The 144,179-nt window shown below is 38.4% G+C and overlaps 1 non-coding gene and 1 pseudogene across 1 annotated transcript; both read right to left on the bottom strand.

Moving 5' to 3' along the window:
• Positions 1 to 58,294: 58,294 nt before the first annotated feature.
• Positions 58,295 to 141,871, bottom strand: LOC125345176 (annotated as a pseudogene).
• Positions 86,283 to 86,418, bottom strand: LOC125347495. Its single transcript, XR_007210249.1, has one exon. It is a non-coding gene; the product is annotated as a U4 spliceosomal RNA (small nuclear RNA).
• Positions 141,872 to 144,179: the final 2,308 nt, after the last annotated feature.

The raw sequence follows: 144,179 nt of genomic DNA, 5'->3' as shown, positions 1-144,179 counted from the left end.
ATAATTAGCACAGGTTTAGGCAAGTCACAGCAGAGGATCACAAGAGCCCAATAGCTATACCCTTATGAACACATAAGATGATGCTAAGTGAAATGAACTCCATGTTATGGAAACAATTGTTAGATCACTGTTGTAACTACTTTCAACGTGCTATGTGTAACCATAGCGTCTATTATTGATGATCTTCAAAAGATTTTTTTAAAGCCTAAATTTGTGAATGTTTTCTTACAAATGCCAGAATGAGAAGCAAAAATCTGATCTTCAGTTTGGCTGTGGAAATCTTCCCTTTTGGTAGCCATCTACAAATGATTCATGCATGTAACACACAGAAACGTACTCCTCATACAAAGCTTGAAGAAGTGATAAAATATTTTTTTGCTAGTCCTGGAGCTTGAACTCAGAGCCTAGGCTCTGTCCCTGAGCCTCTCTGTGCTTAGGGCTAGCACTCTTACCACTTGAGTCACAGTGGCACTTCTGGCTTTTTCTGTTTATGCGGTACTGAGGAATCCAACCCAGGGCTTCAGTCATGCTAGGCAAGCACTCTACCACTTAGTCACAGCCCTAGGCTGTAACAAATAATTTTTTTTTTTTTTGGCCAGTCCTGGGCCTTGGACTCAGGGCCTGAGCACTGTCCCTGGCTTCTTTTTGCTCAAGGCTAGTACTCTGCCACTTGAGCCACAGCACCACTTCTGGCCATTTTCTGTATATGTGGTGCTGGGGAATCGAACCCAGGGCCTCATGTATCCGAGGCAGACACTCTTGCCACTAGGCCATATCCCCAGCCCTGTAACAAATAATTTTTAAATTTTGTTTATGATAGAGTATTTTTCAAGCATAGATGATGATAAGGACATCTAAATCAAGATCTGAAACTAGAATCAATTTAAAATAAAATGCAATGTGAGAAGCAGTGTAATTTAAAAACATGAGTATAGGCAAAATCATTCAGGTTAGGATTTCTATTTCTCTTTTTAAAATGGTTATTGTAAAGGTATTGTATAGAGGGTTTACAGTTACATAAGTCAGGTAATGAGTTCATTTTTTTGTGGACAATGTCACCCTTTTATCTGTTCTTTCTATGAGGATTGTTATTTCAAGGATCCACCTAGGGAAGTTGTGAACTAAGTTGAAAAATTCTATCTTTTCTCAAAAGGTTTTGGGGATCCCTCTTGTTAGAATTGTCGCGTGTGTGTGTGTGTGTGTGTGTGTGTGTGTGTGTGTGTTTTCCTGCTTAATTGGAGATAGGAGTCTTACAATCTTTTCTGCTCTGAGAGGCATGGAACTGTGTGTGATCCTCAGATCTCAGCCTCCTGAGTAGCCAGGATTACAGGTATGAGCCACTGGTGCCTGCCTTACCAGAGTTAGTTGATTTGCATATATATATGTATATATATATATTTTTTGCCAGTCCTGGGGTTGAAGTCAGGGATGAAGTGCTGTCCCTGGCTTCTTTTTGCTCAAGACTAGCACTCTACCACTTGAGCCACAGCACCACTTCTGGCCTTTTCTGTATATGTGGCACTGAGGAATTGAACCCAGGGTTTCATGTATGTTAGGCAAGAATTCTACCAGTAGGCCACATTCCTAGCCAGACTCGAATCTTTTTCTTGCTTTTGAGTTACATTTTCTTTTAACATATGTGATTACCCTGTTAGGATAATTTGTTCACAAAACTTGATGCTGAATGAAGTTTTCCTTGTCTATAAATGTAGAAGGAGAAGTGGTGCTTTGGCTCAAAGTGGTAGAGCACTACCCTTAACCTGAAGAGCTTAGGGACAGTGCCCAGGCTCAGAGGTCAAGCCCCATGCTCAACAAAACCAATTTACAAGGATACTGTGGAAGCAGTTTTGAAATATTTTGTGCTTTCTGTAATGACTATATCCCTTCTGTTTCATCCAAGGACAACCCAGCTTTAAAGTTGGTAAGGAGAGCTGAGCATGAGTGGCTCACTCCTGTAATCCTTGCTAATCAGGAGGCTGAGATTTGAGGATTGAAGTTTGAAGCTATCCCAGACAGGAAAGCTCATGAGACTCTCAACTTAACCACCAAAAACCAGGGTGGAGCTGTGGCTTAACTGGTAGAGAGCTAGTCTTAATATATTAATATATATTTCTATGTATGTATGTATCTGTATGCTTAGGAACAGTGCCCAGGCCTTGAATTCAAGTCCCAGGACCAGCACATACACAAAAGGTAGGAAGGAGATGACTGGGTGATGATAAACTCTTTTTTTTTTTTTTGGCCAGTCCTGGGCCTTGGACTCAGGGCCCTGGCTTCTTCCCGCTCAAGGCTAGCACTCTGCCACCTGAGCCACAGCGCCCCTTCTGGCCATTTTCCATATATGTGGTGCTGGGGAATCTAACCAAGAGCTTCATGTGTAGGAGGCAAGCATCTTGCCACTAGGCCATATTCCCAGCCCTAAACTCTTGTTTAATCTTTTTGCTAGTCCAAGAAAGCAAGTACTACCCAGATGAGGGAGCAGAATCAAAATGTTTAAGTAATTTAAGGTCCCTTAGGAATAAACAAAGAATTGGAATTTATGTGGCATTAAATTCCTATGTTTCTCTCACACAATCCACTTTCTCCTAAAAACCTCATTTTGGAATAACAAACCTTGCTGTGCTTGTGACAATTCCATCACATGACTTTTTAATTACATTGTACATCTGTATACTTATATAAGCTTAGGCCAATGCATGGGATACATTAAAAAATATTCTGTTAGTTATTATGTAATTTTGAAAGACGAGGAAAGAGTGAAATGCCATTTATTTATGCATAGCAAGTACTGTGATGAGAAAGCCAAAACTCATTTGGCACAATTAATAGTGATAATATTTTACCCCCCAGTGTTACAAAACTTGCCTCATTAAGCAAGATCAAGCAAATGAACTAAAAAGAAGGAAGATACATTTCTAACAAGCAGGACTTAAGAGTAAATAAAGCAGGGCTGGAAATGTGGCTCAGTGGTAGAGCCCTTGCCCAGCAATAGGTAGCCTCTGGGTTTGATCCTCAGCATGACACCAAAAACAAAAGGAACAAATAATAAATAAATCATAAATAATAGCTTGTGTTTTGAATGTGAAAACAATGGGAGTGATGGACCACAGATGATTTGGGTCTCTAGTATGAATGATATGTTTGAAGACAAATAGACACATTAAGTTTATAGGAGGTCGTGTATCCTATTTGCTTAGATGAATTGATTTGGAAAAGTAACAGAGGTTGGGAATATTTAAATGTTGCTATGATCCAAAGGAAGTTATCATTACTCCATACACTGGATCAACCAAAAAAGGATTTCCATGTTGGTTTTAGTATGCTCTGAGTGGGTAATAATCTGCTTTGCCTTTGACTTTTCTGACTTTAATACCAAAAGCCTTGCTGCCTGGGATCTTCTAAGTCCTGAGCAAACCAGAATGATAGGGCTTTGTTAGCACATTTCTTCCTCATGCTTTATGTTTAGTAATGCATTTAATCTTCATAGAAACCTGTGAGGTATGTACTATAGTTATTCCTGTTTTAAAGTTGAGCAAAGCCTTACAAAGAGAGGTAGAGAAACTTACCTAGTGTCACACAGCTAGTAGGTGACTAAGTCAGAACTTGAAAGCAATGAAACTGTCACAGTGTCAGGATGTCTGTTTGAAGATTGCCTCCATGAGCACTGGGGAGGAGAAGGGATTATAAGGGGCAAGATGACTGAAACATAGTCCCACACACTCATGTGCTTATATGGAGTAGACAGTCAATAAAACACCTTGGCAATCACCAGGCCTAGTATAGAAGAGAAACTCTTGTCTGAAAGCAAGTAGAATGAGCTGTTAGTGTCTGGTAGAAAATTGATTAGGCCAACCTGAGTGGTGAGGGTCATGATGAGGAAATATATAATGAGTCTAGCTTTCTGCTTGATCTGCAAGCTTTGGTCAATAAACAAAGTGTCTCAATTAGCCTTTAATACTGGAGGTTTATGGAAGAATTGACAACAATGGTAATGTCCACAGAGAAGTAAAATGTTAAGGGGGACTGTGAACCCACTCAGGACTTCTAGAGAACCAGAGACAGGATGGAGAAATTCAGGGTGCCTTTTGCACATAAGTGCTCAATACATTTTAATTATTATTAGGAAATACAAAAGTCTTGCAATATAATCAGCTCTTCTCTCCTGTCTCCAATGTCCCTCTGTAGAAGGCTTAGTTTTTAGCTTGTGGTACTACTGGGAGGTAGTGGATCTTCAAGGAAATAGAACCTCGTAGAAGGAATTTAGGTCACTGAGGGCTTCCCCCAGGGGGATGATGTTACTCCATCCCTTTCCCCTCTCTTTGCTTCTTGGCCATTATGAGGTGAACAGGACTCTTTCACCAGGTGCTCCTGATATGATGTACTATGACATTACAGGTTATAGCAACAAGGCCAAAGATAATGGACTGAAACTTCTGAAACCCTGAGCCAAAATCTACCCTGGCCCTTTCGGGTGATCTCAGATATTTTAGTTTACAAAGACATCTCTTAGAGCATTAAGCTGAATTTATCACTGAGTTATTTACTCAATATTTCTGTTCATTATTTTGAGTGTGTGGTAAGATTGATATTAGGGTGACTGTGTGACTTGTTTTGGCTAGTGAAATAAGAGAAGTGATCTGGTTTACATCCAGGGGAAGTTAAAAACAAACAAAACAACAGGCCAGAATGCTCTTTTTACTGCATATCCCAAATAATGTTTCTGTACCATGGGACATTTCTGAGAAATGGATCCTGAACCAAGGATAAAGAAAAGGAATGGCCCAGTCTACCTGTAATATATGCGGGACCTTAGTAAGAAATAAGACTTTGTTGCTTAAAGCTGGTGCAGAGTTCTGATTTGTTACCACAGCATAAACTAGTCTGTATACCAAGGAACTGACCCACAGTTCCTGAGCAATGCCAGTTGTGAGATTTGTAGTTAGGCCAAACCCAATTGACTTAACATGGCTACTACCTGTTTGACTGAAAATTAATTAATTAATATACTTTTAACTAAGTTTTCAGTTGTGTTTAACGTGTTTTGTTCTGGTTAGACTCGAATTGGCTTCGTGTCAACCAGTATCATGTTAGTTTTAGGCTCTAACTAGCTCTGCATTTTTTGATGTTTGTGTATAAGAAGCTGTAAGAAACTTTGCACACAAAGGGCATCCTAAAGTAGAATGGTTGACATATCTTTTAGCAGGGTAGTAGATCATGTGCCATACTTTGAGGTAAATCAACCAAGGCAGTCCAAGCACTCAACAGTCTGATATCATCCTTTAGAAAGGTAATTCAGGGATGTTGGTACCAATTCATTTCTTGTGGAATTTAGCATGCTACAAATGTCCACATCAGAAGGATGTGGTTTTCTTAAGCAAGAGGAAATCATTTCTTGGTGTGCATACTAAGGGAAGTTCTCCATTTTCATCAAAGTGTAATACTCATTTATGTGCATTGTGTACATGGCATACTTGGGAGGTGACATCTTGTCCCCTACTATCTCTTTGGCTTCACATATAGCTGACTTTGGCTCTTTTACTGTCGGATTCATTATCTTTTCATCCTGACTTTGCTCAACAGGCACACACTTGCTTGTACAGGCTCTAGGATTTTCTTTCTTTCTCTGCCTTGTGTGTGTTAATGAATGTCCCCCTGTGGTTTGACTCCTCTGATCTGACTCCTGGTGGGTCCACGGAACCAATGTTTGTGCATCTGGAGGGCATTGTCCATTCTTTTCTCTTTGTTGCTTTGCCCACTTGGGATGTTTCTATTTTTCAACTCATCCTGCCAGCTCATGCCTACCCAGGCTCAGCAGAGTCTGAATAAAGGGGAGATCTCCTGCTTGTGCAGCTTTTGTTGGCTTCCTTGTCCTTTGACATCTACAAACTAAGGAGAGCTGCCTTATTCCAGAAGGAAGCCTTGGTCACCTTCTCTGAGGTCTTTCTTATATAGATCATAAGCAGAAGTTAATTGGAGATACAAGTTGGTAGTTAAGCAGGCAGGCTGGAGCACAACATCACCATCATAATCTAAGGTAACCAGTGTTCTCTCAAGGTCATTACAAGGTACAGAGGTTATTTTTTCCAATGCATTTTTTAAAACCTTGATAAGTTGTATGTTATATAAAATGTGTTGAGTCATTGGATTAAATGAATCATTTAACACCTTGCAAAAGAAAAGAGATGCTGTTTGTATGATGGAATAGCTAATGCTTGTCTTCCTCTTTATTTGGAGAAAAAAAATCTCCTGGGAAGACTTTACTTAAAAAGAAATAGAAATAAACCAGTGAACTCCTGTTTCTGCATTAGGTAGAAAGCATTTTTTTAAACTTTCTTTTTTATTGTTATTATAAAGGTGATATACAGAGGGATTACAGTTAGATAAGTCAGGTAATGAGTAATATATATATATATATATATATATATATTTTTTTTTTTTTTGGACAATGTCACCCCTTTCCTTGCTTTTCCCCAGTTTTTTCCTCCCATCCCTACCTACAAGTTCCTTTTTCTTTCGTCAGTTGTGGGACTTGAACTCAGGGCCTGGGCACTGTCCCTGAGACCATGTTCAAGGCTAGCATTCTACCACTTGAGCCACAGTGCTACTTCTGTTTTTTTTTTTTTTTTTTTTTTTTTGCCAGTCCTGGACCTTGGACTCAGGGGCCTGAGCACTGTCCTTGGCTTCTTTGTGCTCAAGGCTAGCACTCTACCTTTTGAGCCACAGCGTCACTTCTGGCCATTTTCATTATATGTGGTGCTGGGGAATGCTTCATGCATAGGAAGCTAGCACTCTTGCTACTAGGCCATATTCCCAGCTTTTTTTTTTTTAATTTTTATTGTCAAACTGATGTATAGAGAGGTTACAGTTTCATAGTTAGGCATTGGATATATTTCTTGTACAGTTTGTTACCTCCTCCCTTATCCCCCCCTCCCCTATCCCTTTCCCCCCATGTACTTCTGGTTTTTGAGTGGTTAATAGAGTTAAGAGTCTCATGAGGACTTTCCTGCCCAGTCTGGATCTCAGCTTACTAAGTAGCTAAGATTATAGGTGGTGTGAGCCACCAGTGCCCGTCCCCGTACAAGTTTTATAGTTCATTTTCAACAATGTATCTACTGAGTACAACTGCTGTATTTGTTCACCTTCAAAAATTTTTTTAAATTCAAGATTTTCAGAATACTCTCAGGAAGGAAAATTAGATCTAAAACTTTTAAAGCTTCAACCTCCCTTTAAATTATTTTTCATCTTTTAATTATTAAGTAGTTATACAAAGAGGTTACAAATCCATAAGTCAGGTTATGAGTACAATGCATCTTGATCAATGTCATCCCTTCTATCATTTTCTCCCATTTCCTCCCTTCCAAATCTGCCCTCAAGTTACATAGTTCAATTTTTACATAGTGTACGTTAAATATGATGTCTGTGCTTGTTCACCCTTCCTTCTTTTTTTGTTAATTATTAACACGTTTTCTTTCTTTACTTCTTATGTGATACCTAATCTGCCCTTCCCCTACTTAGCAACCACTACTGCCCATTAAATGCTTGATTGCTCACATGCTGAAGGATGTCTGGATTTTTCTCTCTTCCTTTAAACAGAAAGTGTTGCCTTCAGCTAATGTCACAGTTAACAGGAAATTGGAAACCAATCTCTGGCCAATGAGTAATACAGACGAAAGAACAGAGCCAATCAACATCTTTAATGGGGCTAATTTTCTTTATTTTGGATCTGATGTAAAAAAATGATTTAAAAGATACTACCAGTTTGAAATTCATTTGGACAGTTTTCTATTTGGAGAAGAGTTTAAGGGGCACTCTCATAGGTACTTAAGTTTATTTGAATAAAAACACTTTTCCTTTGAATATAACTCAGGACAGAATTTTTCTACTCCAATATTGCCTCAATTCTAGAGTCTACTTCTCTTATACTTATCTCTCATACCCCTCTTTGCCTCTCCTTTCTGTCTGTTTCTCTGTTTCTGTCTGTCTCTGCCTTCCCACTTATTGGACTGGAGTGATCTGAGCTTGTCTTGCAATTTAAAGGTAATAGGCTCTTCCAGTATTCTTGTGGACGTGCTCTTCATTTGTATGTCTGTATTACTATTATCATTATTATTTTAGATTTAAAAATATCTGGAGATGAGGATTAATATTAGTTGTTAAGATTAGAAGAACTCGTGTTGCTAAGGACTTAAGACAATCAAGTGAACTCGGTTGTACTTGGTAAATTAACAACAATGAAACCGACATTGCTTGTGAATTTGTTGTTCTTGAATAAATTCTGACATTGCCAAAAGAAAAAAAAATATCTGGAGATAGAATATTTTCTGTTGTTAATATGATGTGCTTGGATGGTGCTTGTGATAGTCTAATAAATAAATCAGTTTTATATAAAAATGTTTATAGGGAACATTGAAGGTTTTGGATAGTTTTATATTAGCATTTATGGCATTGTCAGAGGCTCTGAAAATAGTATCATAGGCTCTGATAAAATTAAAATTTATAAGTTTTTAAATAAGTACCTGGAATCCTCCAATAACATTTTTTTTTTTTTTTTTTGGCCAGTCCTGGGCCTTGGACTCAGGGCCTGAGCACTATCCCTGGCTTCTTCAAGCTCAAGGCTAGCACTCTGCCACCTGAGCCACAGCACCCCTTCTGGCCGTTTTCCATATATGTGGTGCTGGGGAATCGAACTGACAGCTTCATGTGTAGGAGGCAAGTGCTCTTGCCACTAGGCCATATTCCCAGCCCTACAATAACATTTTTAATTGCTCATCTAGTTTGTGCTTCACATGACTTTAAAGTCTGTGTGACTTTTTCATTCCAATCCCACTTGGACAGGGACCCAGACTTCTTTGCAGACCCTGAAGAGGAGGGAAGTGAGGAGACCAGTGAGTTTCGAGTACAGAGTATGGTAGAGGAGGGGTGACCTTCTAGTCAAGATGGAAAGACTACCTGAGCCAGGATTAACCACCTCATTGAGAGAATTAGATTGCAAGCAGTTTGAGAGGTTTTGGCAAAAAAAAGGTCAGGCCCCAGATACCATAGAATAACAAAAGCAACAGAAAGTGCCAGGAGAATGCCACAAACAGATCTGTGGTACAGGTCTGAGTGCCTGCTCAGAAAAAGGCATGGGGACAGAGAATGTGAACCCCAGACATTTGCCTTCACATTCAGTCATCTTCTTGGGGAAGAGAAGAAAGACAGAGAGAGCCTCTGAAACACTGGGCATTTACACCACCCCTCCCAAAATAAAGACAGAGCTCTCTAGAGAGAATTAGATTAATTTACTTTACAAGAGAAGAACAGACTCAGTTTTTATTACCACTCAGCAGGCAAGTGCTAATGAGGAAGATTAGATTGTTACAGACAATATAAGGAAGCTATGTTTCCCCTTCACATTTGTGTGGAGTGAGAACATCTTTGAAAACGTGTGTGTATGTGTATGTGTGCTGTGTATGTGTGTGTACTTGTATGTGCATTTGAGTAAAGCAGGGGGTAGGAGTAATGGAAATGGGGAAGGCTATCTTGAAACTTAAAGAGGCAGTAGCTACAGAGAAGGAAAAATTTGGAGCTGATGATTGATTGAGGCAAGTAGTGGTCAAAATTTTCATTCTTTAATTAGTGCTTATTATACATGGCTACTGTCATCTATCAGGAAAAATGGAATGAAAAATGGCTGAGAAATATAAGTAACACACAGAGTATATAGAAAAGCTATTTCTTACCCTATTTTGAGCATCATGAAAACCTTGAGAGAATCCATGACCTTTGAGGGTCTGGGAATTGTGGCATGTGCTTATAATCCTAGATGCACGGGATACAGATGTAAGGATTGTGCTTTGAGGCTCACTGGAGCAAAACATGTGAGATTCTATCTAATAACAAAATATAAAGCAAAAGGATGACTGTGTGACTCAAGTGGTAGAGCACTTTCCTAGCAAGCATGAAGTCCTGAATTCAAACCTTATTACTGATAAAACAAAAAATAAGACCTTTGAGATGTGCTAGGAAATGTGAGAAAGTGTTAAGTAAAGATTTCAAAAAGAGATTGTTCAAGAGTTCAGAAGCAAGGATGTATAATGCATGCAATGGGAAAAGCAACATGTCTGAATTGTCCAGGATGGACACAACTGGGGAGAAGGCATAGAGGGTGGGGCTGAAAAGGCAAGATGGGGACAAATTGGGAAGAAGAACAAAGTTTGCAATGCGTTTCAGAGGATACTGGGACCTACATATGAATGTTGTTTACCTCAAGTTCTTTCTGAAGGTCGTCACTGACTTTCCATAGACAATGACATCAGATCCTAGGTGGGTCTAATACCAGCATCAGGGGCTCCATGGAAAAATAGGTTGATTCCAAGTTGCCTAAGTTTGGTAAAAGCTCTGTGCTGTGGTTTGGGTATATTGTTATTAAAGGATTGGTCCCCAGATTGGAGCCCTGGAGAGATGGTGGAAGCTTTGTGGGTTACAGTTTAGCTAGAGGTCCTTGGATGGTTGGAGGCAGGCTCTTGGAAGGTAGTTGTTATGAGACCCTTGAGATTTGAGAGAAAGTTGGGTTATAAAAAACGAGCATAAGTCCTGTCATCCCTCTTGCTCCTGCTTACGGTGAGATGTAAAATCACTTACTTGCTCCTGAATTGTACTCCACCATCTGCCACTCACCCTGGAGTCTTCATCAGCATCAAGCTGATGCAGGTGCCATGTCCTTGAGTCCCCAACTAACAACCCAGTACATTCTCATTTTCTCTCTCCTCTCTCTCTCTGTCTCTCTCTGTCTCTCTCTTTTTCTCTCTCTCTCTTGTTCATAGTGATGATCCTAACTAATACAACTTACATCAAATTCTCTGTATCAAATTCTTAGAAAGTCATGCTAGAGATAATGTTTGCATAATAAAAGTTCTAAGAAATCCTACCTTAAAGAAACCCTTTAGCTAGGTGCCAGCAAGTCACACCTAAAATGCTAGCTTCTTTCTAGGTGCCAGTGGCTCACATCTGTAACCCTAGCTACTGAGAATGCTGAGATCTGAGGATTACGGTTTAAAGCCAGGCTGGGCGGGAATGTCTGTGAGACTCTTATCACTGATTAAGCACCAGAAAACCGGAAGTGGTGTTGGGGCTCAAAGTGGGAGAGCCTGAGCCTTCAGCCTTGAGCAAAAGAGCTCAGTGACAGTGCCCAGGCCCTGAGTTCAAGCTCCATGACTGACAAAAAAAAAAAAAAAAAAAAAAAAAAAAAGAAGGGCTGGGAACATGGCCTAGTGGTAGAATGCTGATCTTGCATACCTGGAGCCCTGGGTTCAACTCCTCAGCACCGCATATTTAGAAAAAGGCAAAAGTGGCACTGTGGCTCAAGTGGTACAGTGCTGGCCGTGAGCAAAAAGAAGCCAGGAACAGGGGCTGGGGATATAGCCTAGTGGCAAGAGTGCCTGCCTCGGATACACAAGGCCCTAGGTTCGATTCCCCAGCACCACATATACAGAAAACGGCCAGAAGCAGCGCTGTGGCTCAAGTGGCAGAGTGCTAGCCTTGAGCGGGAAGAAGCCAGGGACAGTGCTCAGGCCCTGAGTCCAAGGCCCACGACTGGCCAAAAAAAAAAACAACAAAACACAAAGAAGCCAGGAACAGTGCTCAGGCTCTGAGTTCAAGCCCCAGGACTGGCAAAAAAAAAAAAAAGAGAGAAAAAAAAGAGAAAAATTTCTACCTACATGGGCAGCTGAGAATGGGGAGATTGAGATTCTAGGCCAATTTGGAGAGTTTACTCGACTCTATTACATGAGTTAAGTGTGGTAGAACATACCTGCGATTCCAGCAATGGTAAGAAGTCTAATGTAGGCAGATCACAGCTCAGGCACACAGCTGAGTGGAAAGTGACATCGTGTTCTAAAAATAATCAGCACAAAAATACCACTTGAGGCATGACATAGCAATAAAAAAAAATGGCCTGGCAAGTGTGAGGTTCTCAGGTCAAACTCCAATACTGCAATAAAAAGTTAAAGGAAAGAAAAGCAAGCTATTGATCTTTGCTCATTTAACTAGGTCTTCTTGGGTCCATGGATTATGAAACTTATTTTTTTCATTTTTCATTTTTTCATTTACCTCTGTGTAATTTCCACTAAATGTGTGAAAACCAAGGAAAAGTGTAGTACCCTGAACTCCTAGAAACAATAGGGCTTGTAAAATTTCACTGTCTTAGAGTTTACTCTTAGTTTCTATAACTCCATTTTGGTGACTCCATGCTAGAGGGCTACACCCCCATCCGTGAGACTAGTTCCTTGTAGTTAGACATTTAAAAATATGTGTATCCATTTTCCTCTCTGTATTTAGGTAGCAACTATAGTAATGGATTGTAAAAGTGATCATAGTAATAGATTATAGAAATAACCATAGTAGTAGTTACAGAAATGCCATGGTAACGGTTAGGTTGTTCCACTTGTACTGGATTGTTTTAGCCTGTTCATGCTTGCCTAGTTGATATTAGGAAAACATGGTAACAATGGTTAAAATAAAGTTGATATTAGGTCAGCCTGACCAAGAAATTCTGCTTCTGTAAACGACTTGCTTAACCCCGTTGTGACTTGCTCTGACTCCTGCATTGGCCCTCTGTGTCTGTGCTATGTAACCACTTGTTGTAGAATGAATAGCTTCTAACTTTAAAACCCCAGCCCTGTGGTGGCTCAGTGTTGTTATTTACCATCCCGATGGTGGAGAGCAGACATTGTGCACAGCTAAATAAAAACTCCTAGCCCAATTGATTGAGTGCTGTTGACTTTCTTGTCATGGGTTCGAGTCCTGGGTGGCCAGGATACTACAAAAAGTTGTGTTTTGTTTGACTGATAATACTTCATTTCCTTGCATGAGAGTTACAAACTCTTCATAACTTGGTCCTTTTTGTGAACTGGATTTCTTCATCATTTTCTGATCTGCTATATTCCCTAAGATTATTCTTTGCTTGCAGGCCAGGGAAGAAATTTGTTACTATTTTTTTCTGTGATGAATCTTTTGTAATATGTATTTATGGTGATTCATTTTTTCATGGTTCTTTGCATATCTTAAGAGTAAAAGACTATTAATTTCTGTATTTCCATTATATAAACAAGTGTCCAACACATAGCAAGGACTTTCCATGTTAAATATATTAATTGGATAATTCCACTTGGGCCCTATAAGTAACTGTGGAGAGATGGATGTAAACAGAGAAGGACTTGTGGGGAAACATTGCAACTGTTAGGACTTAGGTTTATACTAGAGTAGTAGCAATGAGAATGAAAGCGATAGGCTACAATTTATTGAAAACCCATCTATTGAGAGCCCTAGACAACAGCTGTACATCTTAACATTACACTGGCAGATCATGTGAGAGTTTAGTTACTCTTTTCTTTCTGAGAACCTCAGACAGCCTGCCTTGTTAACCATCCCTTCTTCCTTTAAATCTTGAAGTACTGTAGATCAAACCCTGGGTCCCACGCAAGCTAGGCAAAGGCTCTAATATGGAGCTATAGCTTCAGCCCTTGCAGCTGTGTTTTGATTGTTCTCTATGCAGATGCTGCTGTGCCTTCTCTCGTGAGATGACTATTATTTAGGCAGACCTGAGAGCATCAAGCAGGAGCATTGGTTCCAAAGAGAGCCATCCTTAGGCTGGTCAGTAGTTTATAAGGGATGGACACTAATTTCTGTCTCAAAGACAGACCTTCATCCTAGAAAGTAGGTCCAACTTACCCTTCCTCTTAGAGAGTTTAAAAGTGAAAATGACAAAAAGTGGTGCAGTGTTTCAGGGCAGCAGAACCAAATAAATACATGTAGAAAGAAGGTGACTGAAGCAGAAGTTAGCAGGAGTCACTGCACAAGGAGTGGAGAGCAGTGAGTTGGCATATAATTGAAAGGAGTAGGTAGAGAAATGGAGAGAGAAAAAGACCATCAGCATCTTGTCTGAGTTCCAAGAGCAGGGAGCAGAGAAGTCCCATCTTGGGATGGGTGAATGTGAGTCCTGGCAAGCATTTGTTAGCATATTACCTCTCCTGCTGAGAGTCTTCATCAACCATGATATATGGGTGGTCACTGAGGTAGTTTCCTTTCCCTCCTGTTTATCTTTACAACATTGTGTAAAATATTCTGTGATAATCAAAACACCTCTCTCTCTTCAACCTGAGATGCTAGCACTTCATTACTAGTTTAATTTTTATAGGTCAGAGGAAAAAGCACAGTTCAGAGAGACTAGATATTTTTGTGAAGCTCATAAAACTAGTGAGCACTGGAGTCATAGCAGAGCCAGCTTTGCCTGACTCAGAGCTGATATAATATCTAGTTGAATATAAAGCTTCTTCCAGCTGGGAAGCGGAGAATGGATTCTAGAAACATGTTAGAATTAGTATCTATAGTGCTTGGTGACCTAGAAACTGTTTGATTTGCATATCATTAAACAAAAGGTTTTCTTCTTCTCTCACATTTTTTTTAAACCTCCATTTGCACTGTAGGAAGGTGACACAGAATCACAGACTCCAAGAGCTGGGATGCTGTTGAGTCCAGTTCTTTTTGTTCTTAAAAAAATTATGGAACACTTTTGAGTTTGCTTAAACTTAACTGCAGAAATTTTTAAAATATAATAACTCTTGATTTTGGGTACTTTTGAGAATAGAAGCTCTTTTGCTGTCCACTAGCCTAGATGGGAGGAAGAGGCACAGCCTCCACCCTACAAAATAGACAGCATCTCTCCCTGTTTACCTCTGCCATGCAGGCTGGTTAAATCTTGGCCTACTTCTTCTGAAGCCTTCAAGAGGGCCCCAGCCCTGCCTCTGAGTAGACTAAGCAAATTTTATTAACTCAGTCTTCACAAATTTAAAAATATTACAGACATAGGTTGCCTGAAGTTTATAGATATATAAGAATTTTTGAAACATTATTGCATGAAGAGGAGTAGGATGGAAATTATGCTTTTCTTCTCCCTCCCTCCTCCCTCCCTCCCTGCCTCCCTAGAGTTTGAACTCAGGGCCATGTGCTTATTAGGCAGTAGGCAAGTGCTCCATCATGGAGCCATTTACCAAGCCTTCATTATTTATACCTTCTGTAAGTCTGATTGTTTATGAGAATATGTAAAGATATTCAATGACTTTTTTTCCTAGTATGCTATAAATTCTTTCTTTAAGTCAGAGACTTAATCTTTCTGGTTCCTCACTATATTTCTAGTGCAAGTTTAGAGTCTGACATATAATAGTTATATGTGATGGATGTTGAAGCCTTAACTCCCAATGTGACTGTATTTAGAGACAAGGCCTTAAAGGAGGTAATTAGGTTAAATAGATCCTAAGTGTGGAGCCCTAATTAAATAGAATTAACATCCTTATCAGAAAAGGAGAGAGGCATCCAAAATGAGAGGAGGCCACATGAGAACACAAGAAGGCAGTTGTCTAGAGCCAGGCAGAGAGGCATCACCAGAAACCAACCCTAATGGCACCTTGATTGTTAACTTCTGTCCTCCAGAGCTGTGAGGAAATAAATTTCTGTTGCTTAAGCCACTGGGTGTGGTGTTTTGTTAGAGTAGCCTAAGCAGACCTATCAGTACATAAACTGTTTTTGGAAAGACTGAAAGAACAAAGGCAAATAGGAAAAGAGATCTGACTGTCCTATTAACTGCAGCCTGGGGTCTTGGGTAAATCACTTCAGGTGCTTCTTGTTGAGCCTCTGCTTCCTAAAGTACAGAGCACACATGGGACAAGATCACCTTCTCTGTAATCTAGGGAGGCATAAACAAGGGAGTGCATACGAAGTATGAAATACTATTTGTTACTTGTTCTTGTTTAAAAATCGACTGTTTCTCCACCATTAGTCATTTCAGCCAAAACACTTATTCAATGACTTTTTATGAAGGAATAGGCCTACTTACTGAATTACAAAGCATGCTAACATCACTACTTATTTTGACTGGAGAAGTAATGAACAAATATTAGAATTTGTGTTAGATGGTCAAAGAAATATTCTGTTCCTTTCCATGATTTCCAAAAATTGTATATCATATGCACACAACTATTGACAAAGACTAGATCACTTTCTATTTCAATTTTTGTCATGTTACAGTAAAATTTGTGAGAATCTCTCAGGGTTTTTGTGGTAAATGCTATTGACAGGAAGGGATAGGGTAAAATAAAAAATGTGATGGTGTGTTATGGTGTTTCAGTAATTCAGTATGACTAAGTTCTGGAGAGTTGCTGTTCAATATAGTGCTACCATTAGCAAACAGCATTGTGCACTTTAACACACATTAAACATAGATCTTGTGTTATCATACACATGCACACATACAAACACAAGAAAACTTTGAAAGCACACAAAAACAAGGTGTTCTTTTAATTTTTAAAATTGTTATTATGAAGGTGATGTGCAGAGGAAAAACAAGTTGTTCAGAGAAAGTACTATTCCTTTTGAGAATAGAATAGTCTTTGATGTAATGAGCAATGTTCTCAACAACATCCTACAATTAATAAAACATCTAACTTCACTATGTTGTTCCTTGTTAAGGGATGTGTGTAAGCAAGTGTCAGTTTACGTGGTCTCCTCACTAATGAATAGGCAAACACTTTAACGACATTGATTTATAGTGTTACCTCACTTAGGTTTTTCTTACATCATCCTCACTTTGCCTGTTCCTTTTTTTTTTTTTTAATATTCCTTGGTTGTTTTGTGTGCTCCCCTGGCATTTGTTGTAACAAACACTTATATTATTATGACATCGTTTATTAATTTCAGAAAAATCTGAGTCAGTCAATATAGTGATTTAAATTTACACCCAGAAAATCAAGCTTGGATCTGTTATATTAATGAGATAGCTTGATATAGCCAATATGCTTCCCCAATTATTTTCATACTACTAGTTTATTTACTCAAGGATGCTTTTCCTCTCTGGTACTATAGCTACCATTTTCTGTTCTTAATCTCCACTCTCTACAAGCCGTCCAAGTAAGCAAAATTTATACTTCTTGGCCTGAAGAATAATTTCCAAATCAGGTCCAACTTGATGGAATTCACTTGGGTGGTGTATGGTGATTATCAATTCTTACCAAGTGGTGGGTACCACACCATATGATTTACTTCTGTTACTTCACTTATATCCCCACCAAACTGAAGTAATCAATATGTTACTTCTACTTTACAGATTAAGAAGACACAGAGACTTAGAATGAATGAACTATCCATAAAGAGTGCTATCAGGATCTTAACTAGGATCTCTTTTACTCCAAAATATGTTTTGGGTCTGGGAATACGGTTTAGTGGTAAAATGCTGGCCTCATATACATGAAGCCCTGGGTTTGGTTCCTCAGCACTACGTATATAGAAAAATCCAAAAGTGGCGCTGTGGCTCAAGTGGAAGAGTGCTTGAGCAAATAGAAGCCACGGACATGGAAAAAATTATACTAAGTGAAGTGAGCCTGACCCAAAGAAACATGGACTCTATGGTCTCCCTCATAGAGAATAATTAGCACAGGTTTAGGCTAGTCACAGCAGAGGATCACAAGAGCCCAATAGCTATACCCTTATGAAGACAAAAGATGATGCTAAGTGAAATGAACTCCATGTTATGGAAACAACTGTTATATCACTGTTGTAATTACTTTCAACATGCGATGTGAAACCGTAGCTTCTATTATTAATGATCCTCTTGTATGCCCTTCCTGTGGTTGTACCTTCACTATCTCTGTATCTTATCTGAGTACATTGGAAACCGTGTATACAGGTATTAGAACTAGGAAACTGTAAGGGAATACCAAAATCGAGAGACACAGGGTAAAAAAGACAAACGATTACAAAAGCAATACTTGAAAAACTGTTTAGTGTAAATCTACTGAACAACTCATGGGGGAAAGCGAAAGGGGGAGGGGGGAGGGGGGAATGAGGGAGGAGATAACAAACAGTACAAGAAATGTATCCATTGCCTAAGGTATGAAACTGTAACCTCTCTGTGTATCAGTTTGACAATAAAAAATAAAAAGTAGGAGGGGAAGGGGGAGGGGGAATGAGGGAGGAGGTAACAAACAGTACAAGAAATGTATCCAATGCCTAAGGTATGAAACTGTAACCTCTCTGGACATCAGTTTGACAATAAAAATTAAAAAAATAAAAGAAGCCACGGACAGTGCTTAGGCCCTGAGTTCAAGCCCCAGAACTGGCAAAAAAAAAACCCCACAAAACAACAAAATGTGTTTTGAACTCTTAGCTGTATGCTTTATTATAGAACAATTTGTGTTCACTGCAAGAATAGACAGAAAATATAGAGACTTGTAGTCCCAGCCACTGGTACCAGCCTCCCCACCTCAGCAGAATGGTATGCTTTAAAAAAAATATTTATATATTTTCTGGTATGCTTTTTATAACTGAGAAAGTGTTATCACTCAGTCTACAGTTTATGTGGGGGTTCAGTCATGGAGCCATGCATTGCAGTTTCAGGCAAATGCCTCATGATGGATCTAAGGGTTATATTTTACCATTTTACACATTTGCTCAGGCTGCATTCTTTTGCAGACTGAAGAAATCTCAGTGGATCCTGAATTCACTTTCAAGAAACTTAGTGCGACTGGTTCATTTAGGAATGATGAGCTTCTGAGGATTGACTTCAGGCTAAGAAGTGACACAGATTTATTTATAAACAAGAGTGAACATTAATATTCAGTGGGGTTTATCTTTCTTGTCACCAGAAAACCCTTCTCTAAGGCTTATTAAGCATTCTTGGAATCCCGGTTAGTAACAAAGAAACAGTGAGACAATGAAAATATATAGGGTTTTTGTGAAACAAATGGAGTGGTCCTTGAAGAATATTTCTTGGGCAATAGCAGAATCTGGAGAAATATACCTGCTTTACAAGTGAGTTCACATTTCTAGTCTGAATGGATAAATTAACAATTATTCCTCAACTCCCCACTTCTTGAATGTCATGAACATTGTTAAGTTACTTTGTTTGCATTTATAATAAGATGTATACCCAGGTTACCTGAGGACAAAGTTCGGGCCATAGTGGTTTAGTGTTCTGAGGAGATTACAGCCATCCCAGAGCCCTGCATAAATTAGTTCCATGTACTCCTTCTAGGTAATGCCACAGAAGCCTATTCATATTCTTCTAATGTTATTTATTATAAACTTCAATGCTGGGCATTGGTGGCTCACATGTGCAAGCCTAGCTGGGAAGACAAGTCTAGTATTCTTATCCCCAGTTAACCATCAAAAAGCTGAAAGTGGAGGCATGGCTCAAGTGGTACAGATCCAGCCTTGAGCAAAAGGTGAGAGTACAAGTCTTTCTATGAGTTCGAGCCCCTGTACTGGTACACTGGCACTACATAGTGTGTGTGTGTGTGTGTGTGTGTGTGTGTGTGTGTGTGTATGTATGTGTATTCTACATATATAATTATATATAACACATTAACTATATATTTGATGTCTATACTATATAGCATATATAATAGATATGATTGTTATATAAATCTTTAATCTCAAAGGATGAGCTTTCTGGTTTTGTTCCTTATTTTCTTTATTCCTTTCCCTCTCTCTCTCCCCCCTCTGGCTCCCCTTCTCTCTCTCTCCCTTTCTCCCCCTGTCTTCCTCCCTCCCTCCCCCTCCCTTTCTTTCTCCTTCCTTCCCTCCTTCCCTTCCTTCCTTCCTTCCTTCCTTCCCTCCCTTTCCTTTCCTTTCCTTTCCTTTCCTTTCCTTTCCTTTCCTTTTCTTTCCTTTCCTTTCCTTCCTTCCTTCCTTCCTTCTCTCTTTCTCACTCTTTCTCTCTTTCTTTCTCTCTCCTCTTTCTCTTTCTTTCTTTCTTTTTTCTTTCTTTCTTTTTTTCTTTCTCTCTCTCTTTCTTTCTTTCTTTCTCTCTCTCTTTCTCTCTCCTCTTTCTCTTTCTTTCTTTCTTTTTTCTTTCTTTCTTTTTTTCTTTCTCTCTTTCTCTCTCTCTTTCTCTCTCTCTCTCTCTCTCTTTCTCTCTCTCTTTCTCTCTTTCTCTTTCTTTCTTTCTTTCTTTCTTTCTTTCTTTCTTTCTTTCTTTCTTTCTTTCTTTCTTTCTTTCTTTCTTTCTTTCTTTCTTTCTTTCTTTCTTTCTTTCTTTCTTTCTTTCTTCTTTCTTTCTTTCTTTCTTTCTCTCTTTCTTGTTTTTGGTCTGAGACTGGGCCTCAAACTGGGTACCTGGAACTTTTGCTCATTGGCTAGGGGTCTACCAAATTACTCATGCCTTCAACCTCTTTCTTTCTTTCTTTTAAAAAAAATTTCACTATGAGACTGGGACTCAAACTTGGTTAACTTTAACTATACCTATTTAGGTTTTGAAGTTTATTTTTAATTTATATTTTTGCTGGTCCTGAGGCTTCAACTCAGAGCCTGGCTCTGTACTTCTTTTGCTCAAGGCTAGTGCTTTATCACTTGAGCCACAGACCACTTCCAGTTTTCTGGTGGCTAATTAGAGATAAGGCCTAACGTATGAAGCTGTAACCTCTCTGTACATCACTTTGGCAATAAATAAGAAAAAAAATAATAGAAAAAAGGAGTCTCGTAGATTTTCCTGGCTTTGGACAGTGGTCCTTAAATCTCAGCCTTATGAGTAGCTAGGATTTTTTTCTTTTTCCAGTCCTGGGCCTTGGACTCAGGGCCTGAGCAGTGTCCCTGCCTTCTTTTTTGCTCAAGGCTAGCACTCTGCCACTTGAGGTACAGCATCACTTCTGGCCATTTTCTATATATGTGGTGCTGAGGAATTGAACCCAGGGCTTCATGTATGCGAGGCAAGCACTTTACCACTAGACCATATCCTCAGCCCAGTAGCTAGGATTACAGGCATAAGCCACTGGCATCCAGCAAAGTTTTGAAGTTTATAATACACCATCTGTAAAAAAAGTAAAGATATTATCCTATTTTTGCTTTGACCTGAAACTTGGAATATAGCAACAACTTAGAATATATGTTTGACCTCTTATAATGTTTTAAATATTATCTATTTTTACTTAGTACTGGATAGGATACTGTCAGATATGTGAAAGTCATACAAAGGGTCACTTAACAAAGCCTTTGTTTTTGTTTTTTTAATTTTTTGATATGCTTTATTTATTTATTTATTTTTGCCAGTTCTGGGCCTTGGACTCAGGGCCTGAGCACTGTTCCTGGCTTCTTTTTGCTCAGGGCTAGCACTCTGCCACTTGAGCCACAGCGCCACGCCACTTCTGGCCATTTTCTACATATGTGGTGCTTGGGAATCAAACCTAGGGCTTCATGTATACCACGCAAGCACTCTTGCCACTAGGCCACATTCCCAGCCTTAACAAAGCCTTTGATGAGGGAAATAACTAATTACAAAAACATAAATCTCCGTTTTCCCTCAAAGTCCTTCTTGTCCGAACTCTCGTCCCTGTTCCTCTACCACAGTGACCCTGGGAATTCCACCCTGATTCAACCTCATTGTGTATCTTACATTACCAGGACAGTTTCATTCTCTTGGGTTCCTCAAACCAAGGTCTGTCAAATTAACTGTCACTCTTTATTGAACATGGCATATGAACTACCACCTTCAAGGGGACATTGTGAGAAGCACTCATTTTCCCAGTGTTCCAGGTAACAAGACTTTGATTTGCCAGTGTCAAATTAACAAATGCAATGTCTGCACTTGATAAACAAAAGAATTTAAGTCTGTCACTAATGACTATAGATTTAGTTTAAAAAAAACTCAATATTTTTCTCCCAGGCTATCCTTTAATTAAGATGAGTAGCAAAGGACCCAGAAATGAACCTGCAAACCTATGGCCACTTAATATTTGATAAAGGAGCTAAAAAAAAATAAGATGGAAGAAAGACAGACTCTTAACAAATGGTGCTGGCAAAATTGGTTAAACACTTTTAACAAACTAAAGGTAGATTCTTATATATCACTCTGTACCAGAATCAATTCCAAATGGATCAAAGACTTCGAGGTAAAAGCAGATACTCTGAAAACATTGCAGGAAGGAATAGGAGAAATAGTTGGGCTCCTTGGTACAGGTCAAAACGTTCTTAATAAAGGCCTAGAAACATAACAAATCAAAGAAAAGTTGGATAAATGGGATTGCATCAAACTGCAGAGCTTCTGCTTGGCAAAGGACATAGCTTGCAAGATAAACAGAATGACCTCAGATTGGGAGAAGATATTCACAGGCCAAACAACTGACAAGGACCTCATATCTAAAATATATTTTTATTTTTTTATTTTTTTGGCCAGTCCTGGGCCTTGGACTCAGGGCCTGAGCACTGTCCCTGGCTTCTTCCCGCTCAAGGCTAGCACTCTGCCACCTGAGCCACAGTGCCCCTGCTGGCCATTTTCCATATATGTGGTGCTGGGGAATCAAACAGAGAGCTTCATGTGTAGGAGGCAAGCACTCTTGCCACTAGGCCATATTCCCAGCCCTAAAATATTCTTAACTCCAAAAATTAAATTCCCCCAAAACATACCCTCAAAGAAACAACTGCCCCTTTAATAAATGGGCTAAAGACTTAGAGAGAAACTTATCTGAAGAGGAAATGAGAATGATCAAGAGGCACATGAAGAGGTGCTGAAAATCACTGGCCACAAAAGAAATGCAAATCAAAACAATATTGAGATTCCACCTCACCCCAGTAATAATGACCATTATCAAGAAAACTAATAACAGATGCTGGAGGGGATGTAGTCAAAAGGGAGCCCTCCTACACCGTTGGGAGTGTAAATTTGTTCAACCACTCTGGAAAGCAGTGTGGAGGTTCCTCAAAAGGCTCCCCTATGACCCAGAAACTCCGCTTTTGGGCATTTACCCAAGATTACAAGCAAGACCACACTAAAGTTACCAGCACAACTATGTTCATTGCAGCACAATTTTTCATTGTTAAAATATGGAACCAACCAAGATGCTTCTCAGTAGATGAATGAATCAAGAAAATGTGGTATATATACGTAATGGAATTCTATGCTTCCATCAGAAAGCATGACATTGCCCCATTCCTAAGGAAATAGAAAGACTTGGAAAAAAAAATCATACTAAGTTAAGTGAGCCAGATTCAAAGAAACATAGACTCTGTGGTTCCTCTCATTGGTAATAATTAGTACATGTCTAGGATTGGCCTAGCAGAAGGTATGTACATATGAATACATAAGATGATGCTAAGTGAAATGAACTTCAAGTTATGGAAACAAGTGGGTTATCATTGTTATTTTCAACATAACATGTGACATTCTACCTTTTTCTTTTGTCTTTATTCCCCATAGTTTTACCCCTGATGTCACTGTAACTGATTTTGGTACTCTGGGTATTGTGTGTGTGTATATATATATATATATATATATATATATATATATATATATATATATATGTTTATTGGAACTAGGGAAGGGAAGAGAAACATCAATGTGGAGAGATAAAGGGTAAAAGGCAAACCAATACAACAGCAAGACTCACAAGACAATATGCTGTAAACCAACTGTACAACTTGGGGAGAGGGGAAGGAACTGAGAAGGGGGGAAGGGGGGAGAAAAATGAGGGAGGAGGTAACAGTTTGATAAGAAGTGTACTCACTGCCTTACATATGAACCTATAACCCTTCTGTACATCACTGACAATAAATAAATAAATAAATAAATAAATAAATAAATAAATAAATAAAATTCTGAGTAACAAGTTGAGCAGTACCAAAAAACCATTATTTTAAAAGGAAACTGATCTTTATCTCCTGGTTAAACTTTAGTTTGATAGTATAAAACCATGCTTGATTTATGTCCAAAGATTATAAATCATTAAGAGAGACATCTGAGATGTGTATGCATGTGTATGAGTGTGGTGTATGTGTGTGTCTGCGTATGTGTGGACACACATGTACAATGTTGTATAATGGGATTAAAATTATACATTTTATAAGTCTCTTTTCTAATCAATATGATTTCTACTTGAGCAATAATGTAGGTCAGTTGAAAAATATCAGTGTACTATACATCCCAAGCACAAGAGTACAGGCATAAAATATATATTCTTTTGGAAATGAGTGACAAAATTGATGTTTCCTTTCTTTGTCATGAGCCACACTAATAGAAGCAAAGTTAGCTGCCATTTGTACCTCTTCTCTTCCTCTTAAGATACAGGATCAAATTAGAATGGTAAAGATGACAGTCAAAAAATAACTACTTCCCTCTTTGGAAATAATTAGTACACATCTAGGATAGTCCTAGCAGAAGATCACAATAGCTCAATAGCTATGTCTATATGAACACATAAGATGATGCTAAGCAAAATGAACTGAAGTTACTGAAACAAGCGTTATATCATTGTTGTTATTTTCAACATGCCATGTGAAATTATGTCCTTTTTCTTTTGTATTTCTTTCCCATGGTTTTACCCTTGATATCACTGTAACTGATTTTAGCACCCTGGATATTGTATATATGTGTTTTGGAACTAGAGAAGGGAAAGAGAATACCACAATCGAGAGACAAAGGATAAAAAGACAAACCAATGCAACAGCAATACTTACAAAACTATATGGTGTAAACCAACTGTACGACTCATGGGGTGGAGGGAGAGGGAAATGGGGATGGGGAAGTTGGGGGAAAATGAGGGAGTAGGTAACAAGTTGGATAAGAAATGTACTCACTGCCTTATGTATGAAATTGTACCCCATCTGTATATCATTTTGACAATAAAGAAATGGAAAAAAATAACCACAACCTGTTCATTGTTCTTGCTAGAGGAAAGCCTGTATGTAGGTAAGGGAAGGAAGCCCAATGTCTCAAGGCTATAAGTCCCTTGAGAGGGAGGTTTTCTTTTTGTATGGGCATTTAGTTGGGGTAAAACTCATTTTATTTAATAACTGCACATGTCTTTATTGTTGGAGAGACTTTTACTGGCCTTTAGCATGTAATGTACCTGTGGATGAAGAGAACTTAATTAGGAAGAGATTTAAAGCTCTTTAAAAGGCCAGTGAGTGTATTTGACAGTGAGGCAGAAAGGATTTGGAGAGAAAAAGCATTGGTCAGGTGCATTCACACTGAAGAGATGTTCTCTTAAGTAAATATATGCAAATTATTATATACATTTCACCGAACAGCAAATTAATATTTGACAGATTCACAATTTGGAAGGCACATGATTCCTTTTTAATGAAAAAATGAAAATATTTATATTTAGGGAACTGTTGATTAGCAAACATTTTGTGAACTTTTTCCATATGAAAAAAATAGTGTCTCAGTAAGAAATGCTTTTGTTGACACCCCTCTTGAGTAATAACAAACATATTGTAAAACCCATCCAACTGATGAATGGTTCTTGGCTTTTAGGAGAGTTTTCCACAGATAAAGAGATCAGAACAGAATAGAAGGGAGGCCATCTGTTTCAGTGTTGAAATTTAATTTTCTATTATTAATATAACAGTTAGCCATTGACAATTATTCCAGATAAAAGCTGTGTTTATCAATATTTAACACAAGGCTAGTAGATACATGACTAGTTGCTTGGATAACTTGAAGGAGATTTGGATCAATGTGACTAGAATTTAGTGGTTATATAGTTTGTGTTCCTTGTTAAATTCTGGAATGGCACAGGGATATAGAACAGCATTAAATTAATTTCTTTTTTTTCACTCTTGTTTTCCTGCAGTTCCCCACATTATACCCTTCGCTATAATATGTGCCATGTTCAATTAAGGTGTATTGGTATGCTGAAGGATTTTTCAACAACTTTGTTGAAATCTCATCAATGAGGTCAGCTTACAGGGTGAAACTAATACATGCTAAATGCTTGTATGTAATTTTTTTTAGCTTGAGACAGGCTCTGAGGCATTTATTTGACAAACTCTAAGAATAATTGGTTCTTCAACAACCTTGACAGGATAGGCTTTCTGAGAATAAAATAGGTCCTTTTCCATTTCTTTCCTGTAGCTCATTTTAAGTAGCATCTTCTAACAATCCCAATTTTAAAGTTACTTCTATTCACCCAGTGAAAGTAACTTGTTTCTTTCAATCCTTCTGGTGCCTTGGTCTTTAAATTGCTTGGAGCTGTTCTCTCAAACTGTCACTGTTAATCACACACATTTGTTTTGCCTTATGCTATTAGTAGGATGGAATTTAATAGCATCCTTCTATGATCCTGTTATACTGATACACTTAACATCTGCCATAAATGATTTATTGAGACTTGGTAAAATTATATTTAAAACATATTTAAGGTAAAACTTCGTTGCAATCATAAATACTTTATCCACACTAGCAGTTTCCCAAATTTTCAAATTATAATTTAGACAATTTCATTCCCTTAGTATTTGGGAGCCAGAAGCAATTGCAATTTATTTTTTCTTCTAATGAAGAATTTTCTTTTTAAAGACATTCATAAAGCATTCATTTATGTGGGTGTGTGCAGGCCTTTGTTTATGATTTCTTTTCAGATCAGATGCATATTTAAAGATTTAGAAGATTTTATGATTTTCCCCCCAGAGTAATGAAAAGCCTAGGCTAAGAATGTTAACAACTTACAGAACAAACATATATCTTAAATGGAACTTGGTTCTTATTTATTTATAGTTTTATATTGCTTAGACCAAAGATATTCAAATGGGTCAAATCACTTGGGCTACTGGAGCCAATGTAATAATTCTGACCAGTGATGTTAAAGCATTAGCTTAATGGATTAATATGCTTTCTTTGAATAAACAGCTCTCTTGAGATTATGTCAGCCCATGAGTTCAATAAATTTACTCTCTCCAAAACTTTAGGCTTAAATACAGTTCTATTTGCTTGGGAGTTCAGCCTCACTAATTCAAAATCAAATTTTAGAAGGGCTTCCAGTTGCACTTCCTTCCCACTTGTCCTTTTCTTCCTTACCTGTTTTGTTCTTGAGAGAACCTGTGACTCTTTTGTGTAAGTGTAGATTTGTAACTACTTGACTTTCTAGAGTATGCCATACTCTCTTTCCTATGATTAAAGAACACCATTTAATGTTGAGTGATTCCCTTAATTTCTTGGAGATGGAGTGACCTCAATCCTCTAAGCTTTGGATCCCATGTGTGTCTGTGGGTAAAAGGGTTAAGACAAAATATCTCTGCATCTCTTGAGGGAGAGGTGTAGTGCAGAAAAGCCTTTTCAGCTAAGATACAGTCACTACTCGTAACTCGTGGTTATTGTACTAACTAAGCTTACCAGAATTTTCCACTTGGCAAACTGTTGAGAGCACTGAGTGCTTTACAGAGGCAGAACACAGACAAGAGAGAGGCTTATGTTAGGAAGGAATCTCCATTTCAGATTTAGTAAGTATTATATGTTTGGTCTGACTGTTCCATTATCAGAACACATTGGGACAAACATCATAAAATCGTTAATAATTGCTTTTCAAAACATACTTTAACAATTATCAATTAGACATTGAGAATGATATGCAAGTAGAAAAACAAGAAGAGCCCAAGAAGCATTGTACTCATAACCTGAGTCATGAAATTGTAACCTCTTTGTATTACTCCTTAAAAATAACAAGAAAAGAAAAGAAAAACAAGAAGAACACATTTTCAATCCGGAGTTTCATGGGTGAGATCTATCCCTGAATGTGTTTTGCTTGCCTCACAGGATGTGGATGACGTTAGGTAAGACATCTGTTCTTCAGATTGCTACAGGCTCCACTACTCCCAAATGTTTTTAAATTACCAAGGTTTATATCCTTAAATACCTTCCTGGGTTTTGCAGCAGAATGAGTTCATGCTTTCTGATAATCAGGTGTTGGTATATTGCTAATCAGCTTATTTTATCACACGGCAGAGACATGGAGGGGAAGATTGCTGCTGAGCACTGCAGTAAGCTGTAATAAACCAGGCAGAAATATCCAGAACAAGCCAGAGAATGACTCCTTTGGCTCTTGCTTCAAATTCTCTTTCTTGCTTCCAGAATCTTAATGGGAGATATACAGAGATACTTGGAAGTATTTATCAATTAACACATTAGTTTTAACTTATTTTTCATTCATCCACCCAGAAATTATTTAACTTTTTAATGTAACGCTAGGATTTCTCAAATTCTGTCCTTTGAAGAGGAGACAGAATCCTTCTTGTTGGGGCACACATTTAACTGACAGGTGCTTCCAACACCATTTTCTGTATCTGTCGTCATGCACGGGTGGCATGCTTTCAGTTCTCAAACACTTTCTGGGCAGCTTCTGTAAAGCAAATCAAAAGTTTTAGCTGATTTCTATCCTATGTATGACTTGGCAATTGCAGGAATCTGTCTTGTGGAAATGATGAGAGAAAGTTAGATTTAGGAGTGTGTCTACTGCCCTATTAGTCATACAAGTGAAACAACCTAAATATTTCAAAATGGATATTTGTTAAAGAAATTGTACTGTGGCAAATTAGAATTCACTGCAGTCATGAGAAATCTTGACTAGAATATATAGAAACCTAGAGAAAGTATTTACTGCAAAGTGTCTGGGAAAAACAAAACTAAACAAGACATTGTAAAATAGTGCTAAGGCCTCACTTGGATCTTTAAAAAGAAAGTATAAAATTACACAAGTTGAGAATTATGCCTCAAAATGTAAACAGTGGATGCTTGGATGGTAAGGGTATGGTTGGTGTTAACCCTGTGTGCCTTTTGTCTTCTAAAGTTTATTTTTTAATGGGAAACTATTGCTCTTTTTATGAGACATTTCAAGTGTCCAATGGCCAATGCTTAGCAAGCACCATTCCTTAAAGACAACTCAGTAAAACTAGTGTCTGGCCTTTGTCCTGCCTATACCAGAGGACTTGAACATCATTTCTCCAGAGGGCCCCTTCAACCACATGACTTCATTCTCTGGTTTTAAGATAAGCATGTAGATCTCTCATCATCTAAAACAACTTTTCAATTGTAGAGGAACTGGAAGCTTTTCACTGTCAGAACTAATGGTCTATATCAGTACTGCTATCTTGGAGAATAATTATGCCTTAATTCTCTGCTATCCAGTGATGGTTAAGTATGGGATTATTCTCCTTATTTCAAGAGGAGTAGCTCTAATTAAATGTTTCTGAACATCAGTAAGGGGAATGGGTATTTGTTCTCAGAAGGGTCTTTTTAATAGGATTGTTGTCTCTAAGCAATCATGTTTCCTTGGAAACTGACTAGTGCATCTGTGCAGACAAAGGTGTGTGTGTTTGAGTGTGTGTGCTTGTGTGTGCAAATACATATTCATGTGGTCAAAGATTAGTAAGGAGAAAGGGCACGCATTGGTACCCTAAAAACTCAAATTAAGTAAAAATTATCTCTTTTTTACCTAATTATTCTACTTCACATTTTTGTGTGGCAGAAAACTTTATATATAAAATACACAGCTTCCAGGGTCACAATTCATATTTTTTCTGTAGCTTTCAGAAGTCCAGCATGCATATGTGGCAGATATGTCAAGGAAGCTCGGTAATTGTACAGAATTGGGTGGAATTGTATAGAATTGGATGTGAATTCTGAAAAACTCAGAATTGTTGTTGCCCCAAACCCAGGCAGTTTAACTTTGTAAACTTATGAATGAGTGCAGAGCAGAGGAGGAGGCTTTAATGGTTGCTGCAGAGGTGTTGGGATCCATCCTTCCCCTTGATAGAAGGGGCTTGATGCTCCTCCCCCAGCCCTGGGGAATGCGGCTCTTCTACCCCCTCTGGATTGGAATCCAGAGGAACCGGTTGGGCAAACAGCCCCCCAACCTCCTAGCCAGCCCGGTGCCTACCAACCCGCCCTGGTTCGGCGCGCTCGAGTGACGTTAGCCCTTGGGGGTCAGGTGATACCTTTCAGCCTATCGACATCCTGGCCAAACCCCTCCCTCGGAATCATCTCCCCTTGTCCTTCTCTTAATAAAGTCAGTTCGCTCTAAGAAGCCGGCCCCGTTGCATATGTTTGCCAGACTTCTAGTGTAAAGAGGCGATCACATATCTGCGGCAGATCCCGTGCGCGTCAGGTCAGAGCTGACCCCGTTCCACTCTAACTTACCTGCACGTCGGGTGATTAGGGGAGAGGGCGAGAAAGGAGGGTGGAAAGAAAGAAGGAAGAGTCCGAGCAGGGAGGGGCAAAAAACCCCAACACAGAGGGACTCCATGTAACACTGAGCAAGTTTGGGGAGACACAGAAAAGGGAGTGGGGAAGGGTTAGGTTTTCATACATTCTACATTGAGATTCTTCTTTGGAATTTCTTTGTCCTGTCCTGTTTGGGATTTATGGTGCAAACTGTCCTATTTGGGGTTTCATAGTAGGGGTATCATCCTGACACCAGTGGTCTTGCACTTTCAGATAAAGCCAAGGGTGAAGTTTTCCTGAGAACCAGGAGGGGTTTCTGGGGGAGGATGGTCAGTGGGCCATGGGAGCAACATGGAGATATGAGAACAAAACCAACTGAACAGAGCAGGCCAACTTGAATGGAAAGTTGAGGAGGGATGCCATGGTGATCTAAGGAGAGTCAGGAGACAGGAGGCGTAGTGGGGGCAGGGGTGGAGGGACAGAATTGGGGTCATGGGTGGGGTGCAGGGACCCAGGTAGCTGGAGGGTTAAATATAAATATATATTAAAAATTAAAATGAATAAATTTATGAATGAAAGCGCCAAGGTTCAGAGAAGTTAAGTATTGTTACATAAAATTACCAGAAATTACTCAGTTTTGGGAAAACAGATTTTTTGCTTATCCACAGGATGAATTGTTTTTTTTTTATTTAAATTTTTATTGTCAAACTGATGTACAGAGAGGTTACAGTTTCATACATTAGGCATTGGATACATTTTTTGTACTGTTTGTTACCTCCTCCCTCATTCCCCCTCCCTCCTCCCCCTTCCCTTCCCCCCCCACCCCCATGAGTTGTTCAGTTCCTTTACACCAAACAGTTTTGCAAGTGTTGCTTTTGTAGTCGTTTGTCTTTTTTACCCTGTGTCTCTCGATTTTGGTATTCCCTTTCAGTTTCCTAGTTATAATACCAGTATACACGGTTTCCAACGTACTCAGATAAGATACAGAGACAGTGCAGGTCCACCACAGGAAGGGGATACAAGAAGATCATCAATAATAGAAGCTACGGTTACATATAGCATGTTGAAAGTAGTTACAACAGTGATATAACAATTGTAAACAACATTGAGATTCCATCTCACCCCAGTAAGAATGTCCTATATCAAGAAAACTAACAATAACAAATGTTGGAGGGGATGTGGCCAAAAGGGACCCTACTTCATTGTTGGTGGGAATGTAAACTGGTTCAGCCACTCTGGCAAGTGGTATGAAGATTCCTCAGAAGGCTAAACATAGAGCTCCCTTATGACCCAACAGCCCCACTTTTGGGCATCTACCCAAAAGATCACAAACAAGAACACACTAAAGCCATCAGCACAACAATGTTCATCGCAGTACAATTTGTCATAGCTAAAATATGGAACCTACCCAGATGCCCCTCAGTAGATGAATGGATCAGGAAAATGTGGTACATATACACAATGGAATTTTATTCCTCTATCAGAAAGAATGACATTGCCCCATTTGTAAGAAAATGGAAGGACTTGGAAAAAATTATACTAAGTGAAGTGAGCCAGACCCGAAGAAACATGGACTCTATGGTCTCCCTCATAGGGAATAATTAGCACAGGTTTAGGCTAGTCACAGCAGAGGATCACAGGAGCCTAATAGCTATACCCTTATGAACACATAAGATGATGCTAAGTGAAATGAACTCCATGTTAAGGATGAATTGTTTTAATTTGCAAATTGAAAGGGAGGAGTAGAAAGAAAACCTCTATAGGGCTGGGAATGTGGCTGAGCAGTAGAGTACTTGCCTAGCATGCACGAAACCCTGGGTTCGATTCTTCAGCACCACATAAACAGAAAAAGACGGAGTGGCGCTGTGGCTCAAGTAGTAGAGTGCTAGGCCTTGAGCAAAAAGAAGCCAGGGACAGTGCTCAGGCCTTGATTCCCAAGCCCCAGGACTGGCCAAAAAAAAGAGACCTTTATAGACTGAGCAGAAGTATTTTTCAGATTGCTTTACTCTTTCTAATACAACCCAACTTCTTTGTTACTTAATAAGAAAATGAGTTTGCTTTTTGAGATATAGTTTCCCAGGCTGGCCTGGAATCCCTGAGCTCAAGTGATGCTCTTGCTGGGACTAATGTTGTGTATCACTTATTGATGAATAGTTGACATGACTGCTTCTGGCCTAGATCTGAATCATATCTGTCCATATTTATCCTCAGTAGGCGCATGAGTGGCATTTGAGTAAATGAACCATATGATGCCAATATGTAAGTTGGCTGAAGGGGTTAGAATGAGCTGAAAAATCCAGAAAAGAGGACTGGTGTGTATGGATAATTGCTTTAGGAGGTTATCTCTGAAGAGGAGTGTTGGTGGTAGCTAAACAACAACAACAACAACAATACATAGTGAAAGTGCACAGGATATGATAAAAACACAAGTGGAAAAAGTATATAGAAATCATTTTAGATGGTATTTTGGTATACAAGAGTATCTTTAGGCTTTTGTTGGGATAATTCTGCATTCCAATAGACTTAAAACATCTAGCATCTTTCCACAAAAATTTGTATTTTCTTGGACGCTTTTTTTTTTTTTTTTGCCAATCCTGGCCTTGAATTCAGGGCCTGAGCACTGTCCCTGGCTTCCTTTTGCTCAAGGCTAGCACTCTACCACTTGAGCCACAGTGCCACTTCCAGCCTTTTCTGTTTACTTGGTGCTGGGGAATCAAACCCAGGGCTTCATTCATGCTAAGCAAGCACTCTACTGCTAAGCCATATTCCCAGCCCCCGAATTTGTATTTTCTAAGGAGTTTGTAGATCTAACTTAAGCTGTGCTGACCTTGGCTGGGCTTGGCTGCAGTCTGTGTACAGATTGATTCAGGTTTAATTCACATGACTGTTTTGCAGGAATCAGAGGCAATCCCCCAGGCATGCTCTTTATAAAGCAGATGACAGAGCACAAGTCGTCAAGCTAAGCCACTATAGCACATTCAAAGCTTCTGCTTGCAGAATGCTTCTTCACACAATTCACAGGGCATAGCCCAGTGTCATTTGTTCAGAGAAGTACATTCCTCCTAAAGTATCAGGAGAGAACAACATACACTTCCTGGTAATAGCTTTCAGGGTTACACATAACAAGGTATAAAGGACCTATTGCTCTTCCTTGGCACTTTTTATGATCTAAAGCTTTAGTGTATTGGCTCACAGTCTGTTATAGGTGCTCTACTAGCTGTGTTTGCTTGCTCTACGATAACATTTACCCTTACACTATGTATTAGTATGTTCAGGGGAAACCTCAGTGAGAAGCTGACATTTCAATTAACTCCTGCATGAGGCAAGGAGAGTGCCACATAGGTTTCTCAGAAACGATGTTCTAGTCAGAGGTAAAAGCAAACGGAATGGTACTGTTGTGTTCAAGGATCAGACAGCAAGATAGTGGCAGGAATAGAAGTATGGAGAGAGAACATAGGAGGGAAATGAGGTCAAAGTGGCAAAGGGTATTGGTAATGGATTAGATACAGGAGTGCCTTGATCTGATGTCTCCCTGAGCTTTTGTGCTTAAGGCCAGTGCTCTGCCATTCAAGCCACAGCTCCATTTCTGGCTTTTTTGGTGGTTAATTGGAGATAAGAGTCTTATAGACTTTTCTGCCTGGGATGATTTTGAACTGCAATCCTTGGATCTCAGCCTCCTTAGTAGCTAGGATTACAGGCTTGAGCCACTGCTGTCTAACTGATCTAGTTTATGGTTTTTATTTTCCAGTCCTGAGGCTTGGACTCAGGGCCTGAGCACTGTCCTTAGCTTCTTTTTGCTCAAGGCTAACACTCTGCCACTTGAGCCACAGCGCCATTTCCAGTCTTTTCTGTTTACATGGTGCTGAGGAATTGAACCCAGGGCTTTGTGCATGCTAGTCAAGTATTCTACCACTAAACCATATTCCCAGCTCCTCTAATTTACTTTTTTTTTCTTTTTTTTTTATTAATTGGAGATAAATTTTTTTACAAGGTGATGTGCAAAGAGGGTGAGGGTGCAGTTACATAGTAGGGCAGTGTGTACATTTCTTATGATATCTTACAACCTGTTTTTCTATCCCTTGTCTAGGTCAGGTTGACATATATGCAATATACAATGTATCAAGAACATATACAGTATTCACAGACTTGGTCTCTACTGTCTCTCCGTCTCCCTTTGTTAACAGTCATATATCAGGGAGATCATGCCCCTTTGTTTTCTGTGTTCTAGGCTTGTCTCACTCAACATTATTTGTTCGAGTTCCGACCATTTCCCTGCAAATAACAATATTTCACCATTCCTAATCGCTATGTAGTATTCCATTGTGTATAGGTACCATATTTTTTGGATCCATTCGTCTGTGGAGGGGCATCTGGGTTGTTTCCATATTTTAGCTATTGTGAATTGTGCCGCGATAAACATGGAAGTACAAATGCCTTTTTGATATCTTGGATTTTGCTGTTTAGGATAGATGCCTAGGAGTGGTATGGCTGTGTCATAGGGTAGGTCTATATTGAGCTTTTTGAGAAACCTCCATACTGTTCTCCAAAGTGGTTGTACTAATTTGCACTCCCACCAACAATGGAGAAGGGTTCCTCTTTCCCCACAGCCCCTCTAGCATTTGTTGTTTCCTGAGTTCAGAGTATAGGCCATTCTAACTGGGGTGAGGTGGTATCTCAGGGTTGTTTTTATTTGCATTTCCTTTACTAGCAGGGATGTTGAGCATTTCCTCATATGTTTCTTTGCCATTTTTATATCTTCTCTTGTGAAGTCTCTCTTTAGCTCTTTTGCCCATTTCCTAATAGGTTTATTGGGCTTGGAGGGGCTTAGTTTTTTGAGTTCTCTGTAGATGACCGATATCAGGCCTTTGTCTGTTGCTGTGCTGGTAAATATCCTTTCCCATATCATTGGCTGTCTTTCTATTTTGGTGGCTATGTCCTTAGCTGTGCAGAAACTTTTTAATTTGTAGTAGTCCCATTTGTCGAGTCTTTCTCCTATTTGTTGTGCCCCTGGGACTCTATTCAGGAAGTTCCTTCCTGTGCCTATAAGTTCTAGTGTCTTTCCTACTCTGTCCTTCAGTAGTTTCAAGGATTCAGGTCTGATGTTGAGGTCCTTGATCCATTTTGAGTTGATCTTGGTGCATGGTGATAGGCTTGGGTCTACTTTGAGTTTTCTGCATATGGCTGCCCAGTTCTCCCAGCACCAGTAGTTGAAGAGGCTATGTTTATTCCATTGTATATCTTTAGCTCCTTTGTCGAATATCAGTTGGCTGTAAGAGTGCGGTTTTATTTCTGGGTCTTCAGTTCTAATCCATTGGTCTTCCGATCTGTTTTTATACCAATACCATGCTGTTTTTGTTATGATGGCCTTGTAGTAGATCTTGAAGTCAGGTATTGTGATACCTCCTGCATTGCTTTTTTTGCCTAGAATTGCTTTGGCTATTCTAGGATTTTTGCTGTTCCATATGAATTTATGGATTGGTTTCTCTATTTCAGTGAAGAATGTGGCTGGGATTTTGATAGGTATTGCATTGAATTTGTATAACAATTTGGGCAATATGGCCATTTTCACTATATTGATTCTGCCTACCCATGAGCATGGGAGGTCTTTCCATCTCCTTGTGTCTTATTTGATTTCCCTTATTAGATTTTTGTAGTTTTCATTGAATAGGTCCGTCACGTCCTTGGTTAAGTTGATCCCTAGGTACTTTATTCTTTTTTTGGCTACTGTAAATGGAATTGTTTCCATAATTTCCTTTTCTGTTTGTCTATTGCTGGTGTACAGAAAAGCTGCTGACTTTTGTGGGTTGATTTTGTATCCTGCTACTTTGCCAAATTGGTTTATTAGGTGTAGGAGTTTGGGTACTGAGGTTTTTGGGTCCTTCAGATACAAGATCATGTCGTCTGCGAATAGGGATAACTTGATTTCTTCCTTGCCGATGTGGATCCCTTTGATGTCCTCCTCTTGCCTTATTGCTATGGCTAGGGATTCCAGCACTATGTTGAACAGAAGTGGGGAGAGTGGGCATCCTTGTCTTGTTCCTGATTTTAGGGGGAATGACTTAAGTTTCTCTCCATTTAATATGATATTAGCAGTTGGTCTGTTGTATATGGCTTTTATTGTTTTGAGGAATGTTCCATCTATTCCTGTTCTCTCCAAAGCTTTTAATAGGTATGGATGTTGTATTTTGTCAAAGGCTTTTTGGGCATCGACTGAGATAACAATGTGATTCTTGATTTTAGTTCTGTTTATGTGGTGAATTACATTGATTGATTTACGGATGTTGAACCATCCTTGTGACTGAGGGATGAAGCCTACTTGGTCATGATGTATGATATTCTTGATCACTTTCTGGATCCTATTAGCTAATATTTTATTGAGGAGCTTTGCATCTGTGTTCATTAGTGATATTGGTCTGTAGTTCTCTTTTTTTGTTGGGTCTTTGCCTGGTTTGGGAATTAGTATGATATTAGCTTCGTAGAATGAGTTTGGGATTTCTCCCTCCATTTCTATTTCGCGGAAGAGTTTGAGGAGTATTGGAATTAGCTCCTCACTAAAGGTTTTGTAGAATTCGTTGGTGAATCCATCTGGGCCTGGGCTTTTCTTAGTAGGGAGGTTCTTGATTACCTCCTGTATCTCACCGTAAGTTATTGGTTTATTTAGCTGATTTATTTCTTCTTGGTTCAGTTTGGGCAGTTTGTACTTCTCTAAGAATTGATCCATTTCTGTAGAATTATTGTTTTTTGCTGAGTAGAGGTTTTGGAAATAGCTCCTTATGATTGTTTGAATATCGTGTGTACTTGTTGTAATTTTTCCTGTGGAGTCCCTGATTTTACGAATATGAGTCTCTTCTCTTCTTTTTTTTGTAAGTCTTGCAAGGGGTCTGTCAATTTTGTTTATTTTCTCAAAGAACCAGCTTTTAGTCTTATTTATTTGTTGAATGGTCTTTCTATTTTCAATCAGATTTATCTCTTCTTTAATCTTTGTGATCTCTCCCCTGCTAGTCGTTTTAGATTCTGTCATTTCTTGTTTCTCCAGTTGTTTTAGTTTCATCGTGAGGGTATTCACCTGCTCTGCTTCCATTCTTTTAATGTGGGTGCTGAGTGCAATGATCTTGCCCCTCAGTACTGCCTTAGCTGTGTCCCATAGGTTTCTTTGTGATGTGTTTTCTTTGTCATTGTGGCTTATGAATTCGTTGATTTCATCTTTAATTTGATCTGTGGCCCAAGTGTTGGATAGCAGCGTGGGGTTTAGCCTCCAAGAGTGTGTATAGGCTCTGTGGTATCCTTTGTTGTTGAGGGTTACCTTTAATCCACTGTGATCAGATATAATACATGGGATGACGTCAATACTTTTGTATTTGCTGAGGTTCTTTGTGTGGGCTATGACGTGGTCTATTTTGGAATATGATCCATGGGCTGCTGAAAAGAAGGTGTATTGGGTCTCTGTGGGGTGAAAGGTTCTATATAGGTCTGTTAGATCCATTTGGGAAATGGTGTTATTTAGGTCCTCAGCTCCCTTACTAATCCTCTGGGTGTTGGATCTGTCTCTTGGAGAGAGAGGAGTATTAAAGTCACCCACTATGATTGTGTTTGCGTCTATCTTGCTCTGTAATTCTTTGAGAATTTGCTTGACATATGTCGGGCCTCTTTTGTTTGGTGAGTATACATTTATCACCGTGATTTCTTGATTCTGTATTTTTCCTTGTATTAATATGTAGTGTCCTTCTTTGTCTTTTTGAGTGGACTTTAAAGAGAAGTCAAGCTTGTCTGAGATCAGGATGGCTACACCTGCCGTTTTGGTGGATGCATTTGCTTGGTAGATCTTGCTCCATCCTTTCACTCGAAGCCTGTTTTTGTCCCTTGCTGTAAGGTGGGTCTCTTGTAGACAGCAGATGTCAACTTTTTGTTTGCGAATCCATTCTGCCAGTCTGCTCCTCTTTATCGGGGAGTTTAAACCATTTATATTTAAAGAGATCAAGGATAAGGGTGTTTTTTCTCCTTCCATTTTCTTGGTGGGCTGTTTTTTCTTCTTCTTTTTTTTTTTTTTTCTTCTTGTCTTTAGTGAGCTTGTGTTTCTGCTGGACTTTGGCTATTGAAGTTTCTTTCTGATTCTGTCTGTGTGACTTTTACGATCTCTGTTGGGTGGGGTTCCCCTCTTAATATTCGCTGTAGGGCTGGTTTTTTATTCACATACTCCTTTAGCTCCTCTTTGGTGTGGAAAGATCTGGTTCTCCCTTCGAATGTGAACTCCAATTTCGCTGGATATTTGATCCGAGGTTGTAAATTGTTATTCTGGAGTACTTGGATGGTGTTCTTCCACTCGCTTCGAGCTTGGTAAGTTTGTGTGGATAAGTCGGATGTTATTCGAATCCTCTTCCCATTGAAAAAAGTTTCCTTCTTCGCTTTGGCTGAATTCAGAATTTGCTCTTTAATCTTGAGGTCTGTAGTCTTGAATATTATGTGCCTTGGGGTGGCTTTCCTGGGGTCTGGCCTGCCAGGTGTCCTATAGGCTTCGGTTACCTGGATGGGGTCCCCTGTGAGATTGGGGAAGTTTTCTGCAATAACTTTATTGAGAACATGATTAAGCCCTCTGCTCTGGTATTCGGCTCCTTCTTCTATTCCAATTATGCACAGATTATATCTCTTGTCTTTGTCCATTAGTTCCTGGATTAGTCTTCCCTGAAGCTTCACCTTTTCTTGGAGTGTGGTCATTTTCTGGTTGTTGTCAGCTGCTTCATCGTCCAGGCGAGAGATTCTGGATTCTATATGGTCTACTCTTTGTGTCATGATTTCAATTGCGGAGTTTATGGATGTCAGAGAGCTATTTATGGTTGTCATATCAGCTCTGATTGTGGAGATTTCTTCCTTTAAAGAGTTGTATTTTAAATCTATTTTTTCATGCATTTCAATTCTTAGGATGTGGAGATTTTCTTTAAAGGCAGCTTGCATTGTATCCATTTTTGCTTCCATTTCTTTAAAGCAGGTTTGCATTTTATCCAGTTTTGCTTCCATTTCTTTCTTGCCTTCCTGGGTGTCCTTCCAGATTTCCGCTCTAAATTCCTGGAATTGTTTTCTGATTTCATTTCTGACGCTTTCGATCATTCCTGTTAACATGGCCTCATTTGCTTTTTTAGTCTCCATCTCCTCTTCAGTCGTGCTGCTTTTTGGAGCTGGCGAGTTGGCTTGCCCTTTGATGAACTGAGTTATGTTTCTTTGTGATTTGCGCATCTGGAGATCTGGATGGCTTCTCAGGTTTGGTTTGTAGCTCCTCCCTCCCTCCTGTGTAGACGTGTCTATGGCAGCAGGTGCTGTCGCTGTGTCCCCGCCCACCAGTGCAGGGTACGCCTACCAGAGCGGGTGCTGTCGCCGGGGGCCCCGCCCTCCTGTGCGCTGTGCGTCCAGTGCAACAGGCACTTCGGCGGGATATGCCTCCCAGAGCAAGTCCTGGGTTGTTGGGTTATGCTTGCGCCCTCCCACGAGTCCGTTGGGGGGGGGTACGTGTGGGGCCCAGTGGGATCGACTGTCCGGGTGTGGCTTGGCACCTTCAGACCTCACCTCCGCTGTGAGGAGGGGGGATGTGATCAGTCTCAAGTGACCCTGCTGGGCTGGTATTGCCCACCAGCGCCTGTGGTTTTAGTTGTAAGAGTCTGCGAGGTCCAGGCGCCACAGGTGGGGTTTGCACAACCGGCTGTCTCCCGGCCCCTGTTGGGAAGGGGGCGGGGCCGGTTCTGCCAGTTCAGGAACCTGTGGGGTGTTGGTGCTGCTGAGCCCTTCCCCTGCTAAACTGACTTCCCAGCGCCTGATGGGAGCTTCCCCGCCTGATTTGTGGGTTCTTTGTTCCCTCAGGGGTGGGGGAGGGGGGAGGGAGGGCACTCATTTTTGCTGCTTTGTGTGTGTGTCCCGCGCAGCTGTTGGCCCTCCAGGGGTTGGCTAAGTGTCGTGGTGGCTTCCCTGGTTCCCGATTTCTGCCGCGCTGGGTTCCCTTGTCCAAACCCGGTGTGGACCCGAACTTCTCGTCGCTGCCGGTGTGTCTTGGTCCGCACCCTGCCTTGTGTCCGTGGGGTCTCCCCCTATATGAATTCTGCGCTCCTGGCAGCCTGTCTGCCGATCGCCGGGTTCCCCTTTCCCAGCCTGACCCTGTTTGGGCCAGGGTCGGCTGGAGGGGGGAGGGTGCCCCGGTGAATCTCCGGCTCCGTGTAGGTTTTCGGTTCTTCTTTTTTGCTCCTTTTTGTTTTCCTGCGTTTCTCCACTGCTTCTGGCTGCTGGTTTTGCTGGGTTCTTGATGGGGTGTTGGGTGTTGGGGTTCCCAGCTCACTATGCCGTTGGAGCGAGTCGGGGTGCCTCTCTATTCTATCGGCGCCATCTTTCTTCTCCTCTAATTTACTTTTAATGTATCATTCTGGTTTTCATATTGAGACTATACTGTCAGGGTTGAGAGTGACAGTGTAGATATTGGTAAAAAAAAAAAAAAAAGGTGATTAAACTCCTGATTTGAATTCAGTCATTCATTGAATGTATTCACTGAGTGTGTCAGAGAAAGAAAATCAGGTTCTTAACAAAAACAAGTTTTTTTTTTTTTTTTAAAAGAAAATCTTTAAGTTGAAGTGATGGAATTGGCTTTTAAAGATATGAAGAAGATTAAAGAACCAGGATTGGGAATAAATTTTTTTAAAAGACCCTGGTCAATGCCAACCCTTCCTTCCTTCCTTCCTTCCTTCCTTCCTTCCTTCCTTTCTCTTTCTTTCTTTCTTTCTTTCTTTCTTTCTTTCTTTCTTTCTTTCTTTCTTTCTTTCTTTCTTTCTTTCTTTCTTTTTCTTTCTTTTTGCCAGTCCTGGGCCTTGGAGTCAGTGCCTGAACACTGTCCCTGGCTTCTTTTTGCTCAAGGCTAGCACTCTGCCACTTGAGCCACAGCGCCACTTCTGGCTGTTTTCTATATATATGGTTCTGGGGAATCGAACCCAGGGCTTCACATATATGAGGCAAGCACTCTTGCCATTAGGTCATATTTCCAGCCCCGGGAATAAAATTTTTGTTCATAATAAAGTGAAGGTACTGAATTGGAGGTTGGTGTTGGAGAATGTGCTATTCATTCACAAGTCTTCCTTTTCCCCCTTCCTCTTTGTCATGGCTTCTCTTATGTGGAATATGCTTTTCTGCCTCATTGGTGATAAAGTTGGCCATGCTATTTGCTTTAGCTAAGTAAAAAGGTTCAAGTGATGGTTTGGCAAATCAGCTGAAGCCATAGATAATGCAACAAAATATGAATACCTCTTGAAGGTTTTACCCTGTTATAAGAACTTGCTCTTGAAGAACTGCTGGTACAAGAATGAATAATATGTGGAGCAGACATGCACTGTCTGTAGACTGAAGCAGAAAGATCTTAGCAGACCTTCTGATAATTGAGCAAGAAGTTATTATAAACCACTGAGTTTGTGAGTTGTTTGTCAGACTGTATTATGAAAGCAGAAGACTTGAGTAAATGCAGATGGATACTTGAGAATGAAGTTTATGGGACAGGCCAGGGGATATAATATAAATCTTGGTGTCTAGAACCTGTTGATGAACAGATAACCAAGGAAATGAGTGGAGATAGAGAAGAGACTGAGTCTCTGGGCCCTGCACTGTGATGTTGTCCAAAGGGGAGAAGGAAGGATTAGAATAGTTCATCATAGCCAAGGAAACTGAAGAATAGCTCATGGCTAGGAGAAAAAACAAATGAGGCTGGGGGTCTAGAAATCATAAGAAGAGTCATTTAAAGAGAAGGGTACAGTACACAAAATTAAAAAACCTTGCAGCTTGGTCCTGTAGAGGGAAGACTGAGACCTAGGTTAGTAGGTGTGCCTTTTTAGGCACAGTGAGGGAGTTTTTTTTTGTTTTTTTTTTTTTAAAGCAAGATGATATATTTGGTGAGAAATGATAGAATCCAGTGCTCAACTAAAGAAGCTGATCTAAGCTAACACATGGAAAATCTACCTGTGATAACAGAGAAAGTAGTACTGGGGGCAGTAATTTTACTTTATTATTTTATTTTTATTTTTATTTTTTTGGCCAGTCCTGGGGCTTGGACTCAGGGCCTGAGCACTGTCCCTGGATTCTTTTTGCTCAAGGCTAGCACTCTGCCACTTGAGCCACAGCGCCACTTCTGGCCGTTTTCTGTATATGTGGTGCTGGGGAATCGAACTCAGGGCCTCATGTATAGGAGGCAAGCACTCTTGCCACTAGGCCATATCCCCAGCCCCTGGGGGCAGTAATTTTAAAAAATACTTTTTAGAGACATAGAAAGCAACATTGTTAGCTGAGAGTGAGGACAAATTTTGAGATGACAGAAGAGCTATGGGAGTTTTTGAGGAGGGAGAGAAAATTAAGCAGGAAAATATACTTCAGGGCTGGGAATATGGCTTACTGGTAGAGTGCTTGCTTTGCAGCATGAAGCCCTGGGTTTGATTCCTCAGCACCACATAAACAGAAAAAGCTGAAAGTGGCACTGTGGTTCCAGTCGTAGAGTGTTAGCCTTGAGCATAAATGAAGTGAGAGACAGTGCTCAGGCCCTCAGTTCAAGCCCAAGGACTGGAATATATACTTCAGTCTCTGGACAACATGAAAACTTTCTTTGAGATTAGTGATTATAACGTAAATATAAAGCAAGACTGAGTTTTCTCTGTCTACTTTCATCTTCATGGGTGCCAGGACAGAGTTGGTAGACAGGTAGATTTAACCAGGTTAAACTGGTTTTACTGAGTTGGAACCCAAGGTAATAGGGCAAGGGAAGTGACATTTTACACATAGAGAGATGAGCCTGGTGCTGGCAGCTCACAACTGTAACCCTACCTATGTAAGAGGCTGCGATCTGTGGATCAAGGTTCAAAGCCAACACTGTCAGGAAAGTCCATGAGACTCTCCAATGAATCACCTAAAAAGCCAGAAGTGGAGCTGTGGCTCAAGTGATAGATCACCAGCCTAGAGTGAAAAAGGTAAGGGATAATGCACAGGCCCTGAATTCAAGCCCCCATACTGGAACGAGAGAGAGAGAGAGAGAGAGAGAGAGAGAGAGAGAGAGACAGAGACAGAGACAGAGACAGAGACAGAGACAGAGACAGAGACAGAGACACAGAGAGAGACAGAGAGAGACAGGGAGAGAGAGGATGATGATGAGTTATAGATTTTAAACTAGATAAGTAGAGTGATTCACAATAGCTAAGCTACAGAAACAGTCCAGATGCCCTACAATAGATGAGTGGATTAAAAAAAAAATGTGGTACCTGACATGTGAAACCATAGCTTCTATTATTGATGATCCTCTTGTATCCCCTTCTTGTGGTTGTACCTACAGTATCACTGTATCTTATCTGAGTACATTGGAAACTGTGTATGTGGGGATTAGAACTAGGAAAGTGAAAGGGAATACCAAAATAGAGAGACACAGGATAAAAAGACGAACAACTACAAAAGCAATGCTTGCAAAACTGGTGTAAAACAACTGAACAACTCATGGGAGGAAAGGGAAAGGAGGAGGGGGGAGGGGGGAAAGAGGGAGGAATGAGGGAGGAGGTAACAAACAGTACAAGAAATGTATCCAATGCCTAATGTATGAATCTGTACCCTCTCTGTACATCACCTTGACAATAAAAAAAAGAAGTAAAAAAATGTGGTACCTGTACACAAGAGAATTTTATAAAACATCAGAAAGAATAAAATAATGTCACTTACATGGAAATGGGGTGGAACTAGAACAAGTCATGTTAAGTGAGATAAGCCTAGCTCAGAGAGACAACTAGCACATGTTCTCTCTGATATGCAGAAATTAGATCTAAAATACATTGGGATATGATAAATTATATAGGATTCTAGATATACACAGTCAGACCAAAAGAGAATACGTACGAGAGAAACACAAAAGTGCAATGTCCAAGTGCCTCTTCATATTATATAAAAATAATATACTGAAACAAACTCCAAGACGTGGAAACAAGAGACCTTTTTTCATTCCCTCCCTCCCTCCCTCCCTCCCTCTCTCTCTTTCTCTCTCTCTCTCTCTTTCTTTCTTTCTTTCTTTCTTTCTTTCTTTCTTTCTTTCTTTCTTTCTTTCTTCCCTTTTTTAGTTTTTAATGATTCTGTCTTCTTTAGCTTATTATGGTGTATTCAAGTAAACATCTTCAGAAGGACTTGCAGGAAGACACAGAACTCAGGGGAAAAGGATGAAAAGTGTGTTAAGAGCATATACATAAGGCAGGGTTGTGAACTACTGAATCTTTTTTCCTCCCTTTGTGATGGTGGTGTGGCTTGATTAAACTCAGGGCCTCAAGTTCTGGCTTGGCTTCTTTTTCTCAAAGTTGGAATTTTACTACTTGAGCCATACCTTCACACCTCCACTTCTGGGTTTCTGTTTGTTAATTAGAGTTAAGAGTCTCACAGACTTTTCTGCTCAGGCTGGCTTTGAACCATGAGTCTCAGATCTCAGCCTCTCAAGTAGTTATTATAGGTATGAACCACCATAATCTGCGTACTGCATCTTATTTATCAGCAGTCCATTACAAAATTGAATATGAGTAGGGTTTCAGGGCAGTAGCCATGAGGTAGAAGAAATTACAGAGAGGGTAACAAAATGCACCCCAAGTATTTAATATTAAAAGAGTAAATTAGAGGTTTCTATTTTTTTTTCTTCTCTGGCCATGTTGCAACCTTTGATCAGCTTCAGAGAGAGAAAGATATAATCTGGCAAATTGTCTGCCCTTGAGGGATCATTTCCTATTTTTTTTTTAAGGTTCAAAGTCTTAAAGAACTGCATATGAAGTTTTTTTCATAAGAATGTGATGACTAGTACCTTGAGAAGATTAATTCACATACCTCTTGGTGCAAAGATCTTCTTTTTGCCAAATGGAGGCTAGACATGATCAATGAGATCGTTTTGGCTGTTTTAACTCAAAAATTTCCCTTTATTTTACTTAGCAATTGAAGCATAAATACACTTTATGTTTATAAGGTACATTTTCAATGCCACTTCACTTACTATGGTTAATTTTATGATAGAATTTAGCTTTTTGCCCACTTTAATTTATGGTGTTAAAATGTTACATCTGAGTACTTTGCTTAATTGGCTTCCAGAGAGTGACTGACAGGCATGGCTATGTTAATTAGCTCTGAATCTCCATAGAATTTTTTTTTAAGAGATTCTATAATAACCTTATGCTTTCAGGAAATACTATAAAACCCTTTGGGAATCCCAAATTCTTGGAGAAGTTAGTGCGAGGAAAGATAATAAGCCACACACCTTTTGTGTTCCTCTATGGTGAAATTCTTGAGTAATTACTGTGATGGTTTGAGAAGTATCATGCCACTGCATTTATAAATGAAATATGAATTAGTTCACCATAGCATCTTGTATTTTGGAGTCCCGAGATAGGATTTTCAAATACCTCTGTCCTTTATTCTTTTGTCTTTTCTGAGAAAAAAAAATCACATCAATTTTTTATTTCTTTAATTTCTTTGAAATGCCAAATAGAGATAAAATAACTGCTAGAGAGAATAGAACAAAACTCTGTAGGTTAGGATGAGTAAAATTATTGAAGACATATTAAGTACTAGAAATGTGTCTGTACGATTCAATGTGTCTGTAACAATCACTGTGCTAGGAAGGGTAAAAGTTGCTGTTTGTCATTTTATTTCTCAGGTGCAAATGTTGGTTGATTAGAGTATATAGTTTTTATTAATAGTAAAATGATGTTGTAGCATTATTTGATTTAAATTACATTCCTATTTCTAACAGTTTCCAAATTACCATGGGGAGTACATGCATGTTTAAAATGTCACAGCAAATTAAAATATACCATAGATGAGAATTTGCATGCTTATTATCTTTAAATGCTTGACTATGTGAATGAAGTTTAAATTCACAAAATGTATATGCTTTTCTAATTTGATAGTACACATTGTGATTTAAGCCAAAAAACATATCTAATTGTGCCAGGCACTGATGGTACATGTTTGTAATCTTACCTATTCATGGGGCTGAGATCTGAGGTTTGTGGTTTGAAGCCAATCCAGGAAAAAAGTCTGTGAAACTTACCTCCAATTTACTAGCAATAAAAAAGCTGGAAGTGTTGGTATGGCTCAGGTGGTAGAGCACCAGCCTTGAGTGTAAAGCTAAGCAAATGCTTGAGGTCCTGAGCTCCAGCCCCAGTACCAGCACACACAAACACCCAGTACTAGTACCAGCACACACATACACACACACAGAGTTACACATGCACACCACATCTAATTAAAAGATAAAAGAATCAAAGTGCATGAGAGTATGATCAATATTGTATAATATTAGTTAAATCTATATAGATACTTTTTCTTGAAGTTAAAGTAAAATCATTTCAAAATTCTTTGTCATATTATTGTTGCTTCTCGATTCATCATTGGAAATTGACCACTGGGTCATTTTCAGTTGCCAGGAATGCACAGCCTGGGGAAAAAAAAAGAAAAAGCCAGGAACACCACTGACATTAAAAAGAAATTATGTTAAATAATCAAAAGTGGTTTGTTGCTACAAACTCGGTAGCTCAGAACAATGCAGATTTATTATTGTATAGTTCTGGAGGTCAGAAGTCTAGTATGAGTCTCTTTGCAGTTAGCAGACTTGTGTTCCCTCCACAGGTCTAGCAGTCCATCTGTTTTTTTTACCCAGCTTCCCAGAAGCCACTCATATTCTTTGGCTCACAGCCTTCCTCTTCTACACCAAAGCTGTCAATATCCAGCCAAGCCTTTCTCAGGAAGCAGTCTCCTTCCTTTGCCTCCTTCTTCCATTTAGACAAAACTATGTGATTACTTAGTGCCTCCCTAAATAACCCAGTATTATCTCCCCATTAAAGGACATCTGATTAGCAAGTGTAATCCCACTTCCAACCTTAACTCCTCTTGTGATGCAACCTAATGTAATGGAACCTTCCAGAGTTTAGAACTTAGACATCTTTGGGGCCATTCTCACTTCCACAGCGATTAAAAAAGAAAATATATCATCCAGAACCATTGTAGATCTTGTGGGGGTAATGATGGCATTGAAAAAAATCCAGATAAAGATACAAATTATGATGAAAGAGCTTCTTAAAAATAATTCTTAGCTGGGTGCTGGTGGCTCACAACTGTAGTCTTAGCTACTCAGAAGGCTGAGATCTGAGGATTGTGGTTAGAAGCCAGTCTGGGCGCAAAAGTCCCTATGATACTCTTATCTCCAATTAACCACTCAAAAACTGGAAGCAGTACTGTGACTGGAAGTGGTAGAGCACTAGCCTTCAGCAAAAGTGCTCAGAAAAGAGCTTAGGGATAGTGCCTAAGGCCCTGAGTTCAAGCTCCATGACTGACATACATTAGGTAGTGAGTACATTTCTTGTCCAACTTGATAACTCCTCCCTCATTTTTCTCCCGTTCTTCCCCCACCCCAGTTGTACTGTTTTTGATATTGGGAATCCATTAGTGAATGAACACAACAAAGATCTTTAGCTTAGTAGAGGTTAATTCTAATGGAAGATTCTAGTGTACTGGATTGGAGTGGAAGACAAAAGAGGTTTAAATAAAATTTCAGGTTGAGGGAAAGGAGTCAGGAGAGGAGAATGTAGCCAAGAAAAATGGTAAATAGGTCAATCTTGAGAAAGAGGAAAATACAAAAGAAATGCAACAGAGGGTATTACAAAAATGCAAAGTGAAAATATAGTAAAATAGTGGTGTTTTTGTCTGAGGTTGACCTGTAAAATATAATAGAATTGTGCTGGGTGCCAATGGCTTACATATATAATTCTAGCTAATTAGGAGGCTGAGATCTGAGAAACTAGGTTTGAAGTCATTCTGGGTAGGAAAGTCCATGAAACTCTTATCTCCAGTTGACCAATGAGAATACAGGAACGGAGGAATGGCTCAAGTGGTAGAGTACCAGCCTTGAAGGAAAAGCTAAGGGAGAGTCAAAAGCCCTATGTTCAAGATTCAGAATCCCAGAACTGGAACATACAGAAATAATGGAATTGAACTCCTATACTGACTCACTTTTTGTGCATAGAGGAGAAAGTATCCACTGCAAAGTCACAGAACTTTGCCATCCTTACCAGTGTTAATGGTCTTCTAGAATGAGAATGCTACTCACTATTGACCACTGTCTACTCATGTAGCTATCTTTGTCTATGGCTTTCATTCCCATCAGAGCAACCGATACACAGTTTTCAGCAGGCTGTTTGGTCTCATCTTTTAGGTTGTAAATTCTTTTTTTTTTTGGCCAGTCCTGGGCCTTGGACTCAGGGCCTGAGCACTGTCCCTGGCTTCTTCCCGCTCAAGGCTAGCACTCTGCCACTTGAGCCACAGCGCCGCTTCTGGCCGTTTTCTGTATATGTGGTGCTGGGGAATCCAACCTAGGGCCTCCTGTATCCGAGGCAGGCACTCTTGCCACTAGGCCATATCCCCAGCCCAGGTTGTAAATTCTTGCAGAAATCAGGTCTGCATGTACAACTGCCTTGTGTCCATACACCTCATAATAGCTTGTTAAATATTTGATGTATGAGCACAGTTTGTTGACAGCTACCTCATTTCCAGGAGAAGAATGAACATGTTGCCAGGGGATATATTCTAGTATTTCAGGCAATAGGAGGATATGATAGAATATCCTATCTTTTATTGATGTTTATCATTATGAAATGCAACCTAGTAATTAAGAGGGGGAGTGTAAGTTAGAAATTACTCTCCTGGGTGAAAATATCCTAAAAATCCACAAGAGGGAGATATGTTACCATTGAAGTGGAGACGGAGCTAATGACATTCTAACTCCTAACTTTTCTGAGCAGGCTATTGTGGTGTGTTTTTCCAGTTGAAAAAAATGAGAAAAGGATAGGCTATTTGAAGTTTGGTTTTATAGTTTTCTTTTGGGATGGAAGATTAGGGATGCTCAGTTATTTGTTGACTCTTGGAATATGCATGATATGTCAAGATTCATGAATCATCAACAGCTTCAATGGATATATATCTAAAGGATTTGAGGATTTTTGTTTAGTGTTGATCACAGAGTGGCTCTTTCAGGGATAGATTGTAAAGCTGCTTTGCTCAGTCTCCCCCTTTCCTGGCAGTGGCAAGGAGGTAGTGAAGCCCAGACTGGGTTGAAAATACTTGGTGGGCAGTGTTCTCATCAGCTCTAGGCCGAATGAATCATTCTGATTTTCAGTGTCCTTCACCTCTGAAGGGGAAAACCTGAACTGCAGGTGCCAGTATAGAAGAGGAACAGAGGGAAATATCTAAATAACATGTATTGTATTTTGAAATTTACATTCGCAGGTGGTCACTAGGGATAGAAACTATTCATAATTTCCATTAAAGTGTTTGCACCACATCCCTTAGGAGTTTTATTCGGTTTCCTTTTAGAAAAATTTCTCCATGTCTTTACAAATGATAATTCCTACTTCCATTTTTAGTATTGATATTTCTGACCCCTTTCTCATTCTTTAAGTGACTTATTCCCTTGATTTTCCTGTTACTCTTCTATAGTTTTCCGATCTCTATCTTGTTCAGCTGACCCTTTTTTGGTGGCATATTATTGCCTCATGGCAATGCTTCACTCACAGGAAGGCTTTTGTTACATGAGATTAAGGGCACAGATGGAAGCCAGGTGCCAGTGGCTTACCCTGTAATCCTAGCTATGCAGGAAGCTGAGAACTGAGGATCTTGGTTCAAAGATAGCCCAAGAAGGAAAGTATGTGAGATGCTTACTGCCAGTTCACCAGCAAGAAGTTGAAAGTAAAGCTTTGGGTCAAGTGGTAGAGCTCAAGCACTACCTTAAGTGAAGAAACTACAGGGCAGTGTCAGGCTTAGGGGTGCCAGCCCCAATACTCTCTCATTCTCTCATTCTCTCTCTCTCTCTCTCTCACACACACACACAGATGTGCACACATATACACAAGCAGAGCTGTGTGAGACTTTAGGTAAGTCACTTAGGTTCCTGGTGTTTTCATCTTGTAAAGCTGCAAAATGGGGAAAGCGATACTGCCTACTTCATTGGGTTTCTTTGAAGATGAGGTAGTTTATGCAAAGGGCTTAGAACAGGGCCTTTCAGATAGGAAACACTTTAGGTTTTGGTTATTGTTTGTATAGTTGGCTCTGTGAATGCATGGTTTCCACATTGACTCAACTAACTACAGATGAAAAATATTTGAAAAAAGTACTCTAAACATGTATAGACTTATTTTTTCTTTTCAGTATTTCCTAGAAAATACAACTTTGTACAAAACATTTACATCAAGTTAGACATAAATAGCCTAAAATTATCAAATAGTCTATGGAAGGACATGTGTAATTTATATGCCAATATTGCACCATTTTATGTTAGGGACTTGAGCACTTGTGGTAGGTGTTAGTAACTGTGGCAGTCCTGGACTAAATCCCCCCAAGCCTCTATAGATATCAAGGAATCAGTGTTGTTATTTTTAATATCTTCCAACATAGCTTTTGTTTGCAGGAGTTCATCTATGCCAAAAATCCCTAGATACATTTTCTAGGGCTTTCTAAACATATGCAGACAGGCCATCCGTAGGCACCTCAGACTCAGCATGTTCAAAACTGAATTCATCATTTACTGCTCTTCTCTTTGTAAGCCTGCTTTTATTTCCAATTCTTTTTTTAAGTCCCTGGTACTATTTCTTACATAATAGCCAGTACCAAGAAACAATGCACTCTCTTCTCTTTAGTCCTTCATTTCCAACCAATGCATTTGGTTACTAAATCATGTCCATGTATATAATAAACTTTATTGATACTTACCTTTAAATTACTCCAAGGACCCTGATCCTACCTGTAACCCATTCTATCCATTTAGGCCAAATGCACATATGATCCCATATAACCACAGATTAAAAATATCTCATATTAAATATAACTTTCAGGGTTATTTGTGGCCTGACACCAATATCTATCTATCTATCTATCTATCTATCTATCTATCTATCTATCTATCTATCTATCTATCTCTACCTCTCTCTCTCTCTCTCTCTCTCTATCTAATCTAGTCTATTTATCATCTTCCTGTCCTGGGTCTTGAGCTCAGGGCTTGGGCATTGTCCCTGAGCCTCTTTATGCTCAAGACTGGTGCACCACCACTTGAGCCACAGCACTCCTTCTGGCATTTTCTGAATAGTTTATTGGAGATGAGCATTTCATGGGACTTTCCTGCCTGAGTTGAATTCTAACTGTGATCCTTAGATCTCAGCCTCCTCAGCAACTAGTATTATAGGAGTGAAACACTGACACCTGGCTAATACACAGATCTTTGATGATTTGGCTCCTGCTTGCCTCCATGTGCTGATTTTCCTTCTGTCTGCTTCCCAGAAAGGTTGTCCCCATGTCAACCTGAAAGCATTATCTATGCAGCAGAGAGAGATGAGAATGTAAATCCCTTGTATCTAATATACACCCAGGAACACAGCAGGTACATGTTAATATCTGTGTGAATAAGGGCCTGGACTCCATATGAATGGGTGTTTTTTCATGCTCATAGACTAAAGCTGTCTTCAATGTGTTGATTGGAACCATCACATCCCACAACATAATTAAAATGTGAGAAATGTTTCTAACACATCAGTAATGTAGACACTTTCAAATGATGGCTGAGGAAATGCAAGCACAAACTTACAAATAGCCTTTTACATAAACAACACTCTGAGGTGCATTTTCTCTTTAATGCATGTACATAACTTCCATTAACATCCCTTGCCCCAGTGCTTAGCTTTTATTTTTTATGTCTGTTGTATAAATCGAAGTCTTGACATGTTAATGGAAAGATCTTGGTTTGTGAGGACATCATATCAAATGTAAAATAGAGGTGGTTGAATTGTTTGAAAAGTTTTATCTGAAATTGATTATCTGTAATCCTGGAGAAAAATTATTTTAAACTTGTGCCATTTGGCCAGGGGGTTTTCTTCTTTGTTTAACTGATATCTTCTGGATGATTTATTCTGGATGGAATTGAATGGTCTGATGAGGTCCTGCTCCACTTCGTAGCAAAGGGCACAGAATGGAGAGAAATTCTAGAAGGTATTGTGGCTTCTGCAGACAAGGGGCTGGATAACTTTCAGAGATGGAGATGAGGAGGAACAGGTGATGGGAATAACTGCAGTTTGTGTGTGTGTGTGTGTGTGTGTGTGTGTGTGTGTGTGTGTGTGTGTGTGTACATGCATGTTTGAGTATAGTCTCATACATATCCCTTCACATTGACTTGGAGGTGAAGTAAAGGCTCCTATGTTGTTCTGGGTAAACATAGATCTGTGATCATTTTATGATTCTCTGTTAGGTGACTCTGAGAAAGGGTGTGACAATGAGTTCCTGCTTGTTATAGATGGGAGTCTGAAACCTAGCATCTCCCTCTCTTACTGTCACTTACTTCCTATTCCACCTGCCTTAGCACAGTGACTGCTCTGATAAATGATGCATGGTTTTGACCTTCATGCTGAATTGGGACCTTGATTTTTTTTTAATCTTTCCTCTTTGTTCTCTGGAACAGACAGAGGGTAAGTGCTTTAATTCTAGAATAAGCCACTTCTCCAAAAGTGAACCTCAGTGGATATTTTGGGGATCATAGGATGTCGAGTGGAAATCTAGGCCATCGTCTTCCTGTTAGGCTGGAGAAAACTGAGATTCACAGAACTGAAGTTATTTGTCCCAGGCAGATGTAGTTTCAGAACTCAGATGAGAGCTCAGTTCCCTGACTTTCAGTGTGGACCTTCTCTTCCTCAGTTGAATCCTAATTTTTCTCATTCTTTTTCTTTCCACTCACCCATTTCTTCCATTTAATTTCTGTAATATGGAACAACTTTCACAATACAGAAGACACAGAAGGATTTATATTGCAAAAGCCCAAGCAATCAATCTAGGCCAATTTCAATGGATATAATGTATTATTAAAATGTATTTTTGGTGCTGAATTGGAGGTAGGAATCTCATATACTTTCCTGCCTAGGCAGACTTTGAACTTTGATCCTCAGATCTTAGCCTCCTGTGTAGTTAAGATTACAGGTGTGAGCTACGCATGCCCAGTGAGAACAATGCATCTTGATTGATGTCATCCTTCCATAAGTTTCTCCTTATTTACCTCGACCACACCCATCCACTGAAGTTAGATATATATGCTGATACAGTAACATTTTTCTTGACCTGTATTTTTCATTTAAGTAGCTATGTGTGATACCACTTGACAAAATACCATAGTTTACCTTTCATTCATGATACACACTGAAGTTCTGTTCATGTTTTTTATTGCAAACCATGCTGCAGTAAACATTTGTGTATTTTTTAACTGCTTATAAGTGAGAGATTCTGTAGGACACCTACTTGAATAGAAATTTTGTTTGTTTAGGGTATATTTATTTTTGCTCCTACTTCTAGCTCTCTGCCTTATAGGACATGGTGGAATTAGTCCCTTTGAAGTTAGGCATAGCCGTGCAATTTGTTTGCAGAGTGAAATGTCAGCAGGACCTTAAAAGCCAGTAAAAATGCACCACCTTATCTCTTTGCCTCTACAAAGAGGCACTTCCATGATCCATACAGTGAATCCTCACTGTAATAGCTATCAGTGTGACAAGTAGTAAAGCTTCCAGCTCACTTAGACTGAATATTAGGTATGAGCTGTCAGTAAATTAGTGATTTTTTTCTTTAAAAAGACTTCATTTTAATATAAACTAGTGTTGGGAAATACATCAGTATCCACGTGCATCCGATGACACAAGCATTTCTACACTCTGCTCAACAGCCTGTGGGTCAGTCTATCTCCTTGCCTATCCACTTGTCTATCCATCGTGCTCTGCATTTTTTCTTGCTCCTCTTTTAGGGGTTTCATTCTGGGTTTGGATGTTGAAATGATAGAATTACAAATACTTGTTTTAGCTGTAAGCGTTTCTGTCTTGACAACTGGATCCAGAGTCAGACTCTGCTTATGCTGTACTCAGCTAGGTATTGGTCCTCTCTGCTACATCATTTATGCTTTTTACTACCTTTATCACATTAGCCACATCCAGATGGCCATCCTGGTCTCCCTGTTTTTGAATGGGCTGAATACTTTCATATACTTTTGGATTTGTTTCCATAGTTTAAAAATAATTTTGGACTTCCTTTAAAATCAGGGAGAACTGTGTCTAAATAGTTTGGCCTACACTTCAAATTTTTTTTATTTTATTGTCAAATTGATGTACAGGGAGGTTACAGTTTCATACTTTAGGCCTTGGGTACATTTCTTGTAATGTTTGTTACCACCTCCCTCATTCCCCCCTTTCTCTCCCCCTTTCCCTCTCCCCCCATGAGTTGTTCAATTGTTTTACACCAAATGGTTTTGCAAGTATTGCTTTTGTAGTCGTTTGTCTTTTTATCCGGTGTCTCTCGATTTTGGTATTCCCTTTCACTTTCCTAGTTCTAATACCAGTATATACAGTTTCCAATGTACTCAGATAAGATACAGTGATAGTGCGGGTTCAACCACAGGAAGGGGATACAAGATGATCATCAACAACAGAAGCTACGGTTTCACATGGCATGTTGAAAGTAACTACAACAGTGATATATCACTCGTTTACATAACATGGACTTCGTTTCACTTAGCATTATCTTATGCATTTATAGGGGCATAGCTATTAGGCTCTTGTGATCCTCTGCTGTGACTAGCCTAAACCTGTGCTAATTATTCCCTATGAGGGAGACCATAGAGTCCATGTTTCTTTGGGTCTGGCTCACTTCACTTAGTATAATTTTTTCCAAGTCCTTCCATTTTCTTACAAATGGGGCAATGTCATTCTTTCTGATAGAGGAATAAAATTCCATTGTGTATGTGTACCACATTTTCCTGATCCATTCATCTACTGAGGGGCATCTGTGTTGGTTCCAGATTCTAGCTATGACAAATTGTGCTGCGATGAACATTGTTATGCTGGTGGCTTTAGTGTGTTCTTCTTTGTGGTCTTTGGGTAGATGCCCAAAAGTGGGGCTGCTGGGTCATTGGGGAACTCTATGTTTAGTCTTCTGAGGAATCTCCATACCACTTTCCAGAGTGGCTGAACCAGTTTACATTCCCGCCAACAATGAAGTTGGGTTCCCTTTTGGCCACATCCCCTCCAACATTTGTTATTGTTAGTTTTCTTGATATAGGACATTCTTACTGGGGTGATGTGGAATCTCAATGTTGTTTTGATTTGCATTTCTTTTATGGAAAGTGATGTAGAGCAGTTTTTCATATGTCTCTTGGCCATTCTCATTTCCTCATCAGAGAAGTCTCTTTTTAAGTTTTTAGCCCACTTGTTGAGGGGGCTGTTTGTTCTTTGCGGTTTTGTTTTGGAGGAATTTATTTTTTTTAGTTCTGCATATATTTTAGATATGAGGCCTTTGTCCATTGTATGGCCGGTAAAGTTATTTTCCCAATCTGTGGGCTTTCTGTTTATCTTGTGAGATACGTCCTTTGCCCTGTAGAAACTCTGCAGTTTGATGCAGTCCCATTTGTCCAACCTTTCTTTGATTTGTAGCATTTCTGGGCCTTTATTAAGGAAGTTTTGCCCTGTGCCAAAGAGCCCTTTTTATAGTGTTTTCAGGGTATCTATTTTTATTTTGAGGTCTTTGATCCATTTGGAATTTATTTTGGTGCAGGGTGATATGTAAGGATCTAGTTTTAGTTTGTTGCATGTGTTGAACCAGTTTTGCCAGCACCATTTGTTAAAGAGGCTATCTTTCTTCCATCCTATTTTTTTTTTAGCTCCTTTATCAAAGATTAAGTAGGCATAGTTCTGTGGGTTCATTTCTGGGTCTTCAGTTCTGTTCCATTAGTCTTCAGGCCTGTTCCTGTGCCAATACCAAGTTGTTTTTATTACTATAGCTTTATAATACAGCTTGAAGTTTGGTATTGTAATTCCTCCAGCACTGCCCTTTCTGTTTAGGATTGTTTTTGCTATTCTGGGTTTTTTATTGTTCCATATGAATTTCTGGATTTCTTCTTCTATTTCATTAAAAATGGTGTTGGGATATTAATGGGTATTGCATTGAATTTGTAGATAGCCTTTGGCAATATTGCCATTTTGACTATATTAATCCTCCCAATCCAGAAGCATGGGAGGTTTTTCCATTTCCTTAGTTCTGCCTTAATTTCGTTTTTCTTGTTTTTAAAGTTCTCATTATAGAGATCTTTCACTTCTTTGGTTAAGGTTATTCCTAGATATTTTGTGTCTTGTGAGGCTATTGCAAAAGAGTTACTTTCCTGATTTTGGCCTCAGTCTTCGGGTCATTGGCATATAGAAAGGCTGTTGATTTTTGAGGGTTTATTTTATATCCTGCTACTTTGCCAAAGTTTTGGATCAGCTCTAGTAGCTTAGGAGTAGAGTCTATGGGATTCTTTAGGTATAGGATCATGTCATCTGCGAAGAGAGAAAGTTTAGCTTCATCTTTTCCTATTTGGATCGCCTTTATGTTTTCTTCTTGCCTAATTGCTCTGGCTAGTAATTCTAATACTATGTTGAAGAGGAGAAGAGAGAGCAGACATCCCTGTCTTGCTCCTGATTTTAAAGGGAATGGCTTTACCTTTTCACCATTTAGAATTATGCTTGCTGTTGGTTTGTCATAGACTGATTTTATTATATTCAGGAATGTTCCCTGGAATCCCAGTTTTTCCAGGGCTTTTATCATAAATGGGTGCTGGATTTTATCAAATGCCTTTTCTGCATCTAGGAATACAACCATGTGATTCTTTACCTTGCTCTGGTTGATGTGGTGGATTACGGTAAGAAGAGACAAAGAAGGTTACAACATACTAATAAAGGGATCTCTCCTACAGGAGGATATAACCATCCTAAATATCTTCTCACCAAATACAGGAGCACCCAACTTCATCAAAAAAACACTACTGACTCTAAAAACACTCATAGACGCAAACACATTGATAGTTGGAGACTTTAACACTCCACTGTCACCTCTGGACAGATCAACATGCCAAAAACTGAGCAAAGAAACAACAGAACTAAACAACTGCATAGACCAACTAGACTTAACCAACATCTACAGAATATTCCATCCAGCAACACCATAATACACATTCTTTTCAGCACTACATGGAACATTCTCCAAAATAGATCACATCTTAGGGCACAACGAAAATCTGAATAAACTCAGAAGTATTGAAATCATTCCCTGCATTCTTGCAGACCACAGTGCAATAAAATTAGAGCTCAACTCAAACAGCCACCACAGAAAATCCTACAATTCATGGAGGTTAAACAACACAGTGCTGAACCATGAGTGAGTCATTGAAGAAATTAAAACAGAAATCCAAATGTTTATGGAATTAAACCAAGATGAGCACACAAAGTACCAGCTCCTTTGGGACACAGCAAAGGCAGTATTCAGAGGAAAATTTATATCTCTGAATGCATACACCAACAAACTGGAGAAACAGCAACTCAACAACTTAAGGAAGCACCTTAAGCTTCTCGTAAGAGAACAAGCCAAACCAGAAGCCAATAGACAGAAGTAAATAATTAAAATCAAATCAGAATTAAATGACTTAGAGTAAAAAAAAAAAAACCATCGAAAGAATCAACAAAACGAAGAGTTGGTTCTTTGAAAAAATTTACAAGATAGACAGACCCCTAGCAAATCTGACCAAAAAACGAAAGCAGCACACCCAAACAAACAAGATCAGAGATGAAATAGGTAACATCACCACAGAACCAACCAAAATTCAGAACACAATAAGGGATTACTCTGCAAACCTTTACACCAACAAATTTGAGAACCTGGAAGAAATGGACGATTTCCTAGCAAAAATTGATATCCCCAAACTCAACCATGAAGATTTAAACCTTCTAACCAGACCCATATCCAGTATTGAAATAGAAATGACAAAAAGAGATCTCCCATCCAAGAAAAGCCCAGGTCCAGATGGATTCACAGCAGAATTCTACAAGGCCTTCAAAACAGAACTCACACCAATATTTCTCAAACTCTTCAATGATGAAGCCAGTATAACCCTCATCCCCAAACCAGGCAGGGACTTGTCACGGAAAGAGAACTATAGACCGATTTCCCTGATGAACATTGATGCAAAAATTCACAAACAAAATTCTGGCCAATCGACTTCAACAGGTCATCAGAAAAAAATCATACACCATGATCAAACTGGATTCATCCAAGGGATGCAAAGTTGGTTCAATGTATGGCCTACACTTTTTAATTTAGCCCATTTATTTAAATAGATTTACTTTGGATGGTCTTTTCCATCTTTATATAACCCCTTTTTAAGCATCTTTTGGTTTCAAAGTAAAACATTTCTGACTATCTCCATTTAGAACCTTTTCAGACTCACTTCTAAGCTCATCCGTCTTCATACACATATTCTTCCACTTCATTTTTAACATTATTCCACTTCTCCAATTTATTCTGCATGGTTGTCTTATCCTAATTTTCAATATATAGAAGTGAAATGATTTCTCGGTCTATTATTTGCCATGATTAACTGTCATTCTGCAGTTCACTGTACTGGGGTTTACTTTGTCATCTTGTTTTGCTTTTTGATCTAGCTTTGGGGAACCATGTCTTTAGCCTCTGCTTTAGTTTCTGCTCACGTCCTGGTGCTGTCGTTCCTCACCACATGGCATCCCCTGTATCTTCTCTCTCCTCTGTTTTGTGATCTTTGATTTCCATCTATTCTGTGTTTTCTTCACATTTGTGCACTTTCACTAGGGATGAAAAATTCCATGGACATTTTGAACTGAGGCCATCAGACTAGGGAGTGGCTTTGTGAAATGAGAACAGCTATAGGAGGATCTGGATAGAGTAATTCCAAAGAGAGGTGTAATAGGTTTCAGGAGTGAAAGATTCTTTTCTACTATGAGGACTATAGAGAAAGCCTTGGCAAGATTTTGTGAGAAAACTTTACAGTCTCTTGTCCCTTCTTTGTTTCTTTTCTTTCTTATTTATTGTCAAAGTGATGTACAGAGAGGTTACAGTTTCATATGTTAGGCATTGGATACATTTCTTGTACTGTTTGTTACCTCCTCCCTCATTCCCCCCTCCTCCTCCCCCTTTCTGTCTCTTCTTTTACTGGAGAATTCCAACTCATAGAAAATGCTCTCACTTTGAAAATACGCAGTATGCACCTACAATATACAACCTCTGGTGATAAATTCATCAACATTTACTATTAGATTAGGTCTTTGAATGAATAATTTGTTGGTGTTCTTTACCATTATAGGAGTTTTTGTGGCTCCACTATCTCCATTACATAATTGTCTTCATTATTTTGGCTTGTTTAAAAACACTGTGAAGGGGTGGCTCTGCTCTAGCTTAGAGCTCATTTCACATTTCTAGAAATTTTCCTTTACTCAGTTCTATATACAATATCCACATTGTTCATAAAACATTTAGTGCTCAAAGGGAGGTCTGAAGCATTTGTACTCACTGATTTTCTGAGCTTGTTACACTCTTGAGACAGCTATGATAATTCAGGCTTTATGTCTATAATAATTAGGCTTTATGTCTAGCTTATATTTCTTCTCAAATTTTCTGCTGAAGTAATTTACTTACATGGAACTGAATTCTCTGCCTCTCAGTGTCATGTCAAATGCTTTGGCCCCAAGTTGCCATTTTACTCCAGTGAATGCTTATGCAGCAACTTGATAAACAGGATTCCCCTCTTTACAAAAACTACATTTCTTGGTTTGTCTTCTAAGGCAGGAATATCTTGTTTATAGATTCTTTATGCAAGAGCAAACACAGTAGTTTTATTCATTAATCGTAGGCAATTGCAACCAACAATCAGTTTTGTATCCATCACTGATCATCTTTCCATATCATTATGGAAGTATGGATGGAAGCAACATTCCTTAAGAAGCCACTAGGCTTCTTACAAACACTTTTTAGAGAGCTGAGGGGCCTCACAATTAGGATGTTTATGGTTTGAGACTAGCTGGAACAAAAATATTCACAAAACCCTATCTTCATTAATGGTGAGTGTCACCTGTCATCTCAGCTATGTGAGAAGCATAAATAGGATAGGCTGGCCTGGGTAAAAAGTGACACCCTATTTAAATAATGACAAAATTGAGAAGAGCCAGGACTGGCTCAAGTGTTGAATGCTGACACAAGATCCTCAGTTAAGACCCCAATACAACCAAAAGCAAACAAAGTGAAACAACAACAACAACAACAACAATAACAGTAACAACAACACCCTACTTTCTGGTTTCTTTTTGAATAAAAGCACCAAATTCACTAGCTCAGTAGTAAAATTTGCTCTTATTTAGTATATGTCACCTTTATAGCTGTTAATCTGGTGGATCCGTGCACAGTACCAAATGCAAGATTAGATTTTTCTGCTTCCACAAACAGATCAGAGACTACTGGCCATGGAATTAAAAATATCCTTGAAATGTTCTTTGCATTGAAAATTGACTGGTTATTAGCACCTGCCCTAACCCAATTGAGTCTCAGGACCAAAAGAAATATAATCTAGTATTGCAGGGGTCACTACTTCATGAACAATCACGCAGGTGCTGGCAGCACAGACACAGGTCCATCATAGATTGGGAAGCACAGATCTATAACTGTGCTAGTAAGGTATAATCATACATCATAAGATTAACCCACTGTAAACTTTATAATTCTGTGTTATAAAGTACACTTACAGAGTGGCACAAACTTTTCATGGTTTTGAAGTATAAGCAGCCACATGAAGTCATTTCCCTATGGCAATCACGTTCTGGAGCAATTTCCTCAGTTCTGAAGCAATCCTTAATGATTATCTTGGTCTCTTTGTAGTCTGTTTCCTATCATATCCAGACTAATCACTCATCTCCTTTCCATCTCTATAGATTTTTCATTACTGGACATTTCATAAAAAATGGAAGCATATAATATATAGTTTTTTTGTACATTTGGCATTTTTCACTTAGCATAATGTAGTTGAAATTGGTCTTGGTGTTAGGACCAATGACTAGTCTGTTCTTTTTAAATTACTGAACAGTTTTCCAATTATATGTATAATTCTACACTTTTTAAATGTTTAAAAATATTTTTGTCATCTTTAAGTAGCTGTACAAAGGAGTTGTCACTTAATAAATCAATTTATGAATATAATATATCTTGATCAATGTCAGCCCTTTCAACATTCTCATCCATACTCCCCTACCTACCCCTCCCTTTACTCTTTTTACAATCACACATGCAATGTGTAGGATATTCATTGGATTCTTGTATGCATTTTCACCCTCTTCTCTTCATTCATCTGTCCCTTTCTCCTAAATCCCACCCCACCCCTTTCAAGTACCTATTTCCTAGTATTTTATTTTGCTGAACATTAATTTTGATTTTCTAAGGACTTATACTACTTGAGATCTCCCTTGAATCCATCAAATTTTAGTTAATGCATCAATATAAACTTGCTTACTACCCAGTGTATTTACTTGAGTTTGTAAGCTAAATCTAGCTTCTACATATAAGGGACAGGGACAGCAGGGATCCTTTTTGTCTCTGGACCTGACTTACTTCATTTGATATATTTTATCCCCCCAAGATAGCAATACTGCCCAGAACAATCCACAAATTCAATACAATGTCCCATCAAAACCCCAACATCATTCTTCAGTGAGATAGAGAAAGTAACTCACCAGCTCATATGGAATGGCAAAAGACCCCAAATAGCAAAAGCAATCCTTAGCAGAATAATGCTGGAAGAATGATAACAAACTTCAAACTCTATTACAGAGCCATAGTAGTGAACACAGCTTGATCTGGCACAAAAATAGGACTGATAACCAAGGAACAGAATAGAAGACCTAGAAATAACCCCACAGACCTACAGCCATTTAATATTTGGTTAGGGAGCCAAAACCATAGGCTGGTAGAAAGACAGCCCCTTCAACAAATGGTGCTGGCAAACCAGATATCTACATGTGGAAAACAGAAACTACATCCTTATCTATAACTCTGCACCATCATTAATTCAAAATGGATTAAAAATCCCAATTTAAGACCTGAACCATGAAAGTATTACAGGAAAGGGTAGGGGAAACTTTAGGGTTCTGAGGCATAAGTAGAAACTTCCTGAGTAGATTCAGGACAGCAAATCAAAGAAAGACTTGATAAATGGAACATCAAACTAAAGTGTTTCTGCATGACCAAGGACATAGCCAACAACTAAAATGACAGAACAGAAGATTTTTGCCAACTGTATATCAGATAATGGCCTAATATCCAGAATACACAGAGAATTTAAAATTTTCCACACTTTATCATTTTTTTTTTCTTTTTGTTTACTGTGGATAATGCAGGGATAGATATTTGCATAAACATCTTTACATAGGCATATGTTTTTATTTCTTTTGGGCAAAATTTTAGGATCCAAGTTGCAGAATGTGATAGTAAATTTATGAGCAATATAGGGTAATTCTAGTTTCTCCTCGCCAACACTAGTTGTTTCAGTCTTTTAGATTATAGTTGTGTGTAGTGATATATTGCTATGGTTTTAATTTCCATTTCATTAATGACTGTTATCAAGAAACAGTTCATGTGAGGGGCTGGGGATATATCCTAGCGGCAAGAGTGCCTGCCTCGGATACACGAGGCCCTAGGTTCGATTCCCCAGCACCACATATACAGCAAACGGCCAGAAGCGGTGCTGTGGCTCAAGTGGCAGAGTGCTAGCCTTGAGCGGGAAGAAGCCAGGGACAGTGCTCAGGCCCTGAGTCCAAGGCCCAGGACTGGCAAAAAAAAAAAAAAAAGAAACAGTTCATGTGAATTTTTCTGTAGTACTTGGGTTAGAATATAATAAATCACAGATACTAAGCAAATGCTGTATTATTGAGCAGTACACTGAATCTTCTCATGTTGTGGATCCTTTTCATAAATCCTCATTTTATAATTAGGTTGTACTTATTATTATTGATTTGAAACAGTTATTTTTATATATTTTATATATTCACATATACATTCTCTTTTCATATATTTGAAGTCTTTTAAAAATATAATTTCAAATATTTTGTCCTAACTTGTTTTCCTTTTCTCTTCCTTAGTAGTGTCTTTTGATACAAAAATACTTTAATTTTGATCAAGTCCAATTTTCCTTGACAAAGTATCAATTTTCTTTTATAGGTCATGTTTTGAAGAACTCTTTGCCCACTCTGAGGTCATGAGAATTTTCTTCTAGAAATGACATAATTTTAGCTTAGCATTAGGACAGTGATTATTTTGAGCTGATTTTTGTATATGACAGCCAGTATGCCTTGGTGGTCACTGATATTGGGGAGGGAGTATCAGAAGGGAAAGCTAAGTTTAGTGAATAAACAAAGAGAGTCAGAAGCTAGACAACACACTTTCCAATTAGAGAACCTTTACAAGTAGGAAAATGTGCAACTCTGAAATTATGAAAACACATTTTTTTCATTGAAAAAAGCATTTCAAAACATTGTCAATGGTTTGTGTTGTAAGCAAGTAATAATGAGAGCTCGTCTCATCTCTTTCATGTCTATAAAATTGTGGATGTTGGCAAAGAAACTAATCAAAGCTTATGCTCCCTTATAGTTTATTTTGGTTTTAGAGACTTCAAGAGAGTTATGCAAATCCAGGGAGACCTATGTTTTCTTCAAAGATTTCAGGACACATCTCAGCAAGGATGCATTTGAGATCTCTTTATAAAAGAGGGGAACACAGATGTCTTTCAGTAGCACTAACACTGCTCTCTGTAGAATTAATTGTACACAGGGAGATAAGCTTTTTTTTTCTTTCTAGCTCCAATAACTTGGGAGCCGAGTGGGAAGTTACTTTGGGAAGTTACTTATTTAGCTTCAGAATTAATTTTCAGCATGAAGCAGTATTTCCAACCTAAAGGGGTAAGTATCTGAGTCACAAGTTAAAAGCATTGAAAAACATTCTCATAATCTCTGCCCACCAGGTAAATGTTTTAGCTTCCATTCTCCTCATGCATTGCTTTCCTAGGCAGGGTTCTGGGTGCTGTGCACAGTCTATGCTATGGTCTCTGGTTCAATTCTCTAGTGTGAATGCTCTGAAGTCAGGGCTGGTGAGTTTCATTGTTAGACACTGCCTCCTGCAGTCCTCGATATCAAACAGGCTTGGCTTGAATCTTGACTTTGCTGGAAGCTCTGGGACTATAAGCAGTTCATTTGTCCTTTTGAACCTTAGTTTTCTCATCTGTAAAAACAAGATGATAACCACTTACTTTAAAGACTGATGTGTGGATGAGGGACAATATGGGGCAACTAGCATGGTGCCTGGCTTGTCACAACCCTTATAGAAACACACTACAAATGGTTGCCATAGAAACTAATTGTGCCAGTAGCACTGCCCCCCTCTTTTCCTCCTCCTCTTTCATTTCCCTTCTTCCCCCCTTTGCTCTGTGGCAGATAACAATGGTATTAAAGGTGTTTTGATGAACCTGACCTACTGCCATTGCAGCAGAAGTCTTCATTATGGCAAGCCATCATTACTGCCATCCCAGAGGATACCAAACCCAGAGGATAGGGCCATATGGACCAGATCTAACATCTTTCATATCAGGGTAGTGTAAGCTGACCTATTGCAATTGTTGTAAGGGGTAAGGCTTTCAGAGTAAAACCTGGGGGCAGAGGTCCATTCCCACAGCATGCAGGAGGTCTGAAATGCAGAGTTTTAAGTGGAAGAATTATCCGGAGGATACCTAGACATTTTTTCAATCTCACCCTCTGGTTGAAGTCTCCAGGCCAGTGCAGTGTCATCCTCATTTCTTCTTATACCAATAAGAGGCTTCATTAAGTCACCTGCAGTGAAATCACTTGCCACTCTCCCAGAGTGTCATAAAAATATCCTTTGACTCCTTTGACTTAGTTCCTTTTTTATTGCTGCAACCTTTAACTGAAGCCTCCATACTGTTTAGTCTCTTTACTGCTGAATATGCTCTTTTCAACCATTAGATAACCTATATTTCATTTTGCATCCACAGAGATATTAAAATAGAAACTACATCATGTATTATTCTATAGAAAACCTATCTTTTCCATTGTTACTAGCACGGAATCCAAGCGCTCTCCATGTGTTTGCAAGATGCCACATACCTGGATCCTCTAAATGTCTTTGGCATTATCTACTGTCATCTGCTCCAGTCACAGTAAATGTCTTTGTCCTTTATCCCAGTGAAGTTGATATACACTTCCTAATCTTCATAGTGCAGTTGCCTAGGTCCTCTTATCCTGTATCCTCCCAGGACTGTGTTTTCCTTGCATTTAGATTAAGCCCAGACATTTCATCATCAGAGGCTTTTTCATGTAAAGAGGCATCTACACTCCTCTAGTCCTCTATATGTGTTTAGTTTTCATCATTTTATCTATATTTTCTATTATTTTTTGGTATATGTTTCTGCCACTAATATACTAACTCCAGGAGGAAGAAAACCCTTTTCTTTTCTGTCTTGTTCTTTTCATGCTCAGGGTATATTCATGCTCAGAGTGTGCAGTTCCTTGCACACTCAGTAAGTGTTTGTACATCTACTGTGTGGCTAGATACACAGCTTGATCACCACAGAAACGACTAAATACATGTCCTTCTGCTCAGATCTTTTCTTGCATAACTTCCCTCTTTGGTCATCATCCTTCCCTGGATGAAAGTTCCTGTGGAGGAGTGGGTCTGGCCCATTGTTCCTCTGGGATCTGAGGCAGGATTCCCACCTAGATTCTGTAAATAGTGATCAAATATCATTTGGTTATAGTAAAGTGTTGGTGTCAAATAGATGGAGTGTGGGTCAAAACTGAGCTGTCAATCATTTGGGTTAGTCAGGAAAGCATAGCTGAAGCATGGGGATCAACTAGGTATTAGGATTCTGGCTAGTGGGAAGCTGAGTTAAAAAAGAAAAAATGAAGAAAGCAGTGGTGCGGGTTGGCCCAGTGAGAGTGGCATGGGTGAACTCTACAGTTGTTTTTTTTTTTGGCCAGTCCTGGGCCTTGGACTCAGGGCCTGAGCACTGTCCCTGGCTTCTTCCTGCTCAAGGCTAGCACTCTGCCACTTGAGCCATAGTGCCGCTTCTGGCCGTTTTCTGTATATGTGGTGCTGGGGAATCGAACCTAGGGCCTCGTGTATCCGAGGCAGGCACTCTTGCCACTAGGCTATATCCCCAGCCCATCTACAGTTGTTTTTGATTTCTAAATTCATTTATTATGGCAGCAGACCATGTATTCAATGGTTCATCTAGGTTGGTTTGAAGAAAGCATCTTGTAGGTTTTCAGACCTCTGTTGAAACAGATCTCCTTCATGCAGATATTAACGCACCCTTTGCATCTCCCTCTTTAAGAATGCTACTGTATTCTTTTCCATACTTATACCTGAACATTTTTCCCCAGCTTTATTGAGGGCTAATCACCATGCTAAAGATTATGTATGTTTAGAAGCACAATATGATGTTTTGATTCAAATATACCTTGGGTAATGATGCCTATAACAAAGAAAATTAACACCTGGCCTGGTTACCATTGTGTGTGCAAATGTGTGTGTTAAGAACACTAAGCTCTACCCTTTAGCAATTTTAACATATTACACATTATTATCAATAGAGTGCGACACTACTTTTAGTTATTATGCTGTATATGAGGTCTTGAGGTATACACTTGGCAAACATATCTCCATTCTCCCCATTCTCTGGTGCCTGATAACCACCATTTTATTGTCTGTTATGCTTAAGTTTGACTATTTCAGGTTCCACATGTAAGTGACATCATGTAATATATGTTCATCCATATTGTGACAAATGGCAGAATTTCCACTTATAAAATGGAATGATGTTCCATTGTATGTTGTACACACATATATGCACACACACACTCACACACAGTGTCTATCTAGTGGAATAATGTTATGGCACATATAAGAATATTCATCATATGTCTCTAAATGTGTACAACCCTATCATTTCTATTTATTTATTATTTATCTTTATCTATTTATACAAAGGCTCAGGTTATTTCCATGTTGTGGTTATTTTAAATCATGCTGCAATGACTATGAGAATGCAGGCAGAAGTGGGATTGCCTATTTTCTCTCAAGTATGCTCACAATTATTTGTCCTTGAACAAAGACATTTCTGTGCTAGTTTGTAGTAAGATTTTCAGTGCTCAAACTTGGATTGGGTTTCCAGGCATATTTAATGTTTTTATTTTTTTTGCCATTATTGAAAATTGAACTCAGGTCTCTTTTTGCTCAGTTTGCTTGCTTAGTCAAAAAGCGTAACTTTCGCTCATTATTTTGTAGTTAGAGTCACATCACAGCATTCTCCGCAAATTATGATCTGGGCTGTATTTCGAGATCTCAACCTTGGGTGCATCCTGGCATGTAAGTACATTCTCACTCAATAAAAATTCTTTTTCCATAAAAAATTATGATCTGGTGGACCTCATCCTTCTGGGTATGATTACAGGCAGGAGCCTGTAATCTTATGGACTTAATACTGCTTGTTTATGAAATGCTATTTTTGTCTTCATTCTATAGGATGTGATTATTTGTAGCATTGCACAGAAGTATTACTTTAAGGAAATCTGTATATATGCATCTGAATCTTTTGTCCTCTAACATATACATTATAGGTAATTATTTTACAAAAGTAGATAATGGATTCTGTTAATGATTTCTGATAATATTTAGGTTAAGGGAATAAGATTGCCATATTCATTTATCGTATTACATAAAGACTATATATGCAAAAGCTATCCATCCTAAAGTAGAATATTTATGGTTTTTTCAGCTCTGCACATAGAGTGTGAATTCTGGCTGGATTCATTACTGGGAAAAGCTATTATTTACTCAAGGCAGCAGTTGCGACACAATTTACCCTCAATTCTAACATTTAAAAGTATAACTCAGAAGCAGCAACCTCTGAAAGCTACCTTCTGTGCAACAAACCTTTTTATTTGTGCTTAACAACAACTGTGTGTGGTAGGTGTTAGTTTCTCTGGTTTACAGATGAAGAAATGGGCAGAACAACCTACTTCATATAAATGCAGTTGAAGTTGGACAAATTAAGTTTTTCTTTTTGGATAATGGTAGTGCTTTTTAGTTCAAATCAAATTCCCAGTAGGTTTTCAACTCCATTAGTGACAAAGAACTAGAGCTAAACAATGATAGGTCTATATAAATAGGAGCAAGTACTTTTACTCTGGAGTATCTCAGGATAGAAAGATGCAAGAACACTGAATTCTTTCTCTTCCTCTTCCTCCTCTTCCACCCTTGTTTTTGTTCTTGACATGTTGGAAAAACCTGTAGACAATTTTGAATGTAGAAGAAGTTAACTAAGAAGTGTGAATTTACTGGGGTATTCTTACCTTAGGAACATGTTTGTATTTAAATTTAGTTTTTCTCACTCTTCCCTTCCTCTTTCTCTTTTTGTCATTTCCTCTTGCATTCTTTCCCCTATTTTGAAATGACCTTACTTTTCTAATTATGAGCTGGTTATCAGAAACTTTTCCAAGTGTGACTATTTTAGAATTACATTAGTTAAAGAAACATTATCCAGAAAAAGTTTAAAATAGCATACCATTAGTTACTGTTAATTTTCTAATAGTAATTTTTATTTGTTCAAGTGGAAAACATATAGGACTTGAAAATGACTACTGAGAAGAAAGTTTTATTTTTGTAATACAGAAAATATCCAGTTAATTCTCCCAAATTTCTTTTATATTTTATAGAGTTTAATTATTTTCTCTGAAGTGATAGCTTAAGGAAGTGTCTTAATAACTATGTCGAATCAGCCAGGCATGTTGGTATATGCTTCTAATTTCCCACCTTGGGGGGCAGGAGGATGCCAAGTTTGAGACAGGCCTCAATTGTGGCATCTTTATAAGTGCTATCCTGTCTCAAGGTAAAATAAAATAAATATCTAATCATATCTTTCACAGTGCAATTCTTTAAAATGTGTTGAAAAGTTCTGAAAACTTCCTGGAATCACCAGTGATTTTTAAAAAAATTTACAAATCTAGAGGAAACATGGAGACCCATCACTTGCTTGGAACCAGTTTAATACTGTTATTTGAAAAGAACAGATTTGTATATTCTGAGAAAATAGAATTAATGAGTGTTGGAAATCTGAAAAAAGGAGAAAGGAAAACTTGAGATATTCAATCCTTTGGTTTTTGGTTTGCTTAGAGCAAACATTGGGAAGGTGTTGCCATTTGTTTATGAGTTATTTGTTAGAGGTGAAATATTACAGCCTAGAAGAGAATAATCAACACTTCAAGTGTATAGACACTAAGTGTCAAAGCGAGGACCTCCATGGAATAAACGCTGAGCAAAATGATCAGGATGCATGGTAACTTTTTGTGTGCCAGTACTGGGTCTTGAAATCAGGGCCTTATGCTTTTTTTTAAGCTTTTTGACTTATGGAGGGGAGTCTCTTATTTGGATAATAGCTGCAATTCCAGCCTTTAACTGGATAATTGGAGATTAGAGCCACATATTTCAGCCTCCTGAACAAGTAGGCTTATAGTCTTGAGACTGCAGTGCTCAGATGTGATAACTTTTCATTGAGCCTCAGAGATAACAAAGGAAAAGAGTATCCAGTTAGAGAGTCAATAAAGGGGATCATAACCTGAAGGTAAATCCAGACTGCAAGCTTGACTTTAATCCTGGTAGTGGACTAAGCATAGGATGTGGAACTAAGGCATGGGTTTGTATGCATAGCCCTTCTGAAAAAGTTGCTGGGTAGTTATGCTTTGGGGACTTCAGAAATGTTGCAGATACGTTTAAATACAAAGTGACAAAAAGTGAGCTGTCACTTAAAAGCTAACAAATACTAACAAAGCAAATATGTTTGATGTCTAAATGTTTTTTCATTTTTTATAAACTAAGGTTATAATTCCATCCCCTAAAATGGTTAACTTAAAATGGTTAACTGGTTAACTTACTTTTAAAATCAAATCATTACAAATTATACTCGTGTTTTTGTAAGTCAGCAGCACTCATAGGCAGGCTATCATGACATTTTCTTTTTATTCCAGTTTTTCCAAAATCAAAGTATTGATTTTATCTTTTAACACTAATATCTTTTTGAAATGAAAAAAAGATTCATTTTATACAATATTATAAGCACGGTGATCCTGAGATCAAGGCGATCTAAAGTTTTAAGGTAGCACTTCTAGAAGAAGAGCTCCCTTACAAATAACAGGTGCAAAAAAAAAAAGTACAAGAAGCGAAATGAGCTCCAAGTTATGAAAATAAGTGGTTTTTCACTGATGTTGTTATTTTCAATGTACCACGTGAAATTATGCCTTTTTCTTTTGTCTCTTTTCTGCATGGTTTTACCCTGATGTCACTGTAACTGATTTTGGTAGCCTGGGTATTGTATATTCATTTATCGGAACTAGGGAAGGAGAACATTAAAATGGTGAGACAAAGGGTAAAAGGTGAATTAATGCAACAGCAATACTTACAAGACAATATGGAGTAAATCAACTGTACAACTGTGGGGGGGGGTGAGGGAATTGAAGAGGGGGGACGGTGGGAGAAAAATGAAGGAGGAGGTAACTAGTTTGATAAGAAATGTATTCACTACCTTATATATGAAATTGTAACCCCTCTGTACATCACTTTGACAATAAATAAATAAATTAAAAAATAAATCTTCCACTATCCAACTTACTCTCAATAAGTAACTGCAAATGAATGTCGACACAAATATATATATATATGTAATGCATGTATACATATATATGTGATCATAAACAGCATTTAAATGGATGGAAATAGGATGATTCTTGTTTCATGTTCAGAATTTTAATGGGGGAATAGGGAAGTATAAATAAATACAGCATCATATATCATGTGTCTTGTCCCTACCAAATCTTCACAAACCAATTTCTCATTACTTGTGAATATGTTCTTTCTGCTTCAACTCTCCACATTCTTATTCCCAGTTCTCTTCTTAATTCAAAATTAAAGTTTCTCTCAATCTGAGAACTAGAAAAATAAAATCAATATATAATGGTTAGAGACATTATATTTCCCAAGCCTAAACCTGAAAGAATAAATCAAGCTTATCTGCAGTACACATAATGACACTAATTTTGCTAGAGGAAGAATATACCAATGGAAGCAGACAGAAGCATAAGGCAAAATGAAACCAGGAGTAAGAACATATTTTTACCCTTCCCTACCCTGCCTGAAAGAATAATTCCTGGTTAGTGAAAGGAACTAACAACACCACTCAATCCTAACTCTCAATATTAATGGACTCAACTCTCCAATTAAATAACATAGACTGACAAATTGGATCAAAAAACAAGATGCATCTTTCTCTTGTCCTCAAGAGACACATCTTGCCCACAAAAGCAAAAATATTCTGAAAGTGAAAGGCTGGAATAAAATCTATCAAGCAAACAGTCCCATAAACAGGCTGGCGTAACATTTCTAATATCAGATATAAGGTTGACTTCAAATTAAAATCACTAAGAAGAGACAATATTATTACATACTAATGAAGAGATCTCAATTATGGGAAGATATAACCATTCTAAACATCTATACACAAAATGCTGGAGCACCCAGCTTCATCAAACAGTACTGACTCTAAAAACACGAATAGATCCAAACACATTGATTGTTGGAGACTTTAACACAGCATTGTCACCTCTGCCAAAAACTGAGCAAAGAAACCTCAGAACTAATTAATTGCATAGACCAACTAACACCAGAATATACATTCTTCTCGGCAGCACATGAACATTCTCCAAAATAGATCACATTTTAGAAAGCAAATGTGTACAAATTCAGAAATATTGAAATATTTCCCTGCATTTCTTCAGACAATAATGGAATAAAATTAGAGCTCAACATTAAAAGTCACAATAGAAAAGCCTGCAACTCATGGAGACTGAATAATTCATTATTGAACTGCCAGTGGATCATTGAAAAAAACAGAAAGGAAAATTAAAATGTTTATGGTATTTAACAAAAATGAGCACACAAAATACCAGCTCCTTTGGGACACAGCAAAGGCAGTACTCAGAGGAAAATTTATAGCTCTGAGCATTTATGTCAGCAACTTGGTGAAACATCAATCCAACAATTTAATGATGTTCCTGAAGCTCCTTGAAAAAGAGCAACAAGCCAAACCCCCATCCAATAGATGGAAGCAAATAATTAAAATTAAATCAGAATTAAGCAAATTGGAGTCCAAAACAAACATAGGAAGAATCAACAAAACAAAGAGTTGGTTCTTTGAAAAAAAATCAACAAAATTGACAGGTCCTTATCAAGTCTTACCAAAAAATGAAGAGCACATACCCAAATAAACAAAATCAGAGACAAGACTAGAAACATCCCCAAATAAACAACCAAGATTCTGAATGTAATAAGGGATTTTTTTGTGAACCTATATGCTAACAAATTTGAGTATCTAGAAGAAATGGATGAATTTCTAGCAAATATTGATATGCCCAAACTTAACCAAGAAGATTTAAACCATACCAAGTAATGAAATAGAAACAGCAATAAGAGATCTCCCATCCAAGAAAAGCCCAGGTCCAGATGGATTCATAGCAGAATTCTACAAGGCCTTCAAAACAGAACTCTCACCAATACTCCTCAGACTCTTCAATGAAATTGAAAAGTCATTCTATGATGCCAGCAAACTTTACCCCAAAATCAGATAGAGACTCCTCAACGAAAGAGAACTATAAACCCATTTCTTTGATGAACACAGTTGCAAAATTTCTCAAGAAAGCTCTAGCCATTTGACTTCAACAAGTCATCAAAAAATATACACTGTGATCAAATCAGATTCATCCAGGGATGCAAGTCAATTAACATAATACACCACATCAATAGGAGCAAGGGCAAGAATTATTTCTATGGACATGGGCAAAGCACTTGACAAAATCCAGGACCCATTTATGATGAAAGCTTTGGAGAAACTAGGAATCCAGGGAACATTATTGAATATAACAAAGGCTGTGTGTGTGTGATAAACCTACAGCTAGCATTATACTTAATGATGAAAAGTTAAAGCCATTTCCTTTAAAATCAGGAGCAAGACAAGTATGTCTGCTTTCTCCACTCCTCTTCAACATACTACTAGAATTCCTAGCCAGAGCGACAGGGCATAAGGCAAATATAAAGGGGATACCAATAGGGGAAGAAGAAGTAAAACTCTCTCTCTTTGCAGATGACATGATCCTGTATTTAAAGAACCCCATAGACTCTTCTCCCAAGTTACTTTACTTCATCCAAAACCCACTTAGGCAGAGTAGCAAGATATAAAATAAATCCTCAAAAATCAATGGCTTTTCTGTATGCCAATAATGTGAAGAATGAGGCTGAAATCAGAAAAGCAATTCCTTTTAAAATAGCCTCAAAAATAAAATACTGGGCTGGGATATAGCTCAGTGGCAAAGTGCTTGCCTAGCAAGTGCAATGTCCTGGGTTCAATCCCCATTACCAAAAAAGAAAAGACAAAAATTAAAATAAAATAATTAGGAATAACCTTAACCAAAGAAGTGAAAGACTTCTGCGATGAAAACTTTACAAATCTGAAAAAGGAAATTAAAGCAGAACTAAGGAAATGGAAAAACCTCCCATGATCCTGGATTGGGAGGATTAACATGGTGAAAATGGCAATACTGCCAAAGGCTATCTACAAATTCAATGCAATACCCATCAGTATTCCAACACCATTCTCTAATGAAATAAAGGAAGCAATAAAAAACTTCATATGGAACAATAAAAGACCAGAATAGCAAAAACAATCCAAAGCAGGAAGAACAGTGATGGAGGAATTTCAATACTAAACTTTAAACTACATTACAAAGTTATTGTAATAAAAACAGCTTGATATTGGCACAAGAACAGGCCTGAGGACCAATGGAAGAGAACTGAAGACTCAGAAATGAACCTGCAGACCTATGGCCATTTAATATTTGATAAAGGGGCTAAAAAAATAGGATGGAAGAAAGAGAGCCTCTTCAACAAATGGTGCTGGAAAAATTGGTTAAGCACCTGTAACAAACTAAAGCCACATTCTTATATATCACCCTGCACCAGAATCAATTGAAATGGATCAAAGACCTTGAGGTAAAATCAGATACCCTGAAATTGCAGAGAGGAATAGGAGAAACACTTGGGCTCCTTGGCACAGGTCAAAACTTTCTGAATAAAAGCCAGAAACACAACAAATCAAAGAAAGGTTGGACAAATGGGATTGCATCAAACTGCAGAGCTTCTGCATGGCAAAGGACATAGCTAACAAGATAAATAGAAAGCCCCACAAATTAGGAGAAGATCTTCACTGGCCATACAACAGACAAGGGCCACATACCTAAAATATACATACAACTCAAAAATTAAGTTCCCTCAAAACAAATCCTCAAAGAACCAATTGCTTTCTTAATAAATGGGCTAAAGAGTTAAAGAGAGACTTCTCTGAAGAAGAAATGAGAATGTATAAACTTGTTCAACCACTCTGGAAAGCAGTGTGGAGGTTCCTCAAAAGGCTTAACACAGAGCATCCCTATGACCCAGCAACCCCACTTTTGAGCATTTACCCGAAAGATTACAAACAAGACCACACTAAAGCTACCAGCACAACTATGTTCATGGCAACACAATTTGTCATCCATAAAATATGGCACCAACTCAGATCCCCTTCAGTAGAAGAATGGATAAAAAAAAATTAGTACATATACACAATGGAATTCTATGCTTCCATCAGAAAGAATGACATTGCTCCATTCATAAGGAAATGGAAGGACTTGGTAGAAATCATACTAAGTGAGCCAGACCCAAGGAAACATAGACTCTATAGTTTCTCTCATTGGTAATAATTAGTACATGTCTAATATAGTTCTAGCAGAAGACCACAATAGCTCAATAGCTCTGTACATATGAACACATAAGATGATGCTAAGTGAAATGAACTCCAAGTTATGGAAATAAGTGGTATATCATTGTTGTTATGTTCAACATGCCATGTGAAATTTTGCTAATTTCTTTTGTCCTTATTCTCCACGGTTTTAACCCTGATATCACTGTGACTGATGTTGGTACTCTGGATATTGTATATATATGTTTATAGGAACTAGGGAAGGAAAGGGGAACATCAAAGTGGAGAGACAAAGGATAAAAGGCAATCCAACGCAACAGCAATACTTAGAAGATAATATGCTGTAAACCAACTGTACAACTGGGGGGAGGAAGGGAGTTGGGGAGGTGGGAGAAAAATGAGGGAGGAGATAACAAGTTTGATAAGAAATGTACTCACTGCCTTACATATGAAATGCTAACCCCTTCGTACATCACTTTGACAATAAATAAATTAATTAATTAAAAAGAAGACATGGAGGAAATTTGATAGACTGTTTTTTTCTATGTCTGTCTTAGAGCTGTGAAATAGTTGTTGTTTAGCTCAAAAAAAAGAAAGAAAATGGAACCTTAACTAATTAAAACATTTGAAAATTAGGCTAGAATATAATATTTTTATATAGTTCTGTTTTTAAATGTTGCTAACATTTACTATGAGCTTCTAGTTGTGGTCACATAATGTCAAAGTATGGTTTTGAAAAGGAAAACATCTTTTCAGGATGAAAGGGTTAGACAATTTTGACTGACGATTTGTGACTGTGTCAAACTGCTTTAACCTTTAAATATTCTGTGTTGCTTCTGACTCATGGACAAACAGCAGTGCTCTGTTCATCTCAGAAAGGACTCTATTTTTGAAAGAAGTAAATATATGTGAAAAGCTTTTAAAGTTAACAATTGTGAATATTATCATTAGATGTCAGGCAGCACCTATTGCATCAGAATTCCCCTTTTGATAAAGTTGGTCATTTCTTTCCCAGACTCAGAGTGCACATTTAAAAAAAAAAATCAAGTTTACCCCAGGAGTTGCTTCTCTAGTGCATTCCATGGAAAGGTACCTTGAGAAACATTTAGTACTTTTCTGTTTGCATACCTCATGCAGTAGTACTTTTGTTGTGATTAAAGGTAATTTGACAAATGGGATTTAAAAGAGGATTTTTTTTTAAAACCAGTAGCAAAAATGCACTCTCAGAAATTTTGGAAACCAATGGACAAGACTTTTTAAATGCATTTTAAAATAATGCTTATTTATATTTGACATTTTAGATTCTGAGCAGATGCTGAGTGAGAAGAGAATTGGAGTGGAGACAATGCCAAAGATTTCACTTAGCTGGATAGGTGTAGAAAACCTTGATATAATTAGAGTCAGTTCTGGGAATTTTATGGGCAAGAGAGATTAAGCAATAGAGACATTGCATAGAAGTAATGATTGCATTTCCATAATGCTTAAGCATTGAAGTTAGTTTGGTTTAAAGATACAGTGGCTTTTAATTACATTATTTTTAATTACATTGAAGAAAGTATTTTGGTTTCAAGAAACAGAGATCCATTTCAACTGTGCCAAGAACAAGTGTATTATTTTCTGAAAACACGTCAAGATTTTTGGAGCCCACTACTTGCTGATTGTGAATTCATTGCTACCCTCTATCTCAGGCAGGAGAGCAGGCATCTTTCTTTCTCAACCATTCAAGATTAAGCAGTACTTCAGATGTCTGTATTTTTCCAAGTCCGGGTCCTGCAGTTTTCCTTGTCCATTGTCCTCAGCAAGAGCTTTGGACATAGAAAATATGCTTCTGATAATAGAAGTATGGATGTAAAAAATACCTTGATAATATGCTTGAGATATGACTCCAAAATAATTGTTATAAGATTTTTATTAAGTGAAAAGGAAGAAGGAATTCAGAGAATTCCTATTGTATTGGAGGGATATGTTAAATCTGGTATTGCCTGACCTGAGCAGGATGTGACTGTTGATAGTGGCTGTATCTGGAAGACACTGGGTAGGTTGTAGCCAAAGTTGTAGCAGACAGGGCTATAGAGCCAGCTTTGTTGATCATTAGCACATAAGTGAGAGTTCATATCACCAACTCAGATGATATTATCTGAAAAGGGCATGGAGAGAGAAGAGCAATGTGAAAAGAAGTGAGATGATACTAATGTTAAAGGGACAGGCTGAAGAGATGTAAAAATAATCATATTGGTGTTTGAGAATAGTCAGAGCTGGGATAAGATTAGAGAAGAATAATGTTATAGAAACCAAAGATATGTATATATATATACATACATATATGTGTGTGTATGTATGTATATATATATATATATTTTAGAAAAGGAGTGAGTATCCATCATTTTCAAGTGGGACAGGGAGTACCAATGAGATGTAACAATAGGCAATTGATAGAGGATACTATGGAAATAATTAGTATCTGTTTGTGCAGAACTCAGGTGCATGTTAGGTAGATGGTTAAAAACCAGCTTTCCATAGTTGGTAGAGGATGGGTATGGGTAGCAGCTCCGATGTAGTGGTTGCTCTTGTAGCTTCTTTTCTCTGAAGCAGCTCAACAAGGGAAGAAGCAAATAAAGAAAAGGACTATGCCAAGATGGGGGATTTTTTTTTATGACAGAAAAAAAACTGAGTAAGTTTATGTGCTACAAAGCATGTAAAAAGAGTGAGGATTAAAAACAATTATGGTACAAAAAGTGGTTGTGGATATTATTGGTATATGTGGTACATATACACAATGGAATTTTATGCCTCTATCAGAAAGAATGACATGGAAGGAAATGGAAGGACTTGGAAAAAATTATACTAAGTGAAGTGAGCCAGACCCAAAGAAACATGGACTCTATGGTCTCCCTCATAGGGAATAATTAGCACAGGTTTAGGCTAGTCACAGGAGAGGATCACGAGAGCCTAATGGCTTTGCCCCTATGAATGCATAAGATAATGCTAAGTGAAATGAACTCCATGTTATGGAAACGAGTGATATATCACTGTTGTAGTTACTTTCAACATGCCATGTGAAACCGTAGCTTCTATTGTTGATGATCCTCTTGTATCCCCTTCTTGTGGTTGTACCTGCACTATCACTGTATCTTAACTGAGTACATTGGAAACTGTATATACTGGTATTAAAACTAGGAAAGTGAAAGGGCATACCAAAATCGAGAGACACAGGATAAAAAGACAAATGACTACAAAAGCATTGCAAACCATTTGGTGTAAACCAACTGAACAACTCATGGGGGGAGAGGGAAAGGGGGAGGGGGGGAGTGGGAATGAGGGAGGAAGTAACAGTACAAGAAATGTATCCAATGCCTAAGGTATGAAACTGTAACCCCTCTGTACATCACTTTGACAATAAATAAGAAGAAAGAAAAAAAACTGAGTAAGTTTATGAGCTACAAAGCATGTAAAAAGAGTGACGATTGAAAACAATTATGGGTACAAAAAGTGCTTATGGATATTATTGGTTCAAAAATATGATGTGGAAGATTTCACATTAATGGGCAAGTTTTGGTCCATTACAGATAAAATGGTGACTATCAGAAGTACCCGTGCAACATATAATCTATAACATCTAGTAAGTTTTTTTATATTGGGTTCTATCATTAATGTATGCCCAAGTCTGTCTTTAATCTTTTATTACAGATGACATTTCCTTTCTCTCACTTTTTGTGTATAATGGTGTTTAGCAATAGCAAAACAGCTAAGTCTTCAAAAATTCATTATAAACTATATTTTCATGATTTTCACCATTTAGATCTATCTAATACTTTAGTGAAATTAAAAACTTAATGTCATCAATTGTTGTGTGCTTTATTCTCTTTTACTTTTCAACTTAACTCCAGTAAGAAATATTAATGAGGAAAAAAGTATGGTAATATTTCCCTTAGCAAAATCTCTACTAACCTCAATCAAGTGATGGGAGTAGTTTATTCAATGGGACAATTAAAAGAAGGAGGAATTTATGTACATTGATCAAGATGCATTGTACTCATAAACTGACATGTCGAATGGAAACCTCTTTGCACAACTATGTAAGAATACTAAGTAAGAAATAATAAGAAAAGAACTTGATACTATTTCAACAAGTGTAACTACTTCTCTATGGTAGGTTTATGGTTCTAGACTTGTCTTTGAATGTCAGTGGAGCACAGTTGGTCTGTGTCAGCTGATAGGCATCAGTGACAGGGATTTGGGAAGTTACAACATTTATAACAGAATTTATACAGAATTCATTTATACAGAAAGAATTTAGGAAATACACCTATGTGTCAAAATAACTGTGACAAAATAGCTTACAGTTGCATCACAAATGCCAGATACTGCAGCTTGGATTCTTCGAAACTTGAAACCAGATGTAACAATTTATTATTTGGGGGAGTGTTTGTCATCAACAGCCTCATTCAGTTCTGCATGCTGTGATCAAAGCTCTAAGGATCTCTCTAGATATGTAGCAGACATTTTTCTCTTTCTATTAAAGCAGAGAAAAAGAAAAAAGAGAAACTATGTAGCTCTACCTCACATCCTGGTTAGAACTAGAATCTTTCACATCTATTTTGCTTGATGGGTCTGACTTGAAAAATTGATGACAAGTAATATTTGCATTGTCACCTCTGGGAAACCTATGCAGTTCCTCTTTTTTACACCTGGACAACTTAGAATTAGAATTTTAAACTGGAGAAAATTAAGAACCTAAATAAGTAGGAAAAAGGGAGAAAAAACTGCTGAGATTAGGAGAAGCAAATTATAAAACCACAAAAATGTGTTCTGAAGAGGAGAGATTAAAAATTGGTTCACAAATTAGACAAATAGGGTAGAACTAGGTAGTGAGGTTTGAGTCTTGGTAGAAGAGATATTACTTTGCAAGTCTATTAGCTCGTTTAAATGGGTTGTTATGAGATTTAAAAGAAATGCATTTGGGGGCTGGGAATATGGCCTAGTGGCAAGAGTGCTTGCCTCCTACACTGAAGCCCTGGGTTCAATTCCCCAGCACCACATATATGGAAAACGGCCAGAAGGGGCGCTCTGGCTCAGGTGGCAGAGTGCTAGCCTTGAGCGGGAAGAAGCCAGGGATGGTGCTCAAGCCCTGAGTCCAAGGCCCAGGACTGGCAAAAAAAAAAAAAAAGAAAAAAGAAAAAAAGAAATGCATTTGGTGAATATATTGAAAGTAGTTATAAACCGAGTGTGAGCTATGCACAGACTGTGGAAACACAGGTATGCTCTGAGTGGAGACCGATAGTGAGGACCGAGCATCTTAACTTGCTTGAAAAAGAAGGGAACCTCTTCAGGTGAGCTCAAAGAGTAAGAGCAACGGTTCCATGGAGAGATTTACCTATTCCCTTGGTTGCCTACCACCTACTTCATCAACTAAACTGTCCATTGGTAAGGCTAGGATTCTGAACATTCAAAGTTATCTTCAGTGAGTCTGATAAAAGTGCAGGGGCCAATCAGTTAGGATTTGAGAACTAGGAAAGAGCCAATTGAAAAACTTCCTAGTACAATAATAATGATTTAAAAATATATTTGGAAGCTTTTAAAGCTCTCTTAAAAAATCTCAAAGAAAACCCTTAGACTCTTTTATAAAGAAAATACAGTGTATATATTCTCATGAAGATATGCATACATTTCAAAGTTTCTTTTGCCTCTGAAGTCAGCTATTCTAGGTAAAAAAAGAAAAACCCATTGTTAAGTGATTATTTATGCTCACAGAATTCTGTGGCACAGATAGCAAAGAGTCAAACAGAAATTCTTTCTGGTTCCTGGTGGGTCGTGACAGAGCAAACTATCTCTTCAGCAAAAATGCCTGCGCTTCTTATGATAGTGTAGGACTCTTGCTAAGAAGCAACTATTTTTTCCCAGCCTCCTTTACATATTTAGGTATGGCCATGCCAATGTCCTTGTCAATGCATTGTGTGTCACTTTCAGGAAGTGAGGATCAAGAATGAGACATTTCTCTACTATTCTCTTTCTCTACATTGGGCAGAATGAACAACCCTGGAAGCCATATGTTGAAAATAGTAGAGCAATAAGTTAAATGGAAACTTGCTTTCAGGTGAGCTGATGGCTCTGCTGAGCTGATGGTTCATTTCCAATTGGAAATGCCTGTTTTTGTTTATATGCAGGAGAAATAAATTCATTATATGTTAAGCTTCTAAGATTTTAGTTCTTTTTAAGATCAGCTACTGTTATCTTAAAGAATCACTGCAAGTTTTGGGAACTTAAAGTAAAAGGTTTAGTCCAAGACCTTAACCTGAGAGATAAGTATAAAATGGTATGTCATCTTCCGGCCTAGCTCCTAGCTTCCTTCCTAGAATATAGGCCCTTCCCACCTCCCTCACTGAAGACAGTGAATTTCTGAACTCTGTGATAGGAAACAAAGCAATACATGATGTCAATGTCATTTACATTGTTGTTTACATATTTGTAAATAGAAATGCGTATGTAATAGACATGTGTTATTAAGATCTTTTCACGTACATGTGATACATCTCTGTGTGTTTGTGTGTACAAGGAAATCTCTAATGATGCTTTAGTTAAAATTACTGAAAGTCGTCATAAGAACACAAAGAAGGGCCTGAAATGAAGTGAAAGATGTTTGATGGCTAGAAAGTTTCTTATTTATTAGAGAGGACAACATGTTTAGTCAATAGTTGGTAAAGGACTGTCTTTGAATAAAAATGGCTTTCATATTTTCTTTGTTGCAAGCAGTGGCTTGTTTGTTCAAATAACTTCAAAATTACATATTTTAAACTGTAACCTTTCTGTATATCACTTTGACAATAAATAAGAAAATAATTAAAATTTTAATAATAAAAAAGAGAAAAAAAATAAAATGAAGTTGGTGGATAGAGGGCTGAATCCATCAGACCGCCATGCAGCAGAGCCTACAATATCTGGATTCAGCAGTCTGGATTCCATGATCTCTAAAGCTTCTTTTAGATATGACACAGTCTTATCTTCTTGGATCAACAATAAGTTTTCCCATTTCTTATTTTCAATGGTGTGTAGGTGACAAAAGACACTGAATTCTATTTCCACTTTGCTTTTTGATTAATAGTAGCCTAAGTAGACTGAACTGATTGGAGTCCAGTGATATTTTATCTTTTGTTCCAAGGGACTTGCATTGGGAAACACCAGGTTCCCAGAAGTTTGACTAAATTGTTATCTTAGACCTATGCCAACACTTTTTTTTTTTTTTTTGGCCAGTCCTGGGCCTTGGACTCAGGGCCTGAGCACTGTCCCTGGCTTCTTCCGCTCAAGGCTAGCACTCCGCCACTTGAGCCACAGTGCCGCTTCTGGCCGTTTTCTGTATATGTGGTGCTGGGGAATCGAACCTAGGGCCTCGTGTATCCGAGGCAGGCACTCTTGCCACTAGGCTATATCCCTAGCCCTATGCCAACACTTTTTATAATTACTTATATAGAAGAAACTTTGATATCTTCTTTAAGAGATAGATATATTGTCACTTGCTCTTTGAGTTTGAAATGCAATTTTACTCTTATGTGTATATAATGATTACTATCTATAGCAATAATTTCACCTTTTTTTTTTTTTTTGTGCCAGTCCTGGGGTTTGAACTCAGGGCCTGAGCACTGTCCCTGGCTTCTCTTTGCTCAAGGCTAGCACTTTACCACTTGAGCCACAGCGCCACTTCTGGCCGTTTTCTGTATATGTGGTGCTGGGGAATCGAACCCAGGGCTTCATGTATACAAGGCAGTCACTCTTGCCACTAGGCCATATTCCCAGCCCCTATAGCAATAATTTCATTAGGATACTTTTTAAAACTAGTTATCTGGTAAAAAAAAATCTATTCATTTGATGTTAACTTTTATTCTTAAGCAATAATAAAAGAAAGTGTTGTATGATTTTGTCAATAAGTGAAACAGATGACCTATTAAACTGAGTAATAAACAGAATAAGAAATAAAGACATGGTGCATGGATTAAGGCATAGCCCAGTAGGTGCTTATGAACTAGTAACAGGAAGGTGCCTTTGCTATCTGGGATCCTGAAGGGACAAAAATGGGACAGTAATCTTCAGAACCTGGAGATGGAGAGGGCATTTAGAGAGAGCTGTCTGAAATGAGCTCGAGCCCGTGATTGCAGAAACTCCTAGCTCATGTGATTTTGCACAAAGGAAACAGAAATAAATAACCCAATGACATTATCCTTCTTCCTTTTATTTGTAGAGATTCCCAGTGACCAATACTAATGTCACCTGGTAAGAGGGTCAGAGAGTCCATTCATGCTCATTTAAGGGGCCTACACTTGTAAAGAGACAAAAAAAGACATTATCTGAAAAAGCAAACAAAATACCCTACTTAAAGTCTTAGGATCTCTGTTATGTATAAATCTGGGTAACTAGCACTCATGATAAAAGATCTAATAACCTATTCAAGGTGCTCTGTCATAGGTAATACTATTCTCTTAGACACTTTCTCAGGGCTGTAATGGAATGCTTAATGAAAAAACTTGAAAGAAGGAAAGTTTTATATTGGCCTACATATCAGAAGGCCTATTAATATATGCTAAGCCCAAAGGAAGATTTGGGTGACAGAGACCAAAAGCAGGAGCTGTATTGTGATATCAATAAGGGTTAAGTTGAATGTAAGAAATCATTTAAACTCAAGGAGGTCACTTTTTTTGCTTCTGCTGTCCTCAGGGTCTCTATATATGGATTTCCTTCATTTTTTCATTTTTTTCCTAGCAAATGATTCTCATTCTGCATAAAGTAAAAGTGTCCATTCTAGTTTCCTTTAAAGTACCTCATAACTCAAATGGTCAACAGAGAGACTGACTGGCAACTCTGTGTGAACTCTAAAGTAATCAGTTTAAACAATGGAATTGTCTTAGCTTGGATTTTGTCTTCTAAGACTGTCAGGTTGGAATATGATGGAAAATTTTGTGAGAGTGGGCATGGTAATATAGAGAAAAGTATTAAAAGGGAATATCTATCCATTTCTAGTAGCACTAGTAATATATTTACACACACAGAGATATCTTTACCAGACCATGGATAACTATGGAATTTTGGAATATACCAATATCTTGAAACAAAATAATAGCATAGCTTGTTTCCTCTTTGGTTAAACAAAAGTAAGATTAAAAAAAATCTTTGTCTTTTTATTTATTAGCCTTTTATTTGATAATGGTATATTTTTTCCCCATGGTGAATAGGAAAGAGACAGTAAGTGCTTTTTTTTTTTTTAATGCTTTGTTTTAGCCAGTGCGTGCCAAATATGAGATGCCAAAGAAATGACCTTTTAAAGTATGACTTTTAAAGCCTGGCTTCAAGAGCAGCCAGCTTACATGTAGATTTAGTGAATGGGCCAATCCATTATGAACTTAAATTTGCTACTGATTGTGAAAAAGCTTTATATTTTATCCTGCTAAAAATCTGTAGGAGCAATTGTTTCCTTGGTTAATTTTAATTCTTACAAACATGGTCCTATCTGTAGTCACATTACTCTTTTAATACTCAGTAGAAAAAAAAGATTAGTAGACATGTTGTGTGTGTGTGTGTGAGAGAGAGAGAGAGAGAGAAAGAGAGAGAGAGACAGATAGGCAGAGAGGGAGAGGGACAGAGATGGAGACAGAGAGAGACACAGAGAGATTATTATTATTATTTTTTGGCCAGTCCTGGGGCTTGGACTCAGGGCCTGAGCACTGTCCCTGGCTTCTTTTTGCTCAAGGCTAGCACTCTACCACTTGAGCCACAGCGCCACTTCTGGCCATTTTCTGTATATGTGGTGCTGGGGAATTGAACCCAGGGCCTCATGTATATGAGGCAGGCACTCTTGCCACTAGGCCATATCCCCAGCCCCAGAGAGATTATTTTTGAAGAATTAAGGGAAATTTCTTTTTTCTTTGTTTGTTTGTTTGTTTCTTTCTTTTTTTTTTGCCAGTCCTGGGCCTTGAACTCAGGGCCTGAGCACTGTATCTGGCTTCCCTTTTTTTTTTTTTTTCTTTTTTTTGCTCAAGGCTAGCGCTCTGCCACTTGAGTCACAGCGCCACTTCTGGCCATTTTCTATATATGTGGTGCTGGGAAATTGAACCCAGGGCTTCATGTGTAGGAGACAAACTCTCTTGCCACTAGGCCATATCCCCAGCCCCTTTCTTTTTCTTTCTTCTTCTTTTTTTTTTTCTTTTGCCAGTCCTGTGGCTTGGACTCAGGGCCTGAGCATTGTTTCTGGCTTCTTTTTGCTCAAGGCTAGCACTCTGCAACTTGAGCCACAGAGCCACAGTGCCACTTCTGGCATTTTCTGTATATGTGGAGCTGAGGAATCGAACCCAGGGCTTCATGTATACAAGGCAAACAATCTTGTCAATCTTTCCCATCCCAGGAAATTTCTTTTATGAATTATTAAACTAATATAAGAGCAGTATTACCTGTAGATGTTTGAAAATAAAGAAGGAAGACAGGAATGGATCATTCCCCATCCCCGACTTACAAGAGGAATGGCAAAACAGTGTAGGAAATTGAAAGAAATAGAATAGCTTACAAATGCTTCAGTTTTTGTCCAGAAGATATTCCTTGTACATCTTAAGTGCTACCCGACCTGCTAGTTTGTCCTAGTTTGGGATGGTTTGTAGATTCTTTAGTCCTTGAACCAAAAGATATAGTAGGAAGTAGAAGTGTAGTTGAAGTTGGTCCAGTGCCAACCTTGAGTGAAAAAAGCCAAGTGAGAACACAGGCACTGAATTCAAGCACTAGTATTGGGACACACACACACACACACGCACACACACACACACTATACTAATCAAAAGATACATTATTGAAATATAGAATTCTTCTTTGTAGATTTCTTCTTTAGTTATGTTATTAGTTATCAGATTTTACTAAATAAACAGGATATTTGTAAAAGAGATCTACTTTCATTCACCTTCAACAAAGAAATCCTTTAAAGACATAATCAACTAGTTTCTATGAGTTCATGAGCTTGTACAAGGAAAATTGAATGATTGAGATATAGTATGCTCTAAGAAGTCAGGGGCTGCATTATTTACCAGCATAGATAACCATTCTTTCCTTTTTGGAAACCTGGGAATCAAACCTGACTCATGCTAGGCCAGTGCACTACCATGACTGAGTGATACCCCCAGTTCCCATCATATAGATACCATTGGTAATGAATGCAATGCTTGCCACAGTGTCTGAGCTCAATTATTCTCTGTTGGATGTTGGATAAGGCACATGTTCTGTTATTTTCAATAAAAATAAATAATAAGACATAGACTTTCCATTTTATTTTTAGGGGAACAATCAGGTAGTTAAAATAAAATAATCGTGGCATTCAATTGATTTATTCACACTTGGAAATCTAGGTGTGTCTGGGCCAGAAAATGATGGTTAGGGCTGAATATACATAATGTGCATCAAGTGCTACTTTGTCCCTGAGAACCTGACATTGAAGAGAGCAAGTGTTATGAACTACAGCCTCTGAACACGTAAATTATTTCTTTTCATATGACATCTACCTTGAAGTGTGGCAAATATACTGAAATGTCATAAATAGTAAATCTTATAAGCCTGTTTGGGGAAAGTTTTCAATTAGCAATAATCATTTCTCAGATAAACCTCATTGGCTATGGTACTGCCTTTGTGCAAAGCTTATTTTGGAATTTTGAAATTACAAGTCTGGGGGAGAAACATTGGGATAAATTGGATTATGAAGTGGTAGAGCTTAGTAAAATTACTAAATTTAAATGTGATGGAGATATCTTCAAATTGTCCCCATATTTAGGACTGGGGAACTTGCCAATGTCCTTGAAAATTGACTGGATTGAGTTTCTAAAGTGTGGGGATAATGTTCTACTTTTCTTTGAATGTTCAAAGCCTTATACAAAATCTGACCTCCGTAGGTCCACAGGGAAATGTAGCTAATAACAGGGAAAGCTATGTTAATCAGGTACCATAGCTGCATTTTACTATGAACCTTCCTACCAGTGTCTTTGTGGATAGTTAAGTGGAACCACTTTATATTACTTCACAAATTGACTTCAGACTATTTCCCTTTCGTTAATAAGACATTATAGAACAATGTTGCTTTAAAAAATGATTGGGCCATTTGAAAGTCAAGAAGGTCACCAAAAATGTCATATAAAAATTCCATTTTCCATGGGGGCAAAAGGACAATGTGCTAAAGACAGAGCTTAAATCTCAGTTTTGAATTGAATATATCTTGAAACATGAGGCAATATATCCGTGGTTGACTAAAGCAATGTGTGAGATAAAATGCCTTTTACAGAATCCATCTTGGAAAGTATAAGCCAGTGACAGGCAATCAGTTGTTTCTCAAAAAGAGATAAGGACATAGTTAGAAGCTTTAATGTGGATGAGAAATGATCTTGGTGATGCTGTAGTGAATAGAATGGTTTGTTTGTGGGGGAAGAGGTTGAGTTTTTTTTCTTTTAGCTATTATTTTTTGGATAGGATCTTGAGTTTTTGCCTGGGGCTGATCTTGCACTATTATCTTCCTACTTACAAGCTCCTGTGTAGCAAGGATTATAGGCTTGTACCACCATATTTAGCTTATTCATGGAAATGGAGATTTCCCTTGCTTTTTTTTTTCTGAACGGATCATCCAAATCTCTTCCTCCTAAGTAGTTGGAACCAAAGGGGCACTTTTGGGCATCTACCCAAAAGATTACAAGCAAGACCACACTAAAGCCACCAGCACAACAATGTTCACCGCAGCAGAATTTGTCATTGCTAAAATATGGAACCAACCCAGATGCCCCTCAGTAGACGAATGGATCAGGAAAATGTAGTACATATACACAATGGAATTTTATGCCTCTATCAGAAAGAATGACATTGCCCCCTTCGTAAGGAAATGGAAGGACTTGGAAAAAATTATACTAGGTGAAGTGACCAAACCCAAAGAAACATGGACTCTATGGTTTCCCTCATAGGGAATAATTAGCACAGGTTTAGGCTAGTCACAGCAGAGGATCACAATAGACCAACAGCTCTGCCCTTATGAACACATAAGATGATGCTAAGTGAAATGAACTCCACGTTATGGAACCAAGTGTTATATCATTGTTGTAATTATTTTCAACATGCCATGTGAAACCATACCTTTATTTTTTTCTCTTATATTCCCTTACTGTGGTTTTACCCCTACCATCACTGTTTATTTGAATGTTCCACATGACCTGAAATCAATTTTGTAATTTTCCTTTTTTCTCCTGGTGCCACTGGATAATGATGACGGTGGCTCCACTTCAAGCTCCACAGTGATGGTTAAAGGCATCACGACTCATTTGTTTTCTCATGACGAAAGTTGGTTGTTACTTTAGGCAGAGCTGTGGTATAACGTTTCAGGGCTGTTGTTGACCTTCTAGGCACACAGGTTATACCAGATGAACAAAGAAAGCTCAATTTGTATTTGAGTCCCTACTTTCCCCCTCAGTGATGTCCATGTTCAGAGCATGACATACCTAACAATATGGGACAATCTTCAATATGGTTTACTTCCTTATTTGTACTGATTTATTTCCAACACACAAGTATCCTGTTGTTTGGAAGTCCTTATTCTAGGTGGCTTAAGTGGGTTTGTTTTTGTGCTGCTACTGGTGTTTGAACTCTGGGTGCTGTCCTTTAGCTTTTTCACTCAATATTGGTGCTCTACCACTTGAGTCACATCTCTACTAGCAGCTTTTCTGTTGGTTAATTGGAGGTAAGAGTCTCACAGACTCTCCCAGGACTGGCTTCAAACCAAAAACCTCAACAGCAGTCTTATGGTTAGGTAGATTATAAGTAGAAGCCACTAGTGCCCACCTTAATTGTTGTTTTTTTCTTTCTTAAAGTTAAGTAGTGTTTCAAGGGATGTCATTCAATATATTTAATCATTCTTTAAATAAGACAGGAAAATTGTATGTTATCTATGAGTTGTAATGTTACATTGCATACCATTGAACTCATAACTCTGAAGCGGTAACATTTACTAGCATCCTGCCTGCCTTTTTTGACCCTTCTTCTTGCTGTAGTTCATGTCTTCTTCATATCTCATGTTAGCTCTACCTCATAATTGTATCTCACCTTAACTAATGCATCAGCCTTTGAGTTAGATTTCTGCACATGAAGTTTTGATCACTTCAATTTCCTGCTTAAAACTTTTAAAATCTATTTCCATCCCAGAGAAGAACCCACAAGTCACCTGATATGTCCTTATGTGTGTTCCCAGAAGACCAATCTTCTTTTCTCTGTAGTGTGCATTGAATTTATGGCTGTCCCCCAGAAGGCTTCCCCTGTGCCCCTTCTGCAGAGGCATTGTTTCACTATGTGTCTGCTTCTCTCTCGCTTTTGAGACCACAAGCTGTGTGAAGAGGGAACATATATCTCATTTATTTCTGTTTCTAATTCCATTTCTGGAGCATAGCTGGATATCAGATATTTGAATTGGAATTGAGGGAAATAACTTAAAACTTGGTATCTTTTTAGGTGATGTCAAACCTTCATTTGAAATGTTGTTTAGATTCATCATCTAGACATTTGACTTGCAGGCCTTTTAAAACTGTATAAGTAATAGTCCTATTTGTCATGATGCATACACAGCCCCAATTTTACCTCAAAGGAAGCTCTTTATTGTGATCCTGCACAGGGAGTATGACAGTTACAGTCAGGAGGTAGTGTTGATATTTGTTCCCATTCCAAGCATACTTACACCAATAAACCCAAAGGCCTTGGTTGACCTCTTGTGAGCTCAGCTTCTATGCAGCATTGCTCTGAGAACTCATGGGTAAGGGTTCAAAGTTGAATTAGTGCTCATGTCTTCTCTTTCTTTCCTCATTCATTCTTACCTTTTTTTTTGCTGCCATTCAGGTTCCCAATTCCCTACAGTTGCCCTTTAGAGTCCACGATGATTCCCATGAGGCCTGAGTGCCAGAGATTGAACCCAGGGCCTCCTGCTTAAAATGTCCTACTACTTGTATCAGAACCCCTCTCCCTCCACTAAAAAATTTCCTCTCCTCCTTCTTGGACTTTAAATTTACTCTTCTTCTATAGGTACTATTTACTACTGGCTTCCAAATGAGAAGAAATCTCATTCAATTCATTCAGTTAGTCCATGAATAACTGTCAGTTAACTCAATCTAGGACTATCTCAAGTGTGTCTATATTTTAAAGATGGAAACATTTCTTCAAAGGAACACCACTTGACTGATGTATCGCATAAAGTGGGTAGTGTATCGATATTTTTTTTCTAATCAGACCAACTAGTACACATGCCTATTTCTTTCCTGGAAGTTATCCTTGCTCAAATGTCTAAATGCTCAATTTGGTCCTTTCATAAAAGAAGTTCTGAGCTTTATAAAATATTATGTAGTAGAGAAATCATATACACAAAGCATTTCAAAATCAACTTGGCTGTTTACTATGTGAAGATGCCAGCCCTAAGGACAAAATCTTCAGTTTTTTTATGCTCAGGTAAACTTAGCAGAATGCTCATTTTTGACCTCCCTTTATACCTCAACAACAATCCCATACTGTTAGAAAGCTTGGCTGGTAATGTGGCTTATTCTCCCTTTTTTCCCCTTTTCTTTCCAGTTCTAATGCATTTGATGGTAAGGGATGTTTGAATGTGTTAGTACATCCTTCACAGTGACAAATATTTGTTGAAAGTATGGTATTTCCAGGGTAGTGCAATGAATAAGAGATGATTCTATCTTCACATACCTTGTTAGAGGCTCTGATGCCTCGCTAGAAGGCAGGATGTGATCAATGTTCTATGGGAGGTACAAATAGCCTCCCTAAACTCCAAGCAAAAGATGAATTCTGTTTGGCCAAAGATGGAAAACACTTTACAAAAGCATGGCATCTGAAGAATTGCTAGAATCTCATAAAGCAGAGATATTGGACAAGGACATTCCTAAAAAAGTGGGTGTTGGAAAGGCCAGTGCAGGAAAGGAGAGAATGCACCAAGTTGTAGTTGGAAGGTTTGATGCAAATGTGGTCAGAGGCCAGGGCTATTATTTTAGGTTTTGATTAAGAAACACTCTCAGCACACAGCTGAGAAAATAGCTCAAACATGGTCCTTTTTGCTATTGAACATACTTGCAATTCAGTTTTCATTTTCAGTTGGTTTTATTTGGAAGAATATAAAAATTCCTTTCATCATCACCAAGTAGAAAATTTAGGAACTTGTTCATACATTAATATTTAAATATTGCATCTTAAAATCTTATATTCAATGAGCTTTGAGATGTCTCTGCTTTTGGATTGTGTTCAGACACTGTAAGTTTTAACAAGCAATTATTGTCAAGTCTATACCAAATACTGTTTTGTTGCTGTGACTAGGAAAAATGTCTCTGCCCTCATGGGGCTTATACTGCAGTCTGGGGCACAGATTTTAACCAAGCCAACAAATGCACAAACAATTCACATACTGTGAAGATGTCTGAGCTATTGCTATGGCAAAAAAAAGAATAACAAATTCTCTGTGGCTTAAAAGAACAATGCTTATTTTTTGCTCTTTCTTCTGGGGCTGGCTATGGTGAATCTGTTTCACCCTATGGGTGAGCTCTGGCTTGGGTCATGTATTTGTCATTCTAGAGACCTGGCTAAAGTGGTGCTTTACCTCAGTAAGCTTTTCTTATATTGAGGTGAGACGCTTAGGAGCTAGTGAGACTAGGTGCTAGTGAGGTTTACCATGGCCATCCCTTTCAACCACATTTCAGTAGCTGAAGCAAGTCATATGATCAATGGACATGAGATTTCCCATGAAAAGGGTGTGGGAAAGAATGATTATTTGCTGGAAAAAAAACCCAATATGCCTAAAATGAAAATTACATTAGAGTGCATTTCAAGGCCAATGTATGTTATCAAGAAGATCTACCCAGGGCCAGTGATATCATGCCTGTCATCTTAACTTAAATGGGAGGCAGAAATCAGGAAGATTGTAGTTTGAGGAAAGCCTAGGGAAAATGTTTGTAAAGCTCCCATCTCAACCAATAAAAGTTTGTATGTGGTGGTTCACCCTCGCCATCCTAACTGTGTGGAAAGTGCAAATAGGAATATTACAGTTCAGGTCAGCTCATGCAAATGAGACCTCCCCCCCCCCCAAAGAATAACAAAAGCAAAAAGTTTAAGTGCATGGTCAAGTGATAGAGCCTCTGCTAAGCAAGTCTAGCCCTGAGTTCAAACCCTAGTATCGCTCCTGCCAAAGAAAAATCCAGATAATAGAATAGAAGAATTGGAATTATGGGATGAAACTTTTTATCTTAGGGGCATATTTGAGCAAGATTTATTATATTTTGTGTTATAAGAATTACTGTGCTTTTGAATAATCTGAATAAACAGAGCCTGTGGTGGATGGGAAAGAGGAGTGGGCTTAAACTGATGTTTAAGCTTTCCCCATAAGCCATGGTTGACCCAGAGCAAGTGCTTAACAATCCTGAACCTTAGTTTCAACAATTCCAACAAGCAATCAAATGAGGCAATAAGTAAATAAATGGATGTGACATGACACGTAAGTCTTCAGATTTTTGGTCTTCAGATTTTTAAATGTGAAAATAATTTCTATAAAACCAAGTAGGTCTGACTGAACAGTCTTAGATTCCTAGGCTCCAACATGGCAGTATGTTGGTACTTTCAAAAATATTCCAGACAGGGAGGGAGGGGGGCATGAGGGACAAGGCAACAAACAGTACAAGAAATGTATCCAATGCCCAACGTATGATACTGTAACCTCTCTGTACGTCAGTTTGATAATAAAAATTTGAGAAAAAAAATATTCCAGACATATAGAGTTCCATACATTGTATCCTTTGAAGATGGTACAGAGGAGGCAATTATGGCTTACCGAAAGGCTTAACATAGAATATCAATGCTGTGTCTCCCGATCTGCAAGTGTGCCCAGTTACTGAGAAATGCAAGAGCTGCCAGAGCCAGATTTGTTTTCAACATGTATTTATGACATATGTTCGTGGCAGGCTCCTCTCAGGTTGACCCACATGCTTCTGCCGGGGAAAAAGGTATCATACACCAGAAGCCTTATCAGTTAATACAGCAATTTTGCTTGTAAGGGAGTGATTAAGCCATTGTGTTAGTGAAAACAAACTGAACATCAAATCGAGCTGTTAGGGATTTGCAGGTCATGTAGCAATTTTTCAGAGAGAATGTTCTAGTGTTTTCTGATAACATCATTGTTTCATATCTAACTAATACTACTGTTATTTGACTGGTATTGCGGATACAAACTTCAGCTTCATAATTCTTAGAGGGAGAGATGATCCTTTCTCAACTATTTGAGTTTGTTTTGCTTTATTTTTATCCCCTGACATGAGTTAATCTTTATAGTCTGATTACCACCACCCTCTCTTTTTTTAGAGTAATATTTCACCAGTAACTTTTCTTTCTCACTATCTAGCTCAGGCTGGCCTTTAAATTACAGTTCTTCTTCCTCATCTTCACAAGTGCTGGGATTACAGACATGGGTCACTATGCATGACTTCCTGGTAAACTTAAAGCTATTTCCAGTGGGTGTTTTAATGAAGATCTAGCTAATTGTAGTTAGGTAGACTTTCACAACTCCAAGGTTGAACACTTAAATGAGTCACCTTGACACAAGGAGTCATCATTTATGTATGTGTATGTAAAGCAGTTTGCAGCAGGAAAAAATTAAATCAGTAGGTTTAAAGGTCCATTTATACAGAATGAATATGAAAGAAACTAACAGAATGGAGCCCAGAAGCTAGCAACAAAGGAAACCAGTCAGCTTCTAGTCTCGAAGGGAAAATAGCAGTTTTGAAGTTTGATGAGGGTTAGTACAGTCCCTTTGGAAAAGGGACTGGCAATATTAATTGTATTCCTTGAGGAATGTAAGTTGGCAAAGGTGTAGTTTGAAGCGTGAGCTGCAAACACAGGGAATATAATAACTTTTCTCTTTCTACTCTCTGGATTCCTTTTAGTGATTCCCATTGGTGAAACTCTACATAAGCCAGGCTGCAAAGACGCTCAGCTGATGTGGACCTTTATACTAGACTTCCAGTGGCAGAGCATAGAGAGGAACTGCTAATGGAGCCATACGCATAAATGGATAAGAACTAAAAACCCATAATTCTCAGCTGTTATACCATACCCTAGAATATGCTCCAGTTGTTTGAAAAAAGTTAATTTTTTTCCCCCTAAACAATAGTTTGTTACCTTGTGTAGGAAGGCCAAGAAGGTCAACAACAGAAATATAAGTAATCACTAGGCCATGAAATGTATCCCATGCATATGGTTTTGGTTTTCTCACTGAGTTTTCCCACAGAGTACTCCAAGTGAGTACTTCCACTGAGTGTTCCTGATTTTGGTTTTCCCACAGAGTACTCCAAGTGCCTCAACTCAGTGTTCTCACTGAATTGAACTGAGGGTTTTGGAGTTTCAGATTTTGGCTCCACCAACAAATAAACATGTGACTGAATCAAGTCACTGTGAGTTGATGGACTCTTTGCTTCTGTATTTTAAATATTATCTTTAAGTAGTTGTACAAAGTAGTTTTGGTTCATTAGGAATGAAGAATAAACCTCTTTAATCATTCTCTTTCATCTCTCCCAATCCCACGTATCATCTCAATTTTCCTAGTTACATTTTCACATATGTACATTGAATATTATGACTCACCCTTCCTTTCTTCACTTGTCAACCCCCCCCCCCCATTGGTTTCTGTTTTGGTCATGTGAGGAAAATTCTTTAGTGTTCTGAATTTTAAGGATTATTATAAATACCACTAAATATTAGAATATACTTAGTGGCGTATAATCTATAGTCAAAAATTTGTATGATAATGAAAGCATGTATTTGTGATTCTAGTTTTATCAGTGTTTGGTATTATTCATGATATCACAGTTAAAACATCAAGGTTGGTTGCAAGTTAACATAAACACAGATGTCTTTTGCATAAACAGTCTGCTATGGTTTTGTGATATGAAATTAATGTAAATATTTGGAATCAATGAAAAGATGAAGCATGACAGGTTGTTAGAATTCCAATACACAGCAATGGTGTTGTTTTTATGCTTCTCTTCCCTTCCAGCATATGCTTGCATGTAAGCATTTGTGGAAGGTCACAGATAACATTAGCAAAGCAATTGGCTGCTTTCCAAGGGGTCAGTTCTCTTAGGACAGAATTGAGTCAATATTTTGCTCTTCATGGAGTAAGAATTCACTTCTTTCCCAGGTTTGATCTTTTTCTCCTTCTTAGGTTACTTTCTGAATCCAACTTTCTTCTTTTCTTCCAAATTCTATATTTTGTCAGATTCTCATACTCTACTATTAAGAGCAGACATAATTTAGCATGTAACAGAGGTTGAAATGTTCTCAAGTCAAAGGTATATGAAAGCAAGCAAGTGGGATCACATTGTTTGCTGATAAAGAGAACTCAATGTGATAGAGTTGTTTAGTAAGAAGGAAATTGGCTTTGTGGGTACTGAGACATATCAGGAAGTGTAAATCTAGGCAGAATTTGAAGTTTGGATTTTATTTTCACTGCAGCAAGAAGTCATTGACAGTTAGAGAGTAACTTGGTTGGCCTCACATTTAAGAGTTCTAGTATTTTTCTGGAGGAATGGATTTAAGGATGTCAAGAATGAATGTAGAGAAAACCAGGTTAGAGAACGTTTCAATGTCAAGGTGAGAAATGATAATGGCCTGGGACAATGCCAGTAACAGTAAAGTAGGAGACAGATAGATGATAATGTGTATGCAATATTGAACCACCCAGATTCCCTTTCCTTCTAGCCCCCAACTGAAGCACTGAGACATTTATTCCTTAGCTGAATTGTTAGCAGCCAATGAATGCCCCCAACACCCCTTTCCCAACAAAGATTCCCCATTCAAAATCATGCCTCTAGGTTGGCCACACTTGGTAACCAGTGAAATACAAGGACCTTTTTCTTAATTTTCCACAACTCTGAAAGACAAGCCTAACTCCAGATTGCTGAGTGGAATCAGCTGAGGCTCTGTTGCATCCATATCTCTGTTCAACTTCTCCATCTCCCATCCTGCTTCTTTACAGGCATTGCCTGAATATGTTCCAGTAAGCCACTCACATACAAGTTTTTTTCCTCACACTCTTTCCAGTCTGAATCAAAAAACAATCCAAGATGAATACCGAAGGGGTAGTTAATGGTGTCTGAATTGTTAGTCAGAGGGAAGATTGAAGGATCTATTGTGTCTCTGAAGTTCCTTATGGTTTCTCATTCCTCAAGCTAGGAGAAGGATAGTCATTTTTGTGGAAGTTGAAAAGATTGATAATCATTAGTAGGAGTTTGAATTTGTTTTATTTCAGAAGACATTATGGTTTTCTTGCTCAAGCAGGAGACGTCAAGGATGGAGGTAAATCTTTACCAGGTATCCTAGGCTGCCACCTTATTCTGGTTATCATCCTTACCTAGGATCTGCAACAGTTGCTGCCCCATCTTCCTGGTTCTAGCCATGTTCCTACTAAATCTATGCTTATTCTTTTGTGTAGGACAGTATTCTAGAGTTTCATAACTTAGGGTTCATACTTAAAATGTCCTCATGATTTCCCATTTCTCAGAGGCTATGCCAAAATCTGGTTTTAAGGCCAGCCACCTAGACTGTGTCCAGATTGTGAGCCTCATCTCATTCCTCTCTCATTTGTACCACAGAATTTTCTCCATGTCATGCATTCATTCTGTTTTGGGTTGACTCAGGACCTTATCCCATGGTCTCTCTTCTGCTGGGACATTGTTGCTATTGCCCTTTGTCCGTGTAAAGCGCCTATTCTTGCTCATCTTGCAGGACCTGGATTGATTGTTTTTTTTTCTGGAAGGATTTTTTGCTTTGATGGTCCCTTTAGGATATATTTTCAGAACTTACTATACTTTACTTATCATAATTTTTATTGTTCTTTTACTTTGACAAGGTCCTTGGCAACTTCTGTCTACATTCAAGGAAAGAAAAGTCTAGTCTACATTGATATAAAATTCTGTTTTATTTTTCCATAGAGTCCTCTTCTTTCCCCAAAGCCTCCTTTTATCATCAAATAAAAAACCACTTAAAAGTACTGACACCCCCACATCTGAGCCCATGGGGTATAAGTTTTCATTAAAGTCGGCTCTAGATCAGATAAAATGTAATGAATTTGTGTCTTTACAATTCACCACCTTCTTCTCTCACAGAGATGGTAAAACCAGGGATCTCAATACCAGACTTCTCTCATTGCTCAGCTAAGGCAACCCAGCAGGAAGGGGAGTTTCAAGCTCCTGCCTACTTTGCTCTCATCTCCTGAACTTTGATCTATGTAGGACCATTGGGCTACAATACATTATATCAATTATTGTTTTTTACTACTCAATAGAATTTCTTATCAGAGGTAACTTTGCCCAGACATCTGTCTGAAATGATGAGAAGATGAAAGGCTATGGGTGTTGCACTTGAGGATGGATTTTACCTTCTCTGTGGCTTTCTCAAAGATTTCTAGGGCTCTTTTTAAAGGAAACTTCAGGGTGACTAAAGATAATATTCACAGAATGTAGGGGGTGTGTGAAGCACTGCTGTTCTGGAAATCTGGGCTGGAGTTAACAAAACAAACAACCAAGGACATACTGGTTCTCTTTAAGATACTACCTTCTGCTTGTGCATGTATTGTGGATCTTTCCATGTAATTCTATTTTCCAGCGGCTGCTTGAGGTTTTGTTTTCAAATTATTCCCTTCCCTTTTCCCATTTCAAAAATTTCCTTTAGTACAAGGAAGGTTTTTGAAAGCATTTTTTTTTCTGTCTTTGTTTCATATGACCACTCTATTTGGATTAAAATTGTGTCAAGATTCTGCACAAACAAGAAGAAATTCTTTTCTTTTTGTGAGTAGGTATAATTAAAACCCAAATCATCTCTGATCTTTTGTCTATTGAATGAAAACTTTTGTTACATTATTACAATTCAGGCACTCACATAAATATGAAATTTGAGAGCTTTTGTGGAAAGAATCCAAGTACTATTTAAGAAAGAGATGAGAAGAATGGGAATAAAACAGATTTAGCTGTGAGATGAGTTTTTCTGTACACATCCTGAGTGAATGATGGATCCTAAGAAGATTGCTATCACTCAGGTGTGTGGTGCCTCTTTGGGCTGGAAGAAGCATTTTGCTGCGCAGTCCTCATTAGCATCACAGTCTCGAGCTCCTGTCATAACACTGCTGCAATGCTGAGTGCTGCCCTGGGCCTCTCAGCACCTGCCATGCATAAATCACTGATCACAGCCCAGCTTTCATTGCCATTGAATTCCTTCCTATCAGTTCAGCTTGGGAGGAGAGGTGACGTACAAGAGGCAAAGACAGTAAGCAGGGTCTAGAGAAAAGTGCTGGATCCAAAGTCTTGTCATCCTTTGTCTTCACAGAGCATGAGTGACAAGGGCAGGCTCTGTGTGGGCTTCCCTGAATTTCTCAATCCAAGAGGAAACTGTATGCCTGGCCATGGATGCTTGCTCTGTCACTCTGGGCTGTCAGCTATAATGCCAATTATTGTCAGTTTTAATGATGGCTCTGGAGACCTGAAGGACAACAGTGTTCTGCCTACTGACACAGGCTTCTGGTTTTCTATTCAAATCAGGAGAAAAATGGAAATTTTTCTTGGGCCTAGACAGGAGGGTAGGGAGTCATTTGACTATCATCTATAATATTTTTGTCTGTGTATTCTTTGGGGAATTGTTTTGGGCAAGCAGGGTTTTGTGGTGTGAATCTGCATGCGAGGCAAGATTATCCTCATGTGCATTGTCTTTCTGAGGTTTGCAAGTGTGAAATGTATCTCCTCAGGATGTGATTCTAAATCACCCATCTACCTGCAGTGTTGTTAGAACAAGGTAAACCTTTGGTGAAAAGTGTTTGTCCTGACTGACATGTGTCTATCTTATTTGCCTTCGCTTAATTATCTTTCTGTTTCAGGAAGGAACTGAGGTGCCCAAGTGGCTAAAACAAGTGCATTAGCTCTATCCAATAGGAATCTTGTGTTAATGCCAATAACTTCAGTAGCATAGACATGGTTACAATGATAACTTAACACAGAAAAATACTTTGGAAGCAGAGATTCAGTCCTGGGAATGAGAACTAATTTGAGCCATAAAATTAGTGACCCTTGTAAGTCAAACTGATATAAGAAAGAGATAAAGCATGAAAATCTCAAGCTTCTAAAGTGCTTAGAAGGTATGCTTTTCCAGTGAAAGAGGAGCCATGACTTGCTCATCTGTCAAAATCTGTGGCTTCATCACAATATAATTCTTGCTGTAGAAACATACACTAGCGATGACTTCTATAGTAGTCACAAAATAGAGGTCTTTGAAGTCTATTTAAAGACTGAGACCATCCTGGCTTAGAAAGGAGCCAGGTGTCATTTCTATTTTGTCCTATGATATATGATTCCCTATTTTGGAACATGTGAAGGAGTCTAACAGGGTTTGTTGGGCTGTCTCAGGATGACACATTTCCTATATTTTCTTGAGTTCAGTGATGAGCAAGGCATGCTTTTCAGAGTTCAGTTGGGGAATATAATTTGGGACTCAGGATGAAAATTTGACATCAAGAAAACTTAAAAAGCAACAAATCCTACTTGATCGAAGCTTTCTATAAAAAGAAAAATGAAGTATTAATCAATAGTTTGAAGCAAATACCCAAAACTGCAGCCAGAAACTGCAAAACTTTACTGAGAAAAATGCTTGGATTAACTTAGGTGCTTTTATATTTTACTCAGAGCTGCATTATAATCAAACTTTGTCAATTCAGTGATCAAACCATTTTGTTCCCTATTTAGGTGACCAGGGCTCATGTGTAATAATGTCAGAGACAGACAAGGGAGCGCTTTGGGGGAAGATAGAACAGGGAATAAAAGTGGTAATGGGAAGAATAGACTGTGATTTAGTTCTTATCTGGGTCCAGGAACTAAAATTTGGAACACCCTTGAAGTGTGCATGGTTGAAGTAGAGGGAGTATTGTTTAAAGAAATTTTTTGTAAGATTCTGGGTATAAGCATTGCTTAAAAATTTAAATTTTTTGTTGTAAAGGTGATGTACAGAGTGGTTACATTAATGAGTATATTTCTTTTTGAACAAGTGGCAATCCCACCCTCATTTTCTCCCAGGCTTTTGCCTCCTGAACCTCCTCCCCTCCACGTTGTACAGTTCATTCCCAACATAGTGTCTAGTGAATATCACTGCTGAATTAGTCCCCCCTTTGTCCCACCGTTTCTGTGCTTCCCCTTCTCTTCCTCAAATCAGACAAACTAACATACAATACAAAAGGTACAGAAATCAAAAAAGGCAAAAGAGAACAAAAAAAATGGGGTGTGTGTATGTGAAACCACAAATGGTACAATAAAAAACTTGTTTCCACTTCTTGGAGTTCATTTCGGTAAGCATTGTTTTATAAGATCATATGCAGATAGCTTTTGAGCCCTTGTGGTCCTCTCCTAAGAATATTCTCCTTTGGTCTCACTGTGTTTAGAGTGCTGTGCAATTCATCATGTCCAAGTGTAATTTTTTTGTTTTATTTGTCATTTGTGGGACTTGAACCCAGGGCCTGGGAGCTGTCCCTGAGCTCTTTCACTCAAGGCTAGCACTCTAACTACTTTAAGTCACAGCTCCACTTCTAGTTTTGTTCAGTGCTTAATTGGAGATAAGAGTCTCATGGTGACTTTTATGCTTGGGTTGGCTTTGAACTGCAGTTCTCAGATCTCAGCCTCCGGAGTAGCTAGGATTACAGGTGTAAGTCTCCTGCATCTGGCAAGAAGGATTCTTTAGGAGAAAGATATTAGAATGGCATAGCATTAAGTGAAATGACCCTTTAGGGAATGAACACTTGGGATGTTTACAAGGAGCCCTTTGGGCCTGCCATTGTCACACTTGTGAAGTTATTGATGGATACAAGTGAGCTTCTTGGAGTAGCTGCTCGTAGCACATGTACAAGTGGGCTGGCTGAGGCCTAGATGACTGAGGCATGCACACTTCACCCTTTGTTTTATCAATAGTGAAGTTCTCCACCCTCGCTGCGGGCAACACAAGCAATTCCTTGTCCTGTGTGAGCACCAGGCTGGTTCCTTTCTCCAGCTTTGGCAGTTTCTTTCTATACGTGCTTCTATCAGAACTCAGGCTGATCAGAATGTTGTCCTCCACTGATGTCTTCAGTTCTCTATGTGCGGCTCCTTCTCTTCCTTCTCCCTGCCTCACTCTTTCTAATTGGTCTCACTTCCTGGAGGACTCATCTTGACTCCTTTACCTAGGGAGAGCTCTAGACTCTGTCCCAGACACTAGTTTTCCTTTTCCAAGCAAGTCATTGGATGTCCATGATCTAACAACCACGGTTACCATGCATGTCCCCAGCATTCTAAGCATGGAGACATTGACTCCAACTTGCCCAGAGGTAGAAGACTTTAGATATTCTTCCTGTCCTGATCACTTTCCTCATCTAACCGTGGAGAACTGTGAAGACTCTGAGACTTTGCCCCAGAAGACTCTGAGACTTTGCCCCACTTTCATAATACCATGTTAGCGTAACATGGTTTTCAGTGTGGACAGAAGAGGTGGGACTCTTAGCTTTAGCTTCGTATTTACCTGGTCTTTTCTTGTCTCCTAACTCCTATGGGACTCAGTGGAGTGGACTAGATGAATGAATGATGGATGTCTGAACCCAGTCTTAAAAAGGGCGGCCAGTCAGTTTGTCAAACTTTTGTCCTAGAAGGAAATGGTAAACAAAATGGTTGCTATATTAGTTTGTCTTGTTCCTCAAGGGGTGACACCATTTTTATCTTCCAGAACCATTTAAAACATCCTTGGAACGATAGTCCAGACAAAATTAATCACAACACCAAGCCTTGTGAAATTATGTGGCAGAGAGTGATATCTTTCCCCTGGTAGTACAGTTTGTACCCAGCTCCTCCCACTTGGCTTGCTTGCTCAAGACGGCCTTCTATTATTGATGCAGTTATTTTCTGGTTATTTTGGAGGTAGTGTCTCTCAGACTTCAAGACCAGTCTTGAACCATAATCCTCTGGCTGTTAGCCTCCTGATTAGCTAGATTAAAGTGTGAGCCACTGATGCCTAGATATCTCAACTGTTTTTCAAACGAAGTATTGAGAGATATATACCTATTCAGAGTAATTTAAAAGATTTAAGATTTAAAAAAGATTAAAAGACGAAAAAATTTATGACCAGGATCAGTGTGATGAACAGCATTTAGGATATACACATGGATTATTTAGCATTTACTCAATGTCAATAAACAGAATTGTGTGTGTGTGTGTGTGTATGTATGTGTGTGTGTGTATGTGTGTGTGTGTGTGCTCATGTGTGCACCCATGCGTGCTGTTCCTGGGGCTTGAACAGGGCCTGGGCCCTGTCCTTGAGTTTTTGTGCTCAAAGCTAATGCTTTACCACTTTGAGCCATAGCTATTCTTTTTGCTTTTTTTGGTGGTTTCTTGGAGGTAAGACTCTCATAGACTTTCCTGCCTGAGCTGGCTTCAAACCTCCACCCTCAGTTCTCAGCCTGAGATAGCCAGGATTACAGATGTCAGCCACCAACACCTGTTTTTTGTAGTATTGGAATTTGAATTCAGGGCCTACTGTTGCTAGGAGGTACGTTCCAGAGCCATGTTCCCAGTCCTTTTTGCTGTGGTTATTTTTCCAATAGGCTCTTATTTTTCTCCTCCTGGGTTGGTCTGGACTATAATCTTCCTGTTTATACTTCCTGCATATCTGGGATAACAGGCATTCACCACTGAACCTAGCCTTTCAATTGAGTGAGATAGAACTCACAAACTTTTTGCCAAGGCTGGCCTCAAACCATGCTTTTCCCATTTTCAGCCTCCTGAGTATCTAGGATTTTTGGCATGAACCATTGTGCCTGTCTTACAAGTAAGATTATTTATAAGCAGTAGAAAAACACCAAGTGTTTTACATTTTGAAGACAAATGATCAGGTCCTGAGTTCAAACTCCAGTACTGCCCACAAAAAATAAAGGTTACAGTATATTATTGCATCTATAAAAGATGATTCCAGTTAAAAGAGTATCTATTTGACCATTCAGCTGTGGATTTGTAAACTGCTCTAAGAGATAAGACTACCTGGGGGCAGTGAACATCTCCTTTCACTGGGCTTGGACAAGCCTTCACCTAATTATGAAGTAGTCCTAATTATGTAAAACAGAGAGTGGATGTATTATGTTTAGACTTGAGTAAAGGAATAGGTAATATTGACTTGCTTAACTGCAAAAGTTCTATAGGAAACAGGTAGTATTCAAGCAAAACTATCATGACAGTGTCATAGCAAGCCCACAAAACCACTCAAAGGCTTCATTGGCTCCTATATTAATTAAGCACATTACATTCATTAAGGGGCAGGATTTTTTTTTAATCAAGCATTCATGACAGGCTCATGGTAAATGTGGAGACTGTCTTGCAGTATGGCTTCCTGCTGTGCTAGCTTTGGGAAGACTGGTGTCCGCAAATGAATGTGAGGGAAAGTCTGTGTCTATCTCATCTGTAACAGTTGTAAAAAGTTTTAGTAGATGTCACAGAGAAACTTAGGCTCCTTATCAGCCAGGGTGTCTTCTTTCGGTTAATAAGTTCAGGGGATGATTGTGAAGCCTGCTAATCTGTAAAATTTGGTGTGTATGGATGCTGTGCATTTTTGCAGAGAGAGAGGATAGAGAGTCATCTACTTTCATCAGAGTCTGGTAGGATCAATCAAGATTAACAACAGTGCTTCAGAGTCTCCATTAGCCAAAGAAAAACTCAGAGACTTAGCTCAGTATTTTTGTTCATTTTCCCAGCTATTTTCATGAAAAAAAAAATCATTCAAATGTTAGAGAGTTTTCACACCACATCTCAGGACAGAGGGAAAAACAGGATTAAAAGAGAAATGGATGATGGGATTTAAAAAACCTACAGTTAATGTGAGAATTGTTTAAATTAATTAATTTTTAGCAAGTATTATTTTAGTATAATAGGATAAAGTAGAAAGGAACAGGAATAAATGAGAGAATCATTTTCTGCTTCTCACATAGGAAATAGGGATTAAAGATTCTTAAAACCTCACTACTAAACTCCAAATAAGAAATTAATATGGAGATAAATATGGTCAATGTATGTTATATGTGTGTATGAAAATGTCAACATGAAACTCATTTGTTTCAAAATAGGCATATGATTATAAAAATATATTTAAAAGATCCCAACCAAAGATAAGAAGAATATAAACTATATGGGATTTTGTTTGTAATTCATATTAATCTGGTTGAAACCTTACTACTTTTTCTAGTAATCTGCTTCAGGACCTTTGAACATGCTGTTTCATCTTCCTGAAATACTCTTTTTAGATAATTCACATTCAGAAGCTTTCAAAGCCTTCTCCTTCAAGGTATTTTCTTTCAATAAGAAAAGTCATCCAATTTCCTAATGTTTAAGAATATCTAAAATATTACTTGCCTTTTTCTATTGTTCATGATGACATTGGTCAAGATACATTGTACTCATAAACAGACATGTTGAAATGAAACCCCTTTGTTAACTAGTTAAGGATATAAAAAGAGAACCATTTAACTGCAAGGGAGGTAGGATCCATACAAAACCTGACTGGAAGAAGTATGAATGGCAGAAAATGTGTATTGTTGTGCTGTCCATTATTTCATTCTTTGCTTTTAAAGCCTCAACAGCTAACTTCTGAAATAGACATTTAATCAACTTAACTCAGGTACTGAAAAGTAATGATTGTCTCACATTCTTTTTTAAAATTGTTATTATAAAATTGATGTACAGAGTAGCTTGCATTCTTTAGAAGCTGTTTTGCTTTGATTCTTAAGGTCCCTACTTCATATTTCTGTGATCATCCTTAAATTCCTTTGAGACTTATTTGTGCAAATAGGGCATGGTGTCAATTAATAAAAATATGAACAAAAACCAAAACCTGAGTTTTGTTTAGTGAAGCTGTGGCTCAAGTGGTAGAGCACCAGCCTTGAGTGATAGAAGCTCAGGGACAGCGCCCAGGCCCCGAGTTCAAGTCCCATTACCCATAACACCGACAAAAACACATTCTTTGCTTTTCAAGCCTCAACAGCTAACTTCTGAAATAGACATTTAATCAACTTAACTCAGGTGCTGAAAAGTAGTGATTGTCTCACATTCTTTTTTTAAATTGTTATTATAAAGGTGATGTACAGAGTAGCTTGCATTCTTTAGAAGCTATTTTGCTTTGATTCTTAAACTCTCTACTTCATATTTCTGTGATCATCCTTAAATTCCTTTGAGACTTATTTGTGCAAATAGGACACTGTGTCAATTAATAAAAATATGAACAAAAACAAAAGCATGAGCTTTGTTTCAGAAAAAGCGGTGTATATATAGATTGTATCCTATATTAATTATTCATGGTGATTGGTTGTAGATTGATGAGCATCTAAACGAAGAAGGTACAATACCTTTACAGCACAGGATCCTAATAATTTCATTGCCATTTTTAATTAAAATGTTCAGTTGGAGCAAAGATTTAAAAAAAATCATCAAACTTTGTTTTTCTTGGTGAAATGGGGTAAAGCCTGAAAAAAAATAATTGAGGAAATGGTTCTAAATGACTTCGTTGTGCTGATCTTGAAGGTCTTGGCTTGCCATTACGGTTTGCTGCTGAAATTGTTTCCATTACCTGTCATCAAGACGAAGAAGAGAAATATGGTTCCTATAAATTATGTTACAGAGCAATTGCCATAGAAAAATGGCAGACATTATTTTACCAAATTACTTTTTATCTACAAGACTACTCCCCTTGCTGCCATGATACTGTAAATTAGGTAGGAATTTTTGAAAAAAGGGGTTGTTGCTTAGTTTCTAATTTCAACTTCCATCACTGACAAAATAACCTTGCCTTTTTAACTAAATCCTGTAACTTGCCATGGACACTTTGCAGTCTGAGCTGCTGAACTTGTTTGGTGCTAATATATTCTCAGGATAAAAAGCAGTTTAATGGAAGGTTTTATTTTTATTAGTATTACAGAACTATGAGCTAGCCAAGACATATTATTAACTTGAGGAATGGTTAATTTAGCAGAGTACCTAAATCTCTTGGTATTCCAAATTCCAGCTGAATTTACTTCAATGAGTTCAAATGATAAATTCTGGTTTCAGAGTTTTTCAGGACTATTAATTGGCTATTGAAAGAGGTGTGGGTTTGGTGGGGAAAATTTCCAAATGCTTGTCCAGGGCCATTGATGACATGGATATTTAATCTTGTTCAATGCTCACACCTCTGTACCTTGTAGATATTCCATAGCTATATTTTCACAGTTGTGTTTTAGATAAGCAGACATTTACCAATGTTGAACTGTGCATCTATAAAGAAGCAGGCTTAAGATTTCTGAGATACTAAAGCTATACTTTTATACCACATATAGTAGTCAATTTGAACTACTATCCCAAATTATCACAAATAAGAGGCCTAAACAACAGAAATGCATTTGCATAATTCGGGACATTGAAAGTCTAAAAGCAGAGTGCCAGAAGAATCAGGTTTTGGTGAGGCCTTTCTTCTAGGTTACAAATGACTGTCTTTGGGTATTGTCTCAGGAAAAGGGTCAGGGAACTCTCTGGGGTCTCCATTATATGTGTGCTATTCTCATTGATGAAGGTTGCCCCATCATGAGTTCATGGCCTCTGAAGAAGTGCTACCTCTCATATTACCACACTGGATATTAAAATTTAAACATATGAATAATTTGAGGAAATGGCATAAAATTTATGTTTAAATTTGTGTTTGTTGTCCTATTGCCCTCTCCTGTATCATTCTTACACATTTTGCATAGAGACATTTTTTTTCAAATTTTTATTATCAAACTGATGTACAGAGAGGTTACAGTTTCATACTTTAGGCATTCGATACATTTCTTGTACTGTTTGTTACCTTGTGTGCTTTTTTATTTTTGGCCTGGAGAGGGGTCTTTAGGAAAGTGTAATGATTGTGGTGAAAGGTGGGGTATGAAAATTGTTTTAGGCATGAAGAAACTATATAGATGAACAAACAACATAATTACAAAGTCCCCATTTGTTTCTCTGTACAATTTGAAGGAATAATCTCAATAGTTTGAGTATTTTCTGAAGTCTGAATTACTGTGATGCTATGATATTGGATGGATATTATTGATTCAACTGCCTTGATTTTCAAGTTGAAAGAAAAAATATTTTATAAAGAATTTATGAGAAATAAAAAATAATTCTTGTTTACTTAGAGGCAGGGTTAAAAAGATCATGGAAGCACTTTAGGATTTAAAAAAATGTTCAAATGTTTCAAGATGGAAAAATCTGTATATCAAGAACTTGTCCATCATTTATCAAATGCAAATCTGAGTCTTTTATGTGCAGATCACTATGGGAATATCTTAGATATATCACTCTCATCAAGAAGACCTGGATCTAGTGAAGGAGGTGATGAGTAAATACTAAAAGAATACAGTGTGTACACTTATGGATCTAGTCCATTGAGGTGGGCAAAGGAACAATTTTTAAATGCATAACTAATACAAAATTGCTCTCACTTTATGATTTGCTTTGATCACAGCAAAAGCATATATGATTTAAATCAGTACTTTAAATAAACACTTCCTGTATCTCTTATCCATGTTTCTCACACATTCATAATTCTGTGCCTATTTTCAAAATTTCCCCACATGACAGTTCTGAACAGCATGCAATGTTCTCTCTTCTTCTTTCCTCACTCTCTACTGTGTAGGATTTTGTAAAATAAAACCCAGCACAGGAAAGCCAATCTCTTGGAACAGAAAAGGAAAAGACACTAAGCTGATAATGACAAAAAGCTCCTGCAGGGGAATGAGCTTCATAGCATGGTTTCCTCCCCTATATGTCTTCTTTTTTCTCTGGTACAGTAACTTCATCATGTGGGACCAGCTCTAGACAGTTTGGGTTTAAACAATCCCATACCCATTACAAAGATAGAGAGGCCCCAGAAAGAACAATTATACTCTTTCATTGTCTGGGCTAACGTGACTAGGTCAAGGGCACATATGTATAAAGGCTCAGTCAAGCCAAGAATCTCTGGGAAATTGGATAGAGCTCTTTCTTTGTGCATCATGTGTTTTCTTTCTTTTTTTTTTTTTAAAGGATTGTACAGTATGAAATTATTATCATACATTTTTTCTGGTTGGATAAACAAATGAGTAGAGCCAGTGTCGAAATGGAGAAATAAATTTCATTGAAATTTAGTGATGAATTTGAAAGATGAGCCCAGTAAGTGTCATTGTCTTCTTTTAGGGCAGCAGAATAAGACTACATGTACATGTTAGTCATTGTGGCTTTGAGTCCATCATGAATCCTTAGGAAAGAGACATTCACAAATGATTCATATCTCTGCCTATTGTCTATACTTATACTTTGTTTATAGTTACTGTGATCACGATTTAAGTATTTCTCACAATTTTATAATGTTTCTACTACTGTTTGTTTGCCTGTGATTTCAATATCTGCCTAGTTTAAGTAGCCATAGTCATGACTTATGAGATCCATAGATCTAAACAGTACTTTGAATTGGTCAAGTTGGCATAACGTCTGCCTTTTAATGCTCAAAATTGACATTATCTTTTAAGAAACTATGTATCTAACCATGTTAGAGAGAAAATAAATACCTAATTTGATACTATCTAGATTAGTTATATTAATATCTTGTATATATGACCATTTCTGCCAACTTCAGGTTTCATGAAATAGTAATGGTAATAGTAAATAGCAAACAGTATGGTAATAGAAGACAGTGACAAAGGACTGAATATGCTTAATGTCTTTGATAGGTTTCTAGGACACGTCACTACAATTATGTTTTTTCCCCCTAAATGTGGTATCTAAGAATATTTTCAGAGGAATGAGGGCCCAACCCCTCCTGAACTGTGATTGTTTATTCCGGTGCATTTATCTGTAGTTCACCATTTCTACCAGTACAAAACAATCTCAGACTTCTGTGTCCTAGATGCAAGTCCTAGTGGGAGCAGACCAGCGTGACTGGCATCACATCCTTCTATATTGGAGCCACAGCTCTTGTTATCTCTAAATGATAATGTAGGGTGAGGGGTCATTCTACTTCACAAGGCCACCACCTGAAACTCTTAGTGTGTGTTCAAATCATGTGTTCGGAGAGCCAAACGAGCATTATAAATTGCCCTGTCTGCTCTCTCATCTTACATAGGTGGAAAAAGAGGCTAGAATGGCTAAGAAGAAAACCTTATTTTTACCATTATGAAAGACAGGAGGTGTGCATTAAAAAAGCTATTATCTGGGGCTGGAGTAGACACTAATAAGAAAACTTGTCAAAATGTCATGGCAATCATTCTGGGGGTCAAAGCCATGATGTTAAGAAATAGGGTGTGAAATTACTGTTGGAGAGACAGCATGAGGCAAGGCACCTCAGAGGTAAGCCTCCATTGTCATCCGAGCAACAGGAGGAGAGGAGAAAGCAGTCCCTGGTTTAGGCTTAGAGGTTAAATCTCTCTTTTAGCTACACAGAGCCTTTTTAAAATAGCTATCTTATTAATACCACCATGGAGAGGGTTGGCAAACAAAAGCAAGATTGGGAACTCTTGAATGCAAAGAGAAAACCATGTGTTACAGTATCTCTTGCCGCTAGGTAATACCTTATCCCCTAAAGCAGTTCATGCATGCCTTCTACTTACCCACCAGCCAAGATTTCATTTTCTCAGATATTTCCAGGCTGTGAGAGTGTTGGCTGCCTAAAAGGCAATCCAGGGACAGTTCCTAGAATAAGGTGAAAATTGATTCTGGGATAGAAAACAACAGATGTGCCCCACAAGGGAGGAACAGAGAAGGAAAAACTTCCTTAAGGCTCCCTTAAGGTGGAATCAAAGATTGTTTGCAGACAAGATTTGCTTCTCAAAACAATAGGAGGGTAGAAATGCAATGCCATTTGCTTTTCTGCAAAATCTAGTACCCTACCCCATTACTGGCTTTTACTACTTGTTGTTTTGTTAATTAATTTTTATTATTTGTACAAAAATATTACAGGTCCATAAGTCAGGTTATGAGTACAATGCTTCTTGATCAATGCCACCCCTTCCATCATTCTCTCATTTTCTCCCTCCCATTCCTTCCTTCAAGTTACCTACTGCATTTTTTTTTTACAGAGTATTTGCTGAGTATAATGACTACATTTGCTCATGCTTCTTTCCTCCATTCTTTTGCCTCTCTTTGTCCTCCACCTGGAACGTTATTACTCCCTGTTATTCATTTTGATAAAAAGTACATTGGTTGTTTAGATGAGTTACATTAGGGGATTCCTCCCCTAATATACCATCCTTTAATCAGTTGGTTTATGTGCAAATGCATAGATCCCTGTTTATGTTTTCACATATGTTTGTATTTTAGATCTAACTTCCACATATGAGAAAAAACATGTGCCATTTGTCTCTCTGAGCCAGGGTTACTTCAAGGCTTTTGCTTCTTAAAACTCATATTTCTTGGTCAAGATTCATTATGGTTTGTATCAATGTTCCCCATATGTTAAAGGATTCTCTACTAGACTATGGTAGAGTAGCAGGTGGAAGCATTAAGAGGTGTGGTCTATGAGAAGGAAGCTAGGGCTTTGGAACACCCTGGATGCCCACATTGGAGCCCCGACCCCTTCCCCTCTTTCTTGCTTTCTGGATGCCATAGGGAGAACAACTTTCTCTGTTGCTGCCATGATGAAGTGTTTCACCATAGGCCCAAAAGCAATGAGCTGAAATCTGCCAAACTGTGAGCCCAAAGAAATGGTTCCTCTTTTCAAGTTGATTTATCTCATATATTTGTTACAGTTACAGAAAGCTGATTCAAATTTAATGTTGACCCTATTCTTTCTAGCATAATCCTTTCCACATTTCCATCTTTCCTGTCCTGGCAGTGTATCCCTTCTTCATGGGTGTCTGTGTTTGTTTACTTTACCACTAGATGAAAAGGGAGAGCCAGGGAGACAGGAAACAGGAGGTCCAAGACAACCACTATTTATTTGGTCTTGAACCTAGTGGAAAGTTTAGCAGTTCCCATGTGGGCTGTTTATGAAACATATTGTCCATAAAAAGGTATATTATCATACAATATATTCTGGAGAATATTTAAAGGAAAGTGAAATTCTCTGCAATACAGAATGTCAGACTTAAAGGAAGGGACAGGTGTGGTGAATAGAGAATTCTGAGAGGAAGTTCCTCAGGGACACTACCGACTGTCACGTTGGAATATTACCTTTTCTCAGAACACAAGGAAATGCTCTTATGCTCAGTGCAATACATCCTGCTGTTTCCAGCTAAAATGTGCTGAGAATTCCTCCTTCAAGTCTATCCTCTTTAATTTTACATGTTATTTCTTCTAATGTCAGCATCCATTTCCTTAAACCCCTATCTATGGCCTTTACTTCATTCTGCTTCCTGCAATATTTAGGTGCTCACATGCACATCTGCCCCACTGCATTCTAGACATATCAGCCCAGGCACCTCATGCTGTATCTGTTCACACGTAACACCTGACAGAGTGGCTAATTACACTGCTTCACTCAGCACATGGTTGTTGAATGAAAGAAAGAACACAGTAGGTCAGGTTTTCCTCTGATTTTTCATTTGAGAAGTCTCAATGGTATGCTCTATGTTCTCTGAGTTTAAGTGTGTAGGAATAAAGAGGGGAACAAGATGAAACTAATCTTGATTGGATTCAAACATTTAAAAAGCTTAATTGTTATTATAAAGGTGATGTACAAAGGGCTTACAGCTGTGATTCTAATATTTCCAATCCAGTGTTAGTACATTTAAAAACAGGGTTTTGTTTGGGTTTTTATATAGTGTTTTAAAAGAAATACAAAAGGGGAGAAAGTTTACTTTGGTGACTTAGATCTTTCACCTTTTCCCAGAACACATTCACACAGGCACACACTCATGCATTTAGATTGCCACCATCAAATAATAAACATGGTGCAGTGAACAAGGGTAATGTTTGGCTTCTTGTTTGCAACTATGATTGAGCCATCTGGAGTAGAGTCCAAAGTTCATAGCTATTGTTCTGTCTGTGGTATCATACTTTAAAAATCTGTACATATGTACTTGCTTTCAAAGTTTATGTGTATGTAAAGGAGAAAGAGATTAGTTATAACCACAAGCTTTTGAAGTTTTTTGTTCTCTTCTGGGTTTTGAATATCTCCCCCTTCCTTCTTCCTTCTCAGTTATAGTCTTATTTTTCTCTTTGATTTCATTGCCCCTTATGCCTTGTCACTGGGCTGTCTGGCATCTTGATGTAGATTCTTTTACCTTTTTCATTGAAGCTAGAATGTACCTAGCACCTGAAAACTCAAAGGTTTTGTTTGTTTTTGTTTTGCTTACAAGATAGTGTACTATGCAGTTCAAGATTAGTCTTGAACTCACAAAGTAGCTAAGGCTGGCTAAAACTGAAGTTTTTAAAGTTCAAATTTAATAATAGAAGACTAACAGATAGTGTAGCAGGAAGAAAATTCAGACAAGGGAAGTTTATTCTGGGAACATTGGAGTTTGGCAATAAGTAACTGAAGACTGAATTTTAAAAACAGAAATTCTGGGTTTATGTCTTATCAGTAATGTGATGGTTAGTTTCACAGAACAACTTGGCTAGGCAATAGTTATTTAATGAAGTATTTCTCTGAAGATACATTGTGGATATGGTTAACAGCTACAATCATTGACTTTGAGTAAAGATTATTCTTATTACTGTGCGTGGATCCTACTTAATCATTGAGGGTTTTAAGAACAAAAGCTCAGGTATTTCAAACAGGAGGAAATTCTGCTTTGTGAAGAAAGCATCTACTCCTGCCTTCATTTGCATGCTGCCTGATTGCCCTATGAATACTTGCTAGGTCCTATAATCATTTGAAGCAATTTCTAAAAATAAACCTTATCAATGTATATCATTTTTGTCTGGTTCATTTGGAGAACCCTGACTGTTACACACAATGCAATTAGAGTAATAAATGATTCCAGCAATATTCCCTAAACTGTTCATAAACACATTATTTTAATGGTATTTTATTTGATAGTTAAGCATCAATGACTGCAAGACTGCAGTACTCATATCATTGAAAGACCAAACGGTTTTAGTACATAATAGTTTTAGTGCCATTTAGTACATAATTTATAAAGTCCAAGTAGTGACAAACTATTCTTGAGGGGTTATATATCTTTTTTAAGAGTAATATAGGCTAAGGGCTGGTGGCTCACTCCTGTAATCCTACCTACTCAGGAATCTGAAATTTCAGGATCCTGGTTTGAAGCCAGCCTACACAAGGCTGTGGCCCTCTTTATCTCCAACTAACCACTGTAAAACTGGAAGTGGAGCTGTGGCTCAAAGTGGTAGAATGCTAGCCTTGAGCAAAACACTCAGGGACAGTGCCCAAGCCCTAAGTTCAAGCCCAGTGACTGAAATTAATAGAAGAGTAATGTTTATTACAAATACCATTTTGATATACTAAGAAAATTCCATAGTTTTCCCAAATAAATAAGCATGTTTGGAAGGAAATCCTCAATTCAGGGAAGACTATGTTCCAAGATTGGATGTTTCCTTACAACTTAAACCATATTCTGGGCTGGGGTGTGGCTCAAATGGTAAAGTGCCTGCCTAGGAAGTCTGAGGCCTTTTTCTAAAAAAAAAAAGAAAACACAAAAGTTTTAGGATTATTTGTTTAAAGGCTACTGTGGCTGCGAAGGTGAGTACTGAGGTCATAAACCAGGGGAGAGATAATAGTAAGAAAAGAGATTGGAGAGAGGTTCCATTGACAAAACACATGGTACTCTTTGTAAATCGTGTTTAGCAATGACTTTCCAAAATATACATCCTGCTCATGGATTTGGAATCAACATATTTAATATAATATGATTTTAAATGAAACTTACTGAAAATTTTGGAAGAAATAAGTTAAATCTATAAACTCCTAAGCACTATTTTTTGTCTGATGTTGATAAATTTGACATTCATTATGTAATTCAGTTATACTTCTCTGTAGTAAGCTTATTTAAACAGAAAATTTGTATTTTTTGCTATAATGCTGATTCCTAGCTTCTCTGATGAGTTGTTTTTTTCACTCATCTGTTAATTTTAACTGATTTTTAAACTCATAAATCAGCATATACCAATGCTTTTTGCACTAGAAAATTAGGTTTATTTTGCTCTTCAGACTAATGAATTCCTTGAAGTATAGTATGAGAATTAAAAAAATCATAATTTGGTGAAAACTTTTGGAAGAAGTGATTTATTCCACACTTCATATATTTTTATGAGCTTTGCTAAATCAAAAATTGTGCCTGCCTTTCAAACTTCTCCTTACATTTGAATCTGTCTCTGAAGCTACTTTTAAGAACCATATAATTCTGATCAAGAATTCTGTTTCTCACTGAAAAACTTCCTTGTGTTTCTGATTTGGGGTGACATGGTGGTGATTACCTTTGTTCCTACTTAGATGTGTAGAATTTGCTTCAGAGCTTTGATGTTCTGAGATTTAAAGGAATGATGAAATGCAAATATGTATCTGTTATTTTCATATGGAAATGATATTTTGACTCAGAAATATATTTTTTGTTGGCAAATGCTAGGTCCTATAAAATAAATTAAAAGATACTTGCAAGCTAGGCTAGGGTGTTTTTTTATTGGTACTATACTAAGAGATAATATAACTAACTGGAATCTAAAAATTCTAGGGCTTTAAAACATTACTGAAATTTTCATTAAATTTCAGCACCTAAGATTTGAGGATTTTATTTATTTTCATGTTCATAGTGCATTCATTTCATTGTTTGAGTTTTGATATTCCTGCCTTTAGTAACTAGCTTATATTTTACTATTTTTTTTATTATGAAAGCAGTACATTCCATTGTGAAAAAATTCAATCAACAAAATAGTGCCTTCCATAGGCAAAATTCAAGTTTACTTAGGTAGTTTTTGAGTGTGTGTGTGTGTGTGTGTGTGTGTGTGTGTGTGTGTGTGTGTGTGTGCTAGTCCCGGGACTTGAATTTAGAGTCTGGGTGCTTTCTTGGAGCTTTTTCGCTCAAGGCTAGCTTTCTACCACTTTGAGCCACAACATTACTTCCTTTTCTCTGGTAGTTAATTGGAGGTAAGAGTCTCATGAACTTTCTTGTGTAGCCTGACTTCGAACTGCAATCCTCATATCTCAAACTTCTGAATAGCTAGGATTACAGGCATGAGCTGCTAGTGCTTGGTTATTTCTGGTTAATTTTTGATGGTTAGTTATAGATAAGTCTCACAGACTTTTCTGCCTGGGCTGGCTTTCGGCTGGGATCCTCAGATCTCAGTCTCCTGAGTAGCTAAGATTACAGGTTTGAGCCACAGGCACCCAGCTTTCTTTTTTAATAGGTTTTAGTGGATTTGTATTTCATTATGCTATTTGCATACAATGTTCTCCTTTTCCCTCCTGCTGTTTACATATCCCAAATATTCCCCTTTAGCAATCTTGTCACATTGTTATTATTTGAGGGGTTATACTCTGTATATGAAAGAAAACCTGTCTTTGTGAACTTGGCTTATCTTGCTCAACATGTTCTCCAGTTCTATGCATTTTCTTGAAAATGACATAATTTCACTCTCTTGTCTGGCTGAACAACACCTCACTGTATAGACACATCACATTTTCTTTTTCTACTCATTGATTGTTAGATACTCTATGCAAATTCCAGAACATGGCTATTGTGAATAGGGCTACTTTTTGAAGGTAGTTCATTTTGAATCCAGCCAAGATCTCTGGTGTTATTGTAAAATGAAAACATTAACACCCTAATTTTTTTAAACGAGTTCCCACATTAAAATGTTAGTAGATAATTTTTTTTTCTGCAGCATTTACTTTGTACCCTTTGCCCTCGGGAATGGCTATTTAGGGTTTCTGCAGATTGTCGTTTCTTCAGTAAGTTAACTTTAGTTACATAAAAGTTTTGTTTTGTTTCCAAACAGAAAATCCTACTATGACTTCATCGTCCATAAACTCATAAGAAGAAACCAAGTAAGCATATTTTAATCTGTCTAATTCCTGCCTTCCAGTGTTTTATTTCATTGTATCATATCTTCCTTTTTTATTATCTTTAAAAAGAGGTTTCACTTTGTGCATACAATGCATCTCACTCAATGTCATCTCTTTTATCATATTCTCTAAATAGCTTTTGTTTTCTACTGTTAAGCATACATGATGAAGGAGGTAATACATTAGTATGTAGTTTAGATGTCCAGGGACCACAGAATGTAGTATAATTTAAGATGGAGAAGTTATCATGTGTATTTATTGGATTAATACAAAGTACTTTTTTAATGGAGTCATTTGATACTGTAATTTGAAGGTAAATCTTTGAAATGGAAAAAATTTTACCCATGGATGGGCTGAAGCAGTATTTTAATTTAATTAAGCAAAATTCTAGCACTTAGAGAAATGCTCATAAGCAGTTTGGATTTCAGGGTCTTTTTGGAGAGCTGTATGGTTGGCAAAATTGATTCTGCTTCTAGTTGTCATATAAACCTACTCTTTTGAACAAATTGCCTCTTCCAGTAGAGTTTATACAGTATGTTTGCCCCATCCCTCAAACTACCTTTTCCAGTATACAGACATCCTGCCTGCATCTCTTTTTGCAAATTTTCCATGTGTTATAAAAATATTTGTTTGTAACTGTCATTGTAAATGTTATACCAACTTAGATATTTATTACAAATGTGTAATTTAGAGGTACCAATTCGTTATAAACTATATTATTAATATAGTTTTACTGGATTGTCTTGAGGAAGGGTAGGTTTTCTGCCAATAATAAGACATCACAAAATATTGCTAGCAATTACTGGTGAGATATGGGCTTTTTATGGTTTGGTATTTCTAGCTTTGTTTGCAGATGGATGAGTCTGTGCTGTCTTCTCTAGGACTGGCAGAGAGTAGTGTTTTGAGACAGTCGAGTTATGGACGCTGTTTGGGATGCAGAGGGCAGAGTCTAGTTTTATAGTCCAGGGAGCAGGAATGAGACTTGCCACCCTGCCCTCACCACTTGGGTTGATTGTATTCTTTTCTCACCAACAGCAGGCCCTCCTCTTAAGTTTCCCCTCCTTATTCTTTAGTTCTTTGTCTAAATCAGCTCTAAGCTGTCTGAGACAGGGCTCTGTTTTCACTGTGTTGTTTTGTGAAATACCATATGTGCACATGACATTTTATAGATAATAAAAACAGCAATGATTATAGGTTGTTGTAGCATTCTGTTGATATTCCTTCTGGTAACAATACATAAAGATATCACTTGACATTCCATTGAGTTAACAGATCTGTTGTGTTGATTTTTTACTGCTGTTAAGAGCAGAAAGAATATTGATTTTAATCAGAAGAAACAGGGAGAAATTGCTTTGACATGTGTTTTTTTACTTGGTCTTTGAGAATGGCATGAAGTAATGAAAAGAATAAATATAATCTGTGTTGAGATCTTTCAAAACTCCTCTAACGTTGTTTGAAAATAGTGACCCAAGGAGAAGAATTTATACTTAGAAATGAAATGTTTAATCAGCCATCTCAAAGCAATCTAACAGAGGCTTTCAGCAGAATATTAAACAACATTGATTTCAGCCAAAGTATGATTGAAATAGAAGAAAACATGGTTTAATTTGTTCATCATTTAAATATTTATATTTTATTTACTTATTCAATAACTATGTGATGAACACCTATAGATAGAGCTGGTGTTGCCTTAAGTTCTGGGGCTATGGTAGAGACCAAAGCAGAAAAAGCCCTTGCCGTAAAGCATTTTTCACTTTTGTGGATAAGTTTGAGCAATGAAACATATTATGTATGTCAAATGGCTGTAAGTCCCATGGAGAGAAACATGGAACAGGTAAGGGAGCCCAAAACCTTCCAGCACATGCATTGGTAGTAGCCATCTTATATGGGGTATACAAGAAAACTTTTTTTTGGAGATCAAAGGAAGTAGGGTACAAGTCTGTACGTTTTTTAGCTTCAGTTTTTGTGTTCTTGAGACAGAGTTTCACTATGTCACCTAGGCTGATCTGGAACTCATGCTATAATTTGAATTGGTTTTGGAATTGTAATCTGCCTCTGACTCCTTGCCCTCATACTTAACGTAGGGATTTTTTGAAAGAGTGTCCCAGGCAGAAAGAGGGAAAATGTCCTGAGTGTCGTGTGCCCAAGAGAAAGAAGTCTTAAAAAAATTATTATTCATTGTCAAGTGATGTACAGAGGGGTTACAGTTTCATATGTAAGGCCATGGGTACATTTCTTGTACTATTTGTTACCTCCTCCCTCCCTCACCCACACTTCCTTTCCCTCTCCCCCCATGACTTGTTTACACAAAATTGTTTTGCAAATATTGCTTTTGGAGTCATTTGTCTGAGAAAGAAGTCTTACATGAGTGGGAGAGTAGTTGTTAGAAAGAAAGTGGGATGATTCTGATTTTTTTGTAGGCTCTGGAAGCTTATAAGATTTTGACTTTAACTCTGAGTGAGGCGGCAAACTAAGTAGGGAGTCATATTCCTTTTAGAAACAAATTAGTTTGTGCATTACCAGAATAACTGTAAGGGGATCACAAGGGAAGCAAATACTGTAGTTGGCTAGTTCAAATCCAGGCAATGGGAAACATTGGTTTGGACCAAGGTGAACACACAAGGAGGTATGACAACTGAATAGATTTTTGCCATACTTTGGAGCTGAGGAGATGGGAGTCATTTCATGATGGAGGGGATTTTGGGTGTGAGGTAAGTCAAGAGTCAGGGATGATTCTATTGTTTGGGCCTGAGCAAATAAGATGCAAATAAGATCTTATTTCAATGCTGGACCAAGAAGAAGGCAAAGGAACCTAGCAGTTCTCTTGGGTTCACACGGAGTGTGGATATTGTACAGAATGTTCATTCTATGGGAGAGGTCAGAGATGCACATGAAAATTTGTTTGGGAGTCATCAGTATAAAGCTGGCATTTGGAGCCATGAAAACAAACCTGGAAGAGATCATTGAGGAAGTTTGTTAAATGAAGAGTCTCAGAACTGTTGTCTGGAACATCAGAAAGTTTAGTGTGGACTTACAGGGAGTGAGATGGTGAGGTACAAGGGAAACCTAAAGACAGTGGTGGCTTTGAGGCCAAGTGAAGTAACTGTTCAAGAGGAAAGGGGAAATACAGAATCAGACCTCCCGATCGCTCTCAGAAATGAGGAGGGGAGCTGGCAACAGGGGTTACTGTTGACCACCTTGTGAGTTGTCCTGAGGAGTGGAGGGTATAAAAGCCTTCAGAGGTGGGGGGGAGGCTGGAATCAGAAATGAATAAGGCAATAAAATAAAATCAGAATAATTCCATAATTCTATTAAGGAGTTTTGCTGTAAAGAGGAGGGTGGTATTATTGGAACAATGTACAGTGAGTTGTTAGGTGGAACATATGGCAAGCCTGCTGAAGAAGTTTGTTGCTGAACACACTTGTGTGTAGGATCATTATCAGAAGTGTGGATTCCTTTTGGCTATAGTTCAGTGTTAAACTGCTTGGCTCACATACTTGAAGCTATGGGGTTGATCCCCATCCCCAGCACTGATAAATGGAAAAATGAGTTTCTACTGTTTATTGTATTCTAGGGAAGTAAACAGAATCTAGCAAGAATGCCTGTCAGACTTTGGAAGAGGCACTAACACGACTGTACCAGACCTGTCCTGACACAACTTGGGGATACTGCAATGCCTCGACTCCAGCTTGAGCTGGCTTATAGAATTGGGGTTCAAGTCTCTGGTTGGCCTGTTTTATTATTATTTTTTAATAGTAAATACTTTCTTCTAGATTCTATGGGAGTTCTGTGGGATGGCAAATTCTTTTCTAGAGCTCAGCCTAAAGGAGATGAGTCTTGGAAACATAAGCCTTATGTAGTAAGAAAGAGTATAATAATGCAGTGGGCATGGAAGGGTTTTTCGTAACTTATTTTTCCTCTTTCCTCTTTGCTTTCCTTATCTTTCTCCTCTTGATTTTCCTTTTCTCTTTCCTGCCTTTTTTTTCTTTTATCTTTCCTTTCTTCCCTCCCGTCCTTTATCCCACTTTACCTGTTCATTGATATGTAGTATTGTAGCTTTGTGTTTGTTGAGAATAATGTGTTTGGTGAAAATAATGTAGTTAACAGGAAAAAACACTGGAATGTAGGTAAACAGTCCTTGGTAGAAATTATTTGGAGAAGATAAAAGGATTGGGATTCAGCATAGGATTAGAGAGCTGGGCTGCTAAGAGAACTGGCAGTGCATTTATGCTGTAAATGGAGACTGGACATTCTTTTAGAATTCCTTCTAACTTCTCAGTGAACTGTGAACTTGCATTAAGACTAAGCACAGAAAACAGCATTTGATTAAAAACAAGTGTCATTAGCACCTATTTTTAAAAGAGAAACTACTGTCACTCTTTTGTTGAGAACTTTGTGGATTTCAGATGGGTATTCATAGTTAAATCCATTTTGGTTTGAGCTAACTGTTTATTTAGATGGGTTTCTTTTTATAGGGGGAAAAATCTCATTTTAGTGGTGTTTTATGATTTGAGCCATGTTAGATGGGTCTGTCAATATAATAGAGAAATGAGGAAAGAGTACTTGTGGTGCTATGAGATGTATGAAGAATAATCTGTACTTATTAAGCCTATAAATATGTTTAAAATTCACTAGCATTCATGTGGCTCACAGCAGACACAAACATGACATTTGGGACTGTATCTTCATTGCATTCTGGGGGCATGGAGTGATTGGCATATCCTAACCTACTTAAACTGTGAGACTCAATTGGTTATTCACAGCAATTCATTTTTTTTTCACATTTGGAGCTTGGATAATTGGATTAAATTATAGCAAAATAAATCAGGCCTGCTATACTTCTTGAATGGATGAGGAGATAGGCGATTCTAGCAAAAGGCATGAATTTTTAAAAATGTCATTATTATATATGATTTCTGAAAAGCAGGGAAGATATCCTATTTTATAATAAATAAAAATAATGATTATAACTGGACTGTATGGTTCTTCATTTTCAGAACTTTAATAGTCAGGTCAAGTCATGGTTGTACTAAGTGGCTTCTACCCTTCCATTTATAAAAGTTTACGGTATTTATATATAGTTATATTGAGTAAGCCATTGTAGCTGTGTTTTCTCTGAGATGACACTTCCTTAGTTGTTTTTTCATTTTTCCAGAGGCGATTATATGCTTTTATAAACGCCAAAGTGCTTCAAGGTCATATGTAGAATCTATGTAGTTATTTGTATTGATATGGCTGGTCATGCTGACATGAGGATCCAAGTGTCATGATGTTTGGCTGAAAATAGAAAGATATAATTAACAAAGGAATAGAATATTAAAAAAATAAAAGCAGGGTACCATCTTTTCCTTTTCATGTTGCTAATGATAAGAAGCTAAATCTCAGAGAGGAATGTAAAATGTTGCTGTGAGAAAAGTCATGCCAAGTTTCATTCCAACATATAGTCTTTGGTGTGAGTTAGAAGAATTAAAATATCAGATTCTAAGAAGTGATACATCATCATTAAAAATTAATCAAGAATTTAATAAGCCAGATGAGTTTCATTGTTTTCTTAATAACTCCAGCTCATAAAAAACAGCTGAATCCTTGAATCTGGAATATACCCTACTATGCATAGTTCTGTACATATTTCCTTGTAATGCATGTCCAATCCAGAAAATATCATATTGGAAGCTGTTGAAAGTTAAAAACCATATTAGATAGTGCTGGTAAGCAACTCCTTCCCAACTTTGTTTTCTCCCACATTCCTTCCTTCCAGTATTCTCCTTATCTATTAGTGTTCTGCTTATGTTTTTACTTGTAGATCATATATCACTATTTTATAGTTAAGTGGAAAGCCCTGTTATTTTGTTTTTCAATGTTTGTTTCACATGTTAAAAATTAAGAGGCTCAGTAAAGAGATACAACTACTTATTTCATAAACTTTTAATGATTTCCATTCTAATTGGCAATATTGAAATTGCAACTAGTATTTGAATTAGCCCTCTTCTCTTTATGAATGTATCTTTCACTTTCTTTTCCTATGGATGACATTCTTGTAGTTCTTTGAGATCCAATAAAAACCTTACGTCATCAGGAAGGGTCCTCTAATCACCAGCCTGCAGTTTACCTACTTCCCAGATCAATGGCTCTATCTTCAGAATTTTCATGTCAATTTGATTATATTATTTAACCACTTGTAAAGTCCTTACATAGACTGCCCCAAGTTGTCATGAGACAAAAGTCAAATTTCTTGCTGTATTAACCTCTTCTCCTTCTCCTTCTCTTCCTCTTCTTCTCCTCCATCTCTTTCTCCTTCTCCTTCTCCTCCATCTCTTTCTCCTTCTCTTCCTCTCCTTCTCCTCCATCTCTTTCTCCTTCTCCTTCTCCTTCTCTTCCTCCTCCTCTTCCTTCTCCTCCTCCTTTTCTTTTTCTTTTTTCCCCCTTGTCCATCAGGGGGCTTGAACTCAGGACCTGGGTGCTGTCCCTGAGCTCTTCAGCTCAAGGCTATTGCTCTACCACTTTGAGCCACAGTGCCACTTCTGGTTTTCTGATGGTTAATTGGAGATAAGAGTCTCATGGACTTTCCTGCCTGGGTGGCTCTGAACCGTCATTCTCAGATCTCAGCCTCTTGAGTAGCTAGGATTACAGGTGTGAGCCACTGGTGCCAGGCTTTAACCTTTCTTTCTCAGGAGTATCCCAGTTTAGATAGTAAATATGTACATCCTCTTGTGAAGGATTTGTTTCATTTTAGGACTTACCTTGTTACCTGGTACATAAAGTTTATTCAATTAGAATTGTCAGTTAATTTGAATTGAGGTGATTATTTGATGTCTAGAAAGACCTTTCTAAGTCTTGTAGAAGTCTCTGAAAATTTTATGGAAGTATTGTTGTTTATATCTACAATTTACCAGTATTAATGTTCAAAGACAAAAAAATCATAGCCCATAAAGCTATTACTTATATTAAACAGAGAAGAGATAACCTGGCTCAATTTTGAAGAGAAATTTTCTCAACTTAGTCTGTTGGTTTTTAAGTTCCTTATGCGAATCCAGAGGAATGTGCACCTTAAGTTCCTCGAAAGAGAACAACAAGCCAAACCCCAAGAAAATAGACAGACACAAATAATTAAAATCAAATCAGAATTAAATGACTTAGAGTAAAAAAAAAAAATCGAAAGAATCAACAAAACGAAGAGTTGGTTCTTTGAAAAAATTTACAAGATAGATAGACCCCTAGCAAATCTGACCAAAAAATGAAGGCAGCACACCCGAATAAACAAGATCAGAGATGAAACAGGTAACATCACCACAGAAACAACCAAAATCCAGAACACAATAAGGGAATATTTTGCAAACCCTTACACCAACAAATTTGAGAACCCGGAAGAAATGGACGATTTCCTAGCAAAAATTGATATCCCCAAGCTCAACCATGAAGATTTAAATCTAAACAGACCCATATCCAGCATTGAAATAGAAACTGCAATAAGAGTTCTCCCATCCAAGGAAAGTCCAGGTCCAGATGGATTCACAGCAGAATTCTTCAAGGCCTTCAAAACAGAACTCACACCAATATTTCTCAAACTCTTTAATGAAACTGAAAGAGAAAGTTCACTACCAAACACATTCTATGAAGCCAGTATAACCCTCATCCCCAAACCAGGCAGAGATTCATCAAGGAAAGAGAACTATAGACCGATTTCCCTGATGAACATTGATGCAAAAATTCTCAACAAAATTCTGGCCAATTGACTTCAACAGGTCATCAAAAAAAATCATACACCATGATCAAACTGGATTCATTCCAGGGATGCAAAGTTGGTTCAATATACGCAAGTCAATTAATGTAATCCACCACACCAACTGGAGCAAGGTAAAGAATCACCTGGTTATATCCCTAGATGTGGAAAAGGCATTCGATAAAATCCAGCACCCAACCAACTCTTCATTTATGATAAAAGCCCTAGAAAAACTGGGATTCCAGGGAACATTCCTGAATATAATAGTAAACCTCTTTAAAGACATTTTTATTATGCTATGAAAAAAACAGTGAAAGAAAAGAAGAAACCAAATTCTAGGTGTTGAGCTAAAACTAAATGTGATTTATTGGATTCTTTAAGTTTGTATCTGTACTAGAATAAGTTATATTTCTTCTCTGAATTGATGGTAGTTGAAATGATCTTTCCTTATCAAAATAAATTGTCAGTTCCAAAGTCCAGCACGTCTTGACTAATAAAATGGGCTGAGGATAGAGAGGGCTGCTGGGCTTTGTATCTGAGGAGAGCTGAAGGACTCAAGCCTGTCAATCACAGAGCTGTCATCTTTCCTGTCTCCTTCTGGAAAATGAAAGGGATCTATTTCGTTCACTGCTTTAGTTTCCAGGATTTACACAGTTCCTACTATGCAGTAAATAATAATGATTGTGTGAGGCATGCATGGACTCCAGGATTAGGGTCCTGTGCGGAGAGCATCTCACATGGCAAATGTTGAGCTGGTTGTGCCTCCTTGGGTTCCAGTTTTCATTTCAGTAGTCAAACTACTCAAACTACTGTGGCCATTCATTTGGTTAAAGAAAGCCTCAGTTAAGTATTTTTTTAGTTTTCTAATCTTATTGTTCTTGTGAAGTTGATGCACACCAGAGTTACAGTTACAGAAATTAGGTAATGAGTACATTTCTTTTTGAACAGTGTCACCACCTCCACTGTTTTAATATTTTTTTTGTATCTGAAGTCATTGTAAAGGTTCCTCTTTCTAATTTTTAAAACTAAAAAAATGTGGTAAGATACATCTAATAAAGTTTGTTATTTTAAGCTATACCCTTATGAACACATAAGATGATGCTAAGTGAAATGAACTCCATGTTGTGGAGACAATTGTTATAACACAGTTGTAACTACTTTCAACGTCCCGTGTGTATCTGTAGCTTCTATTATTGATGATGTTCTTGTATCAGCTTCCTGTGGTTGTACCTACACTATCTCTGTAATCTTATCTGAGTATATTGGAAACTGTGTATACTGGTATTGGAACTAGGAAATTGAAAGGGAATACCAAATTTGAGAGATACAGGGTAAAAAAAGACAAACAACTACAAAAGCAATACTTGCAAAACTGTTTGGTGTAAGTGAACTGAACACCTCAGGGGGGGGAGGGAAAAGGGGAGGAGGGAGGGGGGTATGAGGCACAAGGTAACAAACAGTACAAGAAATGTATCCAATGCCTAACGTATGAAACTGTAACCTCTCTGTACATCAGTTTGATAATAAAAATTTGGAAAAAAAAGTTTGTTATTTTAAACAGCATAAAATGCTCAGTGCAATAGCATTAAGTAAATTCCTATGGCCGTGGAGCCTCCAGCAATCATTCAGACTCTTTTTTTGTCTTGCAAAACAGAAACTCTGCACCTTTTGGATAACTTCCTGTTCTCTTCTCCCTGCTCCCAGAAACCATCATTCTGCTTCTAGTGTATGAATACAGCTATTTTAAGTTCTTCATGAAAGTGGAATCAGAATTTTTTCTGGGACCAATTTCACTTAATTTAATGACCTCATGTGTGATCCAGTTCGAATGTGTTAGAATTTACTTCCTTTAGGGAAAACAACAACAACAACAACAACCTTGGATAATATTCCATTGTATACATTGTGAATCTTGAGGATTCCTTCAACTTTTGGTTCTTATGAGTAATAATGCTGCTATGGATATGACTTTGCAAGTATCTCTTGACATTCCTGCTTTTAATTACTCTGAGCATATACCAGAACTCTGGATCATTCAGTGAAATTTCAGTTTTAACGTTTTGAGAAACTGATTCTGATTTCCATTAAAGGTGCATCATTTTACATTTTCACATGCAAATATTCCAAGTTTTCCTTACCTCACCAACAATTGTCATTTTCTTTTCTGTTTTGTAGTGTCCGCTACTCGATTTCTTATACATACAATATGATATTCTCTTAACTAGATTATTTGTTTCCAGAATCTCTTTCCCAACCCTTCCTTTTATTATAAATAACTAGAGTAAGTTTTCATACCTGTAAATCTGATCATGCAATTCTATCTATTCCTTCCAATTGGTTTTGCTTTATATTTGAAACTTTTTAGACAGTTATCTCTCTAGCTTCATTTCTACACCCACTGACTATACTGTGGTCATAATGGAGCATTTGCTATTCTTTATTCTTATTGTCTGCTTCTGAGTTCCCACAACTTTGTATGAGTATTTTCTTCAGGAGGGAATACCTTAGTTTTGTATATTCTAAATTTTTTTTTTTTTTTGGCCAGTCCTGGGCCTTGGACTCAGGGCCTGAGCACTGTCCCTGGCTTCTTTTTGCTCAAGGCTAGCACTCTGCCACTTGAGTCACAGTGCCACTTCTGGCCATTTTCTGCATATGTGGTGCTGGGGAATCGAACCCAGGGCTTCATGTATACGAGGCAAGCGCTCTTGCCACTAGGCTATGTCCCCAGCCCCTATATTCTAAATTTTATGTGTTACATTTTTTTTTTTGGCCAGTCCTGGGGCTTGGACTCAGGGTCTGAGCACTGTCCCTGGCTTCTTCTTGCTGAAGGCTAGCGCTCTGCCACTTGAGCCACAGCGCCACTTCTGGCCATTTTCTGTATATGTGGTGCTGGGGAATCGAACCCAGGGCCTCATGTATACGAGGCAAGCATTCTTGCCACTAGGCCATATCCCCAGCCCCCTATGTGTTACATTTTGTGTTAGTCAGATTGCTATGACTGTGTTCCTGAAAACAACAGCTTCAAGGGGAAGTTTGGGCTCAGTTTCCAAAATTTCAGTTCATAGAGAGCTAAGCCCATTGCTTTAGGACTGTGACAAGCAAAGACATTATGACCAAAGGATGTGATGGAGAAAAGCTTCTTACCTCATGGCAGCCAAGAATGAGCAGGAGAAGGAAAGGTAGTGAATGATACTATGGGGAAAATATACTATTGGAAGTCAAGTCCCCAGTGACTTTCTCCACGAATGGATTGATCCAGTGATGGCTTCACTCCGGAACACTACTATTCTGGGGACCAAATACTCAACACATCAGTGGAGAGGGATGATATTCAGCCCTAAGCCATAACACCTTTGTGTCTTTTCCTTGATTCACCCTCATCAGTGTTTACTTTCATATTACTATTTTTTACCCCAGGATAGATTTTAAACAGCTTATTAAAAAATAACTTAGGAGGAGAGAGAAGATGGCACCGTTTTGATAGGGAGGCACCCTAACTCGCTCCAACTGAATAGTGAGCTGGGAACTCCAGCACTCAACACCCCATCAAGAATCCAGCATACCCAACAACCAGAAGCAACAGAGAAACACAGGAAATTAAAAAGAACAAAAAAAGAAGAGCTTGTAACTTACACGGAGCCAGAAAATCTCCGGGGTACCCCTCCCCCACCCGCCGACCCTGGCCCCAACAGGGCCAGGCTAGGAAAGGAGACCTGGCGCAGGCAAACCAACAGCTGAAAAGTCACGCCAGGAGTGCAGAGTCCAGATGGCAGGAGCTCCACGGACCCCAGGGGGAGCGCAGACTGACAGAGACACCAAAGCTGCAAGACTGAGTGGCCCGGATCAGACGTGAGCAGCAGGGGAACCAGGCAGTGCAGATGGGGAGAGCCGGGGCCACCACCACCAAACGACTGATTGCCACACCCCAGCACCACAGCCCCAAAAAGCCCACAGCAGCGCAGGACACACACTCAACCCAGTACTAGTAACTTCCCCATTACCCACCCCCCCCAAAACGGGAGACCAGCTCTAGCAGAGACCCAAACCCTACAAAGAAGCTAGAGCTCCCTCCCCCTTCCTACCCCGAGGGAATAAAGCAGCTCCATAGCTGGTGGCGCTAAGACCTCTGGGAGGATGTAGGAACTAACAGAGGCTGAGCAGCATAAAGGCATCCCCCCAAAGCCCCAGCAGAGCTGCCTGAACCTGGCCGCACCAGCCCCACCCCCTCCCCAGCAGGGGCCCGGGGACTGGTAGGCACTGGAAGCCCCAGGCTCACTGGTGAGCAACACCAGCACAGCAGGGTCACCTGGGCCCGAACACATGCCCCCCTCACAGCGGAATCACAGAGAGTCTGCAGGCACCAACCTGTGGCATACACTTGATCCTGCTGGGGCCCACGAATGCCGCCCCCAGGAAATTTGCGAGAGAACACAAGCACCCTCCAACAACTTGGGGCAACACAACCCCAAAGGAAGCACTAGAGTGCACAGGCACGCGCCTTCTGGAGGGCCAGCGTGGGCCAGTGTGCTAGCCCTCCAGCAGGAGGACCTCTTACCCAAACCCCCGCGGGATTGCACAAGTGGGCACAAGTGAGGGTGACCACCTCAGGAACAATCGAGAAGGTCACGATCACCCATTGGGCAGTAAGGTTCAACAGCCAAACTCAAACCCAGAGCTAGAACACAAACAAGTCTCCCACTGAAGGACCAGCGGGAACCAGCACAAAGCCAACCCAGGGAAGCTACCTACAGATCTCCAGATGTGCAAATCACAAAGAAATATAACAAATTTCATCAAAGGACAAGCCAACTCGCCAGCTCCAAAAAGCAGTACAACTGAAGAGGAGATGGAGAATAAAAAAACAACTGAGGCTATGATAGCAGAAATGATGGAAAGCCTCAGAAACAAAATCAGAAAACAATTCCAGGAGTTTAGAGTGGAAGTCTGGAAATACCTCCAGGAAGCCAAGAAAGAAATGAAAGCAAAAATGGATACAGGGCAAACCTCTGTTAAAGAAGACCTTAACATCCTGAGAAGTGAAATGCATGAAAAAATAGATTTAAAATACAACTCTTTAAAGGAAGAAATTTCCACGATCAGAGCTGATCTGGCAACCATAAATAGCTCTCTAACATCCATAAACTCCACAATTGAATCCACAGCACAAAGAATTGACCACATGGAATCCAGAATCTCACTCTTGGATGATGAAGCAGCCGACAACAACCAGAAAATTACCACACTCCAAGAAACAATGAAGCTTCAGGGCAGACTAATCCAGGAACTAATGGACAAAGACAAGAGATATAGTCTGCGCATAACTGGAATAGAAGAAGGAGCCAAGTACCAGAGCAGAGGGCTTCATCATATTTTCAATAAAGTTATTGCAGAAAACTTCCCCAATCTCACAAGGGACCTCACCCAGGTAACTGAAGCCTATAGGACGCCTGGCAGACCAGATCCTAGAAAAGCCTCACCTAGGCAGATAATAATCAAGACTTCAGATCTTAAGAATAAAGAGCAAATTTTGAATGCAGCCAAGCAAAGAAAGAAATTTATTACAATGGGGAGAGGATCTGAATAACAGCAGACCTCTCCACACAAACCTACCACGCATGAAGAGAATGGAAGAACAGCATCCAAGTCCTACAGGCCAACAACTGCCAACCTAGAATAATATATCTAGCGAATCTAGAGTCCATATTCGAGGGGAAAACCAGATCTTTTCATAGCAAAGAGGATCTAAAGGAATATGTGAATAAAAAACCAGCCCTACAGCAAATTCTAAGAGGGGAACACCACCCAGCAGAAATCGTACAGGACACACAGACAGAAACAGAAAGAAACTATAATAGCCAGAGCCCAACAGAAAGAGCAGCTCACTAAAGATAAGAAAAAAAAAAAAAAGAGAGGAAAAACAGCCTAACAGGAAAATGGAAGGAGAAAAAACACTCTTATCCTTGATCTCTTTGAATATAAATGGTATAAAGTCTCTGATAAAGAGGAGCAGACTGGCAGAATGGATCCGCAAACAAAAAGTTCCCATCTGTTGTCTACAAGAGACCCATCTTACAGCAAGGGATAAAAACAGGCTCCAAATGAAAGAATGGAGAAAGATCTTCCAAGCAAACACACCTACCAAAACGACAGGAGCAGCCCTCCTGATCTCAGACAAACTGGACTTCTCATTAAAATCAACTCAAAAAGACAAAGAAGGACACTACATTTTAATACAAGGAAAAATCCAGAATCAAGATAAATGTATATTCACCGAACAAAAGAGGCCCTACATATGTCAAGCAAAATCTCACAGAACTACAGAACAAGATAGACCCAAACACAATCATAGTGGGTGACTTTAATACCCCACTCTCTCCAAGAGACAGATCCAACACCCAGAGGATTAGCAAGGGAGCAGAGGACCTAAGTAACACCATATCCCAAATGGATCTGACAGATCTATACAGAATCTTCCACCCTACAGAGACCCAATACACCTTCTTCTCAGGACCCCATGGATCATACTCCAAAATAGACCATGTCATAGCCCACACAAAGAACCTCAGCAAATACAAAGTATTGACGTCATCCCATGTATTATATCTGACCACAGTGGATTAAAGGTAACCCTCAATAACAAAGGTTGCCACAGAGGCTATACACATTCTTGGAGGCTAAACCCCACACTGTTATCCAACACTTGGGCCACAGACCAAATTAAGGATGAAATTAACAAATTCATAAGCCACAATGACAATGAAAATACATCACAAAGAAATCTATGGGATACAGCTAAGGCAGTACTGAGGGGCAAGATCATCGCCCTCAGCACTCACATTAAAAGAATGGAAACAGAACAGGTGAATAACCTCACGATGAGACTAAAACAGCTAGAGAAACAAGAAATGATCGAATCTAAAATGACTAGGAGGAGAGAGATCACAAAGATTAAAAAAGAGATAAATCTGATTGAAAATAGAAAGACCATTCAACAAATAAGTAAGACTAAAAGCTGGTTCTTTGAGAAAATAAATAAAATTGACAGACCGTTCGCAAGACTTACAAGAAAAAGAAGAGAAGAGACTCATATACGTAAAATCAGGGACTCCACCGGAAAAATTACAACAAATACACACGATATTCAAACAATTATAAGGAACTATTTCCAGAACCTCTACTCACTTAAAAACAATAATTTTACAGAAATGGATCAATTCTTAGAGAAGTATAAACTGCCCAAACAGAACCAAGAAGAAATAAATCAACTAAATAAACCAATATCGTACAGTGAGATACAGGGGGTAATCAAGAACTTTCCAACAAAGAAAAGCCCAGGCCCAGACAGATTCACCAACGAATTCTATAAAACCTTTTTTTTTTTTTTGGCCAGTCCTGGGCCTTGGACTCAGGGCCTGAGCACTGTCCCTGGCTTCTTCCCACTCAAGGCTAGCACTCTGCCACTTGAGCCACAGCACCGCTTCTGGCCGTTTTCTGTATATGTGGTGCTGGGGAATCGAACCTAGGGCCTCGTGTATCCGAGGCAGGCACTCTTGCCACTAGGCTATATCCCCAGCCCTCTATAAAACCTTTAGTGAGGAGCTAATACCAATACTCCTCAAACTCTTCCTCAAAATAGAAACAGAGGGAGAAATCCCAAACTCATTCTATGAAGCTAATATTATACTCATCCCCAAACCAGGCAAAGACCCCCCCCCACCAAAAAAAAAAGAGAACTACAGACCAATATCACTAATGAACACAGATGCAAAGCTCCTCAATAAACTATTAGCTAACAGGATTCAGAAACTGATCAAGAAAATTATACACCATGACCAAGTAGGCTTCATCCCACAGTCACAAGGATGGTTCAACATCCGTAAATCAATGTAATTCACCACATCAACAGAATTAAAATCAAGAATCACATTGTTATCTCAGTCGATGCCCAAAAAGCCTTTGACAAAATACAACATCCATACTTATTAAAAGCTCTGGAGAAAACAGGAATAGATGGAACATTCCTCAAAACAATAAAAGCCATATACAACAGACCAACTGCTAACATTGTATTAAATGGGGAGAAACTAAAATCATTCCCCCTAAACTCAGGAACAAGACAAGGATGCCTACTCTCCCCACTTCTTTTCAATGTAGTGCTGGAATCCCTAGCCATAGCAATAAGGCAAGAGGAGGACATCAAAGGGATCCAAAGCTGCAAGGAAGAAATCAAGCTATCCCTATTAGCAGATGACATGATCTTATATCTGAAGGCCCCAAAAAACTCAGTCCCCAAACTCCTACACCTAATAAACCATTTTGGCAAAGTAGCAGGATACAAAATCAATCCACAAAAGTCAGCAGCTTTTCTGTACACCAGCAATGTACAAGCAGAAAAGGAAATTATGGAAATAATTCCTTTACAGTAGCCAAAAAAAGAATAAAGTACCTAGAAATCAACCTAACCAAAGACGTGACGGACCTATATAATGAGAACTACAAAAATCTAATAAGGGAAATCAAAGAAGACCCAAGGAGATGAAAAGACCTCCCATGCTCATGGGTAGGCAGAATCAATATAGTGAATATGGCCATATTGCCCAAATTGTTATACAAATTCAATGCAATCCCCATCAAAATCCCAGCTACATTCTTCACTGAAATAGAGAAAGCAACCCATAAATTCATATGGAACAGCAAAAGATCTAGAATAGCCAAAGCAATTCTAGGCAAAAAAAGCAATGCAGGAGGGATCACAATACCAGACTTCAAGCTCTACTATAGAGCCATCATAACAAAAACAGCCTGGTATTGGTATAAAAACAGACCTGAAGACCAATGGATTAGAATTGAAGATCCAGAAATAAAACTGCACTCTTATAGTCAGCTGATATTCGACAAAGGAGCTAAAGACATACAATGGAATAAGCAGAGCCTCTTCAACTGCTGGTGCTGGAAAACTGGGCAGCCATATGCAGAAAACTCAAGGTGGACCCTAGCCTATTACCATGCACCAAGATCAACTCAACATGGATCAAGGACCTCAACATCAGACCTGAATCCTTGTAACTACTGAAGGACAGAGTAGGAAAGACGCTAGAACTTATAGGCACAGGAAGGAACTTCCTGAATAGAGTCCCAGGGGCACAACATTTAGGGGAGAGACTCAACAAATGGGACTACTACAAATTAAAAAGTTTCTGCACAGCTAAGGACATAGCCACCAAACTAGAAAGACAGCCAACCATATGGGAAAGCATCTTTACCAGCACAGCAACAGACAAAGGCCTAATATCTTTCATCTACAGAGAACTCAAAAAGCTAAGCCCCTCCAAGCCCAGTAAACCAATTTGGAAATGGGCAAAGGAGCTAAAGAGAGACTTCACAAGAGAAGAGATAAAAATGGCAAAGAAACATATGAGGAAATGTTCAACATCCCTGGAAGTAAAGGAAATGCAAAGAAAAACAACCCTGAGATACCACCTCACTCCAGTTAGAATGGCCTATACTCTGAACTCAGGCAACAACAAATGCTGGAGGGGGTGCGGGGAAAGAGGAACCCTTCTCCATTGTTGGTGGGAGTGCAAATTAGTACAACCACTTTGGAGAACAGTATGGAGGTTTCTCAAAAAGCTCAACATACCCTATGACCCAGCCATACCACTCCTAGGCATCTATCCTGAACAACAGGTCCCAGGATATCAAAAAGACATCTGCACTTCCATGTTTATTGCTGCACAATTCACAATAGCCAAAATATGGAAATAACCCAGATGCCCCTCCACAGATAAATGGATCCAAAAATATGGTACCTATACACAATGGAATATTACATAGCGATTAGAAATGGTGAAATATTGTTATTCGCAGGGAAATGGTCAGAACTTGAACAAATAATGTTGAGCGAGACAAGCCTAGAACACAGAAAACAAAGGGGCATGATCTCCTTGATATATGACTGTTAAGGAGGGGGAAAGGGGAGACAGTAGAGACCAGGTCTGCGAAACCAAAAACTTCTTGTCAAATGGTATTTCCCACAGGTTTGGGTCAGCGACCCTACATTATGTATCCAAAACCAAACAACTACTCAACATATAAAGGTCAAAAATCGACCTCTCAGTGGATCACAATAGCTCAAAAGCTATGTATGTATGTTCATATAAGACTATTGTTGACATATTGTCTACTGTCAACATTACATTTAAAGCCCTAGGTGAATTTTTTTTGGTGTAGGTCACGTGGCCACTGTATATGTTCTTGGTACACTGTGTATTATATATATGTCTACATGACCTAGGGAAGGGAAAGAAAAACAGGGTGTAAGATGTCACAAGAAATGTACACACTGCCCTACTATGTAACTGTACCCCTGTGCACACCTTGTCAAAAATTTTTGTTTAATTAATAAAGTATAAAAAAAAACAGCCTCATTCTCAGCAAAAATGTCAATAAAAGAATAGGTTGAACAACCTGGTCACACCAATTCTTTACTCATTTAAATAATGTACCACTAGTAAATCAAAAGTCTGATAGACTTTTGATTATTATTTTTTTGACTTGTTGATTATATTAATGAATATATATTCGAACATTGATCTCAAAGAACACTTTGGGAACGATGACACTAAGCTACCTTCCCAGCCTACCAGGTCTGCTCCAGGTGATCCTTAGGATGGACATGTGAATCAATGAAAGGTATGTAGTGAATCATGGTATTGGCTTGAGTCAGATGAGTGGGCCCATTGATTACTATATGATCTTGAACACACATTGAATCTCAGCATGCTTAATTTTCTCTTATATAAAAGGGGCCAATAATAGTTTCTACCTGAAGTAGGTGTTATTCTTGAGGTGTTATTTGGATAATGTATGTAGAGATAAATATGTTCTCACCATCTGAACTCTCATTTTTCTCTCCATATCATTAAAACATGATCAAAATCTGCCCTAGAAAACAAATTAAGAGTTCTTCCATTAAGAAACTGATAAAAGCAAAAGTAAAATGGGATTAGTTTTTCTAGATGTGCTTTTGTGGTTGTCTAATATGAAGCAAATATTACTATCACCTAATTGTAAATTCTCTGGAGCTCTAAAATTACAATATTTCAGAGCCAAATGGGATGTAAAGTTGACCCCAAGGATATTTTTCCTGCTCAATTCAGTTAACATCTGCAGGATTAGTTAACACAGCTCTGAGTGGAACAGAGGCAGTGCAATGTGAAGCCAAGCTTAGATTTCACAGATGCCTCTCCGCCATCTGAATGCTCAAAGAAAACTACAGATGACTGAACATTTTATTGCAGTTTCTAGTATTAGAGAATAGAGAACCACTGTAGAAATTGGTTCTATTACTAAGATTTGTTTTCCTTCAAAAGTCTCTTATGTTCCAATAGAATTTCTCTGTATTTTGTGTTGTCTTTTAGTTCTTTCAGTGGCCTTTGAACATAAAAACTATCCTCATTCTTTCTTGTCCTATAAGTTTTTCCCCCAATTTTTCTTTTCTATGAAAATCCCCTGTGCAGTGAAACTGAAGGAAGAAGGGGGGAAATGAAAATAGAGGAAGGATAAAGAAGAAGATACTGAACTTTGTTAAATCTGAAGCATTTACTTTCTCATTATATGCAAATTGATTAATGTATGGAAGTCCCTTGATCAGAAACCATCCCTCTGAGCTCCTTGGTTTTGTGCCAAATACAATGTGAACACTTTATAAGCAGTGATACCATAGTTTTCAATTTCAGAGATTCTCTTTGAAGTGTTATATAGGCAATGAGGAGTATGCTATTTTTCCCTACTAGATCAATATTAGTTAAGTGTTTTCAACAGAAGAAAGATTTATTGTTTAATTGTAGTTTCCAATGTTCTTTTCCCCCAAAGTTTATAAAAGAAGATTTTTTCTTAGTATCGACTTAATGTATTTATATCTCCAAGACCTTTCTTTTCCAACTGTAAGTACTTCTAACATTTAACCCACATGAGCTTGACATTTCAGAGGAAATGGGTGGTATGACAAGGATTCTTGAAAAAACCAGGGTGTGATGCTTTTAAGATATCTGGTGTCAAGTTTTTATGATCTCTTCAGAAATGTTAGGACTTTTGATGCTATTATAATATGTATAAAAACATTTAGTTAGGCTGTATGTCAATGTTCATCAAATGAAGGTCATTTTGGGGCAAAAGTATGAATTATGGATTACACATGCAAGTTTACTAGATAATTTAAGTTTATAATTCTAAGGAATTCTACAAGTTAGTTTGGTAAATACATTCTTAGTGCTTTTATTTAAAATTAATTGATTCTGTCAAAATAATGAGTACTTGAATGCAAAAAGAGTCAGATTATATTCTTCATTGTATTCACTATTCTGTATTTTCTACCAAAAGTTTGTGACAAACAAAACTTTGTTTCTATATTCCCATAGAAAAATTTAATAACCATTGTTCTTTAAAACAATTAACCTCTCTTGAGCAGAAGAAATTTAATTATATGTTTCCACAAGAACTGTAATTTAATTTTATAAGAATAAAATTTAAGCAAATGAATTCACTTTTAGAGTTGCTGCAAAAGAAAACATCTTCAGGAAGAACTATGTGAGTAAATAATGTGGAGTAACTTGGAAAAACAAACTGATAGATTTTTCCAACCCTCAATTTAAATTCCAAGGAGTAAAATATTACACATATATATAAAATCTTAGTATATATATGTATATATACATACATGTATATATAGGATACATATTTATATGTATCTATATAGTATATATATACTGTATGCACATATACTATGTATAGTATGTATACTTATTTATAGCATATAAACCATATATAGTATACATACATATATACTATACATACACAGTATAGATACTATGCATACTATCTATACACATATGTACATGTATATTTTATATACACATATAATTCTTAGGGAAAGAAATTTCTGTACTTTTTTTCATTTTCACTGTTTTTCTCCTAAAGATTAAGTTTACTATGGTACTTCTGTCAGTAGATGTAAAGCTGTGGCTGAAATTTAGCTGTTGTAGAAATCAAAAGATTGAGCAAATACGGTTAATGTTGATAAAGATACAGATGCTGACAATGGTGAAGTAATGAATAATTATCAATAAATAATGAATAATGACAAAGAACCTTGGATTAGTATATCAGAAAATGTCTCAGTCAGAGCATTTTATGGTTCTTCATATTTCAGAGCCATTGGTTAGGAGATCTAACTCAATGCAAACTTGTAACTTCACTAGAGTATTTCTCCAACAAGCATTCAAGTAGGTCACAACAAAGCAGTATAATACAATTAGAAAATAAACAGGAACACTATGTCATAGAAGAAGACATTAAAGAAATGAATTATTACAAAACTTGTGCATTTCTCCGTTTGTTTTGAGGATCTGCTAATAGTACAGAACACTGCAGTTCTGGTGTTCTGTTGAACAGCAGGACATCTCTATAACACACATACACACACACACACACACACACACACACACACACACATTCTGAGGATCATGGCCTGAAGCCAACCTGGGTAGGAAAGTCTGTAAGACTCTTATCCCCAATTAATCAGTGAAAAAAGCCAGAAGTGGCGCTGTGGCTCAAGTGGTAGAGTACTTGAGCAAAAAGTGACAGAGCCTTGAGTGAAAAAGCTCAAGGACAGTGCCCAGGCCTTGAGACCAAGCCCCATATTGGGCACAAAATAAATAAAAATGTAAAAGCTAAAGAACTGATTTTGAATGTTTATACCTCAAAGAAATGATAAATGTGTGAGGCAGAAGATAAGCTTGCCTTGACTTGAACATTACACAAAATATTCACATATCAAAACATCACATGGTACTCCATAAAATATGTGAAGTTTTAGTGTCAATTAAAAATTAAAAATACTGTGAACATTAATTATTAAAAATTAAAACTCATTTTCACATCCTGAAATATTTATGTTTGCTAGTGGCTTTAAGTTCATCTATAAAGGCTGGGTGTGGTGTTACATGGGATTGAAGAGGCTAAGATGGGAGGATTATGAGATGGAGTCCAGCCTGAAGCCTGGACTGTATATTGTAACCCTATCTCAAGAAAAGGAAAAGAGGAGGGGTTAGGGGGGATAGAGGGAGGAGGTAACAAACAGTACAAGAAATGTATCCAATGCCTAACGTATGAAACTGCAACCTCTCTGTACATCAGTTTGTCAATAAAAATTAAAAAAAAAGAAAAGAAAAGGAAAAATAAAGTCAGTTATAAAGAGAACCTTCATGCTCCTCCAAACACACAATGAGGGACAGAAATTACCAGCTTTTTGATAGTTTGTGATCTGAGGAGTGTTCTGATTTATGGTGATGAGTTATTTTAGATTTGCAGCTGATGGGTCTGTCCACAGGAAAACCAGAAGGACTGCCAATTATATTTCAGCTTTTTCCTCTAAGTCATTTTGTAAGATTAGATCTCTCACAGCTGAAGTGACAAAATTAATGAGTGTATAATAATAATGTTTGGATATAATAAATGATGCCAAATGGAATCCTGTCATCCAGTTCAGTAGATCGGTGGTTGACCATTATTCTCTAGTGAAAACTTTGAAAGTCCAAATATAGTCATAATGAAGCACCTTCCTAGGAAGAAAATTTTGCCTTACATTTCCCTTCCACCACAGCATCAATAATGTCTCAGCTAAGTCAGAATGTGAAACAAAACAACTCTTCTCAATTCTCTTCTTGTAGCTTGGCTGCTTATTTTTGAAGTTCAGGAGGAGATTAATTTCATTAAGCAATACTGATGGGATTTCTACCATGTGGGAGTCACACTAAGGCACATAAAGAGGATTAAGGCTTTGCAGCTTTGTCAAAGAACTCACCATCTTTTAGGAGTGATAAAGAAAAATGAATGACTATCAATGTAAGGAGGGTTGTGGTAAATCAAATCTTTGAGAATAAGACTGAGAAGCCAGGCTATCATTACAATGATGGAAAGAAGGTCAGAAAAGAAAACATACCCCATTCTAAAAACTCAATGGTTTCCACTGTTTATAAATTATTTACCAGTTATACAATGTTGTTGTCTTGGTGTGCAACTTACCACCTCTTCCCATTTATCCTCCATCCTCAGTTCTTTCTCAAACTAGAGGGATAAACATTTAATTGGCTAAACTTCAGAGCATTGATTAGTATTTGCTAGTGGGTGATGACAGTGAGCATTGAGAAGTACACACAGAGACTTTTATATATTATGTATTTTATATATTATGTTTATTATCTCTAGTTCTCTATTGGCCTTCTTTTTGCTCAATGCAACTGATTCAGGCTACAGTAGGAGCAATCCTCGCCAGGTTTCATTATGTTCTCTCTCTCTGCATTTTTGTCCAAGAGCTTTGTCAGAGTCTCTGAGTAAATTTGCCTATCTCTTTTCTGTTCTCTGACATTTCATCCAAGTCCTTTTTTAGCCTTTGGCCAAACAAGAGAAACAAATTCCTCTTGTTTTGTCTATTCCAGTCTTCAGGAATGTACGATGATGATGGCTTTTTAACATATTGCAGTGCTGAGGGTCTGATAATGATGGGAAAACACACTATGTATTCTTAGTACCAGGTATGATTTGCTGTAGTTGACTAGGAATATATGCACAGTTTCTGCTGGGGAAGCAATACTTCTCATATTGAGATGGAGTGCATATCCCATATTGAAATGATGTATTTAGTGTGGGATCTTCAAAATGTAGATAGAGATAAGTTAGTTGAGGAGGAATAAGAAGCTATACCTTTAAGGATGTGCAATTTCAAGAAATATTATTCTTGGAAATTTGAAAATGTAAATGTGTAAAGCACAGTACAGTTGTAAAATTTTAATTCATTAGTATTACTTAAGAATTAACCAGGGGGCTGGGGATATAGCCTAGTGGCAAGAGTGCCTGCCTCGGATACACGAGGCCCTAGGTTCGATTCCCCAGCACCACATATACAGAAAACGGCCAGAAGCGGTGCTGTGGCTCAAGTGGCAGAGTGCTAGCCTTGAGCGGGAAGAAGCCAGGGACAGTGCTCAGGCCCTGAGTCCAAGGCCCAGGACTGGCCAAAAACAAAAAAAGAATTAACCAGGGACTGGGAACATGGCTTAGTGGTAGAGTGCTTGCCTTGCATGCACGAGGCCCTGGGTTTGATTCCTCAGCACCACTAAACAGAAAAGGCCAGATGTGGTGCTGTGGCTCAAGTGGTAGAGTACTAGCCTTGAGCAAAAAAGAAGCCAGGGACAGTGCTCAGTCCCTGAGTCCTAAGCCCCAGTACTGGAGGAAAAAAGGAAAGAAAGAAAGAAATGAAGGAAAGAAGGAAGGAAGGAAGGAAGGAACCCTGGGCAAATCTCACAGGGTCCATGATCCCTATGCACTAATCTGGAGGGGTGGTAGCTCTCCAGGGGGCAGGATAGAGCCATCAGCTTAAATGGCCCATCCTGGCTCAGGAGGTTCTTCAGAGCAGCTATGGAGATGGGGTTTCCATAGAAACTGAAGAAGCTGAGCTGGGAGCACTGGCTCTGGGCAGGCAGGATGGCAGAGAGCTAGCATTGGTGATGCCTCAGTCCTGCAGGACCAGGGTTCCCAGGATGCCGGCCACTTGCTCCAGCAGAATTTGCAAGGGCTCAGCACTGAAGCAGCCCAGGAACATCATTCCTCAGATGGAGGTACTTGAGCTGCCTGGTGCAGCGACACTGGGACAAAGATCTCATGTGGGCTTGCTTCAGAGGACATGAACTCAAAGACAAGGTCTTCAAAGGCATCAGGCTCCTGAGGAGGGGGCAGCTGTCCATAAAGAATGAAGATATCATGCACATGGAGTTCCTAGAGATTCTGCAGCTGCTCCAGATGTGCCCAAAATAGGCAGGAATACCAGAAATCCTTTAGATTGGAAGTGAAGAAGTCAGCACACGTGTTGGCAATGTTGAGGAAGTTCTTTGTCAGGCCCAGGTAAGCAGAAAATCATTTCATGGTTCCTTCACATGAGAAATCAGTTGTCACCAGTTCCTGGATGGAGTCCAGCCTCACCACAAACCTTCTGGATTTCAATGATGGAGTCAGACAAAAGCTGCAGCTTCCTCGAGCACAGCTGGATGCATTCTTTCCTCTTCCAGGTACATTGGAGCAGGGAGGCTTGGAGTACATCCTAGGTGCCATCTTTGATGGTCAGGTCCAAGGCAATGATCAAGGGCTGCTACTCAGTCATTTACAAACCACAACTCTATTCTCATTATTTACTGCAAAATGGTATTTTTCTATTCATGCTTTTCCATTGTTTTTATTTCTGATTGATTGGTTGATACAGTAAATTATTGATAATAAGGGTTTTCCCAAGAACTTAAAAAGTTTTTTTACAATCATTAACAAAACCAGGTATGAGGGACAAGGTAACAAACAGTACAAGAAATGTATCCAATGCCTAACGTATGAAACTGTAACCTCTCTGTACATCATAATAAAAATTTGAAAAAAAAAGAATATGATCCATAAAGATAATAGATTTTTTAAAATTAAAAAAACAAACAAAAAAAAACCCAAAAAAACAAAACCAAAATCATGTTCCAATTCTTTCCAGCCTGAATTAACTCCAGATTCCTGATGGTGTATGCACAGGACACAGGTACCTGAAAAGTGCTCAAAATTTCCTGGGGTTCTACAGCTATGATTGAACTGAAAAGATCAGGACCAGACACCTGTCTCTTCACCCCACACTGATGGCTGGAGTTGTACCTCATGGAGAATGGAGTTCTGTCCTGGCTTTCATTTCTGATGAGAGGAAATTCTTGTCTGACTACACAGACAGAGCAGGAAGGCCAGGATGACCCTCCTCTGTGACCTCCTAGGAGACATCCAGCCCCAGGCTATAGGATTGGCAATTGTTCTCATGAGAGATTTTGGTACAGATCTGGATCTTCTGGGTTGTCCCCATCTCTCTCAATACCTGCTCCAACCTGTCACAAACCTGGGTAAATCTCTTAGGGTTGATGCTCCCTGGCAACTTTTCTCCAGAGGGGCAGGGTAGATCCCTCATCTCAAATGGCCCAGCCTGGCCATTGTGGCTCAGGAGATTCCACAGGGCAGCTATGGAGAGACTGAAGAAGCGGAGCTGGGAGCACTGGCTCAGAGCAGGTATGATGGCACAGAGCTGGTCATCAGTAATATAACATTGCTCTAGGGCCAGGGACTCCAGGGTGCCAGCTACTTGCACCAGTAGGACTTGCAGGGGCTCAGCACTGAAAAAGTTTATAGGCAAACTCCTCAGACACAGGTGCTGGAGCTGCCTGGTGCAGGGACACTTGGACAGAAGCTTAAGGTTGGTAGCGGACATGAACTCAGATATAAGGCCTTCAAAGGCTTCAGCCTCATGAGGATGGCATGCAACTGCCCATCAAAGAAGACATCATGGACATGAAGCTCCTGTAGATGTTGCAGCTGCCCCAGATGTGCCCCAAAATTGCAGGAATGCCTGATGTTCTTGGGGCTGGGAATGTAGAAGTTGTTAAGCATCTTGCAGGAGTTAAGGATGTGAAGGTTCTTTGTCTGGCCCAGGTAAACACCAACAATATTCCTGGTTCCTTCACACGAGAACTTACTCACCAGCAGTTCCTGGACGGAGTTCAGCCTCACCATATGTAGAACCCTCTGGATTTTACAGATGGAGTCAGACAGAATCTGCAGCTTCCTTGAGTACAGTTGGATTAATTCCTTCCTCTCCCTGGCCCACTGGAACAAGGAGGCTTGGAGATCATCCTCAGCACCATCTTTGATAGGTCCACTGTGATCATCAAAGACTGTGGATTAGTCATTCCTGAACAGAAACTTACTGTTGGTTTGTCACGCAAGATGTCTGAATAGGAGATTTGGGTCATGGAGATATAGCCCTCGTGGCCAGAACTCCATCTGGGTGCTCCTTCAGGGTGCTCCTTCCCCAGATCAAGTACTTGCAGTTTACATCAACTGGGGCGTTCCTTCTTGGCAAATAGCAAATTGAGTCCATCCAGGGCAGCCTTGAAGGTTTCCAGGTCTGGTGACTCTGCCAGGTTCCCTACCTCTCTGTGGTCCTCAGTATAGGCTTCCATAGAGTGCAGGGAACAGCAGCACTGGCAGATCCACCAGGGCAGAGATGGCCAGAGCCTGGTTGCTCAGCAGACTCTCCATGGTGAAACACTGGAGCTAGAGTGGGTCCCGGTGCTCATCTTGCTGGATGAGATGTGGATAAGGTGTTCGGGGCTCTCTGAATCCCAGCAGGGCAGACATTGACTGCAGGCTCCAGGACTCTGCTTAAACTCTGTCTTTTGCATGTGGATGATCTTGAGTAGGTAAGAGTCTCTTGTCTTTTTCTTGGTGTAGAATGCCTTGCTTTGATTGGTGCAGTATTCTGGAGCCAGAGGAAATTCTCCCTTTCTCCAGAGGCAGATGCATTTGTTGTTGTTGTTGTTTTCTCCTGCCTTGCAATATCAGTGGATCTTTGCTGTTTCTTTTCTGTGTTCAGGATGATCTCTCCACTATCCTCAGGAGCTTAAGGCTCCTTCTTGATATGAGAAAAAGGTATGGAGACATTGTTAGGATTCAGTGTCTGTCCATAGGGACCACTAGTCCCTACCTGCACACTATGTCTCTCAAGTGAGGCTCTCTGCTTTTTACTCTTCCCCAGTTAGGTTTAAGTTGTCCTAAGCTGTTCATATATTCTAGCTGTTTATTCTAGCCTGTCACTGTAGCCTTTAAAGTTTGATCTATCGGGCTACTTTCTACTTTAACCGCAGTTGCTTTTACTTCCATTTTAGCCAAACATGGTGAGCTTCCCCTCAGAGTATCTTATCGCCATTTGGGATTCAATCCATTTGGTTTCCTAGTGGTTTTAGTTTTGTGGCAAACTTACAAAATGTCATGATTTTGTAAATTGTTCATCTTTGAGTATTTTTTTTTTTGGTAGTAGATAGAAACAACATAGTTGAGAAAAGCAAGATTATCTTCTTTCTTCTTATTCATCCTTAAGTCATTTAATGACAAAAATTTTGACTTTCAGATGTTAGATCAATAATCCAAATTTTTATAAGTGGGAAATGGTGCTGAACTCCAAAATTTACTTTCTTTTATACTATCACATCGAATTGTTAAGCTTTTTAAGCTCCTGGAATAATGTTGACAAGTTATATTTGTAAAAGGTTACTCAGTTAAGAATACTTTAGTTTTTACACTTAGTAGCTAATTGACTTCTTTGTAGTCTTGTGATTTATACATTACTGAAGTCCTTTTCTTATGAGGAAAAAAAAATCATGATTTAATAACTTAATTTGGTAATTAATAAAGATAAAGCCAAAACCTGTTTCCTACATATTTAGCTTTTGAAAATTTGGATCACTTAATTACTCAGTTTATTCCCTAAAAGATAAAAAAATTAATTAGGTAGAAGTTTAGTTCCTCAAATGGAACACTAATTAGTGAGAAATGCCATTTAATATGAAGTTTACTCATTCTGGAGCTACTTAAATCCATGGATAAAATTCTTTTCTTTAGATAAAAATACAATAGATTATAATCTTTGGAATGTATCTTTTTTTTAGCAAAAATGATTTTTCTGCTCTTCAGAAGAGCTATACCTACTTCAGAAATAATATCAACATATTTTTCTTAAC

The sequence above is a fragment of the Perognathus longimembris genome, chromosome 2 (assembly GCF_023159225.1).
Source record: "Perognathus longimembris pacificus isolate PPM17 chromosome 2, ASM2315922v1, whole genome shotgun sequence".
NCBI lineage: Eukaryota > Metazoa > Chordata > Mammalia > Rodentia > Heteromyidae > Perognathus > Perognathus longimembris.
This window is presented reverse-complemented; position numbering and strand designations above follow the sequence as displayed.